This window comes from Lithobates pipiens, unplaced genomic scaffold (genome assembly GCF_037356315.1).
Source record: "Lithobates pipiens isolate NorthernLeopardFrog02 unplaced genomic scaffold, aLitPip1_a1.2 Scaffold_16, whole genome shotgun sequence".
NCBI lineage: Eukaryota > Metazoa > Chordata > Amphibia > Anura > Ranidae > Lithobates > Lithobates pipiens.
The window spans coordinates 13,991,655-14,127,712 of NW_027507748.1; the positions used below are offsets into that span (position 1 = coordinate 13,991,655).

Here is a 136,058-nt window from a genome sequence, read left to right on the forward strand (position 1 = left end):
AGTGGGAAGAATGTTCCTTACATTGGTGATCAGTGAGAAGAATGTCCCTTACATTGGTGATCAGTGGGAAGAATGTTCCTTACATTGGTGATCAGTGAGAAGAATGTTCCTTACATTGGTGATCAGTGAGAAGAATGTTCCTTACATTGGTGATCAGTGGGAAGAATGTTCCTTACATTGGTGATCAGTGGGAAGATTGTCCCTTACATTGGTGATCAGTAGGGATGAGCCGAACACCCCCCGGTTCGGTTCGCACCAGAACTTTCGAACGGACCCCAAATTCGTACGAACTTTAGAACCCCATTGAAGTCTATGGGACTCGAACGTTCGAAATTAAAAGTGCTAATTTTAACGGCTAATATGCAAGATACTGTCCTAAAAAGGGTTTGGGGACCTGGCTCCTGCCCCAGGGGACATGAGTCAATGCAAAAAAAAGTTTTAAAAACGGCCGTTTTGGCGGGAGCACTGATTTTAATGACGATTAAAGTGAAAAAAAAAGTGAAATATTCCTTTAAATATGGTGCCTGGGGGGTGTCTGTAGTATGCCTGTGAAGTGCCACGTGTTTCCCGTGTTTAGAACAGTCCCTGCACAAAATGACATTAAGCGGAAATAACACCATTTAAAACTGCTTGCGGTTTTAATGTTATATCTGGTTCCTGCAATATGGTTGAAAATCATTGAGAAAAATGGCATGGGTAGCCCTCCCTGCCCATTACCAGCCCCTTTGGGTCTTGTACGCATATTAAGGGGAACCCTGTACCCATATTAAAAAAAGGAAATGCGTGTGGCCCCCAGGCCCTATATACTCAGAACAGCAGTATACAGGCGGTGCAAACAAGACAGGGACTGTGTAGGTTTGTTGTGTTAAAGCGGAGGTCCACCCTAAAGTGGACCTTCCGCTCATCGGAACCCTCCCCCCCTCAGGTGCCACAATCGGCACCTTTCAGGGGGGAGGGGGGTGCAGTTACCTGGATAATCCAGGTAACTGCACCCACTTCCGGGATAGCTCTCTGCGGAAAGGGGCGTAACGTACGCCCCTTTCCGCAAGTGCCCGCCCCTTCCCCCAAGTGCCCCGCTGCCTGCTGGGAAACACACAGATCCCAGAGGCAGCAGGGAGCGTCCTTATTGCGCAGCGCGATTCGCGCATGTGCAGTAGGGAACCGGGAAATGAAGCCGAAAGGCTCCACTTCCTGATTCCCATACCCAAGATGGCGGCGGCAGGACCCGACAGGCGACCTAGAGATCGGCTTCGGGTGCCGACATCGCGGGCGCGCTGGACAGGTAAGTGTCACTATTTTAAAAGTCAGCAGCTGCAGTATTTGTAGCTGCTGGCTTTTAAAAAAAAAAAAAAACGCGGAGTCCCGGTGGACTCCCGCTTTAAGTTGAATCTGTTTGTAATTTTCAACTGGTACATTTTTAAAGTGTAGCTCCAGTCAAAAAAACTATTTTTAAGCTTTTTGGAAAACATAGGGAAGGGTTATCACCCCTGTATAATTTGTTTTGTCGTCCATCTTTTTTCATCTCACTTGCTGTTGTCTCCTTCCGTTTGCAAGTAGGAGATGTTTGTAAGTTGGATGTTTGAAAGTAGGGGCCTGCCCTATATGCTCTGCAGAAATGGCGGAACAAGGTGTTGGTTTTGCCACAACATTGTAAGCCCTCAAAGTGACTCTTGGTGGGCGCTGGAGCGCCCTGCTGTGAACGATTATATCAAGAATTGTAATTACATGCCATTGTTGAACAGTGGTAGAAAAATTGACCTTTGGTGGTTGTGGTGCTGGTGCCACAACACTATAAGTCCTCACCGTTACTCTGGGTGGGCACAGGAAGGGGCCCTCCTGTGAAATATTATATCAAGAATTGTAATTACATGTCCCTGTTAAACAGGGGCAGAAAAATTGGGCCCACACTGCAACCTCTCCCATATACTCTAGTTTTATTGCAGGAATTAGCCCTGCTGCAAAGCATTGCATCAAAAATTGTAATTAAATGCCCCTGTTAAACAGGGGCAGAAAAATTGGGCCTTAGGCACTGGTGCCACCACACTGCAACCTCTCCCATATACTCTTGTTTTATTGCAGGAATTAGCCCTGCTGCAAAGCATTGCATCAAAAATTGTACTTAAACGCCCCTGTTAAACAGGGGCAGAAAAATTAGGCTGATGGCATCAACCAGAACCAGAAATGTTCTTCCAACATATCAGCGGAGGAGGAAGAGGCTAGACAATCAACATAACAGGACAGTCACTCAGCATCAGCATAGGCAGTCTTGAAGGGATGTGATATTTCAAAAAAAATTATTCTGTTACATCAGCTTCAGGTGCTTGGTAGCTGTGGGTGATCCAAGACTGATTCATCTTGATGAAGGTCAGTCGATCAACTGATTCGGTGGACAGGCGCACCCTGTGATCGGTAACAAAGCCATCAGCAGCACTGAAGGTGCGTTCCGAAAGAACGCTGGATGCAGGACAGGCCAGTAGCTCAATTGCATACTGTGCAAGCTCTGGCCAGTGATCCATCCTCAAGACCCAGTAAGCCAGAGGATTTTCGGTGGGAAAGGTGTCCAAGTCTGACCTTGCCCCTAGGTATTCCTGCACCATGTAAATGAGACGCTGGCGATGGGTGCTGGAACCGATCATACCTTGGGGCTGCGGACTAAAAAATTGTCTGAAAGCATCAGTCAGACGGCCACCTTCTCCACCGCTCCTTCTGACCGATGCCTCAGCAACACGTTGTCCAGGACCAGGAGTTTGTAACCTCCCAGTCTCTGGGAACGCGTTGCACAGACCTTTCTGCAAGGCCTCCCGGAGATGTCTCATCCTCTGCTCCCTCTGCGATGGCAAGATAAGGTCGGCAACCTTACCCTTGTACCGTGGATCAAGGAGAGTGGCCAGCCAGTAATGGTCCCTCTCCTTGATCCGAAGAATACGAGGATCCTTCCGCAGGCTTTGCAGGATCAGGGAGGCCATGCAGCGTAGGTTAGCTGAGGCATTCGGTCCGGAGTCCTCTGGGTCACTAAGGACAACATGATCCGCAGCTACCTCCTCCCAGCCACGTACAAGTCCACGTGTTTCTTGGGACTGTAAATCATCCCTACAAGACTGCTGCTGCTGCTGCTAATGCTGATGCTGAGTGCCAGCCTCCACCTCCATGCTGACACAATCATCCTCCTCCTCCTCTTCCTCCTCCTCATCCTCTTCCTGTGTGATGGGTGGCACAGCAGGAACACTGTCTGGATAAAGGGGGCCTTGAGAGGCAAGGAAGTCCTCCTCTTCCTGCCTCTGTTCTGCCTCAAGTGCCCTGTCCATTATTCCACGCAGCGTATGCTCCAAGAGGTGGACAAGAGGTACAGTGTCACTGATGCATGCACTGTCACTGCTCACCATCCTTGTGGCCTCCTCAAACGGTGACAGGACAGTGCATGCATCCCTGATCATGCCCCACTGGCGTGGTGAGAAAAAACCAAGCTCCCCTGACCCTGTCCTGGTGCCGTAGTCGCACAGGTACTCATTGATGGCCCTCTGCTGCGTGTGCAGCCGCTGCAGCATGGCCAATGTTGAGTTCCATCTGGTGGGCATGTCACATATAAGGCGGTTCTTGGGCAGTTTGAACTCCTTTTGGAGCTCAGCCAGCCGAGCACAGGCATTAAATGATCGGCGGAAATGCACACAGACTTTCCTGGCCTGCTTCAGGACATCCTGTAAGCCGGGGTACTTGCCCAAGAACCGCTGCACCACCACGTTAAGGACGTGAGCTACACAGGGCACATGGGTCAGTTGTCCCTGTCGGAGGGCGGAGAGGAGGTTGGTGCCATTGTCGCAAACCACCATTCCTGGCTTAAGCTGGCGTGGCGTCAACCACCTCTCGGCCTGCCCCTGCAGAGCTGACAAAACATCCGCCCCAGTGTGGCTCCTGTCCCCCAAACAAACCAGCGCAAGCACGGCATGGCATCGTTTTGCCTGCGTACTTGCGTAACCCCTGGAACGCCTACGGAGCACCGCTGGTTCTGAGGACAGAGCACTGGAAGAGGCCATGGAGGAAGAAGAAGAGGAGGGGGTGGAGGAGAGAGGTGTGTCACAACCAATAGTAGCATTTTGGAGGCGTGGTGGCGGAACAACCTCCAACACTACTGCACCTTGTCCTGCATCCTTCCCAGCTGCCAGAAGAGTGACCCAATGGGCCGTGAAAGACAGGTAACGTCCCTGTCCATGCCTGCTGGACCATGAGTCAGCGGTAATATGCACCTTACCGCTGACCGCCCTGTCCAGCGAGGCAAGGACATTGCCTTCCACATGCCGGTAGAGAGCCGGAATCGCCTTCCGTGAGAAAAAGTGGCGCTTGGGGACCTGCCACTGAGGAACCGCACATTGTACAAACACACGGAAGGGGGCCGAGTCTAACAACTGAAAAGGCAGCAGTTGAAGTGCTAGCAATTTAGCCAAGCTAGCATTCAACCGCTGGGCATGTGGATGGCTGGGAGTAAACTTCTTCCGCCGGTCCAGCAGCTGGGGCAGGGACATTTGCCTGCTATAATCGGACGTGGGTGTACCACTAGCAGAGTTCCCGGAAGCACTTGGCTGTGACACACCTAATTCTACACCTTCATTCCTCTCAGAGCAGGTTTCAGAGAGGACTGAAGGTCTAGTGGGGTTGGAGATGCCAGCTGATGAGGAGCAAGGAGAGGTCCGCTTTGTTCTTTGGTGTGGGTCTTTGAGGTACGCTTGCCAACGAGCTGCATGGCAGGTCAACATATGTCTGGTCAAGCATGTGGTGCCCAAGCGGCTGATGTTTTGGCCACGCGAGATACGCTTGAGACATATGTTGCAAATAGCAGCGGTGCGATCTGATGCACTCGTCTCAAAAAAGGCCCACACCAAAGAACTTTTAGAATAACGCGCAGAGGCAGCGCTCTGCACAGGCGGAGCTCTGCGGTGTGATTCAGTCGGTGTGCTGCCCCTAAGCTGGCCCCCGGAGGGCATCCTGCCTCGTTGGACATGTGCCTCTTCCTCCTCCTCCTCCTCTCTCCTTCCAGGCACCCACGTGGAGTCAGTGCCCTCATCATCCCCTCCCTCTTCCTTCGCTGTAGCAAACCTGGCAGTATGCTGCAGCTTGTGGAACATGACTGCCAGATTGCTGTCCTTCTTGAGCATCCCCTCTCTCTGTGCTCACGCTACTGCCTTCCTCTAGCTGAGTGTCATCATCAGAGCCCACCAAACACTGGGCATCCTCCTGGAGCATGTACCCAACACTGTGCTCAAAGAGTTCAGGGGACTCCTCAGGAGGACGTGGTGGGTCTAGGGAAGGAGTCACTGATGATGACATTGAGAGGAGGGACGACGATGTGTTGGCAGCTGCTTTGCTAGTACCCTGAGACTGGGTGAGAGAGGATGAGGAGGATGAAGAGGGCTTGGTCATCCACTCTACCAAGTCGTTGGCATGTTGCGGTTCAACATGTCCAGCTGCCGAAAAGAAGGACAAGCATGTCCCATGGCCACGTGCTGATGACAATGCACCGCGTCCACGACCAGCACTGTTGTCTCTAGACACAGAGCCTGCTTTCCCTCTTTTATCGGCTCGCGCCTGTCTGCCTCTCCTTGCTGGCCTTCCAGACATGGTAATGGCCTGAAGGGAGTTGGGTAAAAAAGCAGTTGGGTAGTGTATATTGTGCTAGAGGCACACAACACCCACTAACTCCTGCAGATGCCTTTATTATAGAACACCAGAGATAAAGGGGTATATACAGATGTATACTGTGCTGTGCTGAAGGCACACACAACTTCCAATAACTCCTGCAGATGGCAATTGGGCTCAAATAGAGAACAGCTATGTAGGTGGATATAGCGGTATGTACTGGATACAGAGCACGCAGACAGCACGCACTATCTCCTAACACTACTGACTGCAAGCTCTATTATAAAAGATAGATCACTAACTATATAGGTGAGGTGAATATAGCGGTGTATACTGCGGTCAGGGCACGCAGACATCGCAGTGCATTGTGGGCCGTGAGCGCGACACGAATTTGGCACGAACGGACCAAAATGTTCGGACTTCGCCGAACGGACGAACAGCCAATGTTCGAGTCGAACGTACGTTCGACTCGAACACGAAGCTCATCCCTATTCAGGGTTAAGGAAGAACCCTGAAGTGGAGCAACCTATTACTGCTGCTGCTTGTGTGGGTGGGATGTGTACCGCGCCAATCCCTGCTGACTCTCCGCTCCTATTCTCCTATTCATCCTATGTGATTGGCACAGTACACATCCCACCCACACAAGCAGCAGCATTAATAAGATGCCCCGCCTTGGGGTTCTTCCTTAACCCCTGCAAAGCACCAGAAGAAAGCCAGAAACTCTGGAGGGGAAGGTAGAGGGGGAGTTGGTCTTCTATTTGTAGATTTAGCCCAGTGGGAGCCTGTCAGAATCTGCAATGCCAGCTTCCCTGCACAGCTGTTCTTCAGGAGTCTGTATAATACGTTACTGTTCCTACACTGTTCCCTATACTGTACCCTCCTGCCCCCTGTACTAGGTCCACTTACCCTCCCCCTGTACTGTACCCTCTTAACCACTTACTGACTTACTGTGCCCTCCTGCCCCCCCCCCCCCCCGTACCGTACCTTCCTGTCCCCCTTCTTCTGTGGCTCCCTGTACTGTACTGTCCTAACTACTGTACCATCACATGCCATCCTGCCCCCCCCCCCCCCCGACTGTACCCTTCTGTTCCCTCACATACGTTTGTAAGTTATGCTGTGTTTGTGTCCACTAATGATAATTTTTGTGTATTTTTAGCGAAAATATTGATTTGATCGTTTTTAGGGGGGCCCTGTTAGGTAAGCTGTACGGGGCCCCTTGATTTCTAACAGCAGCCCTGCCCCTATATACTGCACACCTATACCAGTCCTTAAAAGGAACTTTGTGGACCTAGTATCTAGTGATTTGCAGACTGTCCCTCAGTCCCTACACTGATAAAAGACGGCTGCAGAATTGGTCAGCAGTCAAGTATAACAGGCTTTCTATATTTGAAAGAAAGTATATTATACGCGTACAACCCTTAAAAGGACATTTGTGGACCTAATAGTAATAGCTAGTGATTAAACTGACTGTCCCTGCTCCACACAGCATCCTGTCCCTACACTGACAAAAGACAGCTGCAGAATCGGTCAGCAGTGCACTCAGCAATCAGCAGCACAGCAGTCACCAGCAGTGCACTGAACCCTATATACTGTACACCTATACCAGTCCTTAAAAGGACTTTTGTGGACCTAATAGCTAGTGATTTGTGTCACTACAGTCTGTCCTTGCTCCACACAGCAACCTCTCCCTACACTGACAAAAGACAGAATGTAAAATGACCGCCAGATCAGGTCTATTTATAAGGTGGGGGAATGTCCAATTGTCCATGTGCTGAAATGTCTCAGTTGGCTGTCCTGTACCCCATGATGGATGTGTCATCATGGGTCAAAGTTCTTTGACAATGTAAACGCATATGTCCACAGCGCCAGAAGTCCCCCGGTTTGGCGAATCGCGAACAAAATTTGCTGCAAACCGACCGCCGGGCGAACCGCAAGGCCATCCCTAGTTAACAACAGTCTCTAGTATAGGATCAGAGGGTTAGGTGAAAAGTCCAGGTACTCTTATCCCGCGTACACACGTAGCAGAACGAGCTACTTGCCCACACACGGCAGTTTTTCAGCGGACTAATATGGCGTACTAAGTCTGCTGGACTATCCGCCATACTTTTGAAATGAACGGACTCGCCCACACACGCGGAGGAAAGCCCGCTCATTTTGAGCGCGTCTCCAGGTAGCCGGGCCAGCGAAGGAGGCGTCGCTGGCCCCGTCAACTGGTATGGACTTAAAGGGGAATCCCTACGCCAGAAAATTGGCGTGGGGGTCCCCCCCAGGTCCATATCAGACCCTTATCCGAGCACGCTACCCGGCCGGCCAGGAAAGGGGGTGGGGGCGAGCGAGCACCCCCCCCCCCTGAGCCGTACCAGGCCGTGTGCCCTCAACATGGGGGGGTGCCTTGGGGAAGGGGGGTCGCGTGGCCCCCCACCACAAAGCACCTTGTCCCCATGTTGATGAGGACAAGGGCCTCTTCCCGACAACCCTGGCCATTGGTTGTCGGGGTCTGCGGGCGGGGGGCTTATCGGAATCCGGGAGCCCCCTTTAATAAGGGGGCCCCCCACCCTATGTGAATGAGTATGGGGTACAATGTACCCCTACCCATTCACCTGTGAAAAAAAGTTAAAAAAAACACAACACACAAGGGTTAAAATAGTTTATTGCACAGCTCCGGGGGTCTTCTTCCATCTTTGGGGGTCTTCTCGCCGGACTCCTCCGCTATCTTCTGCTAGCTCTTTTACTAGCAGAGGAGCCCAGCTTTCTTCTTCGCCGCCGCCCTCTTCTTCCAACTTCGGGGGTCTTGTCCCCTTCTTCGGGGGTCTTGTCCCCCCTCTTCGGTTCTTCTTGACGGGCCACCGCGCCTTCTTCTAGCTCTTTTACAAGCGGTGGCCCGGTGCTCTGTCGCCGCTGTCTTCTGGCCTTCTGTTCTTCTCTTCTGGAGATGTTGCCTCGTCGCTCTATCCGGTCACAATGACAGAGAAGCGGCGTGCGGCGACTTATATAGGGACATCACCGGATGATGTCCCCGCCCATTATGATGTCACAGTCCCTGCATCCTCTGGGACTCCTTCACTGGCCCCAGCTACCTGGAGACGCGCTCAAAATGAGCGGACTTTTCTCCAGGCGGGAAAAGTCCGTTAATTTCAAAAGTACGGCGGACTGGCACACACGGCCGGATTGTCCGCCGAAATGTGAGTCCGGCGGAAAAGATTGGAGTGCAAAAATACTTTCTTAGTCCGCCAGACTTTTGGGTAAAAAAAAGTCCACCGGAGCCCACACACGGCGGGATTGTCCGGTGGACTTGAGTCCGCCCGACTTTTCCACCGGATTGTTTGATCGTGTGTACGAGGCATTAGTGTCAAAGTCAGTAATAATGAACTTTCTTACTTTGAATATATCCAGAGAATAGCCATTCACAGCTGGATGTTCACTCTAGTTGGACAGTCCTTCTCTCACAAGGCCTAGCAGCCAACAGGGTGCTTAAATCAGGAACAAGTCTCTGCCACAGACTTTGTTGTAGAACATGAACAAGGAAACTAGAAAAACTTGTAGAACACTCGCGTGGTACCAGTATCTTACAGCTGGTCTGGTGATACCCGTGAGATTGGATTCACTTAGGTCCTTCAGCTTTACCAGGCTCTTTCTAAGAAGCCAACGCTTGCGTGGCCTTCTTCTGAAGAGTCCTCCCCTAGATAACTACGGAGTTGCTGGGCCTCTCCACAACCTGAGACGGCACCAGGCCACTTCTGAATCCTTTCCTTCGTTTCCTTGCCTCGGGCTAGCCAGCCCCGAGACATAAAGTTGCTGCATCTAGTGCCATGCTGCATGCAGTTACATCCTAGAAGGCCTTATGACTGCAGCCCCCCAGGTTATGGCCTCCTCATCCCAAAGTATAACTGGTGTAAGATTTCATTAGAATGGTTGTGCCCATGGGCGTCCACACCATAGGGCAAGGGGGGTCAATTGCCCCCCCCCCGGAATTGTAAGAGTGTTAAAGTCAGAGTGAAGGGGTTAAGGGTTAGGGTGTTAGTGTTAGGGTGTTAGGGTTAGGGGGTTAGGGTGTTAAGGTTAGGGTTAGTGTGTTAGGGTTAGGGTTAGGGGGTTAGGTTTAGGTTGTTAGGGTTAGAGGGTTAGGGTTAGGGGGTTAGGGGGTTAAGGTTAGGGTTAGGGGGTTAGGGAGTTAGGTTTAGGGTGTTAGGGTTAGAGGGTTAGGATTAGGTGTTAGGGTTATGGGTAGGGGGTTAGGGTTAGGGGGTTAGGGTGTTGGGGGGTTAGGGTTAGGGTGTTAGGGTGTTGGGGTTAGGGTTAGGGTGTTAGGGTTAGGGGGTTAGGGTTAGGGTGTTAGGGTTAGGGGGTTAGGGTGTTAGGTATGGGGGGTTAGGGTTAGGGGTTAGAGTGTTAGGGTTAGGGGGTTAGGGTTAGTGTTAGGGGGTTAGGGTGCTAGGGGGTTAGGGTGTTAGGGTTAAGGTTGGGGTTAGGGTTAGGGGGTTAGGGTTTCCCCTAGAAGAACAAGGTTAGGACTCAGGTAGTGGAAGAGGGACCTCCCCAAAGGTCAAAGGTCAGCAGACGTGTCCCTCAGAGGTCAAAGGTCAAGGGTCGGGGTGGACCCACCCCCACCAAAGTGTTCTGCCTACCCAAAGTAAGTCGGGGCATGAACAAGTCGGGGCAAGCGCTTCCCTGTGTTGCAATGGCCGCCACGGCAGCCGTGGACTTTTTTTCAAAGTATGCTGCTGGCCTGGAGGCTGGGGCTGCTCTCAGTCTTTTCCGACTACACATCCATCCCTCCCTCCTCACCCCCCCCCCCCGGTCCGATCGTTGGATTGGTTCTGCCGCTCAGGCCTCTGCTTAACATCACCATGACCTGGCTGTTCCGTGATTGGCTGCTGCCTCAGCCTGCCTCTGGCTGTGTAAACGTATGTTGTGCCTATGCCGATCCGGCTGGCGTGGCGCCGGCTCCTCCCACAGGTCACAGGTGCGTGACGTGCAGTGCCCGAGACAACAGTGAATACACTGCCTGGCTGCCAGTGCCTGTCCGCGGGGCCTATCGCTGAAGAACCACAGGTAATAGCAGTGCCTATGCCACGACACCACTGTGTACATCTTTTTGTATTGCAAATTACAATACATGACCTTAAAATGATGCCCCCCCCCCCCCCGAAAAAAAAGTTCAGCGGATGCCCGTGGTTGTGCCTCCTAAATGAAATCACCAAGAGGTAATCAAGGACTCATCCATCAAGGTAGGATAATTAGGACAGGAAATATCCTTCTCTACCAGATCTTGGATGCAATCTAGGGCTAAAGAGGAAAGGACATACTTTCCTTATTTTAAAGTGGAGTTTCACCCCCCCCCCCCCCCCCCCCGCCCCAAAAAAAAAAAAAAACATTTGGAGAATTTTTTATTTTTTTTACTCGCCTCTAAATGCCTGTTGCTAGGCGGTCCCTCGTAATCTGCCTCCTTTGGCACCTGGGCTCCTGACGTCACTTCCCTCGGCGCAGGAAGGGAGATCGCCTCTCCACTCCCCCCTTGTTAATCATCTGGGACCCTGAGTCCTGTTTTTTTCTACCACCAAAACCAGTGGTGGCTGGTGCTCCATTTTCTTGAGGGGGCAATCCACCCAGCCAGCCAGCCAGCCAACCAGCCAACCACCCCCCACCCCCGGCGCTCAATCGATCGATCACTGCTTTGCTCGCCCGTCACCCGCCAGTACCGCACTTACCCCATTCAGGTCGTGACTTCCTCCTCCTCCCTAGTCCTAATGGTTGCTTCTCCTCCCAGCCAATCAGGACTTAAGACTACAATTGGATCTCAGGACTCGCTTCCTGATTGGCCGGTAGGAGAAACAGGAAGAAAGTAGCGAATATCAATTCGCTAATGTCCCACCCCTTTTGAAGCCAATTAGAGCCTCAGGCATTAATCATGTGCTTCAAAAAAATCAATAAAACAAACATTGAAATCCATGCGTCCGGCACCCTGCATGTAGATTAGGGGCCGGGCTCATGGATTGGGGGGGGGGGCGGCGCCCCTGTGCCCCGTATGAGCGGCCGCCACTGACCAAAACTAGTCACTTCTGGACTTTCATGACAACTTCCCTTCAGCACTCCTTCATAATTACTTGATCAGCTGCAAAAGCAATACAAACAGTACATCCTTGTAGCAAGAGATGCAATGTAACAATTCTAGAGATTGTTACATTTTGTTTGCCAATTCCCTCTAGCGTTATCTAGAATTGTTACGCTGAATCTCTTCACCTATCTAGTGCCAATACTGTGGTATTTACTACAGCCTGCAAAAAAAGAACATTCATTCAGAAGAGAGATTAGATTAATTACGGTTTGCCGACTGTATAACATACATATACGGCGGCAAGATCACGTACAGTAGTACCTTGGGTTACGAGCGTAATTCGCTCCAGAAGCATGCTTGTAATATAAAGCACTCGTATATCAAAGCGAGTTTTCCCATAGGAAATAATGGAAACTCAGATAATCCGTTCCACAGCCACTGCTGGTCTATGCAGTACTGTATGTGGCCAGAGGTGCGGGAGCGCCAGTGTATGCAGTACCGCATGTGGCCAGAGGTGTGGGGGTGCCAGTGTATGCAGTACCGCATGTGGCCAGAGGTTTGGGGGGCGCCAGTGTATGCAGTACTACATGTGGCCAGAGGTTTGGGGGGCACCAGTGTATGCAGTACCAAATGTGGCCAGAGGTGTGGGGGACGCCAGTGTATGCAGTACCGCATGTGGCCAGAGGTGTGGGGGACGCCAGTGTATGTAGTACCGCATGTGGCCAGAGGTGCGGGTTGCCAGTGTATGCAGTACCGCATGTGGCCAGAGGTGCGGGGGCACCAGTGCATGCAGTCCTGCATGTGGTCAGAGGTGTGGGGGCGCCAGTGTATGCAGTACCGCATGTGGCCAGAGGTGCGGGGGAGCCAGTGTATGCAGTACCGCGTGTGGCCAGAGGTGCCGGGGTGCCAGTGTATGCAGTACCACATGTGGCCAGAGGTGTGGGGGGCGCCAGTGTATGCAGTACCGCATGTGGCCAGAGGTGCGGGGGAGCCAGTGTATGCAGTACCGCATGTGTCCAGAGGTGCGGGGGCACCAGTGTATGCAGTACCGCGTATGGCCAGAGGTGCGGGGGCGCCAGTGTATGCAGTACCGCGTCTGGCCAGAGGTGTGGTGGCACCAGTGTATGCAGTACCGCGTGTGGCCAGAGGTGTGGGGGCGCCAGTGTATGCAGTACCGCATGTGGCCAGAGGTGTGGTGGCACCAGTGTATGCAGTACCGCATGTGGCCAGAGGTGTTGGGGGCGCCAGTGTATGCAGTACCGCATGTGGCCAGAGGTGTGGGGGGCGCCAGTGTATGCAGTACCGCATGTGGCCAGAGGTGTGGGGGGCGCCAGTGTATGCAGTACCGTGTGTGGCCAGAGGTGGGGAGGCGCTGGAGACACTCAGAGACGCTTGGAGACACACTCGGAAATCAAGTGTCTCCGAGTGTCTCCAAGCGTCACCAGCGCCCCCACACCTCTGGCCAAATGCGGTACTGCACACCCCAGCGGCTTAAATCCTGCTCGTCTTGCAAGACAACGCTCATATTGTGAAACGCTTGCAAATCGCATTACTCACAATCCAAGGTTCCACTGTACTAGGTCCGTGATCCGGAACTTCCGGGTAGGGATTTGCGCGCATGCCTCGCAGGCGACCCCGCTCTGCTGTGTTTATACAGAGCAGACGCCGATCATCAGGAAGACACGCTGGACAGGGCCCTGCCTATGTAAACAAGGCAGAGGTCTGTCCTGTCAGCGGGGAAGTAATGGATTTTCTTTTCCTTTGAAGCAGGGAACGAAATCCATTACTTCCCTTAGTAAAAGCACCTCACACAGTGCACACAAACACTGGCTAGGCACACATTTAACCCTTTTGATTGCCCTGGATGTTTAACCCCTTCCCAGCCAATGTCATTAGTACAGTGGCAGTGCATATTTTTTCTTTTTTTAGCACTGATCAATGTATTAGCATCACTAGTTCCCACAAAGTGTCAGTTACGTGTCCGATTATCCACCGCAATATTGCAGCCGCACTATCAGCCGCTGATCGTCGCTGATCACCGCCATTACTAGTAAAAAAATAAATGAATACATACAAATTCCAGTATATATCCTATAGTTTCTAGATACTATAACTTTTTGCACAAACCAATCATCAATATACGCTTATTGTTTTTTTTTTTTTTACCAAAAACGTGTAGAAGAATACATATTGGGCTAAATTGATTAAGGAATTTTTTTTTTTTTTTTTTGGATTATTGGATTTGTTTTATAGCAGAAGGTAATATATATATATTTTTCATATATCTATCTATCTATCTATCTATCTATATATATATATATATATATATTTTTTTTTTTTATATATGTGTATATATATATATATATATAGATATATATATAGATATATAATTTATATATATATATATATATATATATATATATATATATATATATATACATATACGGTATATATATTTATATAGATAGATATATAGATATATTTTTTTTTCATATATATGTGTATATATGGGGAAAAAAAAAAAATATATATATATATATATATATATATATATATATATATATATATATATATATATATATATATATATATAGATAGATATATATATATATAGATATATATTTTTTTTTCATATATATGTGTATATATGGGAAAAAAAAATATATATATATATATATATATATATATATATATATATAATTTATTTATTTATTTTAATTGTCAGTGTTTTTTTGTTTATAGCACAAAAAATAAAAACCGCAGAGGTGATCAAATACCACCAAAAAAAAAAAAAATTTAAAAAAAGCTCTATTTGTGGGGGAAAAAAAAGGACATCAATTTTATTTGTGTACACCGTTGCATGACCCTGAAATTGTGATTGCAAAGTAACACAGTGCCATATCCCTCAAAAAAGGGCCTGGTCATGAAGGGGGGGGGGGTAAATAATCCGGAAGTCAAGTAGTTAAAAAACATTCATTTTTGCCCAATCCAGACAGAATCAATATGCAAACAGATTCACTGGACAAATGGCTACTTTATTAATAAATAGCCCCCTAATTGAAATGACTTTTTATCCTATATAGAGCAGTATTTTTTTTTTTTTTATTATTCTGAAAAACTTTTTTTCTGAAAAAATAAAAAAAAATAAAGAAGCAAAAACAAAAGTTCAAACAATGTTTATTTTTTTTCAACAGTTATTTCCACCTCTCGATAAATTAGAAACAAATTTTCAAACAAATTCATCCTTTTGGAAAAACACACACAGCACGGCCTCAGTGAAGCACCATTAACCGCAAAATTTGATTCTTTTCTCATTGATTATTATCACTCCAATAGACTGAAGGAAAGGTTACCGATTGGCACCTTACAGTGAATTCTCCAGTGTGCTCGCTCCAACCGAACAGACACGCTGCACAAGCCAAGCGTCAATCCACAATGGCGCTGCTAGAGTGATTCCATGTATAATATGCAAGCTGCTCCTGGTGCTCCATTCCACCCTCATTGTGTGCAATGTGACTGGGAGTTGGAGCGTGCCCACGCCAATGTTTAATCGAGGGTGCCTGCCTCCTGGGGACCATCCTGGGCCTCAGCACATGGGGATGACCAGAATCAGAAGGGGGAACTCAGATGCCAAATATGGGGGAATACCAGGGGGATCTGTGAGCTACTTGTTTAATTCTGACCCCTGAACTCTGGGCGTTACTTAATCTTGTGATGCATACTAGCTCATTATGCCTTTGTCTTGCAGGATTTTTTTTTTTGAGTGGTTTACAACCTCTTTAATTTCGACCCTTGGTCTCTGGGCATTACTTAATCCTGCCTCCTGGACTCTGGGCATTACCTAATTCTGACACCTGGACTCTGGGCATTACGTAACTTTGACCCTTGGGGGTTGATTTACTTAAGCTAGAGAGTGCAAAATCAGGCTCAGTTCTGCATAGAACGGCTTCCAGGCTTTATTGCTAAAGTATAATTAAACACATTGAGGTTAAAAGCTGATTGGTTCCCATGCAGAAGTGAGCCTGATTTTGCACTCTTCAGCTTTAGTAAATAAACCCCACAGTCTCTGGGCATTACTTAATCTTAAGCCCCCTGGACTTTGGGCATTACTTAATCTTGACTCTTGGTCTTTGGACGTTACTTCACCTTGACCCTTGAATTTAATCCGGACCCCTAAACTCTGTGCATTACTTAATCTTGAACCTTGGTTTCTGGGCATTAGTTAATCCTGGCCCTTGGACTCTGGGGGTAACTTAATCTTGATGCTTGGTCCTGGGGCTTTGCTTAATCCTGACTCCTGAACTCTGAGCGGTACTTAATCTTGACCCTTTGTCTCTGGGCATTACTTAATCCTGACCTCTGGACCTGAGGCATTACTTAATCCCGTCCCTTGGACGCTGGGCGTTACTTAATCTTGACCCTTGGTCTCTGGGCATTACTTAATTCGAACCCCTGAACTCTGGGCATTTCTTAATCCTGACCTCTGGACCCAGGGCATTACTTAATCCCATCCCTTGGACACTGGGTGTTACCGTATATACTCGAGTATAGGCCGACCCGAATATAAGCCGAGGCCCCCAATTTACCCCCAAAAAACTGGAAAAAATTATTGACTCGTGTATAAGCCGAGGGTGAGACATGCCTGTCCATCCCTGTGTGTCCGTCCATCCCTGTGGGTCCATCCATCCCTGTGTGTGTCCATGCATCCGTGTGTGTGTGTGTGTGTGTGTGTGTGTCCATGCATCCGTGTGTGTGTGTGTGTCCATCCGTGTGTGTGTGTGTGTGTCCATCCGTGTGTGTGTGTGTGTGTGTGTGTGTGTGTGTGTGTGTGTGTGTGTGTGTGTGTGTCCGTGCAGCCTACCTGTGTCCAGCCTGCCTGTGTCCGTCCAGCCTGCGTCCCGTCCAGCCTGCGTCCCGTCCAGCCTGCGTCCCGTCCCGGCCCGTCCCGAGCCGAGCCTCCGTCCTTCAGCTCTTCGTCGGCGGCCATTCTAGGATTCAAAAGCCGCGCCTCCGTCGGTGATAGGCGGAACACTCAATTTCCCACTGACTGCTGGGAAATTGAGTGTTCCGCCTATCGGATGTCCGTGATAGGCGGAACACTCAATTTCCCAGCAGTCAGTGGTCCGCCTATCATGGACGTCCGCTCATCTTCATACTACGGACGAGGATGAGAGGATGTCCGTGATAGGCGGAACACAGACTGCTGGGAAATTCAGTGTTCCGCCTATCACCGACGGAGGCGCGGCCTTTGAATCCTAGAATGGCCGCTGTCTGTCTGCTCGACACGCTGATCGGGCAGACAGACAGCGATGACTCGAGTATAAGCCGAGGGGGGCACTTTCAGCCTCAAAAAAGAGGCTGAAAATCTCGGCTTATACTCGAGTATATACGGTACTTAATCTTGACCCTTGATCTCTGGGCATTACTTAATCTGAACCCCTGAACTCTGGGCATTTCTTAATCCTCTTGACCTCTGGACTCGGGGCATCCCATCCCTTGGATGCTGGGCGTTACTTAATCTTGACCCTTGGTCTCTGGGCATTACTTAAACCCAACCTCGGAACTCTGGGCATTACTTAATCTTGACTCTTGGTCTTTGGACGTTACTTCACCTTGACCCTTGAATTTAATCCGGACCCCTAAACTCTGTGCATTACTTAATCGTGATCCTTGGTTTCTGGGCATTAGTTAATCCTGGCCCTTGGACTCTGGGGGTAACTTAATCTTGATGCTTGGTCCTGGGGCATTGCTTAATCCTGACTCCTGAACTCTGAGCGGTACTTAATCTTGACCCTTTGTCTCTGGGCATTACCTAATCTTGACCTCTGGACTCGGGGCATTACTTAATCCCATCCCTTGGACACTGGGCGTTACTTAATCTTGACCCTTGGTCTCTGGGCATTACTTAATCTGAACCCCTGGACTCTGGGCATTTCTTAATCCTGACCTCTGGACTCTGGGCATTACTTAATCCCATCCCTTGGACACTGGGTGTTACTTAATCTTGACCCTTGATCTCTCTGGGCATTACTTAATCTGAACCCCCTGAACTCTGGGCATTTCTTAATCCTGACCTCTGGACTCTGGGCATTACTTAATCCCGTCCCTTGGAAGCTGGGCGTTACTTAATCTTGACCCTTGGTCTCTGGGCATTACTTAATCTGAACCCCTGAACTCTGGCCATTTGTTAATCCTGACCTCTGGACTCTAGGCATTACTTAATACTGATCCCTAAACTCTATGCATTACTGAATCCCGACTCCTGACTGTTATATTATTCTGACCCTTGAACTTTGGGTGTTTCTTAGCCCTGACCTCTAAACTCTATGCATTACTGAATGCAGCCCCCTGAACTCTGCATGTTATTTAATACTGGCCTATGAACTCTGTGCGTTATTTAATCCTGACCCCTGAAGTCTTTGTGTTAATTCATCCTGGCACCTGAACTCTAGGAGTTACTTAATTCTCACCTTTGAACTCTGGGTATTACTTAAACCCGACCTCGGATCTCTGGGCATTACTTAAACCCGACCTCGGAACTCTGGGCATTACTTAAACCCGACCTCGGAACTCTGGGCATTACTTAAACCCGACCGCGGAACTCTGGGCATTACTTAAACCTGACCTCGCAACTCTGGGCATTACTTAAACCCGACCGCGGAACTCTGGGCATTACTTAAACCCGACTGCGGAACTCTGGGCATTACTTAAACCTGACCTCGGAACTCTGGGCATTACTTAAACCCGACCTCAGAACTCTGGGCATTACTTAATCCTGACTCCCAACTGTTTCAGGACATGTGAAATTGCAGGTGAGGCTACAAATGGGATTGCGGTTTTGTGGGCGTGGTCAGTCGGGTGTCTCCGGATTTCATTTTAATAATTTGGTAACCTTAACCTAAGGAGTGACAGGACAGTGCAAGCACACTACTGCTACATCAAACTAAGGTTGGTTGTAGGTCTTCTTTAAAATTGACAACAAGCTGAGAACCTGTGAGATGGGTTGGCCAACATTTTAAGTAATCTGTAGACTCTGTTTCTGTGTCGCTGGTCTCGCACATATGCGGAAAGCATATATCACAGTACGGCCGGTGACAGAGACAAAAGGTCTCTTCAGAGCTACTGGAGTCCGACTCGGAGAAAGGAGACTCCGATCGAAACCTCAGTGGCCCGTATGTGTCCTGTCCCGCATGAATCCAGTTTACAAGATGACTAGGCTGCCTTGGAAAGTTGGTTGGGTCTGATAATGTGGATATCCATAGACCACCATTTTCGTGGACCCTGGTTCCTTCCATATGAACACCTAGTTCCATAATATTGGCTGGAGAGGAGGGTAGATGCTGTGAAAGGTCATCAACGGTTTCCTCCAGCCTCGTCTCACCCGGGTCATTTAGAGTGTCCTCCATGTGTATGCTTGCCCCTTCACATCTGTCTCTAGCACCCTGGTTACTGAACCATTGGTCTGCTTGGGACCTTTCCTTGTAGGCCTGCGAGGAAGGTCCGGCATTCCTACGACTGTAAGCAAGCCCCCTTCTTCTTCGGGGCATGGATGGGGAAAAGTTGAGGCTAACATTCCGGAACACGTCCGTAGAATGCCCCGTTGGCTCCCGGTGGACGCTGTAGCTTGCGCGCCGCTGCCTTCCAGGAGACATCTGGCAACCTTTCGACAAAGTCTCAACACTGAGTTCCCTGAGAATCTCCTGCAGCTTCTCGGTGCTCACATAGTTCATCTTCCTTGATAACCGTTCCCAAGCCTCGCACGTGCCTTCTGCTCCTTTGTCGGTGCACTCGCTCTGAGGTTTTGAGGTGCTCTCCACGGGGCACGTGGGCATCCCAATCTCTGGTTTTGGACTGGAGCACTTGGTGGGCTGGAGATCATTGCCTTGTGATTCCTGGGGCTCTTCTGTAAGTGGCTGGGGGTTTTCGTCATTTGACTCTAAAGCACCTTCTTCATGGAGACTCTGGTCCAGATTTGTGTCATTGTTCCTCACGTTGTCACTAGGTTCCTGGCTCTCTGGCTCATTGGCCGCCTCGCCAACAGGGGCTTCTTGCTGCTGAATGGTCAGTGTAGACGTGGACAGCATGGACACATCTGTGATCTCTACGTTGCACTCTGATTTTAGGAGTTGCATTAACTTTTCCTTTGCATTTGTAACTTGCTCTTGTAGACTGTCGATCGCTGCATTTTTCTGTGGAGCAATAAGAAAATGAGTTAGCATGCTTTCAACAAAGAGATCTGGTGTGGATAGATCTTGGCAGTTGGTGAGGTAAGAGCAGGTTTATAGGGGATACATTGAAGTTAGATTAAAAGTATAAGTTATTATTATTATTATTATCCAGCGGCGGCTGGTCCATAAGGGCCGCAGGGGTGCCGCTCCCCCCCTAATCTCCATGTGGGGAGCCAGACGCATGGATTTCTCTGAGTTTTTTTTTCTTTTTTGAATCCTGAAGCTCTAATTGGCTTCAAAAAGGTGGGGGCTCGGGGCGCAGTGCTCCCGCTCACTTGTGACATTAGCGAATGTTGAGTCGCTATTGTCTTCCTGCTTCTCCTCCTAGCCAATCAGGACAGGAAGCGGGTTTCTAAGGCCGGATTGGCCGGAAAGATAAGCGACCGTTTGCCACCCCCCAAATAAAATTGAGCCGCCGCTGTCTTCCTGCTTCTCCTCCTGGAGAAGGAGGAAGACAGTGGTCCATAAGACCCGGCTGGTCCATAAGGGCCACAGGGGCGCCGCCCCCCTAATCTCCATGTGGGGCGCCGGACGCATGGGATTTTTTTCTTCTTTTTTTGAAGCACATGATTAGAGCCTGAGGCTCTAATTGGCTTCAAAAAAGGTGGGGGCTCGGGGCGCAGTGCTCCCACTCACTTGTGACATTAGCGAATGTTGAGTCGCTATTGTCTTCCTGCTACTCCTCCTAGCCAATCAGGACAGGAAGCGGGTCCTAAGGCCGGATTGGCCGGAAAGAGAAGCGACTGTTTGCCACCCCCCAAATAAAATTGAGCCGCCACTGTCTTCCTGCTTCTCCTCCTGGAGAAGGAGGAAGACAGTGGTCCATAAGACCCGGCTGGTCCATAAGGGCCACAGGGGCGCCGCCCCCCTAATTATCCGCGGTGTCTGTGCCCCCTGGGAGTGGTCGCCCTAGGGGAGCTCTTGGTAACACTTGGGTATGGGACCCCATGGCGTGAAAAGAACTCGTGGCCACCAAAGCTTTTTCTGCGCTGTGCTTTTTAGGGCCTGGCCTTTTGGCTAAAGTCCAGGGGGAAAATTTTGTCTACCAGGCCTCAGGGCCTAGGCCAGCGCACAATTCGGCACGGCCACTTTTTTATTTTTAGTAATTTTCTCCTCCGTTTATCACTTTCAACTTTTGTGCGCGTTTTTCCCACGCGTGAAGGGTGTGAGTCCTTGGGCTTACCCGGACGTCTAGGGGGAGGATTTGTGGCCTTCTGGTTCCTTCCTAGCCTGCCTCTGGGGGGGGGGGGGGGGTCTCTCTTCGGTAGAGCTCCCCTGACTTAGTACTTGGAGATGGCTTTGGCTGTCCTAGAAGAACAGTTGTCTGCTAGGCCTTCTGGCTAGGCAGTCCATGTTAAACCTATGTCCCCATCATGTGCCCTGGGGGGTGGTCTGGGTGCAAGTCCTACCCCTTCGGGGGAGTGGAGAAAAGCACACCCTGAAGTGCGCTTTGTGTGTGTTCACATGCACGTTTTACCAGCCTAGATGCTATGATTTTAATTACATTTTTGAAATAAAGTTGAATAATTCAGAGTGCGGCTATCCAGCTACATCTTTTCTATGGCGGAACTATAGGGGTCGCTGCAGTCGCACTTGTGACTTGGCCCTGGCGTTCTGCCTCTGTGGAGCGGGGGGGCCCCATGACCCAGCATCTCCCCTCGCACCCCTGGCTGTCCGTTTTAACATGTGGGGGGGGGGGGGAGGCGGTGATCGGCAGCTCTATGGTGCCTGCGAGCTGCGGGATCTCCCTGGGATTTGTAATTCTTTCTTCGAATGTATACATAGGAGGGGGGAGGGGCCTCTGACCCCGACATGTATCGGCTTCACTCTTCAGTGAGTCGCTCTGCTTCTACACTCTTGATGATAAATGCCCGGGTCAGAGGTTCCTCCCCTCTCCAGTGGATACAGTCGGAGAGAGAACTACAAGCCCCAGGGAGATCCCGCCACCCATGGACACCATAGAGCTGCTGATCGCCACCTCCCACTCCCCCCTCCCCCCCACCCAGGTGGGTATAGAGATGTGCTGGGGGTTAGAGGTGCACAGCGCAGACCAGCCATGTACAGGGAAGGGGGGGGGTGACTGTCTGGGGACCCTGATGTAAGGGGGGTGACTGTCTGGGGACCCTGATGTAAGGGGGGGCTCTCTGGGGACCCAAAAATAAGGGGGGTCCTCGGGGGACCCTGATGTAAGAGGTGGCTCTCTGGGGACCCTGAAGTAAGGGGGGCCCTAAAGTTAGGGGGGCCTCTGGGGATCCTGATGTAAGGGGGGGCTCTGGGGACCCTAAAGTTAGGGGGGCCCTCTTGGGACCCTGATGTAAGGGGGGGCTCTCTGGAGGCCCTGATATAAGGGGGGGCTCTCTGGAGACCCTGATGTAAGGGAAGGCTCTCTGGGGACCCTGATGTAAGGGGGGGCTCTCTGGGGACCCTGATGTAAGGGGGGCTCTGCGGAGACCCTGACGTAAGGGGGGCCCTAAAGTTAGGGAGGCCTCTGGGGACCCTAAAGTTAGGGGGGCCTCTGGGGACCCTGAAGTAAGGGGGGTCCTTAAGTTAGGGGGGCCTCTGGGGACCCTGAAGTAAGGGGGGTCCTTAAGTTAGGGGGGCCTCTGGGGACCCTAAAGTTAGAGGGGGCCTCTGGGGACCCTAAAGTAAGGGGGGCCCTCTGGGGACTCTGATGCAAGGAAGAGGCTCTCTGGAGGCCCTGATGTAAGGGGGGGGGCTCTCTGGGGACCCTGATGTAAGAGGGGGGCTCTCTGGGGACCCTGATGTGTAGGGCAGGCTCTCTGGGGACCCTGATGTAAGGGGAGGTTCTCTGGGGACCCTGATATAAGGGGGGGCTCCGGTGACCCTGATGTAAGGGGGGCTCTGCGGGGACCCTGACATAAGGGGGGGGCACTTTGGGGATCCTGATGTAAGGGGGCCCTCTGGGGACCCTGATGTAAGGGGGGCTTTCCGGGGACCCTGATGTAAGGAGGGGCCCTCTGGGGACACTGATGTAAGGGTGGGCCCTCTGGGGACACTGATGTAAGGGTGGGCCCTCTGGGGACCCTGATGTAAGGGGGGGGCTTTCTGGGGACCCTGATATAATGGTAATGTCTTGTGACTGCAAAACCAATAAAAAAGATTTAAAAAAAAAATCTTATTTAACCCTTTATTACCCTTAGCTAACCTAATCTGCCCTAATGAACCCCTTCCTCTTTGCTATTGTTTTTGCTAAATACATTTATAAATACATTTTTAATTGATAATCTTTAATAAATACAATTACTTAATAAATAATTACAGCTAATTATCTTACCATTATTAATAATAATAATAATAATAATAATATATATTTTTAATTCATTTTGTTTGCTCCTTCTTTCAGTGTAATTTTTTTTTCATTTTTGTAGCCCCCCCCCCCCTACTTTGTAATAATAATAATTACATTGTAATCTAAAGTTATAACCAAATAAACAAAAAAAAAGCACAGGTATGAATATTGAAGTGTATAAATATAAGATGTTTCTGAATCCAACCAGTCTCCAGATAGACTGCGGGACATCCCGCAACAAAAATAATTTGGGGTTCAATATTGAGTTGGCTCCGCCCTTTGCAGCTATAACAGCTTCACCTCTTCTGGGAAGGCCCTCCACAAGGTTTAGGAGGGAGTCTATAGGAATGTTTGACCATTCTTCCAGAAGCGCATTTGTGAGGTCAGGCACTGATGTTGGATGAGAAGGCCTGGCTCGCAGTCTCCACTCTAATTCATCCCAAAGGTGTTCTATTGGGTTGAGGTCAGGATTCTGTGCAGGCCAGTCAAGTTCCTCCACCTCAAACTCGCTCATCCATGTCTTTATGGACCTTGCTTTGTGCACTGGTCCAAATCATTTGGTGGAGGGGGGGATTATGGTGTGGGGGGAAGGGGGGGATTATGGTGCGGTGTTGTTTTTCAGGGGTTGGGCTTGACCCCTTAGTTCCAGTGAAGGGAACTCTTAAGGCGTCAGCATACCAAGACATTTTGGACAATTTCATGCTCCCAACTTTGTGGGAACAGTTTGGGAACGGCCCCTTCCTGTTCCAACATGACTGTGCCCAAAGCAAGGTCCATAAAGACATGGATGAGTGAGTTTGGGGTGGAGGAACTTGACTGGCCTGCACAGAGTCCTGATCTCAACCCGATAGAACACCTTTGAGATGAATTTGAGTGGAGACTGCGAGCCAGGCCTTAACATCAATGCCTGACCTCACAAATGGTCAAACCTTCCCATAGACACACTCCTAAACCTTGTGGACGGCCTTCCCAGAAGAGGTGAAGCTGTTATAGCTGCAAAGGGCCAACTCAATATTGGACCCTACGGACTAAGACTGGGAGACCATTAAAGTTCATGTAAAGGCAGGTGTCCCAATACTTTTGGTAATACAGTGTGTATGGCGGTCATTACCTCGGTCAGCAGGCGTCTCATGGAGGTGTTTTCGCCCAGCAGGTGGTAGATCTGCTCCTCGCTGTACATCGACCTCATGCTTTTGCTGGGGCTGTTGAAATATTTGGCCATGTGGACATTCGTGTGACTGGGCTCCTCATTCAACTGCCTCCACTGCAGCAGCTACAGGAGACCGAAAAAATGTTCAGTGGCCGCTCACATTCACGCCTTTATCATTGTAACTCCAAAAGCCCTTATTATCATTCGTTCTCATTAAAGTAACACTTGGCAATCCGGTCATGAAGCCCCCTTATTTTCAGGCACTTCCTGTTATAGGGTGACAACGCTCTGTTCCTGTCACCTAAATGTGCTCCTTCCTACATTGCCAAGGCCAAGGGGAGCGCGCTGGACGGGCACAGAATGTGAACTTCAAAAGCAAAAAGGGAAGTGCTGAGGAAATTAGTAAAAATAATACCCACCACCAGCTACGGACAGTCTAATAATGCTGGGAACATTTTTTTAGCTATAACCCCAGTTGCCCAACCCGCAGTCCGAGAGCCACGTGTTGCCTTTTGTCACTTTTTTTGTGCCGGCCACGTGGATCCTGCCTATTGTCATTTATGGTTTTCTAGTGCCCTGTAATAGCAGTGGTCTCTAACAGCCTCATGTAATGTGTCTCCTCAAGCATGTCCCCAGTCTCTAAAAACTCATATAGAGTATTAGCAGAATCTGACAATCTCTTGTAGTAAGCGTGCATACTCTGACCATCTCTTGTAGCAACCCCAGTCTCATACTATCTCTTGTAGCATCCCCATAGTCTCTGTCCATCTCTTGTAGCAACCCCATAGTCTCTAACCATCTCTTGTAGCAACCCCATAGTCTCTGACCATCTCTTGTAGTAACCCCATAGCCTCTGACCATCTCTTGTAGCAACCCCATAGTCTCTGTCCATCTCTTGTAGCAACCCTATAGTCTCTGACCATCTCTTGTAGCAAGCCTGTAATCTCTAATCATCTCTTGTAGCAAGCCTGTAGTCTCTGACCATCTCTTGTAGCAACCCCATAGTCTCATACTATCTCTTGTAGCGACCCCATAGTCTCATACTATCTCTTGTAGCAACCCCATAGTCTCTGACCATCTCTTGTAGCAAGCCTCTAGTCTCTGACCATCTCTTATAGCAACCCCATAGTCTCTAACCATTTCTTGTAGCATCCCCATAGTCTCTGACCATCTCTTGTAGCTACCCCATAGTCTCTGACCATCTCTTGTAGCAACCCCATAGTCTCCACCATCTCTTTTAGCAAGCCTGTAGTCTCTGACCATCTTTTGTAGCAACCCCATAGTCTCATACTATCTCTTGTAGCAACCCCATAGTCTCTGACCATCTCTTGTAGCAAGCCTGTAGTCTCTGACCATCTCTTGTAGCAACCTCATAGTCTCTGACCATCTCTTGTAGCAACCTCATAGTCTCTGACCATCTTTTGTAGCAACCCCATAGTCTCTGACCATCTCTTGTAGCAAGCCTGTAGTCTCTGACCATCTCTTGTAGCAAGCTCGTAGTCTCTGACCATCTCTTGTAGCATCCCCATAGTCTCATACTATCTCTTGTAGCAACCCCATAGTCTCATACTATCTCTTGTAGCAACCCAATAGTCTCTGACCATCTCTTGTAGCAAGCCTGTAGTCTCTGATGATCTCTTGTAGCAACTCCATAGTCTCTGACCATCTCTTATAGCAACCCCATAGTCTCTGACCTCAGGGCCCCTGCACATTGTCATTTAAGTCTGAATCAATCAAGTTTGCAAACAAAGCATCTAATCTTGTCTTTCTCTTGCCATCCACTGAGACGTGTACAGGGTTTATCAAGGGTCCTGTCTGGTCTGATGTCCTTTTTGCTTACTGATGAAAATTCTTGCAGACACAGGGCTGTCCGCATACAGTAATACAGTGGTGTGAAAAAGTGTTTGCCCCCTTCCTCATTTCCTGTTCCTTTGCATGTTTGTCACACTTAAGTGTTTCGGAACATCAAACCAATTTAAACAATAGTCAAGGACAACACAAGTAAACACAAAATGCAATTTGTAAATGAAGGTGTTTATTATTAAAGGTGAAAAAAAATCCAAACCATCATGGCCCTGTGTGAAAAAGTGATTGCCCCCCTTGTTAAAACATACTATAACTGTGGTTGTCCACACCTGAGTTCAATTTCTCTAGCCACACCCAGGCCTGATTATTGCCACACCTGTTCACAATCAAGGCATCACTTAAATAGGAGCTGCTTGACACAGTAAGGTCCACCAGAAGATCCTTAAAAGCTACACATCATGCCGAGACCCAAAGAAATTCAGGAACAATTGAGAAAGAAAGTAATTGAGATCTATCAGTCTGGAAAGGGTTATAAAGCCATTTCCAAAGCTTTGGGAATCCAGCGAACCGCAGTGAGAGCCATTATCCACAAATGGCGAAGACATGGAACAGTGGTGAACCTTCCCAGGAGTGGCCGGCCGCCCAAAATTACCCCAAGAGCGCAGCGACGACTCATCCAAGAGGTCACAAAAGACCCCACAACAACGTCCAAGGAACTGCAGGCCTCACTTGCCTCAGTTAAGGTCAGCGTTCATGCCTCCACCATCAGGAAAAGACTGGGCAAAAATGGCCTGCATGGCAGAGTTCCAAGGAGAAAACCACTGCTGAGCAAAAAGAACATCAAAGCTCGTCTCAATTTCTCCACAACACATCTTGATGATCCCCAAGACTTTTGGGACAACATTCTGTGGACCGATGAGACAAAAGTGGAACTCTTTGGAAGGTGTGTGTCCAAGTATATCTGGCGTAGAAGGAACACTGCATTTCATAAAAAGAACATTATACCAACAGTAAAATATGGTGGTGGTAGTGTGATGGTCTGGGGCTGTTTTGCTGCTTCAGGACCTGGAAGACTTGCCGTGATAAAAGGAACTATGAATTCTGCTGTCTACCAAGAGATCCTGAAGGAGAATGTCCGACCATCTGTTCGTGTACTCAAGCTGAAATGAACTTGGGTTCTGCAGCAGGACAATGATCCTAAACACACCAGCAAGTCCACCACCGAATGGCTGAAGAAAAACAAAATGAAGACTTTGGAGTGGCCTAGCCAAAGTCCTGACCTGAATCCTATTGAGATGTTGTGGTATGACCTTAAAAAGGCCGTTCATGCTCGAAAACCCTCTAATGTAACTGAATTAGGACAATTCTGCAAAGATGAGTGGGCCAAAATTCCTCCAGGACGCTGTAAAAGCCTCATTGCACGTTATCGCAAACGCTTGGTTGCAGTTGTTGCTGCTAAGGGTGGCCCAACCAGTTATTAGGTTTAGGGGGCAATCACTTTTTCACACAGGGCCATGATGGTTTGGATTTTTTTTCACCTTTAATAATAAACACCTTCATTTACAAATTGCATTTTGTGTTTACTTGTGTTGTCCTTGACTATTGTTTAAATTGGTTTGATGTTCCGAAACACTTAAGTGTGACAAACATGCAAAGGAACAGGAAATGAGGAAGGGGGCAAACACTTTTTCACACCACTGTATCTAGATAAGTAAAGCTGGCATTCATTTTAGATGTGCCCAGGGAGGGGCAGGAATGTGCACTTCTAAAGGGATGTACCAGATGCTTTTTATCATGTGACTTGTTTCTGCTCCTCCCATCACTACATTTTCCTTTGTTCATTCCTTAAGCCACCTCATAAAAGGCATGTGCATAAAAAAAAAATTGTGGTGGGCAATGAGCCAATCATTTATGAGGAACAACACAATCTTAAAGGGTAACTCCACTTTTGTGAGAAAAAATAGCAAATAATAAAAAAAAAAAAAAAACAATATAACCTATACAATGACCTTTTCTTTATCCCACAGCTTCTGCAATTTTCTATAAAATGCAATATGGCCACCTGGAGGCGCTCTGTACACAGATGGTATACAGAGCGCCCCCCAGATTTCTGGCATCCTCTGCAACACAAAGATTTGGTGAGATACTCCCAAATGGGAAATCACATCTAAAGTGATGCAGACCCTGCCACTTTCCTCATCTGAGCCCTGCAGGTGCAGCAACTGATTGATAATGAGAGGATTAAGGAAGGAATGTCCCCATGTCTCTCCAACAGAGAGATTAGGGGAAATAGGGGATTTTTGAAGTGACTAACAGTACAACTAAAATGAATTATGTTAATAAAGGAGTAATTTTTTTTTTTACACATTAACCACTTTGCCTACTGGGCAGGTTTACCCCATTGCTGCCCAATTTTCAGCTTTCAGCGCTGTCGCACTTTGAATGACAATACTGCGGTCATGTAACACTGTACCTATATGACATTTTTATTACTTTTTTTACACAACTAGAGATTTCTTTTGGTGGTATTTAATCAGCTTTGGGGTTTTTATTTTTTTGCTAAACAAAAAAAAATTTCATCGTTTATTATAAGATTTTGCAAACAGGTAATTTTTCTCCTTCACTGATGAGGCAGCTCTAATAGGTGGCACTGCTGGGCACTAGTGAGACTGCACTGAAAGGTGGCACTGATAGGTGGCACTAATAGGGGCACTGATGAGGCAGCACTGATGGGGAAGCACTGATGGGCACTTATTGGCAGCACTTATGGGCACTGATAGGTGGCACTGATGAGACAGCAGTGGTGGACACTGGTGAGGCTGCACTGATAGATGGCACTGATAAGTGGCACTGAATGGTGGCACTGATAGGGAGGCACGGATGGGCACTGATAGGTGGCACTGATGGGCGCTGGTGAGGCTGCACTGATAAGCGGCACTGAATGTTGGCACTGATAGACAGGCACTGATGGGCACTCATAGGTGGCACTGATGGGCACTCATAGGCAGCACTGATGGGCACTCATAGGCAGCACTGATGGGTACTTATGGGTGGCACCGATAGGTGGCAGGGATGGGCACTGATAGGTGGGCACTGATGACAGTGATGTGCATCACTGTGCAATCAGTTGATTGGCAGCACTGATGGGCACTCTTTGGGACTGCACTGATTATCAGTGGACATGTTCCTAACACAAGCCAGTTACCGGCTCTTTTCTTCTCTCCTCATGCTGTCAGGGTGAGAGAAAAGCCGATAATCAGCTTGTGTTTACATCATGTGGTCAGCTATCATTGGCTAAAATCTTATCACATGGTAAAGGGCGCACTGTGATTGGCTCTTTACCCCAATCTGTGATCAGCTGAAGGGCACATCGATCGCAGAGTGTGGCGTCCACGCGCCTCAGGGGGCGCACAGGCAGCAGGATCATGGGAGGACGCCCATAGACGCCCTCCCGGCATTGGAAGCCCATGTTGTAGCCATCTTTCGGGCTATAGCGTGGGCGGCAAGCGGTTACATTTTTTTTAGTGTAGTCTAAAAACATATAGTAAGTGCTCTCAGCATATAATAGAGACATCAAAACATCAAGCAACAACGAAGAGTGTTTGGATCAACGCGTTTTACCCAGAACAGGCTTCTTCAGGAGGCACTTTGTTTTCCAGCCTTTATGATGTTTATAACTGAACAATGATACAAGCAATACATGATTCTAGCAATACAACGTTATAACAGATACACTACATATATTTACATTTTATATAAAAATTTAAAATAATACAATTAGTTACAAAGATCTCTGCAATGTACATAGAGCAAAAAAATAATAATTTTTTCTCAACAGAAGTGGAGTTACTCTTTAACTTTTATTTTTATAATGATGATCCTGTGGAGAAAGGGCCTGACATTATTATCATTATACAGGATCTGTATGGCACCAACAGTTTGCTGAGTGCTTTATAAAACAATAGGGGGCAGTAGAGTTACAAGGAGGGCCCTCCCAGGGTTCTTTGCCGGTACCTGTGGGATGAAGATGAGGCAGTTGATGGTGGTGGTACAGATGAGGATGCTGCCGGATGTCACCCCATAGACCAAGTTGGGCCAGGAGTGGAAGAATCGAGTGACTAGGAGCACAAGCCCGGTGCCCACGATCACAAGGGTGGAGCCAACCATGATGACCAGAGACTGGTTCACCGGAGGAGTGCTGATGTTCTTGGTCAGGCCAGCCAAGTAACTTCCATAGACCAGGAAAATACCCTGAAACAAACCAGAAAGATATAAGTGCACCTGAAGTCACAACTTTGTTTCGGGAACTCTATAAAACCCCAGGGCACATTTCATTCTTCTGCTGCCCGTGTCCATGGCAGGGACAAAGGGGGGGGGGGAAGGGAGGGGCAGCTGCGCTGGGCACTGTGGTATCATGTGAGCTTGGCGGGGAGAGGATTTGTATTGGGAGGGTAAATTTGAGGGCGGCAGGGGGGAAAGAATTGCTCTAGTGGGGGGGGGGGGGGGGGTGGTAGGAGTTGTGATTTGGGGGATTTGTGTTGGGGGGTGGGGTGGAATAGGAGTGCTGCTAGGAGGGGGGATTTGGGGGGTTTGTACTGAAAGAGGTGGTATTTTAGACGGGGGAGGGAATATATGCTAGGAGAGGAATTTTTCTAGTAGGGATGATTGGGGGGGGAGGTATTTGTGCTAGGAGGGGAGATTTGGAGTGTGGAGGATTTGTGCCAGAAGGGGTGAATTTGGGAAAGGTGAAATTTGTGCTGGGAGGGGGGATTTGGGGTTGTGTATGTGGGTGGAGAGACGATTTGTGCTTAAAGGGGGAATTTGAGAGGTAGAGGATTTGTGTTAGGAGGGGTGATTATTTTGCGGGGGGGATTCGGGGAGAGAGAGGATTTAAGGTAGGAGGGGGGTGGGTGTGCACATTTTTTTGCTGGGAGGGGGAGATTTCAGCAGGGGAGCAGATTTGTCCTGTGAGGATGGGGGATGCTTAGGGGGTAAGCATGCAGATTAGTGCTTGTTTTTTTTTTTTTTGGGGGGGGGGGGGGTTGCTGACACATAATGTTCATACATCTTGGGGTGGGTGGGGGAGGTCAGTTTGGCATGTTTGCCCTGGGCTCTAGATGACCTTGCCTGTGTCAAAATCAAGTACCCGCTCCCCCCCCTGAAAGGTGCCAAATGTGGCACTGGAGGGGGAGGTGGAGACAGATAAGTTCCACTTATAAATGGAACTCCCCTTTAAGTGCAGAGGAGGGGTTTGGGGTATTATAGGGGTATTATAGACCCCAGATCCCTCCATAGACAGTACCTGTCACATGCCTATTATCATAAAAAAGGATGTTTACATTCCTTGTGACAGCAATAAAAGTGTTTAAAATGTTTTTTTTTTTTAAGCGGACAGTGTAAAAATATATATTTTTTTAAATAAAATTTATTAAAAAAAATGTAATTTAGTTCATCAAAGTGTATTTTTTTCAAAAGAATTGTGTTTAACTGTGCAACTACAGCGTGACGTAAAAAATTGCAACGACCGCCATTTTATTCTCTAGGGTCTCTGCTAAAAAAAAAAAAAAAAAAAAAATATAATGTTTGGGGGTTCTAAGTAATTTTCTAGCAAAAAATACTGATTTTAATTTGTAAGCAACAAGTGTCAGGAAAAGGCCTGTTCTTCAAGTGGTTAAAGCTTTTATCGTCTTCGCCATCTAGTGGCCAAAATACAATATACTGTTCTGAAATACCTCAATGAGAAAACTATACTCGATTTTGGCCACTAGATGGCGCTGGTACAGGAATTAATCTAACATTTCTTTTAGCTGGTAGGAATACTTTTTTATTTTTTTTTATTTTTTTTTTTATCCATAAATTTTTTATTTTATCAAAAGAGAACATAACAATTAAGATTGTTGCAAATGGTAAGTAGGAATACTTCTGACTAGACAAGTGCGCTGCCAAAAATAATGTTCGTTTTCGTTTTATTCGTTTTTCTTTTTTACATTTCGGGTTATTCGTTATGTTCGAAATCCGCTATTTCGAATAAATTTTTAAATTCGTAAATCCAAAAACTGGGAAATCCGACAATCCAAAAATTGGGAAATTTGGAAATCTGAAAACACGAAAGAACTAAAATCAGAAAATTAAAAAATCCAAAGTGATAACTAATAGTTACATTTTAGGTATTGGAATTTCCTTTTTCGAATTTGGCTGTTAGTAAACGTAACGAATACGAAAGTATCCGAAGTTCCGAATTATCTGAGAAAACGAATGCCGCATCTAAATGAATGGAAAGCAACAAATTAATAATAATAAATAATAATAATAAAAAGTTTCTATTATTATTTATTATTATTAATTTGTTACGTTCCATTCGTTTAGACGCGGCATTTGTTATTTTGGATAATTCGTAACTTCGGATAAATTCGCATTCATTGCGTTCACTAACAGACAAATTTGAAAGGAAATTCTAATATCTATAATTTAACAGTTAGTAATCGTTACGATTAGTTAGTTATTATTTCAGATTTTGTAATTTTCGGATTTCTGTTCTTTTGAATTTTCGTTCTTATGTTTGGATTGCACGGATTTCCGAATTTTCAAATTTTCGGATTTACGAATCTTGGATTTTCTAAATTTTCCAATTTTGGGATTTTCAAATTTTCACATTTCGGGAAAATTTCGTTTAACCGTTTTTTTTCATTAATTCGAATATTTCCGAATTTAGTCGCAAAGCGACTTATAAACAAAACTAATTGCACATGTCTGACTTCTGACATTCATGTAACAAATGTTATATGACCCCTGTGTGTGTGTGTGTGTCAGCTCTGCTCTTACCTTGAAGCCCAAAAGCAGGGCGAGCCAGAAATCTGGGTAGAGGGAGGAGCAGGAGAGGGTTCTGGTCACGGCGCAGCGCGTTTCTCGCTCCACCGCCTGTACAAAACGGTAAAAAATCCATATTGTGAGTTTATAGGTTATACAGAACAACTGTCTAGGAATTTGCCCCGGACTGAGCGGATCAATGTATATACAAGTCCAAATGTTTATACATATAATAAATTATACATTATACACAATTGTTTTTTTTTTTTTTTTTCACAAGAAAACATTATATACAATTCCAAATGATAAATATAATAAATGATACATTATATACAATTCTAAATGATAATAAATATTATAAATGATACATTATATACAATTCTTTTTTTTCACAAGAAAACATTATATACAACTCTAAATGATAAATATAATAAATAATACATTATATACAATTCCAAAATGATAATAAATATTATAAATGATACATTATATACAATTCTTTTTTTTTTTTCACAAGAAAACATTATATACAACTCTAAATGATAAATATAATAAATAATACATTATATACAATTCTAAATGATAATAAATATAGAAAATGATACATTATAAACAATTCTTTTTTTTTTCACAAGAAAACATTATATACAATTCTAAATGATAAATATAATAAATAATACATTATATACAATTCCAAAATGATAATAAATATTATAAATGATACATTATATACAATTCTTTTTTTTTTTCACAAGAAAACATTATATACAACTCTAAATGATAAATATAATAAATAATACATTATATACAATTCTAATTGATAATAAATATAATAAATAATACATTATATACAATTCTAAAGTATTATAAGTATAATAAATGATATACTTATTATCATTTAGAATTGTATAAAATGTATCATTTATTATATTTATTATCATTTAAAATTGTATAAAATGTATCATTTATTATATTTATAATAATTTAGAATTGTATATAATGTATAATTTATTACATTATATACAATTCTAAATGATAATAAATATAATAAATTATACATTATATACAATTCTAAATGATAATATATAATTTATTGTATTTATTATCATTTAGAATTGTAACAAGTGATACATTATATACAATTCTATATGATAATAAATATAATAAATTATATACTTATTATCATTTAGAATTGTATATAATGTATCATTTATTATAGTTATTATCATTTAGAATTGTATATAATGTAATAAATTATACATTATATACAATTCTAAATGATAATAAATATAATAAGTGATACATTATATAAAATTCTAAATGATAATAAATATATAATTCATTATATTTATTATCATTTAGAATTGTATGTAATGTATCATTTATTATATTTATTATCATTTAGAATTGTAACAAGTGATACATTATTTACAATTCTATATGATAATAAATATTATAAATGATATATTATCATTTAGAATTTTATATAATGTATCATTTATTATAGTTATTATCATTTAGAATTGTATATAATGTAATAAATGATACATTATAAACAATTTCAAATTATTATAAATATAATAAATGATACATTATATACAATTCTAAATGAATTATAAATATATATTAACTGCTTGCCAACCAAGCGCTGTCATTATACTGCGACAGGTCGGCTCGTTCCCGTGAATCGCCATTGCTGTATGTCGGGGGAAGCTGACGTTGTGTGGTGACGATTTCCACCGGCCACCAGCGATCTCTCCGCAGAGAGCCAGAACGGGGATCTGTCAATGTAAACAAACAGATCCCCGTTCTGACTGGGAAGTACAGATCATCTGTTCCTAGTGATCAGGAACAGCGCAATCTCTCTCTGTACTCCCAGTCAGTCCCCCCCCCCCCCCACAGTTAGAAACACCTCCCTAGGGAACACTTAACCCCTTGATCGCCCCCTAGTGTTAACCCCTTCCCCGCCAGTGTAATTTTCACAGTAATCAGTGGCTATTTTTATCTCTGATCACCGTATAAATGTCGCTGGTCCCAAAAAGTGTCTGATCTGTCCGCTGCAATGTTGCAGTCAAACAAAAAATTGCAGTTCGCCGTCATTACTAGTAAAAAATAAAAATAATTATAATAAAAATGCCATAAATCTATCCCCTTTTTTGTGGACGCTATTACTTTTGCGCAAACCAATCAATATATACACTTATTGCGATTTTTTTTGTCCGACAGCCCGGGAGAGTTACTGTCTGTGTACAAATAGTCAATGAGTTTTAGCTCTCATGTGGATGCACTGAGCAGGCTGGATACTGAACCACGGGGAACAGAAAAGAACTGTCAAAAGACCTGCATAATAAGACTGCGCAATGGGAGATTCTGTTTTATTCCCTATTCACATGTGCTGTGTGTGAACGTCCACAATGAAAGTCAATCTCGGGCATATAGGATTAAAAACAGAAACCTACCATCACCATTAAAATTTGGGGAGACTCCACCACTGCTATACCTCTAAAGTCCGAAACCATCTATTTAGAGGTAAGAGCATAGTGAGCACAGTGTGGCATGCATGAAGAACGCACATTGGAGAACTCACATTGAGGACACTGATTGAAGCACTTTATGCACCTTTTGCACAAGCTCACGATTTTGGCTTTTTTGTACGTTTTGATGAACTGTGAATATTTATCACCTTGTTTATCGATATTTAGAATTCGACTTTTGATACTGCAAGTGATATATTTACTTTGGATATTGCAAGTGATTTATTCATATTATTGAGCACTAGTCACTTTAATTTGTACCACTCACTATAGTGGTTTTGGTTTACACTATTTTACATTATTTGCGCTGAAAATTGCACAGCGATATGTATACCCATATGGTCATATATGTTTGAGCCCGCTGCATATGTTTATTGTTTACAGTATTGCATAGATTATTTGCACATTGATTTTTTTGCACAGTAAGTTTAGTATACATAGTGGATCTTTCTAATATTTGCATAGAGATTTGCCCAGTGCCATATTGATATACCTCTTTAATTTAGCTTTATCAACAGCACTGATCATTTTCATTATTTATCTGTTATTGGTGCATTGTATACACTATAGATCAAGCGGCAGTTGAGTGATTCATTATAGTTTACTAGATTCACTCTGCCATACCCAGCCATACTCTGCAATACCCAGCCATACTCTGCCATACCCAGCCATACTCTGCAATACCCAGCCATACTCTGCCATACCCAGCCATACTCTGCATTACCCAGCCATACTCTGCAATACCCAACCATACTCTGCCATACCCAGCCATACTCTGCATTACCCAGCCATACTCTGCCATACCCAGCCATACTCTGCAATACCCAGCCATACTCTGCCATACCCAACCATACTCTGCCATACCCAACCATACTCTGCCATACCCAACCATACTCTGCATTACCCAACCATACTCTGCAATACCCAGCCATACTCTGCAATACCCAGCCATACTCTGCCATACCCAGCCATACTCTGCAATACCCAACCATACTCTGCCATACCCAGCCATACTCTGCATTACCCAGCCATACTCTGCCATACCCAGCCATACTCTGCAATACCCAGCCATACTCTGCCATACCCAACCATACTCTGCCATACCCAACCATACTCTGCCATACCCAACCATACTCTGCATTACCCAACCATACTCTGCAATACCCAGCCATACTCTGCCATACCCAGCCATACTCTGCCATACCCAGCCATACTCTGCAATACCCAGCTATACTCTGCATTACCCAGCCATACTCTGCATTACCCAGCCATACTCTGCAATACCCAACCATACTCTGCAATACCCAGCCATACTCTGCATTACCCAGCCATACTCTGCATTACCCAACCATACTCTGCATTACCCAACCATACTCTGCCATACTCAGCCATACTCTGCATTACCCAGCCATACTCTGCATTACCCAGCCATACTCTGCATTACCCAGCCATACTCTGCAATACCCAACCATACTCTGCAATACCCAGCCATACTCTGCAATACCCAACCATACTCTGCCATACCCAGCCATACTCTGCATTACCCAGCCATACTCTGCATTACCCAACCATACTCTGCATTACCCAGCCATACTCTGCCATACCCAACCATACTCTGCCATACCCAGCCATACTCTGCATTACCCAGCCATACTCTGCATTACTCAGCAATACTCTGCAATATCCAACCATACTCTGCCATACCCAGCCATACTCTGCAATACCCAGCCATACTCTGCCATACCCAGCCATACCCAGCCATACTCTGCAATACCCAGCCATACTCTGCAATACCCAGCCATACTCTGCCATACCCAGCCATACCCAGCCATACTCTGCCATATCCAGCCATACTCTGCAATTTCCAGCACATACCCTGCAATACCCAGCCATACTCTGCCATACCCAGCCATACTCTGCCATACCCAGCCATACTCTGCAATACCCAACCATACTCTGCCATACCCAGCCATACTCTGCATTACCCAGCCATACTCTGCATTACTCAGCAATACTCTGCAATACCCAACCATACTCTGCCATACCCAGCCATACTCTGCCATACCCAGCCATACCCAGCCATACTCTGCAATACCCAGCCATACTCTGCAATACCCAGCCATACTCTGCCATACCCAGCCATACTCTGCAATACCCAACCATACTCTGTAATATCCAACCATACTCTGCCATACCCAGCCATACTCTGCAATACCCAGCCATACTCTGCCATACCCAGCCATACCCAGCCATACCCAGCCATACTCTGCAATACCCAGCCATACTCTGCAATACCCAGCCATACTCTGCAATACCCAGCCATACTCTGCCATACCCAGCCATACCCAGCCATACTCTGCCATATCCAGCCATACTCTGCAATTTCCAGCACATACCCTGCAATACCCAGCCATACTCTGCCATACCCAGCCATACTCTGCCATACCCAGCCATACTTTGCAATACCCAACCATACTCTGCCATACCCAGCCATACTCTGCATTACCCAGCCATACTCTGCATTACTCAGCAATACTCTGCAATACCCAACCATACTCTGCCATACCCAGCCATACTCTGCAATACCCAGCCATACTCTGCAATACCCAGCCATACTCTGCCATACCCAGCCATACCCAGCCATACTCTGCCATATCCAGCCATACTCTGCAATTTCCAGCACATACCCTGCAATACCCAGCCATACTCTGCCATACCCAGCCATACTCTGCCATACCCAGCCATACTTTGCAATACCCAACCATACTCTGCCATACCCAGCCATACTCTGCCATACCCAGCCATACTCTGCATTACCCAGCCATACTCTGCATTACTCAGCAATACTCTGCAATACCCAACCATACTCTGCCATACCCAGCCATACTCTGCAATACCCAGCCATACTCTGCCATACCCAGCCATACCCAGCCATACTCTGCAATACCCAGCCATACTCTGCAATACCCAGCCATACTCTGCCATACCCAGCCATACTCTGCAATACCCAATCATACTCTGTAATACCCAACCATACTCTGCCATACCCAGCCATACTCTGCCATACCCAGCCATACTCTGCAATACAGGCATACCCCACTTTTAAGTACACAATGGGGTTTATTTACTAAAGCTAGAAAGTGCAAAATTAGGCTCCCTTCTGCATAGAAACCAATGAGCTTCCAGGTTTTATTACCAAAGCTTAATTGAACAAGCTGGGGGTTAAAAGCTTATTGGTTTCTATGCAGAAGTGAGCCTGATTTTTCACTTTCTAGCTTTAGTAAATAAACCCCATTGTGTACTTAAAAGTGGGGTATGCCTGTACTCGCTGATACCCAGCCATACTCTGCAATACTCGCTGATACCCAGCCATACTCTGCAATACCCAGCCATACTCTGCAATACTCGCTGATACCCAGCCATACTCTGCAATATCCAGCAAATACCCTGCAAAACCCAGCCATACCCTGCCATACCCAGCCATACTCTGCCATACCCAGCCATACTCCGCAATATCCAGCACATACCCTGCAATACCCAGCCATACTCTGCCATACCCAGCCATACTCTGCAATACTCGCTCATACCCAGCCATACTCTGCAATACCCAGCACATACCCTGCAATACCCAGCCATACCCAGCCATACTCTGCCATATCCAGCCATACTCTGCAATTTCCATCACATACCCTGCAATACCCAGCCATACTCTGCCATACCCAGCCATACTCTGCCATACTCAGCCATACTCTGCAATACCCAGCCATACTCTGCCATACTCGCCGATACCCAGCCATACTCTGCCATACCCAGCCATACTCTGCAATACCCAGCCATACTCTGCAATACCCAGCCATACTCTGCAATACTCGCTGATACCCAGCCATACTCTGCAATACTCGCTGATACCCAGCCATACTCTGCCATACCCAGCCATACTCTGCAATACCCAGCCATACTCTGCAATACCCAGCCATACTCTGCAATACTCGCTGATACCCAGCCATACTCTGCAATACTCGCTGATACCCAGCCATACTCTGCAATACTCGCTGATACCCAGCCATACTCTGCAATACTCGCTGATACCCAGCCATACTCTGCAATACCCAGCCATACTCTGCATTACTCAGAATACCCAGCCATACTTGGCGATACCCAGCCATGCTCAGCTGTACCCAGCCATACTCAGCCATACCCAGCCATGCTCGGCCATGCTTGGCTGTACTTGGCCTCTGTATGTGGCCAGGCTGTGGAAGTCTCACACATGTGATATCACTGTACTCAGGAGGAATGGGAGAATCTATTTTGGGGTGTATGTACATGCTATGTGTTATAAATATTGTATAAATTGACAACTTTGTGTTAAAAAAAATGCATTTTAACCACTTCCATATGACGTCCTTGACTTTGTGCGAGGATATCTGAATTATAGGTGCAGCTACAGGCATCATTCAGATATTAGCTTTTTCATCCGGCGATTCCCTACACCATAAGAATGATCATAGCGGCTGTTCCGCTGCTTGATTGTTCTTACGGGAGGCGAGAGGGGACGTGTGTCGCCCCCCCCCCCCCCCACCACCACCCTCCGGTGCTTCTACCGACTCACCAATACGATCAAAGCCAGGATAGTTTTTTTTTTTTTTTTTTTTATTTCAGGCTTCCCAGCTTAGAGGTGAGATGTGGGGTCTTATTGACCTCCCCATATCTCACTGTAAAGAGGACCTGTTATGCCATATTCCTATTACAAGGGATGTTTACATTCCTTGTAATAGGAATAAAAGTGATCAAAAAATTAATTTTTGGGGAAAAAGTGTCAAACTAAAATAAAGTAAAATGAACAATAAATTTTTTTTTTTTTTTAAATCGCCCCTGTCCCCATGTGCTTGCATGTAGAAGCGCACGCATATTTAAGTCCCGCCCACATATGAAAACGGTGTTCAAACCACACATGTGAGGCATCACTGCGAACGAGAGCGAGAGCAATCATTTTGGCCCTAGACCTCCTCTGTAACTCAAAACATGTAACCAGTAAAAAAATGTAAAACGTCGCCAATGGGGATTTTTAAGTAGCGAAATTTGGCGCCATTTCACGAGCGTGTGCAATTTTGAAGGGTGACATGTTAGGTATCTATTTGCTCTGAGTAACTTCATCTTTCACATTATGCAAAAATATTGGGCTAACTTTACTGTTTTTTTTTTTTTGAAGCAAAAAACAGTTTTTTTTCCCCAAAAAATGCGTTTGAAAAATTGCTGTGTAAATACCGTGCGAGATAAAAAGTTGCAATGACCACCATTGTATTCTCTAGGGTTTTTGCTAAAAAAACATATATAATGTTTTGGTGTTCTATGTAATTTTCTAGCAAATAAATGATGATTTTTACATGTTGGAGAGAAATGTCAGAATTGGCCTGGGTGCTCCAGAACGCCTGAAGGTGCTCCTTGCATGTTGGGCCTCTATATGTGGCCACACTGTGTAAAAGTCTCACACATGTGGTATCTCCATACTCGGGGGTAACAGCAGAATGTGTTTTGGGGTGTAATTTGTGCTATGCATATGCTGTGTTTGAGAAATAACCTGATAATATGACAATTTTGTGAAAAAAAACAAGGAAAAAAAAAACATGATTTTGCAAAGAATTGTGGGAAAAAATTACAACTTCAAAAACCTCATCATGCCTGTTACTAAATACCTTGGAATGTCTTCTTTCCAAAAAGGGGTCATTTGGGGGGTATTTGTACTTTTCTGGCATGTTAGGGTCTCAAGAAATGAGATAGGCCTTCAGTACATCAGATACATTTTCAGATATTGGCGCCATAGCTTGTGGCCTCTATAACTTTCACGAAGACCAAATTATATCCACCAATTTGTACTTATTTTTTACCAAAGATATGTAGTGGTATAAATTACTAATTTGCTAAATTTTATAACAGAAACTAAGAAAAAAAATGTATTTTTTTACAGAATTTTCAGTCTTTTTTCTTTTATAGTGCAAAAAATAAAAAAAAACGAGCGGTGATTAAATACCACCAAAATAAAAGCTCTATTTGTGTGAAAAAAAGGACAAAAATTTAATATAGGTCCAGTGTTGCATGACCGAGTAATTGTCATTCAAAATGTGAGAGCACCGATAGCTGTTAATTGGTCTGGTTAGGAAAGGGGTTTAAGTGCCCAGTGGTCAAGTAGTTAATTCATTATTTTATTTTTTACTAGTAATGGCGGCGATCAGCGGTTTTTATTGTGACTGCGACATTATGGCGGACGCATCGGACATTTTTGACACATTTTTTGTGACCATTGTCATTTATACAGCGATCAGTGCTATACAAATGCACTGATTCCTGTGTAAATGACACTGGCAATGAAGGGGTTAATTTCTAGGGGGCAGGGTAATGGTTAAGTGTGTCCTGGGGAGTGTTTCTAACTGTGGGGGGGGGGCGTGGCTACGTGTGACACATCACTGATCACCGCTCCCGATCACAGGGAGCAGAGATCAGCGACACTGTCACTAGGCAGAACGGGGAGATGCTTGTTTACATTAGCATCTCCCCGTTCTTCCTCTCCGCGAGGTGATTGCGGGACCTGCGACCCGACTCATGGAGCTTGCTGCGGGGGCGCGCTCACGCCCGCTGACCGCCTCTTAAGGGGGCAACGTACAGGTACGTTTGTTTGCCTGTACGAGCCCTTCTGCCGACGTATATCGGCGTGAGGCGGTGGACAAGCGGTTAAGGAGGCCATGATGGTCTCTGCCAGCTTGGGGTGGTTGGTATTCTGTGGTGTACTCTTTGCTGGGTTGTTTGGGGTGTGGCTGTATTCCAGTGTTCTATTGTGTCTGTCTGCCCTGGATATTATGGGATGTGTATGTAGATTAGCTGTGAGATTGGTGGGGGCAACAGCTCTCACTCCTGATTGGACAGTCTACCCCACCTGGAATGCAAAGGTGGGTGGGGGGGGGAGGGGAATTGTCCAGAGTTTTCAATAAACAGTTCATGTTCAGCAACCAAACGAGTATTGCCTTGTTTTGTGGTTGTTAGAGGTTGGAATATCTGATATCTATATTCAGACTGGGAGGAAGCGGTATATGACGAAAGCACCTGCGACCCGACTCATGGAGCTTGCTGCGGGCGCGCTCACGCCCGCTGAACGCCTCTTAAGGGGGCAACGTACAGGTACATTTGTTTGCCTGTACGAGCCCTTCTGCCGACGTATATCGGCGTGAGGCGGTGGACAAGCGGTTAAGGAGGCCATGATGGTCTCTGCCAGCTTGGGGTGGTTGGTATTTTGTTGTGTACTCTTTGCTGGGTTGTTTGGGGTGTGGCTGTATTCCAGTGTTCTATTGTGTCCGTCTGCCTTGGATATTATGGGATGTGTATGTAGATTAGCTGTGAGATTGGTGGGGGGGCAACAGCTCTCACTGCTGACTGGACAGTCTACCCCACCTGGAATGCAAAGGTGGGTGGGGGGGGGGGGGGGGATTGTCCAGAGTTTTCAATAAACAGTTCATGTTCAGCAACCAAACAAGTATTGCCTTGTTTTGTGGTTGTTAGAGGTTGGAATATCTGATATCTATATTCAGACTGGGAGGAAGCGGTATATGACGAAAGCACTCAAGCGGAGTGTGGGACGTTTCGTTACCTAAGGTAGAGGGTGCTACATATAGAATTCTATATTATTAGAAATATATTAAAACTAAATCTAAAAAAAATATTAATTATTTTGAAGTATAAATGACTATAATTATATTAAATATGAATAAAATAACTTATCAATAACATACAGAAAATTATTTATAATAAATATATTAAATAAAAATATAATATAAATGATACACAATGTACTATAGAGCTCTTTATTTCCAGTATTTATTTCCAGTTTTTTAAGAATCACTGACATACTGTATATTTACAGATCACATGGAGCCATTTCCACCAGTCCCTGTCCACCAAAGAAGCTAACACTCTAATGTCCCCTCCACCCACTTGACCAATTCCCCTTCTAGTATGTTGTTAAATTGCTGCCAGATAGAACATACAAACTCCATGCAGATAGTGTCCTACTTGACCTTAGAAAAACCTTTGGTGTGTGGGGTGAACGCGTTTCGGGCTCAGATGTGTCAGGCCATTGAATGTCAATTTTCGGGGGTTCTCTGCTGGGGGTTTCCTGGGACCGTGTATTGGTCCTGCGTTGGAGTATTTGGTCATGGTTCCTATAAACAGTTCTGTCAAATCGAGAGCTCTACATACTAATGCCTTTGGTTCCATCAGGGGGCTCTGGCTTTGACTCATCAGGAAGCATGTCAGACCTCTGCAGAGAGACCGCTGCTTCCACTTAGAGAGCAAGTCTGGTATATTATGCAAGTAAAGGGGTAAAAAATCACAATAAATTCAGGCTGTAACACTACAAAATGGGATTCTCACCTTGATGCTGGCGCTGACATTCTGGGCACAAAGGACGGGGTCAGACAACACCCAGGACAGGAGCAGCACGGAGTCAATGAACAGCAGGGCGGCCTGTAGACCCAGCAGCGTCAGGTCCTTTATAATCTGCAGGACGAAAACAGGAGTCAGTGATATGTCATAAGAGGACCTGTCACTGCGCTGCTATTACTTCTTCCCTGTAAGTGCGGGACGTGCCACAGCTCAGCTCTGCACATAACTGGGCATTGGGGGAAAACTACGGGGTCCGTTTATTAAAAATGTGTTGGATGAAAATCACAAGCGTTCACCCAGCCCTCGCAAAACTCTGACCATATTTTGCTTAATACAGTGATTTCCTATGATTGTCAGCTCCATCTAGTGGCCGTAATCCAGTATTTTCCACGATTGACATATTTCAGGAAAAATACAGCATTACGGCCACTAGATGGAGCTGACGATCATAGAAAATCATTGAATTGGGCAAAACATGGTCAGAATTCACGAAGAAACAGGATTTGTCAAATATTTGGGTGTCTTTATTTATAAATGACATTTTGTAAGCATTCTATAAACCCCTACACATTACCATGGGAGGGGGGGGGGGGTTATCTAGGGGCCCCTTATTCCTAAAGAGAGCTTTCATATTCTGATAAGACCCCAAACTGTAGACCCCCCACGATCACTGGGCCAGGGCTGTGGGGTAGGGGCCCTTGTCCACATTAACTTTAGAACAAGGTGCTTTGCTGGGGTCCCTTGCTGGCATGTTGGGGGCATGAGGCTTGGTATGGTTCAGGAGGGTAAGGGGCCATATACTTGCCCACACCTTTTTCTACCCACCCAGGCTGCATGCTCAGATTAAGGGATTTAGGGGGACCCCATGCCTAAAATATATACCATGCCCTAGGCCTCTGATTTTCTAGGAATCCTTGCACATTCTTTTTTTTTTTTTTGCATAGCGTACCCCCTTAAAATCCATACCAGACTCAAAGGGTCCAAGTGGGGGGTATTTTATTTTGGTCATTCTTCCTGTATGATGTGCTGCAGCAGCACTAAAAGTTACAAAGGAAAGCTTTTTATACAAATGATATTTCCCTGATGGCTTCTTCAGCTTACATTGGCAGCAAATGATATTTCCCTGCTGGCTTCTCCAGCTTACATTGGCAGCAAATGATATTTCCCTGCTGGCTTCTCCAGCTTACATTGGCAGCAAATGATATTTCCCTGCTGGCTTCTCCAGCTTACATTGGCAGCAAATGATATTTCCCTGCTGGCTTCTCCAGCTTACATTGGCAGCAAATGATATTTCCCTGCTGGCTTCTCCAGCTTACATTGGCAGCAAATGATATTTCCCTGCTGGCTTCTCCAGCTTTCATTGGCAGCAAATGATATTTCCCTGCTGGCTTCTCCAGCTTACATTGGCAGCAAATGATATTTCCCTGCTGGCTTCTTCAGCTTACATTGGCAGCAAATGATATTTCCCTGCTGGCTTCTTCAGCTTACATTGGCAGCAAATGATATTTCCCTGCTGGCTTCTTCAGCTTACATTGGCAGCAAATGATATTTCCCTGCTGGCTTCTCCAGCTTACATTGGCAGCAAATGATATTTCCCTGCTGGCTTAGAAAAAAAAAATCACACAGGCCCCCACCAAAGGTCCCCCAAAATACATAGCAAACCCTATGCCCGCTATGCATTTTGGGGTCCTTTGGTGGGGTCTGTGTGATTTTTTCCTTTTAACCACTTCCGGACCGCCCACCGTCGTTAAACGTCGGTACTTTGAAGAGGAGTATCATTGTTATGGCCGCTGCCATAACCCCGGTATCCTCTTCTTCAGTGAGCGGTCCGGTTTAAGATGAAAGTGGTCTCTGCGGCGGATTCGCCGCAGGATCACTTTTATCGGCGGCGGAAGAGTGCCCTCCCCCCCCACCCCCCGGAGGCAATCGGATCTTCGCCCTTTATGGGCATGGAGATGAGTGAGGGGAAGATGGCCCCCCCCCACCCGTCTCCATAACAATGCAGGGCGGAAGCGACATCAAAACGTCACTTCCGCCCATAGCTCGCATTTTTTTTTTTTGATTTTTTTTTTTAAATGACAATTTTTCTTTTTTCTTTTTTATTGCATTTCAGTGTAAATATGAGATCTGAGGTCTTTTTGATCTCATATTTAAGAAGCCCTGTCATGCTTTTTTTCTATTACTAGGGATGTTTACATTAAAAGTGACAACATTTTTTTTTTTTTTTAAAACAGTGTAAAAATAAATAAAAGGTAAAATAAATAAGAAAAATAAAATAAAAATTGTAAACCCCCGTCGATCTCGCATGCAGAAGCGAACGCATATGTGATTAAAAGTGACAACATATTTTTTTTTTTTTTTAAAAAGCAGTGTAAAAATCCAAAAAAAAAAAAAAGGTAAAATAAATAAGAAAAATAAAGTAAAAATTTTAAGCACGCCCTTCCTGTCGATCTCGCTTGCAGAAGCGAACGCATACGTGATTAAAAGTGACAACATTTTATTTTTTTATTTTTTTAAACTGTGTAAAAATCTAAAATAGAAGGTAAAATAAATAAAAGAAAAATGAAATAAAAATTTTAAACGCCCCCCCCCCCCCCCTACCATCGATCTCGCGTGCAGAAGCGAACGCATACGTGATTAAAAGTGACAACATTTTTTTTTTTTTTTAAAAGCAGCGTAAAAATCAAAAATAAAAGGTAAAATAAATAAGAAAAATAAAATAAAAATTTGAAACGCTCCCCGTCCTGTCAATATCTCGCATGCAGAAGCGAACGCATACGTGATTAAAAGTGACAAAATTTTGAATTTTTTTTAAACTGTGTAAAAATCTAAAATAAAAGGTAAAATAGAAAAATAAAATTGAGATTTTAAACGTGCCTGTCCCGACGAGCTCGTGTGCAGAAGCGAACGCATATGTGAGCAGCGCCCGCATATGAAAACGCCGTTCAAAGCACACATGTGAGGTATTGCCGCGAGAGCGACAGCAATAATTCTAGCCCTCCCCTGTAACTCAAAATGCAACCTGTAGAATTTTTTTAAACGTCGCCTATGGAGATTTTTTTAAGGGTAAAAGTTTGTCGCCATTCGACGCGCGGGCGCAATTTTGAAGTGGGGCATGTTGGCGTAACATTATCTTTCACGATATAAAAGAATTTGGCCAACTTTACAGTTGCCTTATTTTTTAATTAAAAAAAAAGGTGTATTTTTTTCCGAAAAAAAAAGTGCGCTTGTAAGACCGCTGCGCAAATACGGTGTGACAGAAAGTACTGAAACGCCATTTTATTCTCTAGGGTGTTAGAACCCCCAAACATTATACTTTTTTTTCTAAGTAATTTTCTAGCAAAAAAAAAAAAAACAGTTTTTAACTTAAAGGGGTTGTAAAGGTTCGTTTTTTTATTTTCTACATAGGTTCCTTTAAGCTAGTGCATTGTTGGTTCACTTACATTTTCCTTCGATTTCCCTTCTAAATGTTTTTTTTCTTTGTTTTCTTTGTCTGAATTTCTCACTTCCTGTTCCTCCTCAGTAAGCTGTTCTGGCTGACTAACCACCGCTCGCATGATGGTGAGAAGTTTACTGAGGAGTAGTGATGGACAAACTTCCGACGGGACGTTTCGCGAACGCGAAACGCGAACGGGCACAAACGTTCGCGAAAACGACCGTTCGCCGCGGGCTCCATTGACTTCAATGGGAGGCGAATTTCGCAAACCTTTAGGTCGAATTTGCGGCCACGGGGTAATTATTAGGGGGTAGCACGTAGTCCCACCACCTGGACAATAGCATAATACATGTATGAGGTGAATTTGGGATCGATAACTACAAGCATTTTTTTTTTATTTGGGAAATTGTTCTGACAATTCAGGACTATGGAGCTAATGAAGGCAATGGAGGAGAGGGAAGGTCAGGGACCAGGGTAGGCAAACAAGAGGGTGCAGGAGATACAGAGCACTGACAGCAGCACCGTAATACAGAGCACTGACATCAGCACCGTGACATACAGCGCTGACAGCAGCTCCGTGACATACAGCGCTGACAGCAGCTCCGTGACATACAGCGCTGACAGCAGCTCCGTGACATACAGCGCTGACAGCAGCTCCGTGACATACAGCGCTGACAGCAGCTCCGTGACATACAGCGCTGACAGCAGCACCGTGACATACAGCGCTGACAGCAGCTCCGTGACATACAGCGCTGACAGCAGCTCCGTGACATACAGCGCTGACAGCAGCTCCGTGACATACAGCACTGACAGCAGCTCCGTGACATACAGCGCTGACAGCAGCTCCGTGACATACAGCGCTGACAGCAGCACCGTGACATACAGCGCTGACAGCAGCTCCGTGACATACAGCGCTGACAGCAGCTCCGTGACATACAGCGCTGACAGCAGCACCGTGACATACAGCGCTGACAGCAGCTCCGTGACATACAGCGCTGACAGCAGCTCCGTGACATACAGCGCTGACAGCAGCTCCGTGACATACAGCACTGACAGCAGCTCCGTGACATACAGCGCTGACAGCAGCTCCGTGACATACAGCGCTGACAGCAGCACCGTGACATACAGCGCTGACAGCAGCTCCGTGACATACAGCGCTGACAGCAGCTCCGTGACATACAGCGCTGACAGCAGCTCCGTGACATACAGCGCTGACAGCAGCTCCGTGACATACAGCGCTGACAGCAGCTCCGTGACATACAGCGCTGACAGCAGCTCCGTGACATACAGCGCTGACAGCAGCTCCGTGACATACAGCGCTGACAGCAGCACCGTAAGCAGCCCCAGGAGGAAGTCAGCACAGCACAGGGATGGTGTGATCCCCTCATAATAAGAACCCCCAGGAGGAAGTCAGCACAGCACAGGGATGGTGGGAGCCCCTCATAATAAGAACCCCCAGGAGGAAGTCAGCACAGCACAGGGATGGTGGGAGCCCCTCATAATAAGAACACCCAGGAGGAAGTCAGCACAGCACAGGGATGGTGGGAACCCCTCATAATAAGCAGCCCCAGTAGAAATATGACACCGCTCAACCTCTTCAAAGAGGAGGGTAGGGGCATATAGTACGGTGTGCTTTTTTGGGTCAGGGAAGTGAGCCAAATGAATTAAGAAGGTCTGTGTGCTTGATTCCAAAAATTGTTTATAGACATATACATGGTCTACTGATCACATGTGTTGAATTCCTCCGAGATCCATGCCTCATTCATTTTTAGAAATGTGAGGTAGTTAACACTGTCGTGAGCTAGGCGAGTACGCTTATCGGTCACAATCCCCCCTGCTGCGCTGAACGTCCTTTCGGACAGGACACTGGATGAGGGGCAAGCCAACAGTTCGATTGCAAATTGGGCAAGCTCTGGCCAGAGGTCAAGCCTGCCCACCCAGTAGTCTAGGGGTTCATCACTCCTCAGAGCGTCCACATCGGCCGTTAACCCAATGTAGTCGGACACCTGACGGTCTAGGCGTTCCCTGATGCTGGATCCGGATGACACCTGTCGATGGGTCGGCTGAAAGAATGACCTCATATCCGAAGTCACCAACACATCTTCAAACCGGCCTCTTCTTGCAGGCGCTGTTGGATTGGTACCCGCAAATCCTTCTCTGGGAGTGGGAATTGCTCCTCTGCCAGCGCACGCAAAAGCAGAATGCAGCATTTCTCGAAGCAAGGCCTGGAAGTGCTGCATTCTGACAGCCCTCTGCGACGGCGGTAACATTTCCGCCATTTTGTGTTTGTACCGGGGATCTAAGTACGTTGCCACCCAGTACTGGTCCTTGACCCTCATGCTTTTTATACGGGGGTCCCTATTAAAACACTGGAGCATGAAGGCCCCCATTTGCACTCAAGCGGAAGGTATGTGGTGGTGGTGGTGGTGGTCGTGTTGTTGGTGGTAGTGTCTTTGGGGGTGCACATAGCAGAGAGTGAAGAAGAGGGTGCAGATCGAGAGGATGAGGAGGGTGCAGAAGAATAAGGCTGAGTGAGCCACTCAACCAAGTCTGGTGCGTCCTTTAAAGTAATTGAACGCACCTTCTGCAACTTCCCACTTTGGCTCAAGGCTGTTGCTCCTGCCCTACCCCTACCACCCCTGCGGAAGGGCCTGCCTCTTCCTCTGCCTGTCATTTTTTAAATCACCCTGTGACAAAACTCTTAGTCCCTATACCGCTGAAGGACTGCTGCAGTATAGGGCAGCGGTCAGCAGTAGTGCACGTCAACCCTATGTATTGTGGACCGATAGCGGTCCTTACAGAACAGCAGACTGTACTGCACTCAGGCCTATGTACCGTAGCACCCTATACCAAGTTACCAGTCCTTATAAAAACTTTTGTGGACCAAGCAGGTTGTGTGTTAGTGATTAGCAGACTGTACGTCAGTCCCTATACCAATGAAGGACTGCTGCAGTATAGGGCAGCGGTCAGCAGTAGTGCACGGCAACCCTATGTATTGTGGACCGATAGCGGTCCTTACAGAACAGCAGACTGTACTGCACTCAGGCCTATGTACCGTAGCACCCTATACCAAGTTACCAGTCCTTATAAGAACTTTTGTGGACCAAGCAGGTTGTGTGTTAGTGATTAGCAGACTGTACGTCAGTCCCTATACCAATGAAGGACTGCTGCAGTATAGGGCAGCGGTCAGCAGTAGTGCACGGCAACCCTATGTATTGTGGACCGATAGCGGTCCTTACAGAACAGCAGACTGTACTGCACTCAGGCCTATGTACCGTAGCACCCTATACCAAGTTACCAGTCCTTATAAGAACTTTTGTGGACCAAGCAGGTTGTGTGTTAGTGTTTAGCAGACTGTGCGTCAGTCCCTATACCGCTGAAGGACTGCTGCAGTATAGGGCAGCGGTCAGCAGTAGTGCACGGCAACCCTATGTATTGTGGACCGATAGCGGTCCTTACAGAACAGCAGACTGTAACGCACTCAGGCCTATGTACCGTAGCACCCTATACCAAGTTACCAGTCCTTATAAGAACTTTTGTGGACCAAGCAGGTTGTGTGTTAGTGATTAGCAGACTGTACGTCAGTCCCTATACCAATGAAGGACTGCTGCAGTATAGGGCAGCGGTCAGCAGTAGTGCACGGCAACCCTATGTATTGTGGACCGATAGCGGTCCTTACAGAACAGCAGACTGTACTGCACTCAGGCCTATGTACCGTAGCACCCTATACCAAGTTACCAGTCCTTATAAGAACTTTTGTGGACCAAGCAGGTTGTGTGTTAGTGTTTAGCAGACTGTGCGTCAGTCCCTATACCGCTGAAGGACTGCTGCAGTATAGGGCAGCGGTCAGCAGTAGTGCACGGCAACCCTATGTATTGTGGACCGATAGCGGTCCTTACAGAACAGCAGACTGTAACGCACTCAGGCCTATGTACCGTAGCACCCTATACCAAGTTACCAGTCCTTATAAGAACTTTTGTGGACCAAGCAGGTTGTGTGTTAGTGATTAGCAGACTGTACGTCAGTCCCTATACCAATGAAGGACTGCTGCAGTATAGGGCAGCGGTCAGCAGTAGTGCACGGCAACCCTATGTATTGTGGACCGATAGCGGTCCTTACAGAACAGCAGACTGTAACGCACTCAGGCCTATGTACCGTAGCACCCTATACCAAGTTACCAGTCCTTATAAGAACTTTTGTGGACCAAGCAGGTTGTGTGTTAGTGATTAGCAGACTGTACGTCAGTCCCTATACCAATGAAGGACTGCTGCAGTATAGGGCAGCGGTCAGCAGTAGTGCACGGCAACCCTATGTATTGTGGACCGATAGCGGTCCTTACAGAACAGCAGACTGTACTGCACTCAGGCCTATGTACCGTAGCACCCTATACCAAGTTACCAGTCCTTATAAGAACTTTTGTGGACCAAGCAGGTTGTGTGTTAGTGTTTAGCAGACTGTGCGTCAGTCCCTATACCGCTGAAGGACTGCTGCAGTATAGGGCAGCGGTCAGCAGTAGTGCACGGCAACCCTATGTATTGTGGACCGATAGCGGTCCTTACAGAACAGCAGACTGTAACGCACTCAGGCCTATGTACCGTAGCACCCTATACCAAGTTACCAGTCCTTATAAGAACTTTTGTGGACCAAGCAGGTTGTGTGTTAGTGATTAGCAGACTGTACGTCAGTCCCTATACCAATGAAGGACTGCTGCAGTATAGGGCAGCGGTCAGCAGTAGTGCACGGCAACCCTATGTATTGTGGACCGATAGCGGTCCTTACAGAACAGCAGACTGTAACGCACTCAGGCCTATGTACCGTAGCACCCTATACCAAGTTACCAGTCCTTATAAGAACTTTTGTGGACCAAGCAGGTTGTGTGTTAGTGATTAGCAGACTGTACGTCAGTCCCTATACCAATGAAGGACTGCTGCAGTATAGGGCAGCGGTCAGCAGTAGTGCACGGCAACCCTATGTATTGTGGACCGATAGCGGTCCTTACAGAACAGCAGACTGTAACGCACTCAGGCCTATGTACCGTAGCACCCTATACCAAGTTACCAGTCCTTATAAGAACTTTTGTGGACCAAGCAGGTTGTGTGTTAGTGATTAGCAGACTGTACGTCAGTCCCTATACCAATGAAGGACTGCTGCAGTATAGGGCAGCGGTCAGCAGTAGTGCACGGCAACCCTATGTATTGTGGACCGATAGCGGTCCTTACAGAACAGCAGACTGTACTGCACTCAGGCCTATGTACCGTAGCACCCTATACCAAGTTACCAGTCCTTATAAGAACTTTTGTGGACCAAGCAGGTTGTGTGTTAGTGTTTAGCAGACTGTGCGTCAGTCCCTATACCGCTGAAGGACTGCTGCAGTATAGGGCAGCGGTCAGCAGTAGTGCACGGCAACCCTATGTATTGTGGACCGATAGCGGTCCTTACAGAACAGCAGACTGTAACGCACTCAGGCCTATGTACCGTAGCACCCTATACCAAGTTACCAGTCCTTATAAGAACTTTTGTGGACCAAGCAGGTTGTGTGTTAGTGATTAGCAGACTGTACGTCAGTCCCTATACCAATGAAGGACTGCTGCAGTATAGGGCAGCGGTCAGCAGTAGTGCACGGCAACCCTATGTATTGTGGACCGATAGCGGTCCTTACAGAACAGCAGACTGTACTGCACTCAGGCCTATGTACCGTAGCACCCTATACCAAGTTACCAGTCCTTATAAGAACTTTTGTGGACCAAGCAGGTTGTGTGTTAGTGTTTAGCAGACTGTGCGTCAGTCCCTATACCGCTGAAGGACTGCTGCAGTATAGGGCAGCGGTCAGCAGTAGTGCACGGCAACCCTATGTATTGTGGACCGATAGCGGTCCTTACAGAACAGCAGACTGTAACGCACTCAGGCCTATGTACCGTAGCACCCTATACCAAGTTACCAGTCCTTATAAGAACTTTTGTGGACCAAGCAGGTTGTGTGTTAGTGATTAGCAGACTGTACGTCAGTCCCTATACCAATGAAGGACTGCTGCAGTATAGGGCAGCGGTCAGCAGTAGTGCACGGCAACCCTATGTATTGTGGACCGATAGCGGTCCTTACAGAACAGCAGACTGTAACGCACTCAGGCCTATGTACCGTAGCACCCTATACCAAGTTACCAGTCCTTATAAGAACTTTTGTGGACCAAGCAGGTTGTGTGTTAGTGATTAGCAGACTGTACGTCAGTCCCTATACCAATGAAGGACTGCTGCAGTATAGGGCAGCGGTCAGCAGTAGTGCACGGCAACCCTATGTATTGTGGACCGATAGCGGTCCTTACAGAACAGCAGACTGTAACGCACTCAGGCCTATGTACCGTAGCACCCTATACCAAGTTACCAGTCCTTATAAGAACTTTTGTGGACCAAGCAGGTTGTGTATTAGTGTTTAGCAGACTGTGCGTCAGTCCCTATACCGCTGAAGGACTGCTGCAGTATAGGGCAGCGGTCAGCAGTAGTGCACGGCAACCCTATGTATTGTGGACCGATAGCAGTCCTTACAGAACAGCAGACTGTACTGCACTCAGGCCTATGTACCGTAGCACCCTATACCAAGTTACCAGTCCTTATAAGAACTTTTGTGGACCAAGCAGGTTGTGTGTTAGTGTTTAGCAGACTGTGCGTCAGTCCCTATACCGCTGAAGGACTGCTGCAGTATAGGGCAGCGGTCAGCAGTAGTGCACGTCAACCCTATGTATTGTGGACCGATAGCGGTCCTTACAGAACAGCAGACTGTAACGCACTCAGGCCTATGTACCGTAGCACCCTATACCAAGTTACCAGTCCTTATAAGAACTTTTGTGGACCAAGCAGGTTGTGTATTAGTGTTTAGCAGACTGTGCGTCAGTCCCTATACCGCTGAAGGACTGCTGCAGTATAGGGCAGCGGTCAGCAGTAGTGCACGTCAACCCTATGTATTGTGGACCGATAGCGGTCCTTACAGAACAGCAGACTGTAACGCACTCAGGCCTATGTACCGTAGCACCCTATACCAAGTTACCAGTCCTTATAAGAACTTTTGTGGACCAAGCAGGTTGTGTATTAGTGTTTAGCAGACTGTGCGTCAGTCCCTATACCGCTGAAGGACTGCTGCAGTATAGGGCAGCGGTCAGCAGTAGTGCACGGCAACCCTATGTATTGTGGACCGATAGCGGTCCTTACAGAACAGCAGACTGTACCGCACCCAAGCCTATGTACCGTAGCACCCTAGACAGACCAAGTTACCAGTCCTGATAAAGAGCTTTGTGGAACAAGTGAGTTGTGAATGATTAGCAGACTGCAGCAGAAGGGCAGCAGTCAAGTATAATATTCTTTCTATATTTGGAAGAAAGAATATTATACGTGTACAAGCCTATTACCGTACCACTGATACCAGTCCTGAAAAGAACCTTTGTGGAACTAATAGTAACAGCAAGTCTTTAAAATTATCCTCACTGCCTGACACACTGCTTCCTGCCTGTCCCTATACAAATTGGCAAAAAAGAGTAGGCTGGAACGATTAGCTGGAACAGCTCTTTTGTGGACCTGATAGTAACAGCTAATGATGATGATGATGATGATGATGAAGAAAGACTAATCTGGCTGAGCTGTCCCTAAAATAGCAGCATACAGCGCTCTGTCCCTTTATCTAAACTGACAAAAGAAACTCAGGCTGCTGACCTAACACCTATACCAGTCCTGAAAAGAACTTTTGTGTACCAAATAGCTAGCGTTTTCTCTGTCCCTACTCCACACAGGATCCTTTCCCTACAGTGACAGAAGAAAGAATGTAAAATGGCCACCGGATCGGGTGTATTTATAGGTTAGGGGGAATGTCCAAGTGTCCATGAGCTGTCATGTCTCAATTGGTTGTCCTGTAACACATGATAAACGTGTCACGAAAGGTTAAAGTTCTTGTATACATTAAACACGTAAGTCCGCCGGGGCGAACGACGGAAAAAGGCGTTCGAACCCGCGGACGGCGAAAGTCGGAAATTCGCCGCGAAACGACCGCCGGGCGAACCGTTCGGCCATCACTACTGAGGAGAAACAGGAAGTGAGATATTCAGACAAAGAAAAAATACATTTAGAAGGGAAATCGAAGGAAAAGGTAAGTGAACCAACAATGCACTAGCTTAAAGGAACCTATGTAGAAAATAAAAAACGAACCTTTACAACCCCTTTAAATCTCAGAGAGAGGCTCAGTCCTTAATTGGTTAACGAAGCCAGCAGGGAAATGTCATTTGCTGGCAATTTATAAAACGTTTTTCTTTGTGCTTCACAGAGATGGGCCCCTTCACAGTCAAGATTTAGGCAGCCGCCTCCCCAGGCATGTTTTTGAGAAGAATTGGGAGTTTTAAATGTTTAAAAATCACTGATCCCGGCCAAATTAATTTTAAATTTAAAATTACATTTTTTTTTGCATTGGTACATGTTCCCCAGGGCAGTGCACACATCTCCACCAATGCTATTTTTCTGACATCCCCCTTGCCTATTAGCCCAGAAAATGGGCATTTTTGATTTGACACCCCTCATCGATTTTACCGGGGGTTCAGGTTCAGTGTCTGAACTAGGGTTGCCACCTGTCCGGGATTCACCCGGACAGTTCGGGTTTGGAATCATGCGTCCAGGTTTCGGACTGTCTGAAACCCGGACACATTATTCACACGGGACTTCCCACCAGAGTTGCTGGCTGCAGTTGTCTCAACCGAGAGTGTGAGTTACATTCTCTTTTACACTGCCCAAAGTTAGCACTAACCTAACAATTCCCCCCCCCCCCCCCCCCACACACACATTCCAGCAACCTCAGATACATCTTCTCTCTCCTGCTACTGAGAGAGTACACTAAGGTAAATCAGGGTTCTCAGAGCAGCCCTTACATCGGAGTTCTACTTTACACCAGAGGTCATAGTGTTCCCCCTTACATCAGAGTTCCCAGTGTTTCCCCTTAAATCAGGGTTCCTAGAGCATCCCTTATGTTAGAGTCCCCAGAGTACTCCCTTACACAAGGGTCCCCCCTTACAGTGTGGGGGAACTCTGCGGACCCTGATGTGAAGGGGGAACTCTGCGGACCCTGATGTGAAGGGGGAAACTCTGCGGACCCTGATGTGAAGGGGGAAACTCTGCGGACCCTGATGTGAAGGGGGAAACTCTGCGGACCCTGATGTGAAGGGGGAACTCTGCGGACCCTGATGTGAAGGGGGAAACTCTGCGGACCCTGATGTGAAGGGGGAAACTCTGCGGACCCTGATGTGAAGGGGGAACTCTGCGGACCCTGATGTGAAGGGGGAACTCTGCGGACCCTGATGTGAAGGGGGAACTCTGCGGACCCTGATGTGAAGGGGGAAACTTTGCAGACTCCGACGTGAAGGGGGAAACTCTGCAGACTTCAATGTGAAAGAGGAACTCTGCGGACCCTGATGTGAAGGGGGAAACTCTGCGGACTCCGATGTGAAGGGGGAAACTCTGCGGACTCCGACGTGAAGGGGGAACTCTGCAGACTGCGATGTGAAGGGGGAAACTCTGCGGACTCCGACGTGAAGGGGGAAACTCTGCGGACTCCGACGTGAAGGGGGAACTCTGCAGACTGCGATGTGAAGGGGGAAACTCTGCGGACTCCGACGTGAAGGGGGAAACTCTGCAGACTGCGATGTGAAGGGGGAAACTCTGTGGACTCCGACCTGAAGGGGGAACTCTGCAGACTGCGATGTGAAGGGGGAAACTCTGCGGACTCCGACGTGAAGGGGGAAACTCTGCAGACTGCGATGTGAAGGGGGAAACTCTGTGGACTCCGACCTGAAGGGGGAACTCTGTGGACTCTGATGTGAAGGGAGACTCTTGTTATTAATTTCATTTCGGGTTTGACTTGAAGAAAAGGTGGCAACCCTAGTCTGAACCCAGTTCTTCTCCTCCCCTAGTGGTCAGGCAGTGACATGGCACAGTGACATCCGGCAACCACTCACACCGGACACATCCAGTGTTACCATAACACTAATATTGGGGGTCAGGCCAGAAATGGAAGGGTTAATCACTGCCCGCTCTGACAATATTGATGGGGGGGTTCAGGACAACTCACCACTCGCTTGTCGGGGATGCGATGTGTGAAGACTCGATGCAATCTCCAGCTCTTCCCCAGCAAGGGACCGAACACCAGAGACACCCCGATATACAGGAAGCTGATCCTCACCTAGGAGCCCAGACACATACACGAGTCAATCAGGGAACACAATGCAGTCTATGATATCACTGGATAAATGCAGCGTTTGCATGCATCGCATTAGGGCCGCCCCAAATCAACAGACTTCCGATGCACCAAGACTTTAAAAAAATGGTGTCTTGCCATGTGTTGCAGAGCCATATAAATGCGTTAGGCTGCTATTCAAAATGAATGTAACAAGTGTGTCGGTAACACCCACGTAAATACATAAAGTGTAGATGTAAGTCAACCCTTACTGAGAGGTGCGCATCAATAGAGCAGCACTGCGCCCTCCCCTTCCCACTAATATGTCATAGTGGTGGTGCCTCTGTCTCTACACCTTCCGGCCTGGATGTATTAGCTCAACACAGACATCCATTTGGCGTGCTCTCTGCAGCCCATAAGCATGGATAGAGGAGGATCACCTTCCAATAATAACTATCAATCATTCACAGAACCTGTGCGTAGAAGGTACGCCCTTGTCGCCCTTGTCTGTTACAGACCTTGTTTGTAGAAGGTACGTCCTTGTCTGTTACAGACCTTGTATGTAGAAGGTACGTCCTTATCTGTTAAAGACCTTGTGTGTAGAAGGTACGTCCTTGTCTGTTACAGACCTTGTGTGTAGAAGGTACATCCTTATCTGTTAAAGACCTTGTGTGTAGAAGGTACCTCCTTGTCTGTTACAGACCTTGTGTGTAGAAGGTACGTCCTTGTCTTTTACTGACCTAATATGTAGAAGGTACGTCCTTGTCTGTTACAGACCTTGTATGTAGAAAGTAGGTTCCTGTCTGTTACAGACCTTGTATGTAGAAGGTATGTCCTTGTCTGTTACAGACCTTGTGTGTAGAAGGTACGTCCTTGTCTGTTACAGACCTTGTGTGTAGAAGGTACGCACTTGTCTGTTACAGACCTTGTGTGTAGAAGGTACGTCCTTGTCTGTTACAGACCTTGTGCGTAGAAGGTACGTCCTTGTCTGTTACAGATCTTGTATGTAGAAGGTAGGTTCTTGTCTGTTACAGACCTTGTATGTAGAAGGTATGTCCTTGTCTGTTACAGACCTTGTATGTAGAAGGTACGTCCTTGTCTGTTACAGACCTTGTATGTAGAAGGTAGGTTCTTGTCTGTTACAGACCTTGTATGTAGAAGGTATGTCCTTGTCTGTTACAGACCTTGTGTGTAGAAGGTACGCACTTGTCTGTTACAGACCTTGTGTGTAGAAGGTATGTCCTTGTCTGTTACAGACCTTGTATGTAGAAGGTACGTCCTTGTCTGTTACAGACCTTGTGTGTAGAAAGTACGTCCTTGTCTGTTACAGACCTTGTGTGTAGAAGGTATGTCCTTGTCTGTTACAGACCTTGTATGTAGAAGGTAGGTTCTTGTCTGTTACAGACCTTGTATGTAGAAGGTATGTCCTTGTCTGTTACAGACCTTGTGTGTAGAAGGTACGCACTTGTCTGTTACAGACCTTGTGTGTAGAAGGTATGTCCTTGTCTGTTACAGACCTTGTATGTAGAAGGTACGTCCTTGTCTGTTACAGACCTTGTATGTAGAAAGTAGGTTCCTGTCTGTTACAGACCTTGTATGTAGAAGGTATGTCCTTGTCTGTTACAGACCTTGTGTGTAGAAGGTACGCACTTGTCTGTTACAGACCTTGTGTGTAGAAGGAACGTCCTTGTCTGTTACAGACCTTGTGTGTAGAAGGTACGCACTTGTCTGTTACAGACCTTGTGTGTAGAAGGTACGTCCTTGTCTGTTACAGACCTTGTGCGTAGAAGGTACGTCCTTGTCTGTTACAGATCTTGTATGTAGAAGGTAGGTTCTTGTCTGTTACAGACCTTGTATGTAGAAGGTATGTCCTTGTCTGTTACAGACCTTGTATGTAGAAGGTACGTCCTTGTCTGTTACAGACCTTGTATGTAGAAGGTAGGTTCTTGTCTGTTACAGACCTTGTATGTAGAAGGTATGTCCTTGTCTGTTACAGACCTTGTGTGTAGAAGGTACGCACTTGTCTGTTACAGACCTTGTGTGTAGAAGGTATGTCCTTGTCTGTTACAGACCTTGTATGTAGAAGGTACGTCCTTGTCTGTTACAGACCTTGTGTGTAGAAGGTACGTCCTTGTCTGTTACAGACCTTGTGTGTAGAAGGTATGTCCTTGTCTGTTACAGACCTTATATGTAGAAGGTACGTCTTTGCCCGTTACAGACCTTATATATAGAAGGGACGTCCTTGTCTGTTACAGACCTTGTGCGTAGAAGGTACGTCCTTGTCTGTTACAGACCTTATATATAGAAGGTACGTCCTTGTCTGTTACAGACCTTGTGTGTAGAAGGTATGTCCTTGTCTGTTACAGACCTTGTGCGTAGAAGGTACGTCCTTGTCTGTTACAGACCTTGTATGTAGAAGGTACGTCTTTGCCCGTTACAGACCTTATATATAGAAGGGACGTCCTTGTCTGTTACAGACCTTGTGTGTAGAAGGTACGTCCTTGTCTGTTACAGACCTTGTGCGTAGAAGGTACGTCCTTGTCTGTTACAGACCTTATATGTAGAAGGTACGTCTTTGCCCGTTACAGACCTTATATATAGAAGGGACGTCCTTGTCTGTTACAGACCTTGTGCGTAGAAGGTACGTCTTTGCCCGTTACAGACCTTATATATAGAAGGGACGTCCTTGTCTGTTACAGACCTTGTGCGTAGAAGGTACGTCCTTATCTGTTACAGACCTTGTGCGTAGAAGGTACGTCCTTATCTGTTACAGACCTTGTGTGTAGAAGGTACGTCCTTATCTGTTACAGACCTTGTGTGTAGAAGGTACGTCCTTGGCTGTTACAGACCTTGTGTGTAGAAGGTACGTCCTTGTCTGTTACAGACCTTATATATAGAAGGTACGTCCTTGTCTGTTACAGACCTTGTGTGTAGAAGGTAGGTTCTTGTCTGTTACAGACCTTGTATGTAGAAGGTACGTCCTTGTCTGTTACAGACCTTGTGTGTAGAAGGTACGTCCTTGTCTGTTACAGACCTTGTGTGTAGAAGGTACCTCCTTGTCTGTTACAGACCTTGTGTGTAGAAGGTACACACTTGTCTGTTACAGACCTTATGTATAGAAGGGACGTCCTTGTCTGTTACAGACCTTGTGTGTAGAAGGTACGTCCTTGTCTGTCACTCACCTGAATAACAGTCTGTATGGAGGAGATGGATTCCTGGAGAGCAAACAGGAATGCACTGATGTACACAAGAAGACTTCCCAGCAGGATGACCAGGTTCAGGTTGGGACTGGACATCTTCACTATCCTGACACAAAGGTGAAAACAGAGAATGTTGTTGATGTGATACAACTCAGTGTTAATTAAATAATAATAAATATATCTTATATATAATATGTTACTATATATATATATACACTATGTTACCAAAAGTATTGGGACACCTGCCTTTACACGCACATGAACGTTGACGTCCCCCCAGTCTTAGTCCGTAGGGTTCAATATTGAGTTGGCTCCGCTCTTTGCCGCTATAACAGCTTTAACTCTTCTGGGAAGGCCGTCCACAAGGTTTAGGAGTGTGTCTATGGGAATGTTTGACCTGGTTGAGTGAGTTTGGGGTGGTGGAACTTGACTGGCAGGCACAGCGTCCTGACCTCAACCCGATAGAACACCTTTGGGATGAATAAGAGCGTAGACTCCGAGCCAGGCCTTCTCGTCCAACATCAGTTGCCTGACCTCACAAATGAGTTTCTGGAAATTGAAGAGGAGTCAAACAGTCCCCATAGACACACTCCTAAACCTTGTGGACGGCCTTCCCAGAAGAGTTGAAGCTGTTATAGCTGCAAAGGGTGGGCCAACTCCAGTTGAAGCCTACGGACTAAGACTGGCCATACACTATGCAATTTTCCTAACACTGAACTGCCACTCAGCCAATCAGGAGGTGGGGGTTTAATACCTGTCACCTGTTTGGCTGAAGGCACAGGCGCTCCGCTTGGATGCCTAGCAGTAAGGAAGAAGAGACAAATGGAGGGCACAGGAGCCACTGTCTCACCCGCTGCCTGATGCCCCACCAAGATGGGGTAAGTGCTGGGCAGTCAGCGAGTGGGTGGCCGAGGGGGGGGGGGGGGTCACAGTGGCTGTATTTGATGGGCACATTGGCTGTATTTGATGGGCATGGTGGCTGCATTTGATGAGCACATTGGCTGCATTTGATGGGCACAGTGGCTGCAACTGATGGGCACAGTGGCTGAATTTGATGGGCTCAGTGACTGCATTTGATGGGAACAGTGGCTGCATTTGATGGGCACATTGGTGGGATTTGATGGGCACAGGGGCTGCATTTGATGGGCACAGTAGCTACAATTGATGAGCACAGTAGCTACAATTGATGGGCACATTGGCTGCATTTGATAGGCACAGTGGTGGCATTTGATGAGCCCATTGGCGGGATTTGATGGGCGCAGTGGCTGTGTTTGATGGGTAAAGTAGCTGCAATAGATGCACACAGTGGCTGCATTTGATGGGCACATTGGTGGGATTTGATGGGTGCAGTGGCTGCATTTGATGGGTACAATGGCTGCAATTGATGGGCACATTGGCTGCAATTGATGGGCACAGTGGCTGCAATTGATGGGCACAGTGGCTGCAATTGATGGGAACATTGGCTGCAATTGATGGGCACAGTGGCTGCAATTGATGGGCACAGTGGCTGCATTTGATCGGCACATTGGCTGGCTGCATTTGATGGGTGCAGTGGCTGCATTTGATGGGTGCAGTAGCTTCAGTTGATGGGCACATTGGCTGCATTTGATGGGCACAGTGGCTGCATTTGATGGGCACAGTGGCGGTATTTCATGGGCACATTGGCAGCATTTGATGGGCACAGTGGCAGCAATTGATGGGCACAGTGGCTGCATTTGATGGGCACAGTGGCTGCATTTGATGGGCACAGTGGCTGCATTTGATGGGCACAGTGGCTGCATTTGATGGGCACAGTGGCAGCAATTGATGGGCACAGTGGCTGCATTTGATGGACACAGTAGCTGCAGTTGATGGGCACATTGGCTGTATTTGATGGGCACAGTGGCAGCATTTGATGGGCACAGTGGCGGTATTTGATAGGTTTATTTCAATATTTTTCAGAATGTTTTTGTTTGTCCCCCACCCCCAATTTTGGAGCACCAGCCACCACTGAGTACGATGTCTTCCCTTGCATGGGTGACCTCAGGACCTCACATGGTGTTGTTGGGTCCAATCTACAGAGTTCTGCCGGTACCTGTTCTGCCGGAAGCGGATGGTGAAAATGATGAAGAAAAGAGACAAAAGGAGTCCACAGGAGAGAAGAGATCCCAGAATTCCCTGTACTGCAGAGGAAAGCTGTGTTCTGTCCGAGGCCTGTAGGGGGAGACACCAATCATCATTCATCACACCACATACAAGTAAATCCAACATCATAGATATCAGTCAAATAGACATCCGGTATCATCTAGTCCTTTCCTCCCAAGTCTGCCCATGTACACCTCATTCTTCTGGGTATGCACTGATCTGATTGGTTGACATTTTTTATTTTGTATGGTGCAACTTGTCAAATATTACAAAACTGTGATGTAATAATAATAAGAAGAATTGTCTTATGCGGCAACCAAACCCCCATACTTGTGTCTCCTGGGATTATAGTGACATATCTGCTGAAAAATTCCAAACTACTGAAGGGAAATTTCCCCATTGTGGGAGGGGCAGAGACACAAACTACTGCAGGAAATCTCACCATTGTGGGAGGGGCAGAGACACAAACTACTGCAGGAAATCTCACCATTGTGGGAGGGGCAGAGACACAAACTACTGCAGGGAAATCTCCCCATTGTGGGAGGGGCAGAGACACAAACTACTGCAGGAAATCTCCCCATTGTGGGAGGGGCAGAGACACAAACCACTGCAGGAAATCTCCCCATTGTGGGAGGGGCAGAGACACAAACTACTGCAGGAAATCTCCCCATTGTGGGAGGGGCAGAGACACAAACTACTGCAGGAAATCTCCCCATTGTGGGAGGGGCAGAGACAAACTACTGCAGGAAATCTCCCCATTGTGGGAGGGGCAGAGACATAAACTACTGAGGGAAACCTCTCCATTGTGGGAGGGGCAGAGACACAAACTACTGCAGGGAAATCTCCCCATTGTGGGAGGGGCAGAGACACAAACTACTGCAGGAAATCTCCCCATTGTGGGAGGGGCAGAGACACAAACCACTGCAGGAAATCTCCCCATTGTGGGAGGGGCAGAGACACAAACTACTGCAGGAAATCTCCCCATTGTGGGAGGGGCAGAGACACAAACTACTGCAGGAAATCTCCCCATTGTGGGAGGGGCAGAGACAAACTACTGCAGGAAATCTCCCCATTGTGGGAGGGGCAGAGACATAAACTACTGAGGGAAACCTCTCCATTGTGGGAGGGGCAGAGACAGGGCCGGATATTGCCGGTAGGCCGCCTGCCCTGGGGCCACTTTTAGTTGCAGCTGCATCCTCCGCTCTCTCCTATGGATCACAACGCTGGCTGGCTCTGTGTTCGGCGGCTGCCCCAGACCTGCTCGTGTGATAGTTGAGAGAATCCACCTTCACGTTCCACCTATCACACGAGCCGGTCTGGGGGGGGGGCGGGACTGTGTGTTACAGAGCAGCCGCTCGAACACAGAGCCAGCCAGCCATAGGAGGAGATGCCGCCCGTACAGTCGACCCTGTGTGCCACAGTCCCTGGATAGGAGGATCGACCCCCTGCCAATTCTCCTATCCAACTTATTTTACTGTCCCCAGTTCACCTTGTGCTCCCTGCCCCCCCCCCCCCCCCCCCCAGTGCTCTCCTCCTCTGTTCTTGCTGCCCCCCCGCTCTCCAGCTCTCCCCATCCTTCTCTAGCCACCATCCCAGTGCTCTCCAACCCCCCCAGTGCTCTCCCCCCCTGTCCCCCCCCCGTGTTCTCCCCTCCTGTTCTCCCACCCCAGTGCTCTCACCCCTGTTCTCCCCCCAAGTGCTCTCCACTCCCTCCAGTGCTCCCCTCCGTGCTCTCCCCCCCCCTGTTCTCCCCCCAGTGCTCTCCCCCCAGTGCTCTCCACTCCCCCCAGTGCTCTCCCCCCTGTTCTCCCCCCCAGTGCTCTCCACTCCCCCCTGTCCCCCCCTTTTGCTCTCCCCCCTGTTCTCCCCCCAAGTGCTCTCCACTCCCTCCAGTGCTCTCCTCCGTGCTCTCCCCCCCCTGTTCTCCCCCCAGTGCTCTCCACTCCCCCCAGTGCTCTCCCCCCTGTTCTCCCCCCCAGTGCTCTCTACTCCCCCCAGTGCTCTCCCCCCAGTGCTCTCCACTCCCCCCAGTGCTCTCCCCCCTGTTCTCCCCCTCAGTGCTCTCTACTCCCCCCAGTGCTCTCCCCCCAGTGCTCTCTACTCCCCCCAGTGCTCTCCACTCCCCCCAGTGCTCTCCCCCCTGTTCTCCCCCCAGTGCTCTCCACTCCCCCCAGTGCTCTCGCCCCTGTTCTTCCCCCCAGTGCTCTCCACTCCCCCCAGTGCTCTCGCCCCTGTTCTCCCCCCCAGTGCTCTCCACTCCCCCCTGCCCCCCCCCCCTTTGCTCTCCCCCCTGTTCTCCCCCCAAGTGCTCTCCACTACCTCCAGTGCTCTCCTCCATGCTCTCCCCCCCCTGTTCTCCCCCCAGTGCTCCCCCCCAGTGCTCTCCACTCCCCCCTGTTCTCCCGCCCAACTGAAATCTCACGCTGTCCAAATAGGTTGTATATAAAGTATACATTTAGTTACATGAAGATATTAAATTAAATGAAATTAAATTTAATTTATATTTAAAACAAAGTCACGTTGTAAGATTCATAGATGACATCACTCACCCCTGACATGCGGCACAACTCCTCCAGGACCCCCAGTGCCTCCATTCTGTCCAATGTTGTCTCTATGTGACTCTCTGATAGGGCGCTACAGTTCAGGGGGGGCTCCATACCCCGAGCCCTCCTTGAGGGTCAGCTGGTACCATTCGGGGTCCGATGTTCCCCCAGAATCATGGAGAGTCCGTTTCCAACCAAAACGTCAGTCATCAGAGTAGTCCTTGAGGTGATTGGATCATTTACACCGGCCAATTACAATTCACATTGAAAACAAAATCAAAACTCTCCTTTAGTTCAGTGGAATCAGATTCACTTTTTAATGTCTGTATGAAGATGAGAAGATCTCCGGATGGTTCTGCAAGTGAAAAGAAGCAAAATGACTGTTAGCCGGTAAGAAGGACGTCAGTTCAATGATAGAATTAGTCATTGGGATGTAATGGATTGAATCCCTCCAGCTCTCCCCTTCTATGGGGCTGAGCAGGTTCTGCATTTCTTCTATAGGCCTGTTTATTCTGCAACACAACTATATAGATTTTTTTTTTGTTAAGGGACACTAAAGGTTCCTTTTTAAAATAATTATTAAAATAACAAACATGTCATACTTACCTCCTCTGTGCAGTTGGTTTTGCACAGAGTGGCCCCCGATCCTCCTCTTCTGGGGTCCCTCAGCGGCACTCCTGGCTCCGCCTCTTCTCGAGTGCCCCTTCGGAGAAGCGCTCTCCTTTGGCTCACCCGTGCGGGCACGCTCCTGCGTCCTGCTGCTGCGTCTATAGATACGGACAACAGGAGTCGGCACTGCCCCCTCCCACCCCCTCCCGGTGCCCGCGTCATTGGAGTTGATTGACAGCAGCAGGAGCCAATGGCTGCACTGCTATCAATCTATCCAATCAGGACCTGAGACACCATCCAGAGAGGGTGCGCGCGCCTCGGGTGTGGGAACAAACGGGCTCAGGTGAGTAAAACGAGGAGGTCTGGGGGGCTGGTGCACAATAATACGTTTTTCACCTCATTGCATAGAATGCATGGAGGTGGAAAAACCGGGACTGTTTACAACCCATTTAAAGACAAGCAAAGCAATTTTTTTTTTCTAATGTTTATAAACAATGTTACTTTGTATCTCTCTATCTCCTGCCTGATCAATGTTTATAAATAATGTTACTTTGTATCTCTATCCCCTATCTGATCAATGTTTATAAACAATGTTACTTTGTATCTCTCTATTTCTTGTCTAATCAATGTTTACAAACAATGTTACTTTGTATCTCTCTATTGTCCGTCTGATCAATGTTTATAAACAACGTTACTTTGTATCTCTATCCCCTATCTGATCAATGTTTACAAACAATGTTACTTTGTATCTCTCTATTGTCCGTCTGATCAATGTTTATAAACAACGTTACTTTGTATCTCTATCCCCTATCTGATCAATGTTTATAAACAATGTTACTTTGAGTCTCTCTATCTCCTGCCTGATCAATGTTTATAAATAATGTTACTTTGTATCTCTATCCCCTATCTGATCAATGTTTATAAGCAATGTTACTTTGTATCTATCTCCTATCTGACCAATGTTTATAAACAATGTTACTTTGTATCTCTCTATCTCCTGTCTGATTAATGTTTATAAACAATGTTACTTTGTATCTCTATCCCCTATCTGATCAATGTTTATAAGCAATGTTACTTTGTATCTATCTCCTATCTGACCAATGTTTATAAACAATGTTACTTTGTATCTCTCTATCTCCTGTCTGATTAATGTTTAAAAACAATGTTATTTGTATCTCTATCCCCTATCTGATCAATGTTTATAAACAATGTTACTTTGTATCTCTCTCTCCTATCTGATCAATAGCAATGTTACTTTGTATCTCTCTATCTCCCGTCTGATCAATGTTTATAAACAATGTTAATTTGTATCTCTCTATCTCCTGTCTGATCAATGTTTATAAACAATGTGTCAGATGGTTCTCTTTTGACACCAGCAGCTGCTAGATCTCTTGCATGTAGGTAACAACTTCTACATTTAAAAGCTGGGAAATGCCGGCAAGTCTGAGTTAGAGGGGCCAAAGTACTACAAACTACAAACATAGCTAAGCACTTACAGGAAGTCAGATCACGGCAACAAGGAAAAAAAAGGAATTTGGAGATTTGGAGGAAGCCGAGAGCAATGGAAGTTTTTATGAATTATGAATACAGTGTTTAGCATGACGTTAAACCAAGGACCCCGGTGCTGTAAGGCCAGAGTGCTGATCACATAACAACTGTGCAGAACGATTTCTTTATGTTCTTCATTCATATTGGAATGAAAATCTGCTCTGTGGCATTAAAGTTGTGCTGTTGCAGGTGTATAAATCTGTCACTAGGTGGCAGCATTGGACACTTCTAATCACACACCTATAATAAGTCATCTCTCAGCGGGGCTCTATGTATATTACATGCAGCAATGCAGATGTGGAATATCTTCAGGGTTCCTGCAGCTTTTCTGTTTCTAGAATTCAAACTGGTTATATTTTAACTGCTCTACGATTTATCAGCTTCAAAATACCCCTCATATTATGGATAATATTCTCCAGGACTTCTCTTAGGTTGCTCTTCTTCTATGTCATGTGTGCCATCAGGAACTCACCAACCCTCCCAAGGGACTATTTTGTTTAAAACAAATTCTTGAAATATAAATTGCTGTAGCGTGTGTGTGTATATATATATATATATAGTTTCTCTGGAATGGACTATTCTCTGCTATGTGTATCTATATTTTTAGAAGGATTACATTGATGTAACATTACATACATGTCATCAGATTATGCAAACTGATTATTAGGTCCCTGATAAGAAAATGTTTCGGAACTTGTTGTTCCCCCCATCTCTTCCCCTTTTCTTTACTTGCATACAGTTTAAATTTGTTGCAGCCTTGAGACTTTCAGCTGTAGAATCCTGTGATGTCCTGGAGAGTCACCACTGGAGCGCCGTACCATGCACCATCCCTATGCAATGGACCATCTTATGTACTATCATCATTATACTGTATATCTTATTATCGTCTTGCTATGGACCATCCTATGTACCGTGCCTTCAATCCATGATACTTACACCTCCAACATGCCATGGACAATCCTATGTACTCCATCATCATGCAATAAACCACCCCATGTAGTGTGCTGTCATGCCATGGACTGTCCTATGTACTCCTCCGCTATGCCGTAGACCAGGGCGGTTGCTGGGTCTACAAAAGGTCTGGGGCTAGAGCCCATAGCAGCGTAGTACAGAAAGTCATACACTTGGGTGGGCATACACATGTATATACAGTAATATGTGTGTGTATATCCCTAGAGAGCCCCCCACTTACATCAGGGTCCCCAAAAAGCCTTCTCCTTACATCAGGGTCCCTAGAAAGCCTCCCCCTTACATCAGGGTCCCCAGAGAGCCCCCCCCTTACATCAGGATCCCTAGAGAGCCCCCCTTACATCAGGGTCCCTAAAAAGCCTTCTCCTTACATCAGGGTCCCCAGAAAGCCTCCCCCTTACATCAGGGTCCCCAGAGAGCCCCCCCTTACATCAGGGTCCCCAGAGAGCCCCCCCTTTACATCAGGGTCCCCAGAGTGCCTCCTCCTTACATTAGAGTCCCCAGAGAACCTCCTCCTTGCATCAGGGTCCCCAGAGAGCCCCCCACTTACATCAGGGTTCCCAGAGAGTCCCCCTTACATTAGGGTCCCAGAGAGCCTCCCCCTTAAATCAGGATCCCCAGAGAGCCCCCCCCCCCCTTAAAATCAGGGTCCCCAGAGAGTCTCCCCTTTGAATCAAGGTCCCCAGAGAGCCTCCTCTCCCCTTGGGGACCCCTGCAGAGACTCATGGCTATTGGCCCCAGATTCAGGGCTATGGCCCCAAAAGCCACCCCCTAGCGACGCCACTGCTGTAGACCATCCTCTGTACTCTGACACCATGCCATGGACCATCCAATGTACTATTCCACCATGCCATGGACCATCCGATGTACTATTCCACCATGCCATGGACCATCCGATGTACTATTCCACCATGCCATTAACCATCCGATGTACTATTCCACCATGCCATGGGCCATGTTATGTACACCTCCACCATGCCATGAACCATCCCATGTACTCTGCCATTATGCCATGGACTATTATATGTACTCCTTCACCATACCATGGATTATCCTATGTACTCTTTCACCATGCCATGGACAACCTAAAGCCGCGTACACACGGGTGGATTGTATGGCCTACTTAGTCCATCATACAATCCGACGGACAGTCCGTCCTACTTTCGAATGAACGGACTTGACCACACACGGATGCACAAACAGTCCGTCTAAAGCGTGCGCGATGACGTGTACAGCACGTACGACGGGACTAGAAATAGGAAGTCCAATACACAGCAATGCACCCTTCCGCCGTGTAAATCCTTTCTGAGCATGCGCCATTCTTAGTCCGTCGAACTAGCCTACTGACGAGCGGATTGTCCGCTGAAACCAAAGTAGGACGGACAGAATTTTGAAAAATCCGAAATACTTAGTACGCCAGACTGCACGCTGAAAAAGTCCGCTGAAGCCCACACACGAGCGGACTGTCCGCTGAAATGTGTTTCGATGGACTAAGTAGGCCATACAGTCCGCCCGTGTGTACGCGGCATAACAGATTCTTTCACCATACCATAGCCTATCCTATGTACTCTTTCACCATGCCATGGACCATTCTAATTACTCTGCATCATGCCATGGACTATCCTATGTACTCTTTCACCATAACATGGACTATTATATGTACTCTTTTACCAGTCCATGGACTATCCTATTTACTCTTTCACCATAACATGGACTATTATATGTACTCTTTTACCAGTCCATGGACTATCCTATTTACTCTTTCACCCTGCCATGGACTATCCTACGCATTCTTTCACCATACCATGGACTATCCTATGTACTCTTCCACCCTGCCATAGACCATCCTATGTACTCTTCCACCCTGCCATAGACCATCCTATGCATTCTTTCACCATGCCATGGACCATCGTATGCATTCTTTCACCATACCATGGACTATCCTATGTACTCTTTCACCATACCATGGACTATCCTAAGTACTCTTTCACCATACCATGGACTATCCTATGTACTCTTTCACCCTGCCATAGACCATCGTATGCATTCTTTCACCATACCATGGACTATCCTATGTACTCTTTCACCATGCCATGGACAACCTAACACATTCTTTCACCATACCATAGCCTATCCTATGTACTCTTTCACCATACCATGGACTATCCTATGTACTCTTTCACCATACCATGGACTATCCTATATACTCTTTCACCATACCATGGACTATCCTATATACTCTTTCACCATACCATGGACTATCCTATATACTCTTTCACCATACCATGGACTATCCTATGTACTCTTTCACCATACCATGGACTATCCTATGTACTCTTTCACCATACCATGGACTATCCTATGTACTCTTTCACCATACCATGGACTATCCTATGTACTCCTTCACCATGCCATGGACCCTCCTATGTACTCTTCCACCCTGCCATAGACCATCCTATGCATTCTTTCATCATACCATGGACTATCCTATATACTCTTTCACCATACCATGGACTATCCTATATACTCTTTCACCATACCATGGACTATCCTATATACTCTTTCACCATACCATGGACTATCCTATATACTCTTTCACCATACCATGGATTATCCTATGTACTCTTTCACCATGCCATGGACAACCTAACACATTCTTTCACCATACCATAGCCTATCCTATGTACTCTTTCACCATGCCATGGACCATTCTAATTACTCTGCATCATGCCATGGACTATCCTATGTACTCTTTCACCATACCATGGACTATTATATGTACTCTTTCACCATACCATGGACTATCCTATGTACTCTTTCACCATACCATGGACTATTATATGTACTCTTTCACCATACCATGGACTATCCTATGTACTCCTTCACCATGCCATGGACCATCCTATGTACTCTTCCACCCTGCCATAGACCATCCTATGCATTCTTTCATCATACCATGGACTATCCTATATACTCTTTCACCATACCATGGACTATATCCTATGTACCCTTTCACCATACCATGGACTATCCTATGTACTCCTTCACCATGCCATTGACCATCCTATGCATTCTTTCACCAGTCCATGGACTATTCTATGCACACTTTCACCATGCCATAGAGCATCCTATGCACTCTTTCACCATGCCATGGACCATCCTATGTACCCTTTCACCATGCCATGGACTATCCTATGTACATTGCCATCATGCCATGGACAATCCTATGTTCACCTCCACCATGCCCCATGCCGTGGGTCATCTTATGTACTCCTCACCGTGCTTTGGGCCCCGAGTCCTCGACCTCCACTGTTAATAGTTGCACTGCTCTGTAACAGTAATCTGGCACTCTTCCATTATGACATATAGCTAACACAGTGAATGAATTGCACTCTTCCTAAGGTGACTCAGACAGTTTTGTCTTAACATGTCATAATTATTTCCTCTCTTTTTCTGCAGAGGTGTTAAAAACCATGAAAAATACTAAATCCAGTTCAGCTTATAAAATCTGCTGTTGTCATCAATAACGTCAGAGATGTCTCAGTTCAACCGCATGCCTTGCAGCAGCAAAGAGCACGTGACTTGGCATCGGAGGTATGCGGGACTCTCCTTATTAAGGAATAATCTCCTGGGAATAATGGAACCTAAATTCTACCATAAAGCTCTATTATATATTGGATTTAAAGTAGGTGGGCCCCTTGCGTTGCTCCAATGGGCTGAAGATGTGGACTGGCCCCAGCTTCCTCTCACATATCTGGTGACGGTGCTCACTTATTGACTTTTATTGGAAACATATCATCAACCTTAGTGAAAATGACCAACATGACCCTTCCACAGGACCGTGGGTCCTCTTATTTCATAAAACAGCTATGTCTGCCCCCCCATATAAGAATACGGTGATACCAAACCCACTGAGCATGACCAAGAGGACCCCCAGGCCTCCTTCAGTAGAGGAATGGATGCAATAGGTAGACAAAATACTATGCTTAAAAGGGTAGACAACGATACGCATTGCAAATCATGGGTGAGATGGATACATTTTAAAAACTCTGATTTATGGCCCAGATCTTTATGTATCAATCTCAGATCTTGTGCATCAATCTCAGATCTTGTGTATCGATCCCAGATCTTGTGTATCGATCCCAGATCTTGTGTATCAATCCCAGATCTTGTGTATCGATCTCAGATCTTGTGTATCGATCTTAGATCTTGTGTATCAATCTCAGATCTTATGTATCAATCCCAGATCTTGTGTATTGATCTCAGATCTTGTGTATCGATCTTAGATCTTGTGTATCAATCTCAGATCTTATGTATCAATCTCAGATCTTATGTATCGATCCCAGATCTTATGTATCGATCCCAGATCTTGTGTATCGGTCCCAGATCTTGTGTATCGATCTCAGATCTTGTGTATCGGTCCCAGATCTTGTGTATCAATCTCAGATCTTGTGTATCAATCTCAGATCTTATGTATCGATCCCAGATCTTGTGTATCGGTCCCAGATCTTGTGTATCGATCTCAGATCTTGTGTATCGGTCCCAGATCTTGTGTATCAATCTCAGATCTTGTGTATCAATCTCAGATCTTGTGTATCAATCTCAGATCTTGTGTATCGATCCCAGATCTTGTGTATCAATCTCAGATCTTGTGTATCAATCTCAGATCTTGTGTATCAATCTCAGATCTTGTGTATCAATCTCAGATCTTATGTATCAATCCCAGATCTTGTGTATCGATCTCAGATCTTGTGTATCGATCTTAGATCTTGTGTATTGATCTCAGATCGTATGTATCAATCCCAGATCTTGTGTATCGATCTCAGATCTTGTGTATCAAATCCCAGATCTTGTGTATCGATCTCATATCTTGTGTATCGATCCCAGATCTTATGTATCGATCTCAGATCTTGTGTATCGATCTCATATCTTATGTATCAATCCCAGATCTTGTGTATCGATCCCAGATCTTGTGTATCGATCTCATATCTTATGTATCAATCCCAGATCTTGTGTATCGATCCCAGATCTTGTGTATCGATCCCAGATATTGTGTATCGATCTCAGATCTTGTGTATCGATCCCAGATCTTGTGTATCGATCTCAGATCTTGTGTATCGATCTCATATCTTATGTATCAATCCCAGATCTTGTGTATCGATCCCAGATCTTGTGTATCGATCCCAGATCTTGTGTATCGATCCCAGATATTGTGTATCGATCTCATATCTTGTGTATCGATCCCAGATCTTGTGTATCGATCTCAGATCTTGTGTATCGATCTCAGATCTTGTGTATCGATCTCAGATCTTGTGTATCAATCTCAGATCTTGTGTATAAATCTCAGATCTTATGTATCGATCCCAGATCTTGTGTATCGATCTCAGATCTTGTGTATCGATCTCAGATCTTGTGTATCAAATCCCAGATCTTGTGTATCGATCTCAGATCTTGTGTATCGATCTCAGATCTTGTGTATCGATCCCAGATCTTGTGTGTCAATCTCAGATCTTGTGTATCGATCTCATATCTTATGTATCAGTGTATCGATCCCAGATCTTGTGTATCGATCCCAGATCTTATGTATCGATCTCATATCTTATGTATCGACCCCAGATCTTGTGTATCGATCTCAGATCTTGTGTATCGATCTCAGATCTTGTGTATCGATCTCAGATCTTATGTATCGACCCCAGATCTTATGTATCGATCTCAGATCTTGTGTATCCATCTCATATCTTATTTATCAATCTCATATCCTATGTATCGATCTCAAATCGTATGTATCGATCTCAAATCTTAGGTATTGATCTCATATCTTATGTATCGATCTCAGATCCCATGTATCGATCTCAGATCTTGTGTATCAATCTCAAATCTTAGGTATCGATCTTAAATCTTAGGTATCGATCTCAAATCTTATGTATTGATCTCATATCTTATGTATTGATTTCAGATCTTATGTATCGATCTCAGATCTTGTGTATCGATCTCAAATCTTATGTATCGATCTCACATCTTATTTATCCATCTCAAATCTTATTTATCCATCTCAAATCTTATGTATCAAACTCAAATCTTATGTATCAATCTCATAACTTATGTATCGATCTCAAAAATGATGTATCGATCTCATATCTTATGTATATAGGATATAGAGGAATCAGGACCCCCTTCCCCCTATCGGAGACCCCTCTAATGATATAGCCCAGAATTCTATTCCCTTTTCCCACTGCCTGATCACACTATTTGCTCATTTTGCAATCATCTGAAATAAGTACTCCCAAATATTTTTCCTCTATAGTGTCAGCCAACACTGTACCCCAAATGTTAAACTCTTTCAAGACATTCTTTTTCCCTAGCTGCATTATACTTTAGGTCTCGGATCTTATGTATCAATCTCAAATCTTATGTATCGATCTCATATCTTATGTATCGATCTCAAATCTTATGTATCGATCTCATATCTTATGTATCGATCTCAAATCTTATGTATCGATCTCATATCTTATGTATCGATCTCATATCTTATGTATCAATCTCATATCTTATGTATTGATCTCAGGTCATATACATCAATCCCAGATTTTGTGTATCGATCTCAAATCATATGTATCGATCTCATATATTATGCATCGATCTCAGATCTTGTGTATCGGTCTTGGATCTTACATATTGATCTCAAATCTTATGTAACAATCATAGATCTTTGTAACTGTATGTATCTATTTTGTACTGATTTCTGTAGACACAAGAAGACCTTCTGAAAACAGATCATCAGTAAAATAGGTGACCTCTTTTATGACATGGAGCTTCCACCCCTCCCCCGTGTCCCCATTGTCTTTGTAATTATATGTATACTGTTTGAAGAATTCTTTTAGTATTTTAGGACGGTGATTGTTGTTGTCTTCTGACATCATTCCACTTACAGAGTACGAGTGTGCTCAGATTTCTAAAATACTTATAAAAGTTGAAGAACATCATGATGGGAACTCGCTGTATTAGTACATGGAAGGTCTTTGAATCTGTCCTGTTTTCCGTTAAAAAGTTACTAAAGCTTTATTGAGGAAAAATCTAAATCTCCCAGTCCATATATCTCCCCGTCCATATATCTCCCCGTCCATATATCTCCCCGTATATATATCTCCCCTTCCATGTATCTCCCCGTCCATGTATCTCCCCGTCCATGTATCTCCCCGTCCATGTATCTCCCCGTATATATATATCTCCCCTTCCATATATCTCCCAGTCCATATATCTCCCCGTCCATATATCTCCCATTCCATATATCTCCCCGCCCATATATCTCCCCGCCCATATATCTCCCCGTCCATATATCTCCCCGTCCATATATCTCCCCTTCCATATATCTCCCCTTCCATATATCTCCCCGTCCATATATCCCCCATCCATATATCTCCCATTCCATATATCTCCCCGTACATATATCTCCCCGTACATATATCTCCCCGTACATATATCTCCCATTCCATCAATCTCCCATTCCATATATCTCCCCTTCTACAGTGCCTTGCGAAAGTATTCGGCCCCCTTGAACTTTTCAACCTTTTGCCACATTTCAGGCTTCAAACATAAAGATATAAAATTTTTATTTTTTGTGAAGAATCACCAACAAGTGGGACACAATTGTGAAGTGGAACGAAATCTATTGGATAATTTAAACTTTTTTATCAAATAAAAAACTGAAAAGTGGTGCGTGCAAAATTATTCGGCCCTTTTACTTTCAGTGCAGCAAACTCACTCCAGAAGTTCAGCGAGGATCTCTGAATGATCCAATGTTGTCCTAAATGACTGATGGTGATAAATAGAATCCACCTGTGTGTAATCAAGTCTCTGTATAAATGCAACTGCTCTGTGATAGTCTCAGGGTTCTGTTGAAAGCGCAGAGAGCATCATGAAGACCAAGGAACACACCAGGCAGGTCCGTAATACTGTTGTGGAGAAGTTTAAAGCCGGATTTGGATACAAAAAGATTTCCCAAGCTTTAAACATCCCAAGGAGCACTGTGCAAGCGATCATTTTGAAATGAAAGGAGTATCAGACCACTGCAAATCTACCAAGACCTGGCCGTCCCTCTAAACTTTCAGCTCAGACAAGGAGAAGACTGATCAGAGATGCAGCCAAGAGGCCCATGATCACTCTGGATGAACTGCAGAGAACTACAGCTGAGGTGGGAGAGTCTGTCCATAGGACAACAATCAGTCGTACACTGCACAAATCTGCCCTTTATGGAAGAGTGGCAAGAAGAAAGCCATTTCTCAAAGATATCCATAAAAAGTCTCGTCTAAAGTTTGCCACAAGCCACCTGGGAGACACACCAAACATGTGGAAGAAGGTGCTCTGGTCAGATGAAACCAAAATCCAACTTTTTGCCCACAATGCAAAACTATATGTTTGGCGTAAAAACAACACAGCTCATCACCCTCAACACACCATCCCCACTGTCACACATGGTGGTGGCAGCATCATGGTTTGGGCCTGATTTTCTTCAGCAGGGACAGGGAAGATGGTTAAAATTGAGGGGAAGATGGATGCAGCCAAATACAGGACCATTCTGGATGAAAACCTGTTGGAGTCTGCAAAAGACCTGAAACTGGGACGGAGATTTATCTTCCAACAAGACAATGATCCCAAACATACAGCAAAATCTACAAAGGAATGGTTCACAAATAAACGTATCCAGGTGTTAGAATGGCCAAGTCAAAGTCCAGACCTGAATCCAATGGAGAATCTGTGGAAAGAGCTGAAAACTGCTGTTCACAAACGCTCTCCATCCAACCTCACTGAGCTCCAGCTGTTTTGCAAGGAAGAATGGGCAAGAATTTCAGTCTCTCGATGTGCAAAGCGACTTGCAGCTGTAATCGCAGCAAAAGGTGGCTTTACAAAGTATTAACGCAAGGGGGCCGAATCATTTTGCACGCCCCACTTTTCATTTTTTTATTAGTTAAAAAAAGTTTCAAAAATCCAATAGATTTCGTTCCACTTCACAATTGTGTCCCACTTGTTGGTGATTCTTCACAAAAAATTAAAATTTTATATCTTTATGTTTGAAGCCTGAAATGTGGCAAAAGGTTGAAAAGTTCAAGGGGGCCGAATACTTTCGCAAGGCACTGTATATATCTCCCCGTCCATATATCTCCTATTCCATATATCTCCCCTTCTATATATCTCCCAGTACATAGTTCTTCTGGGTCAGTGCCTTCACGTATTGCAGCCAGAGGGAGTGAGAACGTTCAGACATCAATGAGGGCAAGACACTGGATATGAATTTTCAGTAAGAATTTGTTCAAACTGGTGGCAGAGGGGCAGTAAAAATAGGAGTTTGAACTGCATTTTTACCAACCCCCGACCAGTAACCTCAAAATTGACATAGCGGCCAGAGAGACGGAAATACATTGCCTCGTCTGCCAAGCTGCATGTTGGCACGTCCAGTTTGAGAGGCGGCATCGCTTGTCAAACTCACCCATAGAGGTGAATGTGCCGCAACCACGTGCCAAACAGGGCAATGGTGGTTGCAGTGCAATAGTTCAGTGTAAAATCCCCATTGGGATAGCAAACATTTGCCACCGGCGATCGAAAAAATAGGCGTGTGATCTACCTTCATGTTTCAGAGGATGGGAAAACCTGCTACTGTGTGAATGAGGCCTCAATCTGTCCGAATATAACAGGGCACAGCGGCTCCAGCGAGGCCGCCCTCAACAAATTGAGACATCCCTTAAAAAGAAAGAATTTCAAACCCACGTACGGTATTTACTGTCCGAGGGTCCAAAATCTTTTAATAATGATATCATGATATCAGTTCGCAACAGAGTAACATAAAACAACCAATGCGTTTTGGGGGCCATACAAGCTCCCTTCTTCAGGGCTCTGGTGGTACAAGTGGTAGGACTGAAAGATGGCGCAATACCGCGAATAATCTGTAATTGTTACAGGACACGTGGACTCGGTGGATCGGCAAACCTCAGTATGGTGCCATCTTTGACTCCAGTAGGGTAGTGAAATAGTTCCACTAATTCAGGAGATCAAAGGCGCCCTCATCCCTGTTTAGAAATGCATATGGAGAACTGGAAAAGGGAGGGATTCTTATGGTGACACAGACATAACAACCATTTGATTAAAAAAAAATATAAAACATTTTATTGATTGCAAAAATATAAAAAGGGAGTAAACAAATGTTGACTCTCCTATACAGACAGACATATAAAATGATCACAGCTCAACATGTTTCGCTAATTGCTTCTTCAGGAGATGTAAGGCAATATATTAGCTACAAGAAAATACAAAAAAATATATATAAGATATCAAACAACAGGAACAATTTATTATAATTGTGGACTCCTTGAGGGTTGGGATGGATGTGAGTGTGCAATGTACAGGGATAGGGACAATCGTAGGCACTCACTCAGGTTGAACTGGATGGACTGGTGTCTTTATTCAACCTTACTAACTATGTAACTATGTAGATAAACTCTAATAAAAGAGAAAAATTACACACTTATAGAAAAAATAATACAACAAGTCCAACATGGACAACATGCTTCCCTCTCTGCTCCCCTTTTCTGAACAAACAGTTCTCTGATCACTTTGTTTATCATATACATGATAGGTGAGTTTCACCATTACTGCACATTAGTATATGCGAGTTCCACTACCGCCATAGCTCGTTAATTAGTGTAGCGCCTTGGGGTTTAGTCAGGGAGCTCCTCACCAAATTCCTTGTTGGGAGTAGCTACCATAGATAAATTGTTAGAGATCCATCGATTTCTCACTAAGTTTGGCCTTGTTGTACTTTTCTCTTCTACCACTAGGTGGCCGAGCACTTGGTGGTACAGTGGAAACTAGATTACGAGCATAATCTGTTCCAGGAGAATGCTTGTAATCCAAAGCACTCGCATATCAAAGCGAGTTTCCCCATAGAAGTCAATGGAAACTAAGATAATTAGTTCTGCACTGACTTCTATTGCATGCAATACTGCAACTGGCCAGGGGTGGAGGGGGGGCGCCGGAGAGCCTTGGAAATAATCGGGGACAGCTCGGCTGAACTCAGAAACCCTCGGAAGGGCTTGGAAAAACTCGGGAATGCAGTATTCACCGGTGTCACCGGTGTCCCCGCACCTCTGACCAAATGCAGTACTGCACACCCCATTGGCTTTAATCCTGCTTGTTTTGCGAGACAACATTCGCAAACCGAGTCAGGATTAAAAAAAAAAAAAGTTGCTTGTCTTTCAAAGCGCTCGTTAACCGCGTTTCTCGTAAGCCAAGGTTCCTCTGTACTAGATATGAGAAGGACAACTCAAGATCAGGTTATGGGTTTATGGGGTATCTCAGCCAATGTGCAGATGTTTTCTTGGATCCCTTGGCCTGCTGTATATATATATATATATATATATATATATATATATATATATCTGGGTGGAGTTAGGTGATCTCCATTCTGTGCCAACCGGACTGCCTTCTGGGTGGACGGGTGTCGTCTGCCCTGGGCTGCCAGGCCGGAGATTGGGCCTATCTCAGGGGCATTTTGGCTGCCAGGCTGTGTGAGGGCCTATCCAGTAGTAAGTGGGCATCGCAGGGTTGGGACTGTGGCTTGCAGTCCAACCAAAAGTGCCGGTTCTGCCGGCCGGAGAACCTGTTGCGGTCGGAGGTAGGAGAGAAGCTGTCGCCACTAAGGGACCAACCACCTTTACCAGGGACCACAGTGAGTAACTGAAGGAAGTACCAGAGCAGTAGTCTCACCGAACGGCACGGTGGAGAATCAGGAAACTTCAGGCGGTGATCAAGTCAGGGACCCAACCAGCGGAGGTGATGCTTGCAGAGCAGCCTTGTGTTGTCAAGCTCGGGACCGAGCTGGTGAGCAGAGGTGAAGCTTGAAGGTATCCAAAGTGCCAAAGCTATGGACCCATAGGGGACAGCAAACCTGCACGGGCAGAAGTGGCACCTTGCTGAAGGTCTTTCCCTGTATGGCTGTCCTCCTATTGAAGCGTCGGAGTCTGCTTATTGAAATTGCAACTACTTAAGAGTGTCCTGGCCCTAACCCTCTTTCTGTTGCAAAATATAAAAGGACTATTAAAAGAAACAAAACCTCTTTTGCATCCGCCCCAATGACTGTTACCACCTTTGCACCCACTATGCCTCACAACCCGCTACATATTGAAGGATGTCAGAGGTCCGTGGCCTCAAAGGTTCTCATTAGACTGGAGGAGGTTAAAGACTCTGCTACATTAGAATGTTGTATGCCCTATGTATTATGCATTTTATACATGTCTAATTTCTCTTTTATTAGAGTTTATCTGTATATTATACATTTTTAATAAATTGTTGTTGTTTGATAAACGTATATATTTTGTTTTTTTGTATTTTCTTGCAGCCAATATTATTGCCTTACAGCTCCTGAAGAAGCAATTAGCGAAACATGTTGAGCCAACAGGCATTGATATAGCTTTATCATTGTCAGAAGCCATGAAATCAGGCCGAGGCAGAAGTACAGTTCAATCACACTTGTTTAACCACTTCAATACCGGGGGGCACTTAGACACCTTCCTGCCCAGGCCAATTTTCAGCTTTCAGCGATGTAGCAATTTGAATGACAATTGCGCGGTCATACAACACTGTACCCAAACAATTTTTTTTATCATTTTGTTCCCATAAATAGAGATTTCTTTTGGTGGTATTTGATCACCTCTGCGATTTTTATTTTTTGCGCAACAAATAAAAAAAGACCAGAAAAAAAAGTTTTTCTTTGTTACTGTTAATTTTTTTGTAAATAAGTAAGTTTTCTTCTTCAATGGTGGGCACTGATAAGGCAGCACTGATGGGCACAGATGAGGTGGCACCAATGAGGTGGTACTGATGAGGTGGCACTGATGGACACTGATGATGGGCACTGATAGGCGGCACTGGTATGCAGGACTGATGGGCACTTATAGGTGGCACTGATGGGCACTCATAGGTGGCACTGATGGGCACTTATAGGCAGCACTGATGTGCACTTATGGGTGGCACAGATAGGTGCACAGATGGGCACTGATAGGTGGGCACTGATGGGCACGGATGGGCACTGATAGGTGACACTGCTGGACACTGATGGGTGGCAATGATGACACTGATGGGTGGCAATGATGACACTGATGGGTGGCATTGCTGGGCATCACTGTTTTTATTTTGGTACATGATGGGGCCAGTCAGTGCCCATTTGTGGGCACTGACTGGCACAGATTGGGCTTCATTTGCACATGTGGATGGCCATGGGGTACATACCTGGCCATCCACATGTTGCCCACTTCCCTGGTAGTCCAGGTGGCTTCCCTCTCTAGTGTGGGCTTCTGAGGGGAGGGGCTGTGCTGATAAACAATCATCGCAGAACCCCCCCCCCCCCCCCCCCGTCAGGAGAGCCACCGATCGTCTCTCCTCTACTTGCGTCTAAAGCCGATCACCGGCTGTTTCTGTTTACATGATGATTGGACACGGCTGATCACATGGTAAAGAGCCTCCACCGATCACCGCGATAAGTGCCCCCACGGGCGTGCAGCGTCATGTTATCCTGAAGGACGTCATATGACGCCCAGTCAGGATAACAGAACCACTTCCCGGACGTCAATTTGCTATTGACCGGACGGGAAGTGGTTAATAATAAAAGTAAAATAGAACAAAACGTAGTCAAAACATAGCCAGAGTTCAGGAACCGGGATGGATAGTCAGAAAAGCCAAAACATCAGGGATGATCGTAATAAAACAGCAAGCAGGATCTGGAGCCAGAAGGGATGTCAGCCAAGCAAGTTTTTTTTTTTTTTTTTAAACAGGATTGCAGACGATCATCTTTATAAAGTTGACTAAGGCGAAGGCAGAGATCCTCTTGGCTGGACGACTTAAGTAGGCAGGGCTGACGAGCAGGATATCATCAACAGCTGAGTAACTGTGGAGAGATAGGAGCTGGCAATTAGCCGACAGCTGAACGGCCAGCACAGAGAAGGAAGGGCTGAGCCCTTCATGTTCTTCATGCATTATATTGTTTGTTATTATCATGCTGTGATAATGTTATATGTTTTTCTGTATAGGAGAGTCAACATTTGTTTACTCCATTTTTATATTTTTGCAATAAATAAAATGTTTCATTTTTTTTAATCAAATGGTTGTTATATCTTTGGCACCATAAAAATCCCCCCTTTTCCAGTTCTCCATATACATTTCCAGTAGGGTAGGGTACCCGGAGTAATTTCCCAGTTTGGCCACTAGATGATCCTTAGCCCATTGGCATTGCATTGGGTGGCTGATGAATCTATCAAGGTGGCCACTGGAGTTCCCCAGCGTTGGAGCGAGTGTGGTGACTTTGGTTGTCCCATGGGAGTTAATGCCAGCTTGGCGCGCCAGTGCAGGGGCACAAGGATAACAGGGCAGTAGTATAAATGGTCCTAGCGGGAAGCCGCTTGTTGGGATTTTTTATCAGAATACTAAGCCATCAATATGAAGCTAAGCCAATCACATGTATGGGGGGAAGCCGGGGTGGAAGATGTAGGACTATTCGGGATTTACTACTACTAACATTTGCTTTGTATTGGATGCTGAACTCAGGGCAACCACTCCTGTGAGCGTCTCCTCGCCTCTCTTCTCAATCGACATTTTTTCTCTGTTGCAACTATAAGGTATGTGCCGTCCCCCAAAGAAATCATGAAAATATCATAAATGTTTTAAAGCCGAAACCCTTGACACAAAAACTTTTTCTAAATAATTCCTTAATAGCCAGAAAGGACACAAATCCACTTTGCATTTGCACACTCAGATATTACCTTGTAAAATTAGCAGTGACATCATCACTGTACTGTCATCCTGGACAAGGAGAGAGAACAGAGCTGTGGGAGTGGCACAGCAGGCTCCACCCACTGCAGGCTGCCTGCAAAAAAAAAAAATACAGGACGGGGCGAGACAAGTCCGGTCACCCTGCACAAGGAGAGAGAGAGAGCAGAGCTGTGGGAGGGGACACAGCAGGCTCCACCCACTACAGGCTGCCTGTAGAAAACTACAGGAGGGGGGCGGAGACCAGACTAGTCACCCTGCACAAGGAGAGATAGCAGATCTGTGGGAGTGGCCTGGCAGGCTCCACCCACTACAGGCTGCCTGTAGAAAACTACAGGAGGGGGGCGGAGACCAGACCAGTCACCCTGCACAAGGAGAGAGAGCAGATCTGTGGGAGTGGCCTGGCAGGCTCCACCCACTACAGGCTGCCTGTAGAAAACTACAGGAGGGGGGCGGAGACAAGACCAGTCACCCTGCACAAGGAGAGGGAGCAGAGCTGTTGGAGGAGACCTAGCAGGCTCCAGCCACTACAGGCTGCCTGTAGAAAACTACAGGAGGGGCGGAGACAAGATCAGTCACCCTGCACAAGGAGAGGGAACAAAGCTGTGGGAGGGGACAAGCAGGCTCCACCCACTACAAAAAACTATAGGAGGGGGCAGAGACAAGATCAGACCCCTGCACAAGGAGAAAGAGCAGAGCTGTGGGAGGGGACAAGCAGGCTCCACCCACTACAAAAAACTATCAGAGGGGGCGGAGACAAGACCAGTAACCCTGCACAAGGAGAGAGAGCAGAGCTGTGGGAGGGGCCTAGCAGGCTCCACCCACTACAGGCTGCCTGCAGAAAACCACAGAAGGGGGAGGAGACAAGACCAGTCCCCCTGCACAAGGAGAGAGAGCAGGGCTGTGGGAGGGGACAAGCAGGCTCCACCCACTACAAAAAACTAACAGAGGGGGCGGAGACAAGACCAGTCACCCTGCACAAGGAGAGAGAGAGCAGAAGTGTGGGAGGGGACAAGCAGGCTCCACCCACTACAAAAAAACTGCCAGAGAGGGGCGGAGACAAGACCAGTCACCATGCACAAGGAGAGAGAGCAGAGCTGTGGGAGGGGACAAGCAGATCCCACCCACTACCAAAAACTACCAGAGGGGGCGGAGACAAGACCAGTCACCATGCACAAGGAGAGAAAGCAGAGCTGTGGGAGGGGCCAAGTAGGCTCCACCCTCTGCAGGCTGCCTGTAGAAAACTACAGGAGGGGGGCGGAGACAAGACCAGCCATCCTGCACAAGGGGAGAGAGCAGCAGTGAGAGGTCTTTATTACACATTGGATTACTGCACAGATCTGGAAGAAATACACAAAGCGCACCGAGATTCAAGAATACACATGACCAATGTATTTAGATGATATTTGCTTATCCCGGAGTTCACCTTTAACCCATTTGACGCCAACATAATACATATACGCGGCCTCACTGGACTGTGCTTTCCTTCTGTCGGGCCGCATATTTGTCCTGGGAGAGCGGCGCACAACCCGCTCCCAGCACAGAGACCGGAACCTCACAGAGAGCCCGGGGGGGGGCCCCGTATTAAAGATTGGGACCCGGGACTCCGGATTCCAGGTCACCTGATATGCTGAGGTAGCCTTTGATTGGTTGATCAGTCACTGTAAAGCGTTTCTCTCTCTCTGTGAATGGGGAGGAAAGATACATTGTATCCCTCTCTCTCTCTCTCTCTTTTTGCAGAGAGAGAAAAAAAAAGTGTGTGTAAAAAAATAATAATAATAAATAATAATAATAAAAATATTAAAAAATAAAGAAAAATACCTAGATCAAGGTTTGAGCTAGGCCAGTGCCAGGGTTAGTGTTTGAGTTAACGTCAGGGTCAAAGGTCAGAGTCAATATACTTTGGGCAGAATTTTATTTTTATTTATTTTTTTATTTATTTTTTATTTATTGTCAGTATCAGTGTGTTTTAGGTAGGACAAAAATATATATATATATATACAGCTAAATTTAAAAAAAATATATATATATTTTGGATCAGTTTTCTTTTGATTTAAAAAAAAAAAAAAAAATAACCTGGAGATATCCATTACCAGTTACTCAATTTGTCCTGAAAAAAAAAAAGCGGTATAATCCACCTGGATGCACAAAGTCGCTGTGACGATATGTACGGTTTTACTAACTCATGTCAAAGTTGCAAAATTGTGCTTAGGCATTAACATTTGTTTTACCCTTAGGTGCAAAGGGATTATCTGAGCAATTCACACATGACTCTGGGGGATATCAGCTCTGGGTTGTCTCTCTTACCTCCTGTCCTTGGCTGGTCTGCATGGCCGCAGTGCTCCGAGTATTATTCCGGGGTATTCCGGAGTGAAGGGGACGGGTCCTGCCAGCCCTCCCTGGTGTTGGCATCTTCCGTCGAGCCGATAGAAGTCCCAGCAGGAGATGCCAGGAGGCGGCGTCACATGTAACTCAGAGACACGTCACATGTGCAGACAATGCGGCTTCATTGCATGGCACGACCCCCCCAGACACCCACCGGGGGGGCCACATTAATGAACCTGTCATCTCAAACCTGTCCCGGCTCCACCAAGAACGCTGAGCTTCAATCATTCACCCCCGCCTGCAGATCTGGGCCCCCCCCCCCCTCATCTATGGGGATTTATAAGACTTGTGCCGCTTTACATACCAGACATCAAGTTGTGTGAGCTTAAAGGACACGTAATCCCCAACAATGAACGTCTCTCATCTGCGAAACCTCCCATTGGAAACGTTTCATCACATCTCTTCAATGAGAGCAAAAAAAATACCTGTTGATCCTGCCAGAAATCACTGCACTCCTATCAGTTACATTGCCCTTCTCGCGCGGCCCCCTGCACCACGCATCGGCACTGATCACAGATCCGGGTAAAGAGCCAATTATAGCTGATCACAGTGTAAACAGGATTTGCCAGTTATCGCCAATCCTCGCCCTCACCCTGACAGTGTCCTGATTATCAGTGCATTCCCAATAGTGCCCATCAGTGCTGCCTGTCAGAGCCTCTCAGTCCTACATATCAGTGCCCATCAGTGCCTCTTATCAGTGCCCATCAGTGCTGCCTGTCAGAGCCTCTCAGTCCTACATATCAGTGCCCATCAGTGCCTCTTATCAGTGCCCATCAGTGCTGCCTGTCAGAGCCTCTCAGTCCTACATATCAGTGCCCATCAGTGCCTCTTATCAGTGCCCATCAGTGCTGCCTGTCAGAGCTTCTCAGTGCTGCCTATCAGGGCCCATCAGTACTGCCTGTCAGAGCCTCTCCCCTTTAAAGTCCCCCTTACATCATGGTCCCCATCACAGTCCCCCCTACATCAGGGTCCCCATCAAAGTCCCCTTTACATCAGGGTCCACTTCAAAGTCCCCTTTACATCATGGTCTCCATCAAAGTCCCCCCTACATCAGGGTCCCCATCAAAGTCCCCCTTACATCATGGTCCCCATCAAAGTCCCCTTTACATCAGGGTCCACTTCAAAGTCCCCTTTACATCATGGTCTCCATCAAAGTCCCCTTTTACATCATGGTCTCCATCAAAGTCCCCTTTACATCATGGTCTCCATCAAAGTCCCCCTTACATCATGGCCTCCATCAAAGTCCCCTTTACATCATGGTCTCCATCAAAGTCCCCTTTACATCATGGTCTCCATCAAAGTCCCCCTTACATCATGGTCTCCATCAAAGTCCCCCTTACATCATGGTCTCCATCAAAGTCCCCCTTACATCATGGTCTCCATCAAAGTCCCCTTTACATCATGGTCTCCATCAAAGTCCCCCTTACATCATGGTCTCCATCAAAGTCCCCTTTACATCATGGTCTCCATCAAAGTCCCCTTTACATCATGGTCTCCATCAAAGTCCCCTTTACATCATGGTCTCCATCAAAGTCCCCTTTACATCATGGTCTCCATCAAAGTCCCCTTTACATCATGGTCTCCATCAAAGTCCCCTTTACATCATGGTCTCCATCAAAGTCCCCCTTACATCATGGTCTCCATCAAAGTCCCCCTTACATCATGGTCTCCATCAAAGTCCCCTTTACATCATGGTCTCCATCAAAGTCCCCCTAACATCGGGATCCACATCAAAGTCCCCCTTACATCATGGTCCCCATCAAAGTCCCCCTTACATCATGGTCCCCATCAAAGTCCCCCTTACATCATGGTCCCCATCAAAGTCCCCCTAACATCAGGGTCCACTTCAAAGTCCCCCTTACATCATGGTCCCCATCAAAGCCCCCCTTATATCAGAGTCCCCACCAAAGTCCCCCCTTACATCAGAGTCCCCATCAGAGCTCCATTAAGTCAGAGTCCCCATTGGGGTCCACTTTACCTGTGAGTCCTCCTTACATTAGAGGGCTACATAAAATCTTGCAGTGGGTCAGATTTGTCCTGCAGGCCGTAGTTTGGAGACCCCGGCAATGAGAAATGAGCCGGGGATTCATCCGGCATTGTGCACAGAGGATACTCAATAATGTTTGTTTTACAATTATATCAATAAATCTGTTGGATTTGATTTGAGATCCCGCTGATTCCCGAACCTGAATGAAGTTCCGATACAATGTAATGATATTTCTGAATGCTATGAATCTTATAATGTTTAGATTTGATGGAAGTAGCAATTCCTGGAAAGTTACAAATGTCTTTGATGATCTTTGAAGGATTTCTCTTCGGCATTTGGATTCCCAACCAGTCCACTTCTGGAGCCCAACCTGGAGGGATACAACGTAACGTAACCTCCAGAACCCAATTCGAGGAGTAAGAATCATTGGCACTAATAAGACTTTCCTCTTCTGCAGGCTCACGATAGTTCAGGAAAGAAGCCGGAAACACTGGAAATGCTAAAAGAACATCCAATTATTAGGAAACAAGAAGATACAAATCCAGTGAAGGAAGCCGAAACGCGTTAGACCCTTCACTGGATTTTTAACTCCTTTGTTTACTAATAAATGGAAGTTCTTCTAGCAGCATTTACCATGTTGCCTGCTTCTTGGACCAAAACCTAATTTTAGATGAAACGGAGAAGGATTAGACCCCCCTGTCAAGTTTTTATTGTTGTCTACGTCTTTGTTAGAGAGATTCATCCTCTCTATTTGTCCTGTTTATGAAAGCAAAAGAAAATCCAAAATATTGGGGTTAGCAGAGGGGAAATCCTCCAGTGGGGACACTAGTTTTGGTGACAACCAGGGATTTCCCTCACCTTGGAGGGATTTCCTCTCACTTCCTGTTTCTGCTATGGGACAGGAAGTGAGAGGAAAATTCCCCAGTGGGACACATTGGGGGGAAAAAAACCTGACAGGGGTTATAACCCTCACTTACACTTATCTAAAATGAAAAAAAAAAAAAGGTTTGCCTTTAATTTTCCTTTAACCACTTCCCGTCCGTCATATAGAAAAAAGACGGGCGCAAAGCGGTTGTATTATCCTGACTGGACGTTATAAGATGTCCAGCAGGATAAGCCGCTAGCACTGACAGGGGGGGGGGGGTCTGCGTTCATATTCCGCACATTGATTATCAGTGCAGATCCATCGAGGATGCCCACTGTAGACCACCAGGGATGCCCACTTGACACCACCAGGGATGCCCACTTGACACCACCAGGGATGCTCACTGGAGACCACCAGGGATGCCCACTTGACACCACCAGGGATGCCCACTTGACACCACCAGGGATGCTCACTGGAGACCACCAGGGATGCCCACTTGACACCACCAGGGATGCCCACTTGACACCCCCAGGGATGCTCACTGGAGACCACCAGGGATGCCCACTTGACACCACCAGGAATGCTCACTGGAGACCACCAGGTATGTCCACTAGAGCCCACTATTAGGGATGGCACTCTGTGCCCATCAGTGATGCCTGCCAGTGCCTCCTGATCAGTGCTGCCTATCAGTGCTGCCCATCAGTGCCACCTATAAGTGCCCACCAGTGCCACCTATCATTGCCACCTATGAGTGGCCATCAGTGCCACCTATCAGTACCCATCAGTGTCACCTATCATTGCCCATTAGTGCTGCATATCAGTGCCACCTATCAGTACCCATCTGTACGGCTTATCAGTGCCACCTATCAGTGCTGCATATAAGTGCTGCATTATCAGTTCCCATCGGTGCCACCTCATCAGTGCCAATCAGTACTGCCTCATCAGTGCCCGCCAGTGCAGCCTCATCAGTGATGGAGAAAACATACTCATTTACAAAGTTTTGTAACAGAAAACAAAGAAAAGCTTTTCGGTCTTTTTTTAATTTGTAGCACAAAAAATAAAAAACCCCCAGAGGTGATCAGATGCCACCAAAAGAAAGTTCTATTTGTGAGGAACAAATGATAAAAATTTCATTTGGGTACAGTGTTGCATGACCGCGCAATTGTCATTCAAAACGCAACAGCGCTGAAAGCTGAAAATGGTCCTGGGCAGGAAGGGGGTGAAAGTGCCTGGTATTGAAGGGGTTAAACCCCTCTTGACCAGAAGCTCTGATTGTGCCGGACTATGAGGAGTTAACATAGCGGGCCATTGGCTGCCCGCTCCAGGCTGTGTTTCGCCCTCTGGACGGTTCTCTTAGTAACACTAAACAATAGCATTGTTTACAGAGCGCAGGTCAGATCTCATTACAGGACGTCAATCAGCCACCTGCCAGACACAATAGACGGCAACACTTCAATGGCTGCGGGATAAACTGACACCCAACTGATCTCCGTCACCAGAACAACACAGCGCCACCGCATACACCGCACTGGCAGAACGGGCATCGGCCTAGGGCGCCGCTCTGCGGGGACACGGCTCTCCCCCCCCCCGGTACAGAGGGACGCTCTTCTTTTTAAACTCTTTTAAGTAAATGGATGACTCCAAATATACTGAGACTGGGAAGAGCAAGTTCCCGAATACCCGGCATTAAGTACACATAGAACTGAAAGGGTTAAAGGGATTTGTCACCCCCTCCGTTCCGTCCCTTTCAGTCTCCGTGATAATCGTCATCAGCACAAATAGAGGGGGTGAGCCCAGGGCTGGTGCAAGGATTTTTGACATGCTAAGCAAAACCTAATTTTACCGCCCCCCCCCCTTGCTCCACCCCTTTTGCCCTGCCCATGAATACCCACATTTTTAATGAAGTGCCCATCAAATGCAGCCTCACCAGCGCCCATCAAATGCAGCCCACCAGTGCCCATCAAATGCAGCCCACCAGTGCCCATCAAATGCAGCCTCACCAGTGCCCATCAAATGCAGCCTCACCAGCGCCCATCAAATGCACCCCTACCAGCGCCCATCAGATGCAGTACACCAGTGCCCATCATTGCAGCCTCGCCAGCTCCCATCAAATGCAGCCTCACCAGCGTCCATCAAATGCAGCCTCACCAGTGTCAATCAAATGCAGCCTCACCAGTGTCAATCAATGCAGCCTCACCAGTGCCCATCAATGCAGCCTCGCCAGCGCCCATTAAATGCAACCTACCAGCACCCCTGGAATGCAGCCTACCAATGTCCATCAATGCAGCCTCACCAGCGTCCATCAATGCAGCCTCACCAGCATACATCAAATGCAGCCTCGTCAGGGCCCATCAATGCAGCTTCACCAGTATCCATCAATGCAGCCTCACCAGCACCCATCAAATGCAGCCTCACCAGCTCCCATTAAATGCAGCCTCACCAGTGTCCATCATGCAGCCTACCAGGGCCCATCAATGAATGTTTTCTTGCTTGCTTCCATTCATTCAGGAGTCGGGACATGGACACAGTCCTCTGCAAACAGAGCAGCGGCTGCCTGCTGATGCTGAGACTTAGTTGCTTGCTGCAGAGAGAAGAGAATAGGAACACCAGGGCTCAGGCGCCCTAGGCAACGGTGCGCCCTAGACAGCTGCCTAGTTTGCCTAGTGGTAGCACCAGCCCTGGATGAACCTTCCCACTATCCCTGTGCTGAGTTCCCGGGTCTGTACACTTGCTGCGCCCATTATGAGGGGTTCCCACCATCCCTGGGCTGAGTTCCCGGGTCTGTACACTTGCTGCGCCCATTATGAGGGGTTCCCACCATCCCTGTGCTGAGTTCCCGGGTCTGTACACTTGCTGCGCCCATTATGAGGGGTTCCCACCATCCCTGTGCTGAGTTCCCGGGTCTGTACACTTGCTGCGCCCATTATGAGGGGTTCCCACCATCCCTGTGCTGAGTTCCCGGGTCTGTACACTTGCTGCGCCCATTATGAGGGGTTCCCACCATCCCTGTGCTGAGTTCCCGGGTCTGTACACCCGCTGTGCCCATTATGAGGGGTTCCCACCATCCCTGTGCTGAGTTCCCAGGTCTGTACACCCGCTGTGCCCATTATGAGGGGTTCCCACCATCCCTGTGCTGAGTTCCCGGGTCTGTACACCCGCTGTGCCCATTATGAGGGGTTCCCACCATCCCTGTGCTGAGTTCCCGGGTCTGTACACCCGCTGTGCCCATTATGAGGGGTTCCCACCATCCCTGTGCTGAGTTCCCGGGTCTGTACACCTGCTGTGCCCATTATAAGGGGTTTCCACCATTTAGAATACTAATAAAAGTTGATAGGGGATCTCCATGACATGTGATCTCAGCAGTATAAGTCCCGGATTGCTGACCCTCCGCACACCAGATGTGATCAATGTAATTGTAGACGATGGAGCGCTGCCGGCTTCTTGTATAATAGTCTTCTCCTTAGAGGACAATCGTACTCTGAGATCACTCTGCTTCTATTATTACACTTACAGACCAAGAAATATCCAAAATACCCCCCATTACCATTCGTTCCCTGTCAGAGGTTCATTTCATAGGTTCAGACTGATGTAAACAGCACTATATATATATATATATTTATATTTATCCAGTCTGCACCGGTGAGGAAGATAATGTATCTGATTCGGTGTCTTCAGTGCCGGCAGCCATAAAGGAGGATGGCTTCTTTGTTCTTCTCCCTCTTCTGTGGTGTCCTTCTCCCTATACCCTTCAGTGCAGACTGGCAGAGTGTAAACAAAGCAATGAGTTCTGTACATTAGTTACTACTGACCCCTGCACTCTGTGTATTACTTACTGCTGACTCCTGCACTCTGTGTATTACTTACTACTGACCCCTGCACTCTGTGTATTACTTACTACTGACCCCTGCACTCTGTGTATTACTTACTACTGATCCCTGCACTCTGTGTATTACTTACTACTGACCCCTGCACTCTGTGTATTACTTCCTACTGATCCCTGCACCTTGTGTATTACTCACTACTGACCCCTGCACTCTGTGTATTACTTACTACTGATCCCTGCACCTTGTGTATTACTCACTACTGACCCCTGCACTCTGTGTATTACTTACTGCTGACTCCTGTGCTCTGTGTATTACTTACTGCTGACTCCTGTGCTCTGTGTATTACTTCCTACTGATCCCTGCACTCTGTGTATTACTTACTGCTGACTCCTGTGCTCTGTGTATTACTTACTACTGACCCCTGCACTCTGTGTATTACTTACTACTGACCCCTGCACTCTGTGTATTACTTACTGCTGACTCCTGTGCTCTGTGTATTACTTACTACTGATCCCTACACTCTGTGTATTACTTACTACTGATCTCTGCACTCTGTGTATTACTACTGACCCCTGCACTCTGTGTATTACTACTGATCCCTGCACTCTGTGTATTACTTACTACTGACCCCTGCACTCTGTGTATTACTTACTGCTAACCCCTGCACTCTGTGTATTACCTACTACTGACAACTGCACTCTGTGTATTACTTACTACTGATCCCTGCACTCTGTGTGTTACTTACTACTGACCCCTGCACTCTGTGTATTACTTACTACTGACCCCTGCACTCTGTGTATTACTCACCGCTGACTCCTGTGCTCTATGTATTACTTAATACTGACCCCTGCACTCTGTGTATTACTACTGACCCCAGCACCCTGTGTATTACTTACTACTGATCCCTGCACTCTGTGTATTACTTACTACTGACCCTTTTACTCTGTGTATTACTTACTACTGATCCCTGCACTCTGTGTATTGCTTACTACTGACCCTTGCACTCTGTGTATTACTCACTACTGACCCCTACTGATCCCTGCACTCTGTGTATTACTTACTACTGACCCCTGCACTCTGTGTATTACTTACTGCTGACTCCTGTGCTCTGTGTATTACTCACTACTGACCCCTGCACTCTGTGTATTACTTACTACTGACCCCTGCACTCTGTGTATTACTTACTGCTGACTCCTGTGCTCTGTGTATTACTTAATACTGACCCCTGCACTCTGTGTATTACTACTGATCCCTGCACTCTGTGTATTACTCACTACTGACCCCTGCACTCTGTGTATTACTCACTACTGACCCCTGTGCTCTGTGTATTTGTGCAGCGCATTTTTTGGGGAAAAGGTGCACTTCACTGAATTAACAAAAACTTAAAAAAAAAAAAGTAAAGTTAGCTCAGTTTTTTTTTTTTTTATGTGAAAGATGATGTTACGCCGAGTAAATGGATACCCAACATCTTACACTTTAAAATTGCGCACACTCGTGAAATGGCGCCAGACTACGGTACTTCTCCATAGGCGACGCTTTAAAACATTTTTAGCGGATACCAGTTTAGAGTTACATAGGAGGTCTAGCGCTAGAATTATTGCTCTTGCTCTAACGGTCATGGCGATACCTCACATGGGTGGTTTGAACACCGTTTACATTGCGCGACTTACGTATGCGTTTTCTTTGGTACGCAGGGACGGGGGGCACTTTACATTTTTTTTTTTTTTCTTCTTTTTTTTTTTTTTATGCTGTCCCTTTAAAAAAAATTAAAATAAAAAAAATCTGATCACTTTTATTGCTGCCACAAGAAATGTAAACATCCCGTGTGACAGTGATAGGCGGTGACAGGTACTCTTTATGGAGGGATCTATAAGACCCCAAACCCCTCCTCCGCACTTCAAAGTATTCAAAATTGCCAAAATCTGCGTTTTTAAAAACTGGATTTTTTTCAAATTGGCGCCGTTGGCGAATATGCGAAAGCGAAAAGTGACACCAATGATGGGGCACTATTCCTCCCACTGACACCAATGATAGGGCACTATTCCTCCCACTGACACCAATGATGGGTCACTATTCCTCCCACTGACACTAATGATGGGGCACTATTCCTCCCACTGACACTAATGATGGGGCACTATTCCTCCCACTGACACTAATGATGGGGCACTATTCCTCCCACTGACACTAATGATGGGGCACTATTCCTCCCACTGATACCAATGATGGGGCACTATTCCTCCCACTGATACCAATGATGGGGCACTATTCCTCCCACTGATACCAATGATGGGGCACTATTCCTCCCACTGATAGCAATGATGGGGCACTATTCCTCCCACTGATACCAATGATGGGGCACTATTCCTCCCACTGACACTAATGATGGGCACTATTCCTCCCACTGACACCAATGATGGGGCACTATTCCTCCCACTGACACCAATGATGGGGCACTATTCCTCCCACTGACACCAATGATGGGGCACTATTCCTCCCACTGATACCAATGATGGGGCACTATTCCTCCCACTGACACGAATGATGGGGCACTATTCCTCCCACTGACACCAATGTTGGGGCACTATTCCCCCCACTGACACCAATGATGGGGCACTATTCCTCCCACTGACACCAATGATGGGGCACTATTCCTCCCACTGATACCAATGATGGGGCACTATTCCTCCCACTGATACCAATGATGGAGCACTATTCCTCCCACTGACACCAATGATGGGGCACTATTCCTCCCACTGATACCAATGATGGGGCACTATTCCTCCCACTGATACCAATGATGGGGCACTATTCCTCCCACTGACACCAATGATGGGGCACTATTCCTCCCACTGATACCAATGATGGGGCACTATTCCTCCCACTGATACCAATGATGGGGCACTATTCCTCCCACTGACACCAAAGGGTCTGAAGGATCCTAAACTGGTCCTTTGTTGAGAAAGTTTGGAGACCCCGCACCCCCCCCCCCCCCCTCCCAGATCTATGGGGTAAAAAAACACCCAATTCTGCTTCAGAAGTGGTTCCTTTTTGTAGTGTCAGGTGTTGAGCTACAGGGACCCGAGCCTGTATGTGAATGCCTCCCCCCTCCCCCCATTTATAAATTTGGGGTTTTCTTTGTTATGTGTTTCGGATGTCAGATGCGGGGGTGTGATGTGAGGGCCGTTCTCTCTTCCTATGATACTTATTTTGCAACATTGTTTTACTATTATTATCATTATATTATTATTAATCAGTATATATATATAATTATTAGACATGATTTATATATTATTATTATTATTAGATGGGATTTATATAGTATTATTATTAAGTGTTCTTTTTTTTTTTTTTTTTTTATATTCTTTATTCAAAACTTTTTTACATTGTTTACAAACATAGATATAAAAACAATTTTATGGTTCTGATATATTCGTGTAGGCTTTTTAACGATAGACATTTTCTTATTCCTTTTAATTTATCCTCTTTATTGCACATACCCTTTCTTTCGCTTAAAAAAAATAAAAATAAAATAATAATTATTAAGTGTTCTTGCATAGCAAAACCACTTACTGTTATCTCACATATATATTATTATTATTATTATTATAGCCAAATTTACCACCCTAACTCCTCCCACAGCTTTTACACTACATAGACAGTAATATACCGAAACGTGTGGATTGTTTCCAATTGGTGTTACTATTACTTTGTGGAACGTTTTTGCCAAATGGTTCACGAAATATCGTCGTTTATTTGCGGCAAAATTTGTCCCATAGGAATGAATGGCGAAATGTTGAAAACTAGAGTGGGAGGTGACAAAAGCTGGCAACCCCCCCCCATGATCAGCCAAAACATTATGACCACCACATGATCAGCCAAAACATTATGACCACCACATGATCAGCCAAATAATTTATGACCGCCCCATGATCAGGCAAAACATTATGACCACCCATTGAAAAAAAAAAAAATTATAAAAAAAAAAATAATAATTTTTGAAAAAAAAAATCGTTTAAAAAAATAATTTTTGAAAAAAATGTTCATCTCTTTCAGCTAATGGTGGGACTTCTTCAACTTTTTTACTACTATTTATAGTTTTTAAAATAGTCAGCTTTTTAACACTTTTCACAGTTACTCCAGCCACCCCAACCACACAACAGCTACTCAAGCCACTCCACCCAGTTACTCCGCCCACTCCAGTAGGTGGAGGCAAGAACACTTCACACAATTTCCCCCAGAAATTGTAGCTTTTCTAGTTATTTTTTATTACACAGGATTTATATTATTATATTATTATTATTATTATTATTATTATTATTATTATTGTTATTATTCAGGATCTATATATTATTATTATTATTAGACAGGATTTATATATTATTATTATTAGACAGGATTAGAATATTATTATTATACAGGGTTAATATATTATTATTATTATTATAAAGGATTTATATATTATTATCATTAGACAGAATTAGTATATTATTATTATTATTATTAGTATTATTATATAGGATTTATATATTATTATTATTATACAGGATTAGTATATTATACAGGATTTATATAGTAATATTATTATTATTATACAGGATTAGTATATTATTATTATACATGATTTATATAGTATTATTATTATTATTATTATTATTATTATTATTATTATTATTATTATTATACATGCTCTATATATTATTACTATTATTATACAGGATTAGTATATTATTATTATACAGGATTTATATATTATTATTATTATTATTATTGTTATACAGGATTTATATATTATTATTATTATATAGGATTAGTATATTATTATTATTATACAGGATTTAGTAATATTATTATTATACAGGATTAGTATATTATCATTATTATACATGATTTATATAGTAATATTATTATTATTACAGGATTTATATATTATTAGACAGGATTAGTATATTATTATTAGTAGTAGTAGTATTATTATACAGGATTTATATATTAATATTATTATACAGGATTAGTATATTATACAGGATTTATATAGTAATATTATTATTATTATACAGGATTAGTATATTATTATTATTATACATGATTTATATAGTATTATTATTATTATTATTATTATTATTATTATTATTATTATACATGTTCTATATATTATTACTATTATTATACAGAATTAGTATATTATTATTATACAGGATTTATATATTATTATTATTATTATACAGGATTTATATATTATTATTATTATATAGGATTAGTATATTATTATTATACATGGTTTATATATTATTATTATTATACAGGATTTATATATTATTACTATTATTATACAGGATTAGTATATTATTATTATACAGGATTTATATATTATTATTATACAGGATTTATATATTATTATTATACAGGATTAGTATATTATTATTATACAGGATTTATATATTATTATTATACAGGATTTATATATTATTATTATACGGGATTTATATATTATTATTATACGGGATTTATATATTATTATTATACAGGATTTATATATTATTATTATACGGGATTTATATATTATTATTATACGGGATTTATATAGCGTCAGCAGTTTGCGCAGCGTTTTACAACATGAGAGCAGACAGAACAGTTACAATACAATTCATATAATAAATAATATTTCGATCGTGCAGCGATAACTTACCGGGATGTGGCGGCGCTGAGTGATGCCCCCGGGGTACAATCCGCCCGTCCCGCTGTCACATCCCATTGTCTGCCCCTCCGGCGCGCTCAGGGGCTCCGCATTGTCCTGCGGTCAGACGATGCGGCGCGAGGACGCGGACCGGGGATAAGGTTACAGGTAAGCGTGCCGATGTCTCCGGCAGGTAATGTGAGCCTCGGCTCTCCATCCAGCTCCTCATCTCCAAATCCTCCCTCCGGGGACACGCCCTGCTACCTGCGGGAGGGACGGCCGGGGTGTTGATGTCGCCCTGGAGACCTCGCCGCTGTCACCCACCTGAAGCCGGTGACAGGGATGGGACGAGTGACAGACGGGATCCTGTCTAGCAGGTCCGGGGTGATTGACGACTCTCCGCAGAGATCACACAACAAAACACCGCCGGAGTGTATCTAAAACCCCCGGCGTGGATCGCAGCTCACCTGAGAACATTCGTCCTGTGAAGCCACATGTACATTCGTTCTGTGCGAATCGGGCAAAATTAAATGTTACAAGGCTATTTCCTCTCCAGGTCGAATATTCTTCATTCATAAGAAAAGAGCAAATCAGAAAAAATACTGAGCACTGGACCAGCACTCACTTTCTACTTATGACCCAAACTGATAGGCAGTAGATAGGTCAAGCAGGATAATCGTTTCTAGAAATAAAGTTCATCGAGAAAATACCACATTATGGCCACTAGATGGCACTGATGATCCCAGGGAATCAATACTTATTTTCTAGATTCATCGGCTCCATCTAATGGTCATAATATGGTATTTTCCTGATTCATATTTCTAAAGGAGGTCGAATGTTATGCATTCATGTTACTAGAGTATTTCCTCTACAGGTCGAATATTCTTCATTCATAAGAAAAGAGTGAATTAAAAAAAAAATACTGAGCACTGGACCAGCACTCACTTTCTACCTATGACCCAAACTGATATGCAGCTGATAGGTCAAGCAGGATAATCGTTTCTAAGAATAGGTTGGATGAAGAAAATACTGCATTATGGTCACATGGAGATGATGATTATAGGGAAACAATAATTATTTCCTATGATTGTCAGCTCCATCTAGTGGTCATAAGGCGGCATTTTTCCTGATTCACATCTCCTTATGAGGTCGAATGTTATGCATTCATGTTACCAGACTATTTTCTCTCCAGGTGGAATATTATTCATTCATAAGAAAAGCGTGAACAAGAACAAATAGTGACCACTGGACAGGCTAATCATTTCTGAGAATAGCATGAATCCGGAGTATACTGCATTATGACCACTAATGGAGCTGATGACCTTAGGAAATCAATACTTATTTTCTAGGATCATCAGCTCCATCTAGTGGCCATAATGTGGTATTTTCCTGATTTGCATTTCTATAGGAGGTCGAATGTTATGCATTCATGTTACTAGGCTATTTTCTCTCCAGGTTGAATACTACTCATTCATAAGAGAATGAATCAGAAAAAAAAATCAAAACTTATTTCCTAGGATCTCAGCTCCATCTAGTGGTCATAATGCAACATTTTCCCTGAATTCCTTATGAGGTTGAATGTTATGCATTCATGTTCCTAGAGTATTATGGTCACTACATGGAGATGATGATTATAGGGAATCAATACTTATTTCCTATGATCGTGAGCTCCATCTATTGGTCATAATGTGCCATTTTCCCTGATTCACATCTCCTTATGGAGTCGAATGTTATGCATTCATGTTCCTAGACTATTATGGTCACCACATGGAAATGATGATTATAGGGAAACAATACTTATTTCCTATGATCGTGAGCTCCATCTAGTGGTCATAATCCGGCATTTTCCCTAATTCACATTTCCTTATGAGGTCGAATGTTATGCATTCATGTTACTAAACTATTATGGTCACTACATGGAGATGATGATTATAGGGAATCAGTACTTATTTCCTATGATCGTCAGCTCCATCTAGTGGTCATAATGCGGCATTTTCCCTGATTAACATCGCCTTATGAGGTTGAATGTTATGCATTCGTGTTACTAGACTATTTTTCTCTCCAGGTTGAATATTATTGAGTCATAAGAAAAGAGTGAAACAGAACAAATACTGAGCACTGGACAGGCTAATCATTTCTGGGAACAGCACGAATCCGGAGAATGCCGCATTATGGCCACTAGATGGAGCCGATGATTATAGGGAATCGATACTTATTTCCTATTATCTTCAGCTCCATCTAGTGGTCATAATGCAGTATTTTCATGATTTACATTTCTTTATGAGGTCGAAAATAGTGACCGGTGAATCAGAAAAATACTCAAAAAGCTTTATACTTTAAGTTAATCAAGAAAATACCACATTATGGCCACTAGATGGCACTGATGATCCCAGGGAATCAGTACTTATTTTCTAGATTCATCAGTGGTCGGTATTTTTTTTCTGATTCATTCTTTTCTCATGAATAAATAATTTTCGACCTGGATGGAAAATAGTCCAGTAACATGAATGCATAACATTTAACCTTATATGGCAATGTGAATCAGGAAGATACCGCATTATGACCACTAGAGGGAGCCGATGATCTTAGAAAATAAGTATTGATATCCTAAGATCATCAGCTCCATTTAGTGGTCATAATATGGAATTTCCTGATTTGTATTTCTATAGGAGGTTGAATGTTATGCATTCATATTTTCTGGACTATTTTCCCTCTGGGTCGAATATTCTTCATTCATAAGAAAAGAGTGAATTAAAAAAAAAAATACTGACCACTGGACCAGAACTCACCTTTTACATATGACCCAAACTGATATGCATTTGATCGGTCAAGCAAGTTAATCATATCTAGGAATAAAATGAATCATGGAAACACCGCATTTTGGCCACTAGATGGAGCCGATGATCTTAGGAAATTAATACTTATTTTCTAGGATCATCTGCTCCATCTAGTGGTCATAATGCTGTATCGTCCTGATTCACTTTGCTATATGAGGTTAAATGTTATGCATTCATGTTACTGGACTATTTTCTGTCCAGGTCGAATATTATTTATTCATAAGAAAAGAATGAATCAGAAAAAAAAAATACTGACCACTGATGAGTCTAGAAAATAAGTATTGATTCCCTGGGATCATCAGCGCCATCTAATGGCCATAATGTGGTATTCTCCGGATTCATGCTATTCTCAGAAATTATTAGTCTGTCCAGTGGTCAGTATTTGTTCTGATTCACTCTTTTCTTATGACTGAATAATATTCCACCTGTGGAGAAAATAGCCTAGTAATATGAATGCATAACATTCAACCTCATTAAGGAGCTGTGAATCAGGAAAATGCTGCATTATGACCACTAGATGGAGCTGACGATCATAGGAAATAAGTATTGTTTCCCTATAGTCATCATCTCCATGTAGTGCCCATAATAGTCTAGGAACATGAATGCATAACATTCGACCTAATAAGGAGATGTGAATCAGGAAAATGCTGCATTATGACCACTAGATGGAGCTGACGATCATAGGAAATAAGTATTGTTTCCCTATAGTCATCATCTCCATGTAGTGCCCATAATAGTCTAGGAACATGAATGCATAACATTCGACCTCATAAGGAGATGTGAATCAGGAAAATACATTGGACTATTTTCTGTCCAGGTCGAATATTATTTATTTAGAAGAAAAGAATGAATCAGGAAAAAAATACTGACCACTGATGAATCTAGAAAATAAGTATTGATTCCCTGGGATCATCAGTGCCATCTAGTGGCCATAATGTGGTATTCTCCGGATTCATGCTATTCTCAGAAATGATTAGTCTGTCCAGTGATCAGTATTTGTTCCGATTCACACTTTTCTTATGACAGAATAATATTCCACCTGGAGAGAAAATAGACTAGTAATATGAATGCATAACATTCGACCTCATAAGGAGATGTGAATCAGGAAAATGCCGCATTATGACCACTAGATGGAGCTGACGATCCTAGGAAATAAGTATTGATTCCCTATAATCATCATCTCCATGTAGTGACCTTAATAGTCTGGTAACATGAATGCATAACATTCGACCTCATAAGGAGATGTGAATCAGGAAAATACATCATTATGACCACTAGATGGAACCGATGATCCTAGGAAATAAGTATTCACCTTCTACATATGACACAAACTGATATGAGGTAGATAGGTCAAGTAGGCTAATCATTTCTAAGAATAGCACGAGTCAAGAAAATGCCACATTGTGGTCACTAGATGGAGCCGGCGATCCTAGAAAATAAGTATTCATTCCCTGGGGATCATCAGCTCCATCTAGTGGCCATAACGTGGGATTTTCCTGAGTTACATTTCTATAGGAGGTCGAATGTTATGCATTCATGTTACTAGGCTATTTTCTCTGCAGGTTGAATATTACTCATTTATAAGAAAAGAATGAATCAGAAAAAAAAAAAAAAACGTATTTCCTGGGATCATCAGCTCCATCTAGTGGCCATAATGTGGTATTTTCTTGGTTTATTCTATTCTTAGAAACGATTAGCCTGCTCGACCGATCAACTGCATATCAGTTTGTGCCGTATGTAGAAGGTTGAGTGCTGGTCCAGCGCTCAGCATTTTTTTCAGATCCGCGCTTTTCTAATGAATAAATAACATTCGACCTGGAGAAAAAAATAGTTTAATAATATGAATGCATAACATTCGACCTTCATACAGAAATGTGAACCAGGAAAATACCGCACGATGGCCACTAGATGGAGTTCACGATCATAAGAATTAAGTATTGATTCCCTGGGATCATCAGCTCCATCTAGTGGTCATGATGCGGTATTGCCCTGATTCACTCTATTCTTAGAAATGAGGAAACATCTGACCTGGAGGGAAAATATACAGGTAACATTTGATTGACCTCCAGAAGATTTACCCCCCTTCCTGACCAGGCCATTTTTTTTTTGCGATTCGGCACTGGGTTACTTTAACTGACAATTGCGCGGTCAGGCGACGCTGTACCCCAAAAAAATAATTTAGGCCAATGTGTGTTCTTCTACATATTTTTGGTAAAAAATAAAATAAATCCCGATAAGCGGATATTGATCGGGGAAAAGTTATCACGTCTACAAACTGAGGGATGTTTACTGGGATTTAAAAAAATAAAAAAATAAAAGTGTATACTGGTAATGGCGGCGATCAGCGACTTATGGCGGGATTGCGATGTTGCGGCGGGCGGTCTGACACCAAACTGACACTTTGTGGGGACCAGCGACACTAATACAGTGATCGGTGCTAAAAAAAATATGCACTGTCACTGTACTAATGACACTGGTTGGGAAGGGGTTTACCTCGTGCCTACCGGGCATTTTCACCCCATTCTTGCCCAGGCCAGCTTTCAGTGTTCTCACACTTTGAATGACAATTGCGCGGTCGTGCCACACGGTACCCATATAGGACATTTTTATCATTTTTTTTCACACATCCAGAGCTTCCTTCCGCTGGTGTTTGATCCCCTCTCGGGGGGGTTCTTTATTTTTGTGCTAAAGAAACAAAAAACAACCCAAAATTTTGATAAAAATAAATAAAAGGTTTTTCCTATTTTGTTATAAAATTTTGCAAACAGCTCATTTTTCTCCTTCACTGATGGGCACTAAAGAGGTGGCATTGACAGGCACTGATGGGGCTGCACTGATGGACAATAATAGGCCCTGATAGGCTGCACTGATGGACACTGATGAAGCTGCACTGATGGGTACTGATGAGGCTGCACTGATGGGTACTGATAGGTGGCACTGATGGGTACTGATGAGGCTGCACTGATGGATACCGATAGGTGACACTGATGGGTACTGATGAAGCTGCACTGATGGGTACTGATGAGGCTGCACTGATGGGTACTGATAGGTGGCACTGATGGGTACTGATGAGGCTGCACTGATGGATACCGATAGGTGACACTGATGGGTACTGATGAGGCTGCACTGATGGGTACTGATAGGTGGCACTGAAGGGTACTGATGAGGCTGCACTGACGGGCACTGATGAGGCTGCATTGATGGACACTGATATTCTGCACTGATGGGCACTGATGAAGCTACACTGATAGGCGGTATTGAAGGACACTGAAGAGGTGGCACTGATGGGCATTAATAGGCAGCACTGAAGGGTACCGATGAGGCTGCACTGATATGCTGCACTGATGGGCACTGATGAAACTACACTGATAGGCAGCATTGATGGACAGTGAAGAGGTGGCACTGATGGGCACTAATAGGCTGCACTGATGGGCACTGATGAGGCTGCACTGATGGGCACTGATGAGGCTGCACTGATGGACACTGCTGAGGCTGCACTGATGGGTACTGATGAGGTGGCACTGATGTACACTGATGAGGCTGCACTGATGGACACTGATGAAGCTGCACTGATGGGCACTGATATGCACTGATGGGGCAGCACTGATGGACACTGATAAAGTTGCACTGATAGGCACTGATTGGGCAGCACTGATGGGACAGCACTTACGGACACTGATGAGGCTGCACTGATGGACACTGATGAAGCTGCACTGATGGGCACGGAGGGACACTGATGAAGCGGCACTGATGGGGCAGCACTGATGGACACTGATGAAGCTGCACTGATAGGCAGCATTGATGGACAGTGAAGAGGTGGCACTGATGGGCACTAATAGGCTGCACTGACGGGCACTGATGAGGCTGCACTGACGGGCACTGATGAGGCTGCACTGATGCGTACTGATGAGGTGGCACTGATGTACACTGATGAGGCTGCACTGATGGACACTGATGAAGCTGCACTGATGGGCACTAATATGCACTGATGGGGCAGCACTGATGGACACTGATAAAGTTGCACTGATAGGCACTGATGAGACAGCACTGACGGACACTGATGAGGCTGCACTGATGGACACTGATGAAGCTGCACTGATGGGCACGGAGGGACACTGATGAAGCGGCACTGATGGGGCAGCACTGATGGACACTGATGAAGCTGCACTGATGGGCACGGAGGGACACTGATGAAGCGGCACTGATGGGGCAGCACTGATGGACACTGATGAAGCTGCACTGATAGGCACTTGTAGGCGGAACTAATAGGCAGCACTGATTGGCAAAGTGGGGACCGATGTCCCTGTAACAGAAGGCGGTCACAGATAACCGGCTTCTGTTTACTTCTGTAATCAGCTGTCATTGGCTGACAGATGATCGCGTGGTAAAGGGTCGCTGTGATTGGCCCTTTATCCGATCTGTGACCAGCTGAGTCTGAAGGACTCGACGATCGCGCCGGCCCACATGACATTCGAGCCGCACGCTCATAAGAGGACGTCTATGGACGCCCTCCCGGCACTGGACGCCCGCTCTGTAGCCATCTTTCAGCTGAAGCGTGGACTGAAAGGGGTTAAACACCTAGGGTGGTCAAAGGGTTAAATGCGTGCCTAGCCAGTGTTTATGTGTACTGCGGGGGAGGAGCTTTCACTAGGGGAGGTGCTTTGCAGGGAAACAAAATCCATCACATCCCCCGCTCTGCCGCCGTATAATGAAGTGCGCCAAACCCACCATGACCCAAAACGTCCCTCCTATTCACAGCCGTCTATAATGTAGAATATGAACGGAAGCCGCGAAGGTGCCGGGTGTGTCACGTGGAAAGGCAACGCGGAAATACCGAATGTTTTGTGGCAGCCATGCGATTCCGGCAACTGCACTGCGGTTTTTTTTGCGAGCTGTTTTGAGGGCGTCGCTAATGAAACTTCGACACCCACAGCAGATCCCATGAATGCCGAGCGATGTCACTGGGGTGCAGGAAACGCACAGGGTCCGCTACGTTCCCGCATCACATACACACTATATTACCAAAAGTATTGGGACGCCTGCCTTTACATGAACTTTAATGACATCCCAGTCTTAGTCCGGAGGGTTCAATATTGAGTTGGCTCCGCCCTTTGCAGCTATAACAGCTTCAATTCTTCTGGGAAGGCCGTCCACAAGGTTTAGGAGGGTGTCTATGGGAATGTTTGACCATTCTTCCAGAAGAGCATTTGTGAGGTCAGGCACTGATGTTGGATGAGAAGGTCCGGCTCGCAGTCTCCACTCTAATTCATCCCGAGGTGTTCTATCAGGTTGAGGTCAGGACTCTGTGCAGGCCGGTCAAGTTCCTCCACCCCAAGCTCGCTCATCTGTGTCTTTATGGACCTTGCTTTGTGGTCTAAACCACTTGGTGGAGGGGGGATTATGGTGTGGGGGGAGGGGGGGATTATGGTGTGTGTGGTGGAGGGGGTATTATGGTGTGGGGGGTTGCTCTTCAGGGGTTGGGTTTGGCCTCTTAGTTCCAGTGAAGGGAACTCTTAAGGCGTCGGCATACCAAGACATTTTGGACAATTTCATGTTCCCAACTTTGTGGGAACAGTTTGGGGATGTCCCCTTCCTGTTCCAACATGACTGCCCACCAGAGCACAAAGCAAGGCCCATAAAGACATGGATGAGTGAGGTTGGGGTAGAGGAACCTGACTGGCGAGTCCTGACCTCAACCCAATTTAATTCATCCCAAAGGTGTTCTATCGGGTTGAGGACAGGACTCTGTGCAGGCCAGTCAAGTTCCTCCACCCCAAGCTCACTCATCCGTCCGTGTTTTTATGGACCTTGCTTTGTGGTCCAAACCATTTGGTAGAGGGGGGATTATGGTGTGGGGGGTTGTTTTTCAGGGCTTGGCCCCTTAGTTCCAGTGAAGGGAACTCTTAAGGCGTCAGCATACCAAGACATTTTGGACAATTTCCCGCTCCCAACTTTGTGGGAACAGTTTGGGGGACGATCCCTTTCCCGTTCCAACATGACTGACCACCAGTGCACAAAGCAAGGTCCATAAAGACACGGAGGAGCGAGTTGGAGCAGCGATTGATTACGTTTCGGCTGTTCTGGGTTCCACAGGTTCCTGGTTTGATTGTTTCTCCCTGTATGCTGGAGGCCTCCAGAACATCGAGGGCTGAGAAAGTCATGGATGAGCGAGGTTGGGGTAGAGGAACCTGACTGGCGAGTCCTGACCTCAACCTAATTTAATTCATCCCAAAGGTGTTCTATCGGGTTGAGGACAGGACTCTGTGCAGGCCAGTCAAGTTCCTCCACCCCAAGCTCGCTCATCCTTGTCTTTATGGGCCTTGCTTTGTGGTCCAAACCACTTGGTGGACGGGGGCGTCAGCACACCAAGACATCTTTGGCAATTTCCCGCTCCCAACATTTCGGGAACAGTTTGGGGGACGGTCCCTTTCCCTTTCCAACATGACTGCCCACCAGTGCACAAAGCAAGGTCCATAAAGACTCGGAGGAGCGAGCTGGAGCAGCTCTTGATTACGTTGGGCTGTTCTGGGTTCCACAGGTTCCTGGTTTGATTGCTTCTCCCTGTATGCTGGAGGCTTCCAGAACATCGTGGGCTGAGAAAGTCAAATAAGCAGCCCGAATATTTACGGTGCCTCAGCCAATCCCTGGGGAGGTGTGCCCAGTAGGTGGCTGGAGGGGGGCATAAATAGTCTGGGGCCTGGAGTAGCCCTGGTCTGGACCTCCCGGAGGAGACCCCCAGCCTCAGGGGTTGCTGCCCCTTTCAGCCAGTCCTGCTAGAGTTGGATGGTGGTCATGGAGGTCTCAACTGTGGAAGGGCTGGGGGGGGGTTGTTCATAGCGGCTCCTTCGGGGGGTAGTGCTCTGGGTAGTTTATACTGTAGAGCGCTTTGATTTTGGAATGAGATGGAAGTTCTCCTTTAAGGCTGACGCATTCCGCCGTCCCCCGCCTCCCGCCGGCCTTGTCCCCGGATTACGTCTTTTCCGTCAGTGACTTGTGAAGAAGTCATTCGCTGTTTTTGTGTAAACCTCAGTCCCTTAAATCTTAAGTGGTCGTCTGTCATCGCGCCGTGTCATCGCTAATCCCAGCCAATCGCACGGCAAGGCGGTGACAGAAGGCACGCCGGCGGAACATCGTACAAATGCCGTCCAGGAAAAAAAAAAAAAAAAAAAATTATATATATATATATAAAACGCTAAAATAAATGTCCACACCACAAAAAGTCCATAAAAAAAATATTATATTTGAATATTATTTATTTATTTGGAGATTCTGATGTATCCGAATCCTTGAATCAAAATAGTAACGAATTTCAATAAACCCCGAAATGAATTAGAAACGAAAAAAAAAAAAAAAAAGAATTATCCGAAAATGAAAGATGAATTCAAATGCAAAATGGAAACATATTGCAATGAATACAGCGAGGTACAAAAGTGAAATAAGATGATCATTTCTACTTATACCGCTTTGTAAAACAGAATAGAATAGTTTAGAATAGAATAAAACAGAAATAGAATAATATGGAAAAAGAATAGCATAAAATAAAACAGAATAGAAAATAAAAGAATAGAATAGCACAGAATAGAAATGAATAATATGGAAAAAGAATAGAATACAATAAAAAAAAAATAGAATAGAACGGGGGAAAAAATAAAATAAAAGAATAGAATAGAACAGGCTAAAAATGTTTTAAATTTCTCTTTTTTTTAGATTTTAAAACATACATTCGATATTTACCATTCAAATTTCACCTCATTATAAAACATTTCCCATACATAAAAAAAAAAGAACAGGTTAAAAATGAATAGAATAGAAATTAATAATATGGAAAAGAATAGAATACAATAAAACAAAATAGAATAGAACGGAAAAAAAAATAAAATAAAAGAATAGAATAGAACAGGATAAAAATGAATAGAATATAAAGTAGAAAAATAGAATAGAATCAAATATTCTAGTATAAAAAAAGAGAATAAAACAGAATTGAAAAAAAAAGACTAGAATAGAATAAAACAATAAAATAGAATAGAAACGGATAGGACAGTAAGATATAAAAGTGAAATAAGATGATCATTTCTACTTATACCGCTTTGTAAAACAGAATAGAATAGTTTAGAATAGAATAAAACAGAAATAGAATAATATGGAAAAAGAATAGCATAAAATAAAACAGAATAGAAAATAAAAGAATAGAATAGTACAGAATAGAAATGAATAATATGGAAAAAGAATAGAATACAATAAAACAAAATAGAACGAAAAAAATAAAAAATAAAAGAATAGAATAGAACAGGCTAAAAATGTTTTACATTTCTCTTTATTTTTATATTTTAAAACATACATTCAATATTTACCATTCAAATTTCACCTCATTATAAAACATTTCCCATACATAAAAAAAAAAAAAAAGAACAGGCTAAAAATGAATAGAATATAAAGTAGAAAAATAGAATAGAATCAAATATTCTAGTATAAAAAAGAGGATAAAACAGAATAGAAAAAAAAAAAGACTAGAATAGAATAAAACAATAAAATAGAATAGAAACGGATAGGACAGTAAGATATAAAAGTGAAATAAGATGTTAATTTCTACGTATACTGCTTTGTAAAACAGAATAGAATAGTTTAGAATAGAATAAAACAGAAATAGAATAATATGGAAAAGAATAGCATAAAATAAAACAGAATAGAAAATAAAAGAACAGAATAGCACAGAATAGAAATGAATAATATGGAAAAAGAATAGAATACAATAAAACAAAATAGAACGGAAAAAAACAAAATAAAAGAATAGAATAGAACAGGCTAAAAATGTTTTACATTTCTCTTTATTTTTATATTTTAAAACATACATTCAATATTTACCATTCAAATTTCACCTCATTATAAAACATTTCCCATACATAAAAAAAAAAAAAAAGAACAGGCTAAAAATGAATAGAATATAAAGTAGAAAAATAGAATAGAATCAAATATTCTAGTATAAAAAAGAGAATAAAACAGAATAGAAAAAAAAAGACTAGAATAGAATAAAACAATAAAATAGAATAGAAACGGATAGGACAGTAAGATATAAAAGTGAAATAAGATGTTAATTTCTACTTATACTGCTTTGTAAAACAGAATAGAATAGTTTAGAATAGAATAAAACAGAAATAGAATAATATGGAAAAGAATAGCATAAAATAAAACAGAATAGAAAATAAAAGAATAGAATAGCACAGAATAGAAATGAATAATATGGAAAAGAATAGAATACAATAAAACAGAATAGAATAGAATGGAAAAAATATAGAAAATAAAAGACTAGAACAGAATAGAAATGAATATAATAGAAAGTAGAACAATAAAATAGAATATACTAGTATAAAAAAGAGAATAGAGCAGAATAGAAAATAAAAAAAAGACTAAAATAGAATAAAACAATAAAATAGAATAGAAACATATAGAATAGAACAGAGCAGTATAGAATAGAAAATAAAATAATAGAATAAAATGGAACAGACTAGAAAATAAAAGAATAAATTAGAACAGAATAGAAAATAATAGAATAGAAAACAGAAGAATATAATAGAATAAACAGGAATAGAATAGAACTGAATATAAAAAAATAAAAAAATATAAGAATAGAACAGAATAGAAAATAAAACAGAATAGAAAGTAAAAGAAAAGAGTAGAATAAAACAGAATAGAATAGAATATAAATGAATAGAATAAATCAGAATATACTAGAATAAAAAAGAAAAGAATAGAACAGAATAGAAAAAAAGAAAAGAAAATAATAGAATAAACAATAAAATAGAATATAAAAGTATAGAATAGAACTGAGCAGAATAGAAAATAAAAGAATAGAATAAAATGAAACAGGATAGAAAATAAAAGAATTCTAATAAAACAGAATAGAAAAGAATAGAACAGAAAGTAGAAGAATATAATAGAATATAAAGAAATAAAATAGAATATACTAGAATAAAAAAAGAATAGAACGCACTAGAAAATAAAATAATAGAATAGAATAAAACAATAAAATAGAATAGAAAAGTATAAAATAGAACAGAGCAGAATAGAACAGAAAATAAAAGAATAGAATACCATAGAAAATAAAGGAATAGTATAGAATATAAAATAAAAGAATAGAAAAGACTATAGCCGCCTTCAGAAATTCAAATTTCGAATAGAATAGAATAAAATAGAAAGAATATGGCCGTCTTGGGAAATTCGTATCTCGAAAGAATAGAAAAAAACAGAATAGAATAAAACATAATAGAATAGAACATAAAAGAATATAATACAAAATAAAATACAATGAAATCGAAAATAAAGGACGAGTATAGAATAGAAAAGAATAGAAAATAAAAGAATAGAACAAAAAAAAGAATAGAATAGAAAATAAAAGAATAGAATAGAAAAGATTGAATTACACTAGAACAGAATAAAATTGAAAGAATATAACTGTTGGATTTAAATACTTTGAATCTATTGGAAAAATTCGAATCCAGTCGAAAAACGGATAAAAGAAACCAAACTAAACAAAATGAATGTAGTTACGATTACGAATGCAACAAAACAAAGTGAATAATTGAAAGGAGAACCTGATGGGTTTTACTTCCTCTTTATTCCCCTGCAAAGTAAAGGCATGATGGGGTTAGTATGCATCGCGAATGAAGCCCGCGACGTCCGCAACCATCTTCACCCCTCTTCCTTTCCGGGGGGCTGTGGACTCCGGCTCTAGGACTGACCCTGGCCACGTGACTTCACCCCCCCCGCATGCTGTGAACCTGTAGACTGTTCCAATCTAACCGATCTGTTCTGCAAGCTACTTCATGGTCCCCAGCCATTACTAGGACAGTGAGGGCGAACCTCGGCACCCCAGATGTTTTGGAACTACATTTCCCATGATGCTCCACTACACTGCAGAGTGCAAGAGCATCATGGGAAATGTAGTTCCAAAACATCTGGAGTGCCGAGGTTCACCATCACTGGCCTATAGGCTGTTCCAGTCTTGCTGCACATGATTTACCAATTATCTCACGGTCTCCAGCGGTCTCCAGCGGTCTCCAGCGGTCTCCAGCGGTCCCCGCCGGTCCCCAGCCATGAATGATCAATGATCTGGAGTGAATGGACCGCCGCTGTGTGCCCGGCTGCCTCTGCACCGTAGTGGGAAAGAACCTCCTAACATCTGCGGCCCTTGCAGCTACACAAATATGCCGCACAAACGTATCCTCCGCATGCACGTGCACGCCTAATCCCAGTTGTGATGCCAGAAAAGCCTTTTTAACCGGTTACGGAACCGCCCACCGTACATTTACTGCGGTAGGGCGGGCCGCTCTGTGCCAGATGACGTACCCAGTACATGATCTGACACTTCTGGGTTTGTAGCACAAAAATATAAAAAAAACGCAGAGGTGATCAAACACCGCCAAAAGAAATCTCTATTTGTGGGGGAAATAGTTGCCCACAAATGACCTAGACTGGTTCCTGACCACGTTTTGTCTCTGCCGATTCCCAGCACAGATGGGCATCGGGGTGTCACGGTGGCCCCCCAAAACTGGATCCATGGCTATCAAAAGAAGTTCCGGCAGAATTGCAGTCAGGCCACGGCTTGGAGGATCTGAGGAAGATGTATGCCAAATTCCCGGCAAGCGGCATCTCCATACCGGTGATGGATCGGGTATCCCTGTAATGAACCTCACGGGATTTTGGCTAAGGGCTTTTTTGGTTCCTTTTGTCCCATCTTACCAAATCCTGACCGGTTATTCAGAATCAAAACTGCTGTCCTGTCTTACTGCTTTGTGGCCACAGTGGGGGGTGGAAAAGCACACAAGAACTGCCCATCGTCGAGGGCAATCTGAAGGAGACTGGGCTAAATAAATACCCCACCCCCACTTCTGTGTATTCGGTTGCATTCACCATAATATAAGATAAAAGTAATTCCAGTAAGAATAGCGAGAACCCCTCATAATGGGCACAGCAGGTGTACAGACCCAGGAACTCAGCACAAGGATGGTGGGAACCCCTCATAATGGGCACAGCAGGTGTACAGACCAGGGAACTCAGCACAGGGATGGTGGGAACTCATAATGGGCACAGCGGGTGTACAAACCTGAGAACTCAGCACAGGGATGGTGGGAACCCCTTATAATGGGCACAGCGGGTGTACAGACCTGGGAACTCAGCACAGGGATGGTGGGAACCCCTCATAATGGGCACAGCAGGTGTACAGACCTGGGAACCTGGAACAGGGATGGTGGGAACCCCTCATAATGGGCACAGCGGGTGTACAGACCCGGGAACTCAGCACAAGGATGGTTGGAACCCCTCATAATGGGCTAAGCGGGTGTACAGACCTGGGAACTCAACACAGGGATGGTGGGAACCCCTCATGATGGGCACAACAGGTGTACAGACCTGGGAACCTGGCACAGGGATGGTGGGAACCCCTCATAATGGGCACAGCGGGTGTACAGACCCGGGAACTCAGCACAGGGATGGTGGGAACCCCTCATAATGGGCACAGCGGGTGTACTGACCTGGGAACCTGGCACAGGGATGGTGGGAACCCCTCATGATGGGCACAGCGGGTGTACAGACCTGGGAACTCAGCACAGGGATGGTGGGAACCCCTCATAATGGGCACAGTAGGTGTACAGACCCAGGAACTCAGCACAAACATGGTTGGAACCCCTCATAATGGGCACAGCGGGTGTACAGACCTGGGAACTCAGCACAGGGATGGTGGGAACCCCTCATAATGGGCACAGCGGGTGTACAGACCCAGGAACTCAGCACAAGGATGGTGGGAACTCATAATGGGCACAGCGGGTGTACAAACCTGGGAACTCAGCACAGGGATGGTGGGAACCCCTCATAATGGGCACAGCGGGTGTACAGACCTGGGAACTTACCACAGGGATGGAGGGAACCCCTCATAATGGGCACAGCGGGTGTACAGACCCAGGAACTCAGCACAGGGATGGTGGGAACCCCCTCATATTGGGCACAGCGGGTGAACAGACCCAGGAACTCAGCACAAGGATGGTGGGAACTCATAATGGGCACAGCGGGTGTACAAACCTGGGAACTCAGCACAGGGATGGTGGGAACCCCTCATAATGGGCACAGCGGGTGTACAGACCTGGGAACTTACCACAGGGATGGAGGGAACCCCTCATAATGGGCACAGCGGGTGTACAGACCCAGGAACTCAGCACAGGGATGGTGGGAACCCCCTCATATTGGGCACAGCGGGTGAACAGACCCAGGAACTCAGCACAGGGATGGTGGGAACCCCTCATAATGGACATATCAGATTTGTGTGAATTCATCCTTTTTAAAGACTCACAGAATGCAATTTTAAATCCAGCTAGTACAAATACAGTACTGTATATGGTTTTATAATGGCTTCCTGTAAGCTTAGGACACCTTATCCTTATAGTTTACTATGATTATCAGCTACTACATCAAAGCCGACCTGCTGTCACATATGATGGGAACCCGGAGTGCTGCCCGGACATTTAGGACTCCAATGATTGCCTCCCATATCCATGTCGCTGGGTTAAAGAGGGAACTGTTATAAAAGTTGCTCTCATCCTCACAGCCAAGCAGAGAGCAGGAGGCAGCAAAGCTCTGGAGGAAGGGTGGAACTGACCAAGTTATCCAGCATGTGATTGGTTGCTAGGACACAGGGTGGTCCTAGCAACCAATCAGCAGCTCGGTAATATAAGAAGTTAGCTCTGGCAGCTCCTGGTCTCTGTCTAGATAGAACTGTACTTCCTCCTGTTCTCTGCTCTGCTGTACACCTTTGTAGATAGGAGAGTGAAGCTAGGAGCTAGTGATGTGGGGCAAAGGACATTACTTTGGGGAAGGGGGCAGAGGACACTAGTGTGTGTGTGTGTGGACAATACTGTTGGGGTTATGCAAAGGGTGGGCAGAGGACACTATTGTGGGGGGTGATGTGAAGGGGGGCAGAGGATACTATTGTGGGAGTAATGTGAAGGTGGGCAGAGGGTACTATTGTGGGGTTGATGTGAAGGGGGGCAAAGGATACTATTGTGGGGGTGATGTGAAGGGGTACAGAGGATACTATTGTGGGGGTGATGTGAAGGGGGGCAGAGGATACTATTGTGGGGGGGTATATGACAGGTGGGCAGAGGATACTATTGTGGGGGTGATGTGAAGGGGGGCAGAGGATACTATTGTGGGGGTGATATGAAGGGGGACAGAGGATACTATTGTGGGGGGTGATGTGAAGGGGAGCAGAGGATACTATTGTGGGGGTGATATGAAGGGGGGCAGAGGTTACTATTGTGGAGGGGTATATGACAGGTGGGCAGAGGATACTATTGTGGGGGGTGATATGAAGGGGGCAGAGGACACTATTGTGGGGGGTGATGTGAAGGGGGGCAGAGTATACTATTGTGGGGGTGATGTGAAGGGGGACAGAGGATACTATTGTGGGAGTAATGTGAAGGTGGGCAGAGGGTACTATTGTGGGGTTGATGTGAAGGGGGGCAAAGGATACTATTGTGGGGGTGATGTGAAGGGGTACAGAGGATACTATTGTGGGGGTGATGTGAAGGGGGGCAGAGGATACTATTGTGGGGGGGTATATGACAGGTGGGCAGAGGATACTATTGTGGGGGTGATGTGAAGGGGGGCAGAGGATACTATTGTGGGGGTGATATGAAGGGGGACAGAGGATACTATTGTGGGGGGTGATGTGAAGGGGAGCAGAGGATACTATTGTGGGGGTGATATGAAGGGGGGCAGAGGATACTATTGTGGAGGGGTATATGACAGGTGGGCAGAGGATACTATTGTGGGGGTGATGTGAAGGGGGGCAGAGTATACTATTGTGGGGGTGATGTGAAGGGGGACAGAGGATACTATTGTGGGGGGTGATGTGAAGGGGGGGAGAGGATACTATTGTGGGGGGTGATGTGAAGGGGGGCAGAGTATACTATTGTGGGGGTGATGTGAAGGGGGACAGAGGATACTATTGTGGGGGGTGATGTGAAGGGGGGGAGAGGATACTATTGTGGGGGGTGATGTGAAGGGGGACAGAGGATACTATTGTGGGGGGTGATGTGAAGGTGGGCAGAGGACACTATTGTGGGTGGTGATGTAAAGGGGGGCAGAGGATACTATTGTGGGGGGTGATGTGAAGGGGGGGGGAGGATACTATTGTGGGGGGTGATGTGAAGTGGGGCAGAGGATACTATTGTGGGGGGTGATGTGAAGGGGGGGCAGAGGATACTATTGTGGGGGTGATGTGAAGGGGGACAGAGGATACTATTGTGGGGGGTGATGTGAAGTGGGGCAGAGGACACTATTGTGGGTGGTGATGTAAAGGGGGGCAGAGGATACTATTGTGGGGGGTGATGTGAAGGGGGGGGAGGATACTATTGTGGGGGGTGATGTGAAGGGGGGGCAGAGGATACTATTGTGGGGGGGGGGGTGATGTGAAGTGGGACAGAGGATACTATTGTGGGGGGGGGGGGTGATGTGAAGTGGGACAGAGGATACTATTGTGGGGGGGTATATGACAGGTGGGCAGAGGATACTATTGTGGGGGTGATGTGAAGGGGAGCAGAGGATACTATTGTGGGGGTGATGTGAAGGGGGGCAGAGGATACTATTGTGGGGGTGATATGAAGGGGGACAGAGGATACTATTGTGGGGGGTGATGTGAAGGGGGGCAGAGGATACGATTGTGGGGGTGATATGAAGGGGGGCAGAGGATACTATTGTGGGGGGGGGTATATGACAGGTGGGCAGAGGATACTATTGTGGGGGGTGATGTGAAGGGGGGCAGAGGATACTATTGTGGGGGTGATGTGAAGGGGGGACAGAGGACACTATTGTGGGGGGTGATGTGAAGGGGGGCAGAGGATACTATTGTGGGGGTGATATGAAGGGGGGCAGAGGATACTATTGTGGAGGGGTATATGACAGGTGGGCAGAGGATACTATTGTGGGGGTGATGTGAAGGGGGGCAGAGTATACTATTGTGGGGGTGATGTGAAGGGGGACAGAGGATACTATTGTGGGGGGTGATGTGAAGGGGGGGAGAGGATACTATTGTGGGGGGTGATGTGAAGGGGGGCAGAGTATACTATTGTGGGGGTGATGTGAAGGGGGACAGAGGATACTATTGTGGGGGGTGATGTGAAGGGGGGGAGAGGATACTATTGTGGGGGGTGATGTGAAGGGGGACAGAGGATACTATTGTGGGGGGTGATGTGAAGGTGGGCAGAGGACACTATTGTGGGTGGTGATGTAAAGGGGGGCAGAGGATACTATTGTGGGGGGTGATGTGAAGGGGGGGGGAGGATACTATTGTGGGGGGTGATGTGAAGTGGGGCAGAGGATACTATTGTGGGGGGTGATGTGAAGGGGGGGCAGAGGATACTATTGTGGGGGTGATGTGAAGGGGGACAGAGGATACTATTGTGGGGGGTGATGTGAAGTGGGGCAGAGGACACTATTGTGGGTGGTGATGTAAAGGGGGGCAGAGGATACTATTGTGGGGGGTGATGTGAAGGGGGGGAGGATACTATTGTGGGGGGTGATGTGAAGGGGGGGCAGAGGATACTATTGTGGGGGGGGGGTGATGTGAAGTGGGACAGAGGATACTATTGTGGGGGGGGGGGTGATGTGAAGTGGGACAGAGGATACTATTGTGGGGGGGTATATGACAGGTGGGCAGAGGATACTATTGTGGGGGTGATGTGAAGGGGAGCAGAGGATACTATTGTGGGGGTGATGTGAAGGGGGGCAGAGGATACTATTGTGGGGGTGATATGAAGGGGGACAGAGGATACTATTGTGGGGGGTGATGTGAAGGGGGGCAGAGGATACGATTGTGGGGGTGATATGAAGGGGGGCAGAGGATACTATTGTGGGGGGGGGTATATGACAGGTGGGCAGAGGATACTATTGTGGGGGGTGATGTGAAGGGGGGCAGAGGATACTATTGTGGGGGTGATGTGAAGGGGGGACAGAGGACACTATTGTGGGGGGTGATGTGAAGGGGGGCAGAGGATACTATTGTGGGGGTGATATGAAGGGGGGCAGAGGATACTATTGTGGGGGGGTATATGACAGGTGGGCAGAGGATACTATTGTGGGGGGTGATATGAAGGGGGCAGAGGACACTATTGTGGGGGGTGATGTGAAGGGGGGGCAGAGTATACTATTGTGGGGGTGATGTGAAGGGGGACAGAGGATACTATTGTGGGGGGTGATGTGAAGGGGGACAGAGGATACTATTGTGGGGGGTGATGTGAAGGGGGGGAGAGGATACTATTGTGGGGGGTGATGTGAAGTGGGGCAGAGGACACTATTGTGGGTGGTGATGTAAAGGGGGGCAGAGGATACTATTGTGGGGGTTATGTGAAGGGGGGGAGAGGATACTATTGTGGGGGGTGATGTGAAGGGGGGCAGAGGATACTATTGTGGGGGGTGATGTGAAGTGGGGCAGAGGACACTATTGTGGGGGGTGATGTGAAGGGGGGCAGAGGATACTATTGTGGGGGGTGATGTGAAGGGGGGCAGAGGATACTATTGTGGGGGGTGATGTGAAGGGGGGCAGAGGACACTATTGTGGGGGGTGATGTGAAGGGGGGCAGAGGACACTATTGTGGGGGGTGATGTGAAGGGGGGCAGAGGACACTATTGTGGGGGTGATGTGAAGGGGGGCAGAGGACACTATTGTGGGGGGTGATGTGAAGGGGGGCAGAGGACACTATTGTGGGGGGTGATGTGAAGGGGGGCAGAGGACACTATTGTGGGGGGTGATGTGAAGGGGGGCAGAGGACACTATTGTGGGGGGTGATGTGAAGGGGGGCAGAGGACACTATTGTGGGGGGTGATGTGAAGGGGGGCAGAGGACACTATTGTGGGGGGTGATGTGAAGGGGGACAGAGGACACTATTGTGGGGGGTGATGTGAAGGGGGGCAGAGGATACTGCTGTTTGCACACTGTGTTCTTCGTGTCATATTTTTACTGGGGGATTGATAATTAATTTATTCATTTAAAAAAAATGTAAAAAAAAAGGTGCTGCCCCCCGGGGGATCTTTAATCTCTTCCATGTTGTGCAGGGAGATCTCCGGCCTCTCAAGGTTTGCCTATCCCCGATAGAACATATTGCTGAATCCTTTGTTTTACATAGAGCCTTGGTATCACAGTAGTGAGACACCTAGTGGCAGAACTACAATATAACAAAACTATATTAATGAAGAACAGAAAGTGACCCGTTAATAACCAAGCAAAACATAGGCATGCCTCCATCCCTGACTGTATATAGAAGGAAGAGGAAATGGATTTGGGACTTTGCATGAGGCATGTCTATGTAAATGATAAAATAAATGCATTAAATACCTAATTATAAATCAATTGAATGTTACAGTCCCCATAAATTAATGAATTTAATAAATCAAATAAAAAGGATATATAATGTATAATATAAATAATATATAATGCATGATGTAAACAAAAAGAGACATGATAAATATAATAATAATCACAATAACAGATTTAATATCAATGATAAATGGACATGATTGTACCAAACAATGGCACTAAATAAAGTAACTAAACATACAAATCAGACAATAGACATGACAATCATAATAGATTAGAACAATAAGTACTAATGACAGAGTTCATGATTTAAAGCAAGCTTGACTTGGCATCCTTGAGTGAAGACTCAACGCGTTTCATGGCTTATACAGCCAATCATCAGGAGTAGGATGCATAAATGTGGCTCTAAAATTAAATGAATAAATGTGTAAATAGAATTTATGCATCCTACTGCTGGTGATTGGCTGTAAACACCATGAAACGCGTTGAGTCTTCACTCAAGGGTGCCAAGTCAAGCTTGCCTAAATCATGAACTCTGTAACTAGTACTTATTATTCGGATCTGTTATGATTATCGTGTCTATTTTCTGATTTGTATGTTTAGTTACTTTATTTATTGCCATTGTGTATACCAATCATGTGCATTTATCATTGATATTTAATATATTATTATGATTATTATTATATTTCTCGTGTCTCTTTTAATTTAAATAATGTATTATATATTATACATTATATATCATATTTATTTATTTGATTTATTGAATTCATTCATTAATTCATTGTGACATTCAATTTATTTATAATTAGGTATTTTATACATTATTATCATTTCACATAGACATGCCTTATGCAAAGTCCCAAATCCATTTTCTCTTTCTTCTACACACAACTCTATTGTTTGTTTTACAAAAGCCTAGTGAGACACCTAGTGGCAGAACTACACTATAACATTGCTCCCGTCTCTGTTTTACATACATAGTTACATAGTAGGTGAGGTCGAAAAAAAATAAAATAAAAAAAAAAACGGAAAATTGTATAATCACCTTTCCGTCATTTTCCTTTCCTGACGCAGCCCACACTGGGTTGTGACTCCGCCCCCCCCCCCCCACAAAATGATTGGTTAGCTATAAAATTTGAAGGAGAGGCACCCCACTTCATTCTCTGTAACCATCATCCTTAACCACTTGCAGACCGGACCATTTTGCTGGTCAAAGACCAGACCACTTTTTGCGATTCGGCACTGCGTCGCTTTAACTGACAGTTGCGCGGTCGTGCGACGTGGCTCCCAAACAAAATTGACGTCCTTTTTTTCCCACAAATAGAGCTTTCTTTTGGTGGTATTTGATCACCCCTGCGGTTTTAATTTTTTTGCGCTATAAACAAAAATAGAGCGACAATTTTGAAAAAAACACATTATTTTTTACTTTTTGTTATAATAAATATCCCCCAAAAATATATAAAAAAACATTTTTTTCCCTCAGTTTAGGCCGATACGTATTCTTCTACATATTTTTGGTAAAAAAAAAAAATCGCAATAAGCGATTATTGATTGGTTTGCGCAAAAGTTATAGCGTTTACAAAATAGGGATAGTTTTATAGCATTTTTATTAATAATTTTTTATTATTTTTTTTTTTTTACTAGTAATGGCGGCGATCAGCGATTTTTATTGTCACTGCGACATTGTGGGGGACCCATCGGACATTTTTGACACATTTTTGGGACCATTGTCATTTATACAGTAATCACTGCTATATAAATGCAGTGATTCCTGTGTAAATGACACTGGCAGTGAAGGGGTTAACCAGTGGGTGGCAGTGTAGGGGTTAAGTGTTCCTAGGGGTGTGTTACTAACTGTGGGGGGGTTGGGCTTTCATTTAGTGAACACTGATCTCTGCTCCAATCACATGGAGCAGAGATCAGCGTCACTAGTTGCTAGGCAGAATGGAAAAATACTGTTTACACGGCATTTCCTCCATTCGGCCGCTCCGTGAGACGATCGCGGGGATGCCCGCGGCGATCGAGTCCGCGGGTCCCGCGACCGGACTCAAGGGGGTAGCAGGATGAGGCCATCTGTCCTCTTCTCCTCCCCCCCCCCCCCATGGGGAATCACTAATAGACTTTCGGTCTTCCTGAAAGAGACTGTCGGTGATAATTTCTAATAGCAGTCTCAACATCCAAAGCGTGTGGTTGACCTTGATTATCTATAAATGATGGAAGATTGATTTCTTGATCGTAATGGAGGGATGATGACACCTTTAGAGTGAATTGGTCTGAGAGTTTTCAGTACCACCCTGCCTGGGTAAAAGACCCTGTATGGCTCTGAAATCATTAAACGCCTGTATTTCCGAAACTCTTTCAGCAGAAGAGATAGCGATAAGAAATGTTAGTTTTAAATGGATTGTAAAGAGAATTTTTTTTTTTTTTTTTAAATAACAAACATGTTATACTTACCTCCACTGTGCAGCTCATTTTGCACAGAGTGGCCCCCCGAACCTGCTCTTCTGGGGTCCCTCAGCGACTGTCTCTGCTTCCCCCCCGCAAGTACTTCTCACGTTCATGCGAGCTCCCTCGCATGGTGAGAAGCACTTGCGGGGCGCGCTCCCGTGATACAGCTGGCGGCTATAGCGGCTTACTGTATCACTCGGCCCTGCCCCCCCCAGCACGTCGTGTCATTGGATGCAGGGGTGGGCAGGAGGGGCCGGCTGCCCTGGGCACTGTGGTAACATGTGAGGTGGGGGGGGCACCACAAGGAAATTGGGGGAGGGGATTTGTGTTGGAAAGGGGGATTTGGGGGGGGGCAGCAGGGATTAATTATTGTTCTAGGAGGGAAAATTTGGGGGGTATGCTAAAATTTAGGGGGAGAAGGAATGGGGGGAAGAAAATTTGTGCTAGGAGGGATGATTGGGGTGCATTGTACTGGAAGGGGGGATTTGCAGTGGGTTATTGGGAGGGGCAATTTTAGGGGTAGGTAATATGTGCTAGGAGGAGTGATTTTTTTTTGAGGGGGGCACTTGAATTGGGGGATTTGGGGGATGGGGGGTAAGATTTGTGCTGGAAGGGGGGATTTGCAGTGGGTTATTGGGAGGGGCAATTTTAGGGGTAGGTAATATGTGCTAGGAGGAGTGTTTTTTTTTTGAGGGGGGCACTTGAATTGGGGGATTTGGGGGATGGGGGGTAAGATTTGTGCTGGAGGGGGGGATTTGCAGTGGGTTATTGGGAGGGGCAATTTTAGGGGTAGATAATATGTGCTATTGGGGGGATTTGGGGGATGGTGGGGGTAAGATTTGTGCTGGGAGGGGGGATTTCAGCAGGGGAACAGATTTGCACTGGGAGGAGGGGGGATTTATGCTTAGGGGTGTGAAAAAGATTAGTGCTCAGTTTGTTTTTTTTGATGACACATAATGCTCATACACCTTGGGGGCGGGGGGGCGCAGTTTGGGATGTTTGCCCTGGGCTCTGGATGACCTTGTCCCGGTGTCTTGTCTAATAACGTCCTCCATCGGCTAGTGTCCGCTGTGTACTGCGCATGCGCAGTACACAGCAACACAGATTCAGAAAATTGCCGAGGATGAACGGCGCCTGCGCCGTGAGTCCAGGTTCTATCCCCACTATCCAAGTGGACATAGAGTAGAAATAATAAAGAGCCGAGCGCAGCGAGGCCGAGCCCGAAGCGTGGCGAGCAAAGCTCGCCCGCGAGGGGCCCTTTAATACTCACAACCCTATGTCTGCTTGGATGGTGGGGCTACCACCTCCACTCACGGCGCAGGTGCCGTTCAGATTCGGAAATTTTCCGAAGCTTCGTCTGCTCCGTACTGCGCATGCGCAGTACGGGGCGGACACTATTTCATGGCCGGACACTATACGGCAGAACACTGGCACTGATTGGATGTGATTGACAGCAGCGCGAACCAATGGCTGCGCTGCTTTCAATCCATACACTCCAGCCAATCAACGGCCAGGCTGAGTGGCGAAGAGGACGTCGGGGGGCGAGCGCAGGACATTTTCGAGGGGTCAGGTAAGTAAAACAGGGGGGCTGAGGGGGGGGGGGCTGAGGGGGGGGGGGGGGCCGGCACTGTCAGATGTTTTTTTCACCTTGATGCATAGAATGCATTAAGGTGAAGAAACTTTTACCTTTACAACCCCTTTAAAGTTAAGTTCCATAGATAAAGAGACTGATAAAGTTTTCAGGACTATCGATCCTATGCTGGGAAAGTCAGTCTTCTTGGAGGCCCGATCTTGACACACGCTCTTATAAATTGTATAAGAAGAGGGTGATTGGCCCACTTGATACACATCTTAGCTGAAAAAGCTGAAACCTGTACTTTGAGTGTACTTGAATTGAGCCCTCTGGATAAACCTGCTTGAAGGAATTCCAAAACTTGCGGCACTTACGGAGATAAAGGGTCCCAACTAGGGATGAGCCGAACACCCCCCGGTTCGGTTCGCACCAGAACTTTCGAACGGACCCCACGTTCGTTACGAACGTTAGAACCCCATTGAAGTCTATGGGACTCGAACATTCGAAATGGAAAGTGCTAATTTTAACGGCTAATATGCAAGATACTGTCCTAAAAAGGGTTTGGGGACCTGGCTCCTGCCCCAGGGGACATGAGTCAATGCAAAAAAAAGTTTTAAAAACGGCCGTTTTGGCGGGAGCACTGATTTAATGACGATTAAAGTGAAAAAAAAAGTGAAATATTCCTTTAAATATGGTGCCTGGGGGGTGTCTGTAGTATGCCTGTGAAGTGCCACGTGTTTCCCGTGTTTAGAACAGTCCCTGCACAAAATGACATTAAACGGAAATAACACCATTTAAAACTGCTTGCGGTTTTAATATTATATCTGGTTCCTGCAATATGGTTGAAAATCATTCAGAAAAATGGCATGGGTAGCCCTCCCTGCCCATTACCAGCCTATTTGGGTCTTGTACGCATATTAAGGGGAACCCCGTACCCATATTAAAAAAAGGAAATGCGTGTGGCCCCCAGGCCCTATATACTCAGAACAGCAGTATACAGGCGGTGCAAACAAGACAGGGACTGTGTAGGTTTGTTGTGTTAAGTTGAATCTGTTTGTAATTTTCAACTGGTACATTTTTAAAGTGTAGCTCCAGTCAAAAAAACTATTTTTAAGCTTTTTGGAAAACATAGGGAAGGGTTATCACCCCTGTATAATTTGTTTTGTCGTCCATCTTTTTTCATCTCACTTGCTGTTGTCTCCTTCCGTTTGCAAGTAGGAGATGTTTGTAAGTTGGATGTTTGAAAGTAGGGGCCTGCCCTATATGCTCTGCAGAAATGGTGGAACAAGGTGTTGGTTTTGCCACAACATTGTAAGCCCTCAAAGTGACTCTTGGTGGGCGCTGGAGCGCCCTGCTGTGAACGATTATATCAAGAATTGTAATTACATGCCATTGTTCAACAGTGGTAGAAAAATTAACCTTTGGTGGTTGTGGTGCTGGTGCCACAACACTATAAGTCCTCACCGTTACTCTGGGTGGGCACAGGAAGGGGCCCTGCTGTGAAATATTATATCAAGAATTGTAATTACATGTCCCTGTTAAACAGGGGCAGAAAAATTTGGCCTTAGGCACTGCTGCTGGTGCCACCACACTGCAACCTCTCCCATATACTCGAGTTTTTTTGCAGGAATTAGCCCTGCTGCAAAGCATTGCATCAAAAATTGTACTTAAACGCCCCTGTTAAACAGGGGCAGAAAAATTGGGCTGCTGGCATCACCCAGAACCAAAAATGTTCTTCCAACATATCAGCGGAGGAGGAAGAGGATAGACAATCAACATAACAGGACAGTCACTCAGCATCAGCATAGGCAGTCTTGAAGGGATGTGGCATTTAAAAAAAAATTATTCGGTTACATCAGCTTCAGGTGCTTGGTAGCTGTGGGTGATCCAAGACTGATTCATCTTGATGAAGGTCAGTCGATCAACTGATTCGGTGGACAGGCGCACCCTGTGATCGGTAACAAAGCCACCAGCAGCACTGAAGGTGCGTTCCGAAAGAACGCTGGATGCAGGACAGGCCAGTAGCTCAATTGCATACTGTGCAAGCTCTGGCCAGTGATCCATCCTCAAGACCCAGTAAGCCAGAGGATTTTCAGTGGGAAAGGTGTCCAAGTCTGACCTTGCCCCTAGGTATTCCTGCACCATGTAAATTAGACGCTGGCGATGGTTGCTGGAACCGATCATACCTTGGGGCTGCGGACTAAAAAATTGTCTGAAAGCATCAGTCAGAAGGCCACCTTCTCCACCGCTCCTTCTGACCGATGCCTCAGCAACACGTTGTCCAGGACCAGGAGTTTGTGACCTCCCAGTCTCTGGGAACGCGTTGCACAGAGCTTTCTGCAAGGCCTTCCGGAGATGTCTCATCCTCTGCTCCCTCTGCGATGGCAAGATAAGGTCGGCAACCTTACCCTTGTACCGTGGATCAAGGAGAGTGGCCAGCCAGTAATGGTCCCTCTCTTTGATCCGAAGAATACGAGGATCCTTCCGCAGGCTTTGCAGGATCAGGGAGGCCATGCAGCGTAGGTTAGCTGAGGCATTCGGTCCGGAGTCCTCTGGGTCACTAAGGACAACATGATCCGCAGCTACCTCCTCCCAGCCACGTACAAGTCCACGTGTTTCTTGGGACTGTAAATCATCCCTATAAGACTGCTGCTGCTGCTGAGTGCCAGCCTCCACCTCCATGCTGACACAATCATCCTCCTCCTCCTCCTCATCCTCTTCCTGTGTGACGGGTGGCACAGCAGGAACACTGTCTGGATAAAGGGGGCCTTGAGAGGCAAGGAAGTCCTCCTCTTCCTGCCTCTGTTCTGCCTCAAGTGCCCTGTCCATTATTCCACGCAGCGTATGCTCCAAGAGGTGGACAAGAGGTACAGTGTCACTGATGCATGCACTGACTGTCACTGCTCACCATCCTTGTGGCCTCCTCAAACGGTGACAGGACAGTGCATGCATCCCTGATCATGCCCCACTGGCGTGGTGAGAAAAAACCAAGCTCCCCTGACCCTGTCCTGGTGCCGTAGTCGCACAGGTACTCATTGATGGCCCTCTGCTGCGTGTGCAGCCGCTGCAGCATGGCCAATGTTGAGTTCCATCTGGTGGGCATGTCACATATAAGGCGGTTCTTGGGCAGGTTCAACTCCTTTTGGAGCTCAGCCAGCCGAGCACAGGCATTAAATGATCGGCGGAAATGCACACAGACTTTCCTGGCCTGCTTCAGGACATCCTGTAAGCCGGGGTACCTGCCCAAGAATCGCTGCACCACCAGGTTAAGGACGTGAGCTACACAGGGCACATGGGTCAGTTGTCACTGTCGGAGGGCGGAGAGGAGGTTGGTGCCATTGTCGCAAACCACCATTCCTGGCTTAAGCGTGGCGTCAACCACCTCTCGGCCTGCCCCTGCAGAGCTGACAAAACATCCGCCCCAGTGTGGCTCCTGTCCCCCAAACAAACCAGCACAAGCACGGCATGGCATCGTTTTGCCTGCGTACTTGCGTAGCCCCTGGAACGCCTACGGAGCACCGCTGGTTCTGAGGACAGAGCACTGGAAGAGGCCATGGAGGAAGAAGAAGAGGAGGGGGTGGAGGAGAGAGGTGTGTTACAACCAATAGTAGCATTTTGGAGGCGTGGTGGCGGAACAACCTCCAACACTACTGCACCTTGTCCTGCATCCTTCCCAGCAGCCAGAAGAGTGACCCAATGGGCCGTGAAAGACAGGTAACGTCCCTGTCCATGCCTGCTGGACCATGAGTCAGCGGTAATATGCACCTTACCGCTGACCGCCCTGTCCAGCGAGGCAAGGACATTGCCTTCCACATGCCGGTAGAGAGCCGGAATCGCCTTCCGTGAGAAAAAGTGGCGTTTGGGGACCTGCCACTGAGGAACCGCACATTGTACAAACTCACAGAAGGGGGCCGAGTCTACCAACTGAAAAGGCAGCAGTTGAAGTGCTAGCAATTTAGCCAAGCTAGCATTCAACCGCTGGGCATGTGGATGGCTGGGAGTAAACTTCTTCCGCCGGTCCAGCAGCTGGGGCAAGGACATTTGCCTGCTATAATCGGACGTGGGTGTACCACTAGCAGAGTTCCCGGAAGCACTTGGCTATGACACACCTAATTCTACACCTTCATTCCTCTCAGAGCAGGTTTCAGAGAGGACTGAAGGTCTAGTGGGGTTGGAGATGCCAGCTGATGAGGAGCAAGGAGAGGTCCGCTTTGTTCTTTGGTGTGGGTCTTTGAGGTACGCTTGCCAACGAGCTGCATGGCAGGTCAACATATGTCTGGTCAAGCATGTGGTGCCCAAGCGGCTGATGTTTTGGCCACGTGAGATACGCTTAAGACATATGTTGCAAATAGCAGCGGTGCGATCTGATGCACTCGTCTCAAAAAAGGCCCACACCAAAGAACTTTTAGAATAACGCGCAGAGGCAGCGCTCTGCACAGGCGGAGCTCTGCGGTGTGATTCAGTCGGTGTGCTGCCCCTAAGCTGGCCCCCGGAGGGCATCCTGCCTCGTTGGACATGTGCCTCCTCCTCCTCCTCCTCCCTCCTTCCAGGCACCCACGTGGAGTCAGTGCCCTCATCATCCCCTCCCTCTTCATCGCTGTAGCAAACCTGGCAGTATGCTGCAGCTTGTGGAACATGACTGCCAGATTGCTGTCCTTCTTGAGCATCCCCTCTCTCTGCGCTCATGCTACTGCCTTCCTCTAGCTGAGTGTCATCATCAGAGCCCACCAAACACTGGGCATCCTCCTGGAGCATGTACCCAACACTGTGCTCAAAGAGTTCAGGAGACTCCTCAGGAGGACGTGGTGGGTCTAGGGAAGGAGTCACTGATGATGACATTGAGAGGAGGGAAGATGATGCGTTGGCAGCTGCTTTGCTACTACCCTGAGACTGGGTGAGAGAGGATGAGGAGGATGAAGAGGGCTTGGTCATCCACTCTACCAAGTCGTTGGCATGTTGCAGTTCAACATGTCCAGCTGCAGAAAAGAAGGACAAGCATGTCCCATGGCCACGTGCTGATGACAATGCACCGCGTCCACGACCAGCACTGTTGTCTCTAGACACAGAGCCTGCTTGCCCTCTTTTATCGGCTCGCGCCTGTCTGCCTCTCCTTGCTGGCCTTCCAGACATGGTAATGGCCTGAAGGGAGTTGGGTAAAACAGCAGTTGGGTAGTGTATATTGTGCTGGAGGCACACAACACCCACTAACTCCTGCAGATGCCTTTTTTATAGAACACCAGAGATAAAGGGGTATATACAGATGTATACTGTGCTGTGCTGGAGGCACACACAACTTCCAATAACTCCTGCAGATGGCAATTGGGCTCAAATAGAGAACAGCTATGTAGGTGGATATAGCGGTATGTACTGGGTACAGAGCACGCAGACAGCACACACTATCTCCTAACACTACTGACTGCAAGCTCTATTATTAAAGATAGATCACTAGCTATATAGGTGAGGTGAATATTGCGGTGTATACTGCGGTCAGGGCACGCAGACAATAACCAGAAAACAGCAGAGATAAAGGGGTATATACAGATGTATACTGTGCTGTGCTGGAGGCACACACAACTTCCAATAACTCCTGCAGATGGCAATTGGGCTCAAATAGAGAACAGCTATGTAGGTGGATTATAGCGGTATGTACTGGGTACAGAGCACGCAGACAGCACGCACTATCTCCTAACACTACTGACTGCAAGCTCTATTATTAAAGATATATAAATATAGTGAAGTGAATAGTGAATATAGTGGTGTATACTGCGGTCAGGGCACAGACAATAACCACTACACAACAGCAAGATAGGAAATCAGCCAAAAACGATTGGTGTGTAACTGTGTTGAAGGTACACAGAACACCCACTGCTTCAGATGCCAACACACTACACGAGGCCGCCTCAATGGCGGCCTTATATAGTGTGGGGCATGCACTACACAGCCTGAGCTATGATTGGCCACAGGCAGGATGCCTGTGGCCAATCATGGCTCTCCTCGCTGCTGGCGCTGCGATTGGCCAAGCATGCGGGGTCACAGTGCATGCTTGGCCAATCACGAGCCAGCAATGCACTGCGCCATCGCAGTGCATTGTGGGCCGTGTGCGCCACACGAATTTTGACGCGAACGGACCAAGTGTTCGGATTTCGCCGAACGGACGAACAGCCAATGTTCGAGTCGAACGTACGTTCGACTCGAACACGAAGCTCATCCCTAGTCCCAACCATTCTGCTGGGCCATAGATGTGAACTTGTCCCATATTCTGTCATAAGTGGCACTAGTCGTGTATTTCCTAGCCTGGAGTAATGTTGAAATGACCTCTTGTGAGCAACCTTGCTCTAGGAACCTAATCCTCTCAACATTCCAGGCCATCGGATGGAGCTTCTCTGGGGCTGGATGGAGGAACTGACCTTGGTGAAGAAGATCTTGTGATAATGGAAGACGTAGTGGGTCCCCCCAGACTGAGCTGTAGCAGAGTCGCAAGCCAAGGCCTCCTGGGCCAAAAAGGAACGATCGCTATCACTGATGCCGAAGATCTCCTGAGCTTCGATAGGAACCTCGCAATCAAAGGCGTTGGTGGAAATATGTACCCCAATTGGAAGTTCCACTGATGGAGAAGGCAGTCCACTCTAGTGATGGCCCGAACCTCCGACGGGACGTTTCGCGAACGCGGACCGCGAACGAGGCCGACCGTTCGCGAAACCGAACGTTCGCCTCCCATTGAAGTCAATGGGGCCCATTTCAAACCTTTAGGTCGAATTTGCAGCCACAAGGTAATTATTAGCAGGGAAAACATAGTCCCACCACCTGGCCAATGACATAATACATGTATGAGGTGAATTTGGGATCGACAACTACAAGCATTCTTTTTTTATTTGGGAAATTGTTCTGACAATTCAGGACTGTGGAGCGCATGAAGGCAATGGAGGAGAGGGAAGGTCAGGGACCAGGGTAGGCAAAGAAGAGGGTGCAGGAGATGATCACCAGCAGCGTCACATACAGCAATGACACCTGCACCGTGATAGAGTCATCTGACAACAGCACCATGATAGAGAGCACTGACATCAGCAGCGTGACATAAAGCATTAACACCAGCACCGTGATATACAGCATTGACAGCAACACCGTGATAGAGAGCACTGACATCAGAAGCGTGACATTAAGCACTGACATCAGCACCGTGATATACAGCACTGACAGCAGCACCGTGATAGAGAGCACTGACATCAGCAGCACCGTGACATACAGCACTGACAGCAACACCGTGATAGAGAGCACTGACATCAGAAGCGTGACATAAAGCATTAACACCAGCACCGTGACATACAGCATTGACAGCAACACAGTGATAGAGAGTACTGACATCAGAAGCGTGACATTAAGCACTGACATCAGCACCGTGATATACAGCACTGACAGCAGCCCCGTGATAGAGGGCACTGACATCAGCAGCGTGACATAAAGCATTAACACCAGCACCGTGACATACAGCACTGACAGCAACACCGTGATAGAGAGTACTGACATCAGAAGCGTGACATTAAGCACTGACATCAGCACCGTGATATACAGCACTGACAGCAGCACCGTGATAGAGAGTACTGACATCAGAAGCGTGACATTAAGCATTAACACCAGCACCGTGACATACAGCATTGACAGCAACACCGTGATAGAGAGTACTGACATCAGAAGCGTGACATTAAGCACTGACATCAGCACCGTGATATACAGCACTGACAGCAGCACCGTGACATTAAGCACTCACACCAGCACCGTGATATACAGCACTGACAGCAGCACCGTAAGCAGCCCCAGGAGTAAGTCAGCACAGCACAGGGATGGTGTGATCCCCTCATAATAAGAACCCCCAGGAGGAAGTCAGCACAGCACAGGGATGGTGTGATCCCCTCATAATAAGAACCCCCAGGAGGAAGTCAGCTCAGCACAGGGATGGTGTGATCCCCTCATAGTAAGCAGGCCCAGGAGAAACTCAGCACAGCACAGGGATGGTGTGATCCCCTCATAATAAGAACCCCCAGGAGGAAGTTAGCACAGCACAGGGATATCATAAGCAGCCCCAGTAGAAATATGACACCGCTCAACCTCTTCAAAGAGGAGGGTAGGGGCATATAGTACGGTGTGCTTTTTTGGGACAAGGAAGTGAGCCAAATGAAGAAAGAAGGTCTGTGTGCTTGATTAAAAAAATTGTTTATAGACATATACATGGTCTACTGGTCACATGTGTTGAATTCCTCCGAGATCCATGCCTCATTCATTTTTATAAATGTGAGGTAGTTAACACTGTCGTGAGCTAGGCGAGTACGCTTATCGGTCACGATCCCCCCTGCTGCGCTGAACGTCCTTTCGGACAGGACACTGGATGAGGGGCAAGCCAACAGTTCAATTGCAAATTGGGCAAGCTCTGGCCAGAGGTCAAGCCTGCCCACCCAGTAGTCCAGGGGTTCATCACTCCTCAGAGCGTCAACATCGGCCGTTAACCCAATGTAGTCGGACACCTGACGGTCTAGGCGTTCCCTGATGCTGGATCCGGATGACACCTGTCGATGGGTCAGCTGAAAGAATGACCTCATATCCGAAGTCACCAACACATCTTCAAACTGGCCTCTTCTTGCAGGCGCTGTTGGATTGGTACCCGCAACTCCTTCTCTGGGAGTGGGAATTGCTCCTCTGCCAGCGCACGCAAAAGCAGAATGCAGCATTTCTCGAAGCAAGGCCTGGAAGTGCTGCATTCTGACAGCCCTCTGCGACGGCGGTAACATTTCCGCCATTTTGTGTTTGTACCGGGGGTCTAAGTACGTTGCCACCCAGTACTGGTCCTTGACCCTCATGCTTTTTATACGGGGTTCCCTATTAAAACACTGGAGCATGAAGGCCCCCATTTGCACTAAAGTGGAAGCGGTGTGGTGGCCTGGCTCCTGCTCATCATCCAGGATAATGTCGTCCTCTTCATTCTCCTCTCCCCATCCACGCACAACAGGGATCCCAGAAAGGTTTAAATCACGCTCTTCTTGCTCCTCCTCATCCGCCCCGCACCATCCTCCTCTGACTCCTCTTCAGACTCCTGTTGTTGACTTGTCTCAGATAGAGTAGCCCCCCCTGGGAATTCATCCAGCATTGCGACTTCCTCATCTTCCCGCTCCTGCTCCTCCACAGCCTGATCAATGACACGACGCAATGCACGCTCCATAAAGAAGGCATAAGGTACCATGTCATTGATGGCGCCATGGCTGCGACTGACCAGTTTGGTGATCTCCTCAAATGGCCGCAGAAGTCTGCATGCGTCGCGCATGAGCAGCCACTGGCGCGGTGAAAAAAAAACAGCTCCCCAGAACCGTTTCTTTCGCAGAGTTCATACAGGTAGATGTTAACTGCACGTTTCTGCTGGAGCAGCCTATCAAGCATATAGAAGGTTGAGTTCCATCGCGTCGAGCAATCGCAAATAAGACGTCTGACCGGCAGATGGTGTCGCCGCTGAATGTCAGCAAGGCGAGCCATGGCCGTGTAAGATCTTCTGAAATGGGCCGAGATTTTCCTTGCCTGCCGCAAGATGTCCTGGACCCCAGGGTATTTGACAAGGAATCACTGCACGACCAAGTTTAAGACGTGTGCCATGCATGGCACGTGCGTGATTTTGCCCTGTTTCAATGCGCTAAGCAGATTGGCACCGTTGTCACACACCACTTTACCAACTGTCAAATTGAGCGGTGTTAGCCACTGATCTGCCTGTGAATGCAAAGCTGAAAGGAGTGCCGGGCCAGTGTGGCTCTTGGCTTCCAGGCACAACAGACGCAGCACGGCATGGCAACGTCTCACCTGGCATGTGGAATAGGTTCTGGGGAGCTTGGGCGGTGCAGCGGAAGAGACGCTAGCAGCGGAAAAGGAGGAGGCAGCTGAGGAAGAGAGGGAGGAGGATGGAGTAGGAGGAGGAGGAGAAGAAGAGTCAGGCCTGCATGCAATCCGTGGCGGTAAAACCAAATCTACACGGTGCCACGGGTTACATGCTTGACGGCCGTCAGAAGGTTCACCCAGTGGGCAGTAAAAGTGATATACCTTCCCTACCCGTGTTTGCTAGACCACGTGTCTGTGGTCAGATGTATCTTGGCACCGACACTGTGTGCCAGAGATACATTCACTTGCCGCTGAACATGGCCATATAGCTCTGGGATGCCCTTCTGTGAGAAATACTTCCTTCCTGGGACCTTCCATTGTGGTGTTCCAATGGCCACAAATTTGCGAAAGGCCTCCGAGTCCACCAGTTTATATGGCAGTAGTTGGCGGGCTATGAGTTCTGACAAGCCAGCCGTCAACTGTTGGGCAAGAGGGTTATCCGGCGTCATCATTTTTTTACGCTCGAACATTAGGCCCACGGAAGCCTGCCTTTTTGCAGAAAAACGTGAGCTTGGCGTGATGGAAGGTGGAGTGGAGGACAATTGTGAGGAGAGAGGAGAAGGAGATGTAGAAGACGAGGCTGGACGGTGAGAGCCTGCAGTGTGGCTTTGTGTGTTCCGTTGCTCCCACTGGGCTCGGTGATGGCAGCTCATGTGCCTTCTTAAGGCGGTCGTCCCTAGGTGAGTGTTGGGCTTACCGCGACTAATGCGTTGACTGCAAAGATTGCAGATGACAACGCTATTGTCAGCAGCGGACACGTTAAAAAAAGCCCACACTGCGGAGCCATGTGCCGGTGTCCTGGGAGCGCCAGATGTGACCGTACATGGTCGATGACTCGCTCCTGATACATTTGCAGTCTGCTTTGTCCCTCCTGTGCAATGTAAGTTATTCCTGCTTCTCCTCCCTATCTGCTGGTCCATATCTCCCTCTGAACTCCCCTCCTCTTCCTCTCTTGTGGGCACCCACGTGACATCACTAGACATGTCATCATCAACGTCACCTTCCCCACCGCTATAAGTAGAGATCTCGGAGTAGGCAGCAACACCGGGGACCAACCTCCTCCTTGGGCTGATCTGGGTACTGTCGTCAGACTGCTGAGTAGCGGTTGTTGCTACCTCCTCTTCCTGATCCAATACCAAGAGTGACTGCGCATCAGAAATGTCCTCTTGATATGGATCGGAAAATAATTCCAGTGACTCAAGTGGAAGGTATGTGGTGGTGGTGGTGGTGTTGTTGGTGGTAGTGTCTTTGGGGGTGCACATAGCAGAGAGTGAAGAAGAGGGTGCAGATTGAGAGGATGAGGAGGGTGCAGAAGAGTAAGGCTGAGTGAGCCACTCAACCAAGTCTGGTGCGTCCTTTAAAGTAATTGAACGCACCTTCTGCAACTTCCCACTTTGGCTCAAGGCTGTTGCTCCTGCCCTACCCCTACCACCCCTGCGGAAGGGCCTGCCTCTTCCTCTGCCTGTCATTTTTTAAATCACCCTGTGACAAAACTCTTAGTCCCTATACCAATGAAGGACTGCTGCAGTATAGGGCAGCAGTCAGCAGTAGTGCACCTCAACCCTATCTATTGTGGACCGATAGTGGTCCTTACAGAACAGCAGACTGTACCGCACTCAACCCTATGTACTGTAGCACCCTAGACCAAGTTACCAGTCCTTATAGGAACTTTTGTAGACCAAGCAGGTTGTGTGTTAGTGATTAGCAGACTGTACGTCAGTCCCTATACTGCTGAAGGACTGCTGCAGTATAGGGCAGCGGTCAGCAGTGGTGCACCTCAACCCTATCTATTGTGGACCGATAGCGGTCCTTACAGAACAGCAGACTGTACCGCACTCAACCCTATGTACTGTAGCACCCTAGACCAAGTTACCAGTCCTTATAAGAACTTTTGTGGACCAAGCAGGTTGTGTAATAGTGATTAGCAGACTGTACGTCAGTCCCTATACCAATGAAGGACTGCTGCAGTATAGGGCAGCGGTCAGCAGTGGTGCACCTCAACCCTATCTATTGTGGACCGATAGCGGTCCTTACAGAACAGCAGACTGTACCGCACTCAACCCTATGTACTGTAGCACCCTAGACCAAGTTACCAGTCCTTATAAGAACTTTTGTGGACCAAGCAGGTTGTGTGTTAGTGATTAGCAGACTGTACGTCAGTCCCTATACCAGTGATGGCGAACCTTGGCACCCCTGATGTTTTGGAACTACATTTCCCATGATGCTCTGGCACTCTGCAGTATAGTGGAGCATCATGGGAAATGTAGTTCTAAAACATCTGGAGTGCCAAGGTTCGCCATCACTGCCCTATACCAATGAAGGACTGCTGCAGTATAGGGCAGCGGTCAGCAGTAGTGCACCGCAACCCTATCTATTGTGGACCGATAGCGGTCCTTACAGAACAGCAGACTGTACCACACTCAACCCTATGTACTGTAGCACCCTAGACCAAGTTACCAGTCCTTATAAGAACTTTTGTGGACCAAGCAGGTTGTGTGTTAGTGATTAGCAGACTGTACGTCAGTCCCTATACCAATGAAGGACTGCTGCAGTATAGGGCAGCGGTCAGCAGTGGTGCACCTCAACCCTATCTATTGTGGACCGATAGCGGTCCTTACAGAACAGCAGACTGTACTGCACTCAACCCTATGTACTGTAGCACCCTACACAGACCAAGTTACCAGTCCTGATAAAGAGCTTTGTGGAACAAGTGAGTTGTGAATGATTAGCAGACTGCAGCAGAAGGGCAGCAGTCAAGTATAATATTCTTTCTATATTTGGAAGAAAGAATATTATACGTGTACAAGCCT

General features: G+C 46.0%; 1 protein-coding gene across 1 annotated transcript; it reads right to left on the reverse strand.

The window, feature by feature from the left end:
- Window positions 1–16,935: 16,935 nt before the first annotated feature.
- On the reverse strand, window positions 16,936–85,886 carry GPR156 (G protein-coupled receptor 156). The gene is made up of 10 exons (XM_077479596.1): window positions 85,693–85,886; window positions 65,455–65,803; window positions 62,856–62,974; window positions 60,764–60,887; window positions 57,477–57,587; window positions 43,937–44,062; window positions 33,000–33,095; window positions 30,192–30,428; window positions 24,333–24,494; window positions 16,936–19,872 (listed from the first exon to the last, which is right to left on the reverse strand). The coding sequence occupies exons 2-10, from the start codon at window positions 65,560–65,562 to the stop codon at window positions 18,622–18,624; spliced, it is 2,334 nt and encodes a 777-aa protein (XP_077335722.1). The 5' UTR covers window positions 65,563–65,803; window positions 85,693–85,886; the 3' UTR covers window positions 16,936–18,621.
- Between the last annotated feature and the right edge of the window lie 50,172 nt (window positions 85,887–136,058).

Bases quoted from the DNA above. Each gene is read 5' to 3' on its own strand.
- GPR156 (XM_077479596.1), bottom strand. From the start codon at position 65,562: ATGGAGCCCCCCCTGAACTGTAGCGCCCTATCAGAGAGTCACATAGAG. The intron at 62,975-65,454 runs GTGAGTGATGTC...CTCCCCCTACAG, and splicing joins AGTTGTGCCGCATGTCAGGG to GCCTCGGACAGAACACAGCT. The intron at 44,063-57,476 runs GTGAGTTGTCCT...TTCGTCCTGCAG, and splicing joins GCATCCCCGACAAGCGAGTG to ATTATAAAGGACCTGACGCT.